This window comes from Medicago truncatula, chromosome 1 (assembly GCF_003473485.1).
Source record: "Medicago truncatula cultivar Jemalong A17 chromosome 1, MtrunA17r5.0-ANR, whole genome shotgun sequence".
In the NCBI taxonomy this organism is placed as follows: Eukaryota; Viridiplantae; Streptophyta; class Magnoliopsida; order Fabales; family Fabaceae; genus Medicago; species Medicago truncatula.
This window is the reverse complement of record NC_053042.1, coordinates 35,601,502-35,745,680: the sequence shown is the minus strand read 5'-3', so window position 1 is coordinate 35,745,680 and position 144,179 is coordinate 35,601,502. Positions and strand designations below refer to the sequence as shown.

The 144,179-nt window shown below is 33.0% G+C and overlaps 11 protein-coding genes, 2 long non-coding RNA genes and 1 pseudogene across 15 annotated transcripts in view; 10 read left to right on the top strand and 4 right to left on the bottom strand.

Moving 5' to 3' along the window:
- Positions 1–356, bottom strand: part of LOC11425613 (type I inositol polyphosphate 5-phosphatase 4) — a 4,886-nt gene extending 4,530 nt beyond the window's left edge. For both annotated transcript variants that reach the window (XM_039828254.1, XM_003590559.4), the window contains exon 1: positions 1–356. This exon is cut by the window's left edge and continues 437 nt beyond it. The gene's annotated coding sequence lies outside the window, so the exon portion shown is untranslated.
- A 25,981-nt stretch (positions 357–26,337) lies between these two features.
- Positions 26,338–28,679, top strand: LOC11431273 (uncharacterized). The gene is made up of 3 exons (XM_003590555.4): positions 26,338–26,486; positions 26,822–26,952; positions 27,970–28,679. The coding sequence occupies exons 2-3, from the start codon at positions 26,841–26,843 to the stop codon at positions 28,353–28,355; spliced, it is 498 nt and encodes a 165-aa protein (XP_003590603.2). The 5' UTR covers positions 26,338–26,486; positions 26,822–26,840; the 3' UTR covers positions 28,356–28,679.
- Positions 28,680–31,449: 2,770 nt separating this feature from the next.
- Positions 31,450–34,412, top strand: LOC11430524 (dnaJ homolog subfamily C member 21). The gene is made up of 2 exons (XM_003590554.4): positions 31,450–32,202; positions 33,991–34,412. The coding sequence occupies exons 1-2, from the start codon at positions 31,626–31,628 to the stop codon at positions 34,077–34,079; spliced, it is 666 nt and encodes a 221-aa protein (XP_003590602.2). The 5' UTR covers positions 31,450–31,625; the 3' UTR covers positions 34,080–34,412.
- Positions 34,413–35,098: 686 nt separating this feature from the next.
- LOC11431272 (methylcrotonoyl-CoA carboxylase subunit alpha, mitochondrial) lies at positions 35,099–43,903 on the bottom strand. The gene is made up of 16 exons (XM_003590552.4): positions 43,514–43,903; positions 43,305–43,426; positions 42,271–42,418; positions 41,642–41,779; positions 41,304–41,399; positions 41,163–41,222; positions 39,000–39,092; positions 38,809–38,920; positions 37,988–38,089; positions 37,715–37,851; positions 37,152–37,386; positions 36,902–37,068; positions 36,692–36,808; positions 36,311–36,553; positions 36,113–36,208; positions 35,099–35,415 (listed from the first exon to the last, which is right to left on the bottom strand). The coding sequence occupies exons 1-16, from the start codon at positions 43,868–43,870 to the stop codon at positions 35,407–35,409; spliced, it is 2,232 nt and encodes a 743-aa protein (XP_003590600.1). The 5' UTR covers positions 43,871–43,903; the 3' UTR covers positions 35,099–35,406.
- A 10,005-nt stretch (positions 43,904–53,908) lies between these two features.
- On the top strand, positions 53,909–55,585 carry LOC120578318 (protein ALP1-like; annotated as a pseudogene).
- Positions 55,586–56,967: 1,382 nt separating this feature from the next.
- Positions 56,968–58,199, top strand: LOC112421179 (uncharacterized). Of its 2 annotated transcripts, none has more exons than XR_003011312.2 (4): positions 56,968–57,123; positions 57,207–57,221; positions 57,338–57,467; positions 57,872–58,199. It is a non-coding gene; the product is annotated as an uncharacterized lncRNA (long non-coding RNA). The 2 variants fall into 2 exon arrangements; XR_003011310.2 differs by having other exon boundaries at positions 57,913–57,960.
- Positions 58,200–58,231: 32 nt separating this feature from the next.
- LOC112421177 (uncharacterized) lies at positions 58,232–59,333 on the top strand. The gene is made up of 2 exons (XR_003011306.2): positions 58,232–58,444; positions 58,620–59,333. It is a non-coding gene; the product is annotated as an uncharacterized lncRNA (long non-coding RNA).
- A 9,388-nt stretch (positions 59,334–68,721) lies between these two features.
- Positions 68,722–76,173, top strand: LOC11435087 (protein NETWORKED 1D). Its single transcript, XM_003590547.4, has 5 exons — positions 68,722–68,960; positions 69,235–69,318; positions 69,452–69,682; positions 70,399–74,609; positions 74,788–76,173. The coding sequence occupies exons 3-5, from the start codon at positions 69,574–69,576 to the stop codon at positions 75,856–75,858; spliced, it is 5,391 nt and encodes a 1,796-aa protein (XP_003590595.1). The 5' UTR covers positions 68,722–68,960; positions 69,235–69,318; positions 69,452–69,573; the 3' UTR covers positions 75,859–76,173.
- Positions 76,174–76,577: 404 nt separating this feature from the next.
- Positions 76,578–83,839, bottom strand: LOC11421335 (sulfate transporter 3.1). The gene is made up of 12 exons (XM_003590546.4): positions 83,238–83,839; positions 82,097–82,304; positions 81,250–81,421; positions 80,963–81,028; positions 80,314–80,427; positions 79,239–79,355; positions 78,147–78,273; positions 77,770–78,056; positions 77,492–77,682; positions 77,309–77,394; positions 77,143–77,219; positions 76,578–77,029 (listed from the first exon to the last, which is right to left on the bottom strand). The coding sequence occupies exons 1-12, from the start codon at positions 83,584–83,586 to the stop codon at positions 76,853–76,855; spliced, it is 1,971 nt and encodes a 656-aa protein (XP_003590594.1). The 5' UTR covers positions 83,587–83,839; the 3' UTR covers positions 76,578–76,852.
- Positions 83,840–107,813: 23,974 nt separating this feature from the next.
- LOC11429742 (serine/threonine-protein kinase Nek4) lies at positions 107,814–112,522 on the top strand. Its single transcript, XM_003590543.4, has 14 exons — positions 107,814–108,230; positions 108,376–108,442; positions 108,688–108,753; positions 108,996–109,042; positions 109,158–109,203; positions 109,326–109,406; positions 109,489–109,531; positions 109,648–109,697; positions 109,776–109,857; positions 109,988–110,037; positions 110,275–110,348; positions 110,714–110,765; positions 110,954–111,412; positions 111,676–112,522. The coding sequence occupies exons 1-14, from the start codon at positions 108,145–108,147 to the stop codon at positions 112,276–112,278; spliced, it is 1,806 nt and encodes a 601-aa protein (XP_003590591.1). The 5' UTR covers positions 107,814–108,144; the 3' UTR covers positions 112,279–112,522.
- A 484-nt stretch (positions 112,523–113,006) lies between these two features.
- Positions 113,007–115,022, top strand: LOC11425611 (uncharacterized). Its single transcript, XM_003590542.4, has 2 exons — positions 113,007–113,368; positions 113,656–115,022. The coding sequence occupies exons 1-2, from the start codon at positions 113,141–113,143 to the stop codon at positions 114,673–114,675; spliced, it is 1,248 nt and encodes a 415-aa protein (XP_003590590.1). The 5' UTR covers positions 113,007–113,140; the 3' UTR covers positions 114,676–115,022.
- A 3,383-nt stretch (positions 115,023–118,405) lies between these two features.
- On the top strand, positions 118,406–121,943 carry LOC11425610 (VAN3-binding protein). Its single transcript, XM_003590540.4, has 7 exons — positions 118,406–118,906; positions 119,009–119,131; positions 120,128–120,563; positions 120,962–121,204; positions 121,301–121,350; positions 121,434–121,491; positions 121,581–121,943. Exons 1-7 carry the CDS (start codon positions 118,574–118,576, stop codon positions 121,793–121,795), a joined length of 1,458 nt encoding a protein of 485 aa, XP_003590588.1. The 5' UTR covers positions 118,406–118,573; the 3' UTR covers positions 121,796–121,943.
- Positions 121,944–126,185: 4,242 nt separating this feature from the next.
- LOC11431271 (protein LIFEGUARD 4) lies at positions 126,186–128,217 on the bottom strand. Its single transcript, XM_003590537.4, has 4 exons — positions 127,843–128,217; positions 127,633–127,746; positions 126,773–126,930; positions 126,186–126,689 (listed from the first exon to the last, which is right to left on the bottom strand). Exons 1-4 carry the CDS (start codon positions 128,096–128,098, stop codon positions 126,483–126,485), a joined length of 735 nt encoding a protein of 244 aa, XP_003590585.1. The 5' UTR covers positions 128,099–128,217; the 3' UTR covers positions 126,186–126,482.
- An 8,648-nt stretch (positions 128,218–136,865) lies between these two features.
- On the top strand, positions 136,866–142,319 carry LOC11430522 (ETO1-like protein 1). The gene is made up of 5 exons (XM_003590534.4): positions 136,866–137,614; positions 137,713–139,422; positions 140,432–140,723; positions 141,390–141,699; positions 141,798–142,319. Exons 1-5 carry the CDS (start codon positions 137,487–137,489, stop codon positions 142,016–142,018), a joined length of 2,661 nt encoding a protein of 886 aa, XP_003590582.1. The 5' UTR covers positions 136,866–137,486; the 3' UTR covers positions 142,019–142,319.
- The last annotated feature ends 1,860 nt before the right edge of the window (positions 142,320–144,179 follow it).

Below are 144,179 nucleotides of genomic sequence, written 5' to 3'. Positions count from 1 at the left end.
TTTGGTCTCTCTCTAGAGGACTTTAACTGCAAATCCAATGTCCGAACCAAGCTTAGGAACTTGTTTTGTTGAGAGAGAGAGAGAGAGAGAGAATGGTTATTATAGAGAACACAGAACACAGAATGGTGTCTGATTCTGAACAGAAAACAAAAACAAAAACACAAAGACAGTATAAAAATAAGCACTTCTCAAGAAAAGAATTCACTCAAACAAATAACTTGTAGTTCTACACAATAGGGTCAGTAAAGTGAGGCTTCAGCTTATATACTCCAACACTACTACTGCTATTCTTACATTTGGTCTTCTATCACACAAAAGCAACTTATTCTTAGAGAGAAGAGATTAATTAGAAAGATAATAAAGAGGAAAAGTGTGTTTATACATGTGATGTATGTATTTTAGATGTAGATGTAGATTTTTTTTTTTTTTTTTTTTTTTACCTTTTGTCCTTTCTTTCTTTTTTATTTGGTACAATTCTTTGTTATTTTATTAATTTCTCTTCTTTTTGTTTTTTTTTTTTGACCAAATTCTCATTTTATTCCATTTATTGAAGTATTTCTTTTCTTTTCTTTTTTAGTCATTTTACTATCATGAGAGCATCTACAATGAACATCTTCAATTTTGAGGTCTTAAATGGATCTCACGTATACATATTTATTAATTTTTTAATAACAGTACCTAATAAGCACTAGATCACTTCAATGGAGACACTCTAACAAAATGTCTAAATGAGTCTCTCTAATAATTATTTATCATTTACATTTCAACAAATGCAACAGTATAATGATTATTTTAATAAAAAATAGAGTTGTGTTATTTGAACATCTATTTAGATGACAACTTTTGATACAACCAAAATTTTACAAAAAAAATGAGTTATTGACACAAAAACCAAATCAATAGAGAGAAAGGGTAAAAACATAATGCAAGTATGAGAGAGAAAGTTGTCACAAAAATTGTAAAAAAATGGTTGTTCAAATATCCTTTCTCTAAAAAATATTGTGGGATCTACTTAAGAATAAGGGTCTTATGTGAGATCCTATGTCTTAAAAGATCACCTCCATAAAAATTCTCCAATGAAAGACCTATTAGATATCAGATCTTAAATGGGGAAAATTTCACCAATGAAAATGGTCAAAAGGTCTTACTGATTTGAGATTCGAAAGAGAGATAAGTGAAATTTATCTAATCATTTCTACTCAATCATCTCGTTCTAAGTTTTCTTTTAATTGTAAGTAATTATATGTAAAAAAAGATAATCTTAAATTGTCTTCGTTAAAATACTCAAGTCTTAGTTCTTTACACCCTCCGATCATTATATACCACATACATCATTTAATAAATGAATCTAAAATATAAAGTTTTATGTATAATAATGACCAGAAGGTATATGTCATAGGAGACTAACATCTTTTGTCAATACCTCCAATATAAAATATAAATAAAATAGATAGTTAAAAAGTTGATGCGTATTCTTTAAAATCAGTTCATATACATCAACTTTTTATTTAATCATTTTGCATATTTGTTTATTACTAAAACAGTTCATGTGTACTTTTAATTTATTGTATATTTTGACTGATGTTTTTTTTTTTTTTTTCAGAGCACCTAATGTTAAATCTTAGCTCTATTACCTATGATGATAATTTTATTTTTTTTTATACAGTATAGTACAAGACTACGTAATACGTATGTTTTACTAAGGTTAGAGAGAATGTTTGGGGAAGAAAAATTGAGAAACTACTGATTTCAATGCGATTTGGTTATTGACATTGTACGATGTACAAATCATGCCCTTTGATTAATTTCATTGCTGCCTGCTAGTTTTATTCTATTTTCTAAAACGATTTTTTTCTGAAACAAAAAAATAATCATATTTACTTTCAAATTTTTAAAAACCAATATTATAAGCTTTTACTATGGACTGATATTTTATGTAAAAAAAACAGTAATAAAAATTATTAAGATATAACGGTTTTTTTTAGCAAGGTAAATATTTATACCAAATTATGGACTGATATTTTTCAAAAACAAACATTTAACTAATTTTTTTTTATTAATTGTGATCCATTATATACAAAAATCAACCATATATCCTTAAAATCAATTCTTACATCTTTAAAAGTAAAATCAAACATACATAAATTTGAATTATTACATTTTGAGAAGAAAATTTCTTTTTCTCAAGTTGGCATCACCTTTCAAGTTAAAAAAAACTATAGTATAAGTCAAATTTTTATAAGTAAAAATAATACTTATAAGTTCTTTTTTTAATACTTCATCCCTACTTGTCTTAGGAGAATCCTTTCAAATAGTTTGATCATTAAGAGGAACTTTTTAGTGTGCAAAGCATGTCTAGATAATTGAAATGGTTTGCATGGAAGGACGATTGTTATAGACAAACTCTAAAGTTCCAAAACTTATCTGATAATCATGATAATCATTTTAAATGAGCGTATGTTTGACGATAACTTTTGACCGTAAAATAAGATTGGAAAACATGTTTCATCTAACTCTAGCGCGTGGTATTTTTTTATAAAACAATGGTCGTTTTTCTTTTGGTTGTCGGCTTGTCGCACCTGGTATTTTAATAATCCACAACCTCATTTTCTTTTTAGGGCAAGACGTTATTTTTTTAACCAAATAAGAAATAACATTTTCTTTTGACTGTAGTCCATATAATTTTAATCGAATTAGAAATATTGATAATTGAAATTTGGATAAAGTAAAAGTATAAAAGAAAAAACAATTGTAGACTTACAGTCGTAGGTTCGTGTAAAGTTGTCCTTTTTGCAAAAATAGTGTTGGTTCAAGACCAATCTTAGGCATATTTATGAAACATTTTGTTATTTTAAAACATTTTAGATCTACCAACTTAACTTATTGATAACGAGATCGACCCCTCATGCATGCATCCGTTTTACACTAAGTACTTTAGTTAATTCAGTTAATAAAATTTAGTTACTTTAGTTAATAAAATTTTCATCGATAGTACTTTAGTTTTGGTGATAGCTTAGTAAATGTCCATCGATAGTACTTTAGTTAATAAAATTTTCTACTTCCTCAATTTTGGAAAGAAATAAAAAATAAAAAAACAATTATGTTATGAGAGTAAATATATAAACCTTGTCAACGGGGTCCAAGAGTCCAACATGTTGGGCAAACCTTTGTTTCTTGCAGTTTAAGTTGAATTAATAAAAGTATAATAAAATCCTCAAAAATATAATAAAAATCCAAATAGATAGACGTATTTATAAGAAAGCGAAAAACATATTTGTGAAACTTTTTTTTTTACAAAAGAGGGCCAAAGCCCATACTTTTAAATTTTTATATAGATAATATTTTTTTTTGGCAGAAAGATAATCATTAATAATAAAAATTTCAAATTGAATAATCCACTAAATGATCGTTTCTCAAAAAAATAGATATTGAATGATAAAATTGAGATCATCGTATAAAAAAATTAATTTGTGCCTAATACAGAATAGAAGAAATATACACAGTTTCCCTCTAATGAGGATTGTTTTTCAATTGATCTTGAGAGACTTCTTCAATTGATATACCTAATGTTTATAGTGCTCAAGAATGACAGAAAAAAGAAAAAACCATAGTATTATGCTTGGTTTAAAAATAAAATTCTATACCAAAACTCAAACACAACCTAAATGAGATAAAATGAAGGTAATTTTTTCCGGAGTAATTTTTTTACTAAAAAAGTGGTCTAAGCCCAAAAGAGAAAGGAGGCTGCATGAAAATTAAATGAGGGACACTAAACCCAACAACGTTAGCTAACAAAAAATGATTAATTTGAATCAGACATGAGTATTAACAAATCAAAGTAGAACCTAGACTGCAACCAAAATTTGCAAGAGCCTCAACGTACAAATTGGCTTCACGATAGGTATGTCAAACCTTCCCCTCCCAATCTAGTTGCAGCAGACGACGAATCTTCTAACACATACTCCATCCAGAAGGACAAAATTGATTTGATCAAACAAGCATATTAACCACAACCCACGAGTCAATATGAAGTTCAACATTTCGAAACCCCAAACTCCACGCATATCATAATCCTTCTAACACACATCCGAGCTCAACCACCAATACATTACAAATACCTTAGAGTATAGCAAAACTACCCAACCACTCACCATTACAACCTCATATGAGCCTCCATTCCTCGTCAAACAATTATCTTTTCCTGCTCCATCCATATTAAGCACAACTTATATTCCTTCAGGTGGTCTCCATTTGATATGCACCAATATATTTGGAAGCGCAATTACAATATTATCTTAACAGCTAAGCCATAGTCATTGGCATATCTAGCAAATATCCATCGTGGTCGCATGGGTCTTTGGTAATTTTATTCATGAACTTCCATATTTTGGCAGTTCAACAAGGAATGACGAACACTAGCCCAAAATGCTATCCGGTTAGAAGGTCATATAGACAAGTCCAAGCTAACCATCATTCCACTTCCACGAACTGTCGTCAACTATATATACATCATAGTATGCATTGATGTCATAGAGAGAAACACATGCTAACCATCAGGCCACATATGAGTGTCTTCATCATTCACACTGTCAGGTTGGGTAATGGCTAACAACTTTTACACAAAAAATAAGGAAGTCAACCCTCCAATATCTACCAATTCCGACTTCCTTCATCATCCAACAAATCTACCACTCTAACATTAACTAACAAACTTGGAATACTAATATCCATGTTTACTACTTTAAGGTCTGGCTCAATCCAACACATATCATATGTGTAAGAATTATTTGGTACTACCTATATCAATAAAATGCATCTTCTTTTTGGTAGCTCATTCCATAATCGTGGGATGGGTGACCTACTGGGAAGTTTCTCGGTAAGCATGCGAGTGAGGACAAAACATGCTGAAAAGACTCGTGTTGATTTGTGGGGTCAGTCAGCAATCCAGAAAGCATTCTGGGATGTTACAAATGGCATTAGAGCAGACCTCTTCAAGTACGATGTGGTTCGGGGACGAACCAAGCGGAAGCTGGTGGACATGTAACACCCACGGCTGACGATGGCGAGGAGCGGTCGCTGGTGCAGAAGGCACGATAATGAGCGGCTCCCAACAGCTTCTAGAGCAACCAAATCACATCAGAATGAGAGGGATCATGAGGCCGTGTAGGTATGAGACTACATGGTTGAAGGAAGATTTATAAGAATTATTTGGTACTACATATATCAACAATATGCATCTTCTTTTCGGTAGCTCAATCCAAAAGAACTCCACAGTTAAGCGTTTTTGACTTGGAACAATTTTGGGATGGACGACCTACTCGGAAGTTATTTCCCTGTAGACGTGCGAGTGAGGACAAAACACCTTCAAAAAAGACTCGTGTTGATTTCACTTTTCTCTTTTTTAATAAAGGAAAATGTTAACAAGTACCCTTACGACATTGTTTAGTAACTTTAGATAGTAAGCTTTTGTCAAAGTTTATAAAATCAATGCATTAAAAATTGGAGTTTTTAACTTTTTTAAAAAATAATTTTTTTATTTTGAATCTATAAAGAATGTCCTTAGGACACTCGTTAACGAGACTCTTTAATAAAAAAGCGCACACGATTTCATCGGATTTTGTGCTATGAAACTAGAGTATAAAATCATACTTTAATGGTTGTTCCAAAATTAAAAAATGTTACTTTAATGGAGTTAGCACTTAAGTGCAATCTTAATACTCCAAGCTTGGTAACATGGCACGTATGGAAGATTGTAAAGATTCACATTTTCCAATGATTTTTGCTTTTAGCAAGCAATTATCGTGCAAGTTCTGATGTCCAAACTGTTGTCGCAACTTGCGGAATTGGTATTTAAATGGGCTGGTCAAATTAACAGTAGTATAAGTATTTGTATATTGTGATATTTAAAATGATTGTTGTTCAAAGTTTTTACACGTAAGTTAAAAAATGTAGGTAAATTATATAGTACATCCAATATTTGAGTGTATCGGTATATTTATTCTTTAAATTCATAGTTAAATGAGTTATTTTTTGAAGAAAAATATTATTTTTTATCATTTATAATTATAATAACTAAATCTTATTCATCAAAAGTGCCAACGAAATAATTTTTTATTTTTTTTAAATTTTTATCACTCATAATTGAGAACATTCATTATTTTTTACGATAATATGTAAAAAAAAAGTTACTATAATTCTTATAAAAAATTAAATGATGTTTTTTTTTTTTTTTTTATGAAATGTTGTTCTATAAAATATAAATATTGACAAATAGCTATTTAATACATAAAAAATGATCGTTCATTTATAAAATTAAGAAGCAGGAGTACCGCTACACCTCATTTTGTGAGTGTACCGTAGAAGTTCCCAAAAATGTAACAACTTTGTTAAAAGATATGATAATTTTAATTCACTTTTAAATTTAGTTTTTTTTGTGGTGTTTGGGATTTGAACCCCAAATTTTGCATATATCATGCATTATTCTTATCAACTGAGTTCAATTAACGCGATTAAATTTAGTTATTTGGTTAACTTTTTATTAGTTGTTGAATAAATTACTTACAAATCTTCAAACAACTTGAAAAACCAAAGTAAAAACTTTAATTTGAAAACAATATGTATTCAGATTATAAATTGTTTCCTCGTAAAATAAATAAATAAATAAGTGTTCGACATAATACATTACGTTGTGATTGTAATTAAATTAGAAATATCTCCATTTGGAAGGAAGAAATCAAGTCAAATTTGAGTTCTTTAGTTCAATTATTTGAAGAGAAGGGGGGAGGTCAAAACCCCTCTAAAGTTAATTTTAGCTCCATTCAAGTATTTGAAGACAAAAAGAGACTTATTTCATATTTAGATTTAAATGATCTTTTATAACAATAGTTTAAAATGTAATTCTATATTTAAAATATATCTCTCTCATTGTCGGACGAAACATAAATACTGAAAATCGGGAGTACTCGCTAACATTTTCTATAATTAAATTATCTTCTCTTGTCTCCATTAAAACTTCTCGTGTCTCCATTAAATCTTTAAACGACAAACTATTAGACTAATAATGTTTCAAGAATGATGAAAGAAAACTGGTGTCCTGAACATTGGTTAAAGAACTAAAAGTATAAAAAAAAAAAAAAAAAATTACATTAAAAAGAACACGTTTTGAACTTTTAAAAAGTAGAATATACAATTTTGAAGATAATATTCCGTTTTAGGAAAATGTTAACTTGTGCCCTTAAGGCGCAAGTTAATAAGTCAAAAGTGGAAATAATTTGTTGTAATCAAGCATTTGAATTTTTTTCATTTTTAATTAATTAAGTGCACAAAATTTAAAATAATGTTTCTACTTTTAGGTTATTTAACATGTGTCCTTAGATCACAAATTTGAACGATCCTTTCTTTTATAATTTCTTAACAAGTATCACCGGAACACTTTCCTTTAAACTAATAGAGTTGACAGCAGCTCAATCATCCGCTAACTACCTTATAAAACCTAAACCTAATTAGCCCTAATTATATTCATAGGTTGTCAAGGATTTTGTCCATGTGATTGTCCCAAAACAGAGTGAGCATCCTATTGTACTTTTGGATAGAAAAATATAACACAAATCTAGGGGAGTCTCGATTTTGTCAATTATTAATAGCCTGTTGTGTGTTTTAGTATTATTGCCTATATTTGATCAATCATAAAGATTCCTCTCTTTTGTGCTTGCTTGCTTAATTAAGTTGGTGTCCATGTTCTTTAAAATACTATGCACTTGTTTTTTTCCTGTCCTCTAAGCAGTTTTAGGAATCATTTGCAAGACATTATTTTCCAATAAACATTTGATAATGCACATTTGTAATTGACCGAGAACAATGCATATCAGAATTAGACAGGGGCAGACTCTAGCATTTCCCCACTTCTTTATATGCTAATTAGTATTATCATAGTAGTTAAAGAGAATTGGCCCATTCCTGAAATGCCTAATAAAGGGTAACATTTTTACTAAATTTGAATATTCTAAATGTCTTGAGAGCTGATTCAACATGCTCCGGATTGTGAGGCCATAACTTTGTGACTACATGCAGTCACACATATTTTGGTTGTCTTATTAAAATCCAACTTGATTTCTTTTTTCGATATTTTAGATTTTAAGAAAATTATTCGATGCATATTTAGATTTACGGTGAGTTTGATAGAGTTATAGTGAGTCATCATGAATTATGATTTACATAGATTACATCATGAAGTTTCAACGAAACCATGATATATACATTGTAATTTTAGCAAACCCGCTATAACCCTAATTTTAAGCATGCACTAAAAAGTATATATACTAGGATGTTTAACAGCATGTATGATTCTTAATAAGCATTTTCTTTTAGACATATTAGAGTTTAAGAAGAGTTCATCTCACTAGAGTCTATAGCTTTAACATTTTCTACGTAAGTTGTGTTTTGTGGATGGAGGAAAATGGAATGACAAGGTGGAATAGAAGGGATTATTTTAAGTTTAATTATTTGGTTTAGTTGTTCAATTAAAGAATGGAAGCTCCATTATTAACCTTTTTTAAAATAAAACTTACACGTAATCATCTTTAAGTAAATAAATAATAATTTTTATTTTAAGTTATTATATGTATTTAGTTAAAAGTGTTACTTGTTTACCAAAAAAAAATCTTAAACGGTATCTGCCACATGGTTGTCATAATATACATCCATTAGTTTTTATTATAAGAAATGAATGAAACTTGATGTTGATTATTCATCATATAAGAAATAAAAGTTGGTGGAATGAATCAACACGGAATGATTTATGTTTGACGATATACTAGTAGTACTAATTTGCTTAGACATTCTTTTTTCTTCGAGGAATAACATTGCAATTATTGCTTAATATTGTTTCCTAATCCATTTAAATCATTAATGCATCTACAACGAAATAAACCAACACATGTTAGTTGCACTAGATATAGAATGAATGGTTTATTATATACCTTTGAACCTGCATGCTCTATTCGGAATTTTCAAGCCTACAAACTAAGCTTATGCTGGCAATAGCATATGTTTTGAAAAATGTAAAATATTTGCAAACCATGACAATCTTGAGCAATAGGAGGCTGCTTGAAATATAAATGAAGTTGTCCCTATGTCTCAAGGCAACTTTTATAGACTAGTAGTTTCTCTATCATACTTGTCGTTTCATTAGCTTCTACCATGCAAATTATTTTTTTATTTTTATGTTAAGTCTAGTGGCTAAAGCTCACACAATTAAATTATAGAGAAGTGGAGTATCTGGGGTTCGAACCCCGGCTCCTGCATATAATATGCAATATTCCTAGCAACTGAACTAAGCTCATGGTAATACCATGCAACTTTTTTTTTTTTTTTTTTTTTTTTTGTCAAACCATGCAACTTCTTTATTAAACTTATTTATGACTAAAAAATTTATATATTTTCTATCAAATAATTAACTTTTTTAAATAATTGCATAATTTTTTATAATGTTCCATTATTTTATAGACAAGTTATAAATTTTATCAGTTACCACTTTAAACTCAAATGAAAAACAACATGTATTAATTATTTATTTATTTATCTTCATATTTTGTCTTCATATTTTTTTTTTCAATTCACACACACGCATAAAAATAAAGAACACTTATATGCGAACATATATGAACCTTTGTATTAAACCAATTCAAATTAAAACTACAAAATGATAAAAAAAAAAACCAGAAAAACACACAACCAAATTTTAAAATCAAATCGCATACATAAATTTTATTAGTTATTTCTTTTATAGTATGACATGTTGCATAAATTTATCATTTGTTTGTTATTCCTTAAAAAAAATCATTTGTTTGTTATTAATTTTGTAAGTTCATCGCATGTATAACCGTCATCGACTCATCGTGTAGGTTTCTATGCTGGACCTTTAGAAGGAAAAAAAAAAAGTCACAAAAAAAAAAATTAGGGGAAAAACTCAAAAAGCTATTGGGGAGGTGTTTGCAAATGTATTTTCTATCTAATTTATTTCAAATTTAAGTAAGGAAAATATTGATAGGTTTTTTATTTAGGGGAAAATATTGATAGGTTAACGAGGCAGTCAAAGATGGCCAAAGTATATTTTCTTCTCTAGGATGTAATATGAGTTTCTTTATCTTTCTTTTGCTTTTTATACTTTGAAGCATCCCTTATTAAGTAAGACACCACTCCCTTTTATCATAATCTTTCTAACCATATCTCATTTGAAGGTCTCAACTGGACCTTTTTGCTTAATTTTAATATAATATATAACTTGATTTTTTTTTCTTCTCTTTTCTCTTTGATCATAATCTTTTGAATGGTTATTTTTATGTCCTTGTCATTATCTTCATAATCATCTGGCAAAAGAGGTAGCACTTGGGTCTATCGTACATTTGTACTTTACTTCACGTGGACATTCGCGGGCTTTAAATTTCTAAGTATCTCTCTCTATTCATGTACAAAATACATACGGAGAAATGATATTCGTATAATAACTTTTTGATAAATTTCTCTCTCATACTTATATTATATCCTTATTCTCTCTCTTTCTTTTTCTCTCTTTATTATTTTTTACCAATGAAAATAAAGAAAAAAGAAATTGTTAAAAAAATTGTCTCAAATGGATGTTCAAATATCACAACTTATCCTAATAATAATAATAGCATGTACTAAAGAATCCATGAGATTTGGATACAAAAATTTGGATTGTTCATGATTAAATTAATTTCAAAATCCCGATATTTTTATATAATTTTTAACTAGATGTATATATGCTATGTTATGTTTTTGGCAAAAATTCTTGTAAGTTTACTATTGTCTTAAAAAGACAAGCCTTTTTTTTTTTTTAGGGAAAAAAGACGAGCCTTATATTTGGAAGTTTCAAGTTTAAACTTAGTATTTTGGAGGGATATAAATATAAATTTATTTGTAAATGCTTTTCTCTATCTTGAACTAGAGCAACATCCTCTAATCCAAAAAATTTCTTGTATTTTTTTTCCTGTAGTTATAAACACTATAATAAGATCGGCATTCCCCCTAAAAAAAATCGATATTCAAGAAGTAATGTAGTTAGTCAAAAAAAAAAAAAACTAATGTAATTGTGTGTGTTAATGATGTAGACGAGAGTGAGTTTAGGTGGAGTTCGAGTCCAACATTAAAAGTATCCATATGTACAACTTTGTGTGAAATGAAATTGTTCTTCTTCTTTCTGCTTGTGCGAAGGACTGACAATGAACCGAACCAACTCGAAAATAGTTCGAAACTCAATTCGGTAATTGATTCGTTGAACTTGGTTCATGAACCAAATGAGTTGAACTTCAGTCGAAAATTAAGCTCGTCAAATAAATGAGCCGAACTTGAGTTATGGATAATTCGACTCGTTTGGTTCACGAGACAACTCGATATATATATATATATATATGTTTGCTAAATCAATTACAATAATTTTAAATGAAATGTTATTTCTACCTTTTTTGTCAAAGTTTTTTATCATACCACTTTAACAATATAAACTAAAAACGTCCAATTGAGTAAAAATAATGATAATGCCCACAACGATAATTTTGATAGAGAAGTGTATGACATAATCCATATGCACTTGATAGATTTAAGCTTGTTTGTCCAGAAAAAATTAAGCGCAGTTTCATGTCCCACATCGATAGTTTTATGATGGATACAAAGCAAAGGATCTATAAAAAGAGGCGTGCACAGTGATTCAAAATAGCATTGGAATTACAAGGATATTAATTAGTTAATTTAATTAATAATGTTGTTATCCTTTTACTTAAGTTGTTTTTAGACAATTAAGAGGTTTATGAGCTGTTTTTGTGCTCATTTAAACCATATTCTTCTTTGTCTCTCTCTTGGTTCATCGAGCTATCGAGTTGAGCCGAGTTGTTCGCGAGCACAAATCGAGTCGAGTTCGAGCTTGAAAAAAAGTTCGTGATGATCTCGAGCTGAGTTTCGAGCCGAGTTAATTTTTATCGAGTCGATCCGAGCTTAGCTAAGTTCGACTCAGCTCGACTCATTTCCAGCCCAAGGTTATTGCAAAATAGACTTGGAAGTCGTGAATAAACCTCTTAAATTATATTTTATTAAGGCTTAAATATGTAAAAGGTCCCTGTAAGTTCGCGCATTTTTGGTTTTCGTCCCTGTAAGATTTTTTTTTCTGAAACAAACCTTGTATCTTCATAACATTTTGAAAAAGGTCCTTGCCGTCAGCTTCTGTTAACAAAAACGCCACTGTGGCTAACGGAGGACAGGTGGCAGGCAATGAGTTGGCATATTTTGATGATCTGGCAGCGAGATGATTAGTTTGGTAAATACAGGGACTAAAATCAAAAACGACAATTACCACAGGGATGAAATTAAAAAACAAAAACATCAAAATTTGAAATTAAAACCTAACTTTCATTCTTCTTCTTCCTCTCAAATACCAATCTTCTTCTTCCTCTCTATCACTCTCATACCTTGCGCCCTAGAACCAAAAACTTTCTCTTTCAACAATGTCTTCTAATTCCATAACTCAACCATCATCAAATGGGTTACCTATGTGTGGTTGCAACAAAATCATGAGAATGTTCATATCCAATTCACATGAAAACCCTAAAAGGAGATACTGGAAATGCCCAACCTATATGATGAGTTTGCTGTTGTAATACTTTGTTGTTGTTCATCAATTTTCGCACATTTTAATCAATTGTATATGTTTGTTTTCATCTCAGACTGCTAGTAGTTGTAAGTTGTACATATGGGATGATGAAATTGAAGGACATCCTCCATATGTTCGTCCAGTAATCGCAGCTGAATCATCAACCTCATCCATGAACAAGCTTCCATGTGATTGCAATTGTGAAGTGGTGATGAAAGAGTTGACTGTGATGTTGAAAGATCTGGGAACGAAGAAAAACGAGAAGTTGAAGAAGAAGCTACAACATTCAAGGAAGAAGACGAACTTGTTTATGGTTTTGTTGATTGTTTCTTGGATATTTTTTGTTGGGTTTGTAATCAATTTAAATTGAGTGGTGTAGTTGATACATGGTTTGTAACAACCCTGCTGAAGGTGGTTATTTTGGTTCTAATTATGTAGTTCAACATTTGTGTGTTTTGGTTGTAATGTTAGTTGAAACATTGTATTCTACTTCTTTTTTATTAATTTAGTGATTTTTGTTGCAATTGATTGCATAACCATTCATAAAGCATGTAGATAATAACCTGCCAAATTGCATAAAGTTTTCAGATTGGAAAATAACATTGTCTGCAAAATAACATTGTCATATGGCCAATTATAAAAGCCAGATTACATGAAAACATGTAATAACCAAAATGCATAACAGTTTGAAATCAAAATTATTTTGTCTTATGGCCAAATATAAAAGCCAGAATACATCAAAATGGATAAAAGGGTCATAGGAAAACAACATTCATAAGTCTATTGCAAAATAAGTAGAACATAGCAGCCATCTACTCTGCAGGTCTTGCTTCATCTCCCTTCTTGAACTTGTCAACATTTTCTTTCCCCTTCACTAGTGCTGCAATTAGCTCTCTGGTTACCTTCTCTAGCTCCTCTGGTGGCAAGCTTGTCAGTCCAGCCATCATTTGCTCTTTCTGATTTTCTGATGGATTTCCAACTGTCTTCACCCTTTTTCCTTGAACCTTTGCAATATTCTTGTCCCAGTTCAACAGTTCATCAACCATTTGTGTCACTGCTTCATTACCTTGTGCTGGTGGCAATGCCTTTAGTCCATTAATTATCATGTCCACATCATTGTTTTGCTGAGTTGCCTGAGATGACTGACTAGTGTTGGATTGAGCTGACAGAGTGTTGCTTGATTGAATAGCATCTTCAACTTGATCATTTGGTACTTGTGCATCTGGTACTTCAGTAGGGATTGGCTCAGGGTTTTGTGATTGATCAACTTCAGTATGGATTGGCTCAGGGTTTTGTGATTGAACCTGATCACATTGCAAATAGTGTTATAGGCAAAAACCAATTTTATATAACCCAGCAGTTAAGGTAGTATCACTTACATTAGTAACAGTCCTAGGCCTTTTGAATGGTACATGAGCTGGAGGAACCTGATCTTCAAGTACCAATGGTGTCTCAGAATTAGATCCAGGACCAGCAATATTGACACACCTCAATTTCCTGCACCTATTACTCCTCCTTACATTGTTCAGATTGTGAGTTATATGCTTGACTGACTGTGGCTGCTTGCTTGGTTGTGGCTGCTTGCTTGACTGTGGATGCTTCCTTGACTGTTGCTTACTATTCTTTACCTAAGACATCACAATTTTATCAGTTAATAAATCCTAGTTGCATCATATAAAGAGTTGTTCAATACTTAACTGGTTTAGAGGGAGGAATTGATGCAGAAGTCATGACTGATGACACATTTGGTTGAGATTGAGTAGCTTCAAAAGCTGATGCAAGATCTGCAGCAAGGGCTTCAAATTCTGTGTCTTCACCTATTTGGTGTCCTGCCTCAATTGCTGCTGCATGGTCAGGAGCTTGAGATGATTGAGTAGTTGGGACATTAGTTGCTGCAGGGTTAGGAATTTCAGCAGGTCCAGAAGCTTCAGGTTGTTTTCTTTTAGGCTTTCTCTGTGATGAAAAAAAAAGGTTAATATCAATTCAAAATCAATGGGTAAACAATGCATATATGACAAAATATATAATAACAGTGTTATAACCTTTCTCTTAGCAGCTTCAGGGTTAGTGACTTGACTGATGCAACTTCTTGTATTGTGTCCATTTTTTCCACATTTGGTGCACCTGTAGCAAGTAGCTGTCCTTCCTTTGTTAGGATCCTCATCTGGTTCCCTTCTCCTTAATTTTTTAGGCCTACCAGGACCTTTTTTGTATGCAGGAGGTAACATTTCATCAACCTCAACTTCAGGCCACATATCCTCGCCATTGATTGGACTGACATTGTTATCATAACAGTCTATATATCTCTTTTTGGAATAGCATTCATCAACAAATTCATCAGGTCTTTGCATCCTATACCTTAAAGCTGCTACTGCATGCCTACAAGGGATACCCACAAGCTCCCAGAAATTACATGTACACATTCTTCTGCCAATGTCAACTATGAAAGCTTGTTTTGTGTGAACATGCACAACCTGAAAAATCTCATCCTTACTCCATATTGGAGTCCAACTACCACTCTTAGCAACCTCCATATCTAACCTATACCTAGGCTTAGGGCATATATCTTGTTGCCATCTATCCACTTTTTGTCTAAGAGTGGAGTTCCTATTCATTAGATAACTCCTAATCCACTCACACATTGTTAAGATTGGTTTGTCCCTTGCTACAAGTATTGTGCTATTGAAAGCTTCAGAAATGTTATTCATAAGAACATCACATTTAGGGTAAAAAGAAAAGGCATGCTTACACCATGATTTGGTTGGAATTTTCATGAGCCATTCCCATGCACCATGATTGATAGCTTTGAGTTCTTTCATCTTAACCTCCCACTCTTGAATGTATGTAGCCTTAGCAGCTCCCATCATAAGGTCTCTAATAAGTGTACCTCCTCCAAATTTCTTTTTGAAATTGGCATATAAATGCCTCAAACACAGTCTATGCTCCACACTCTCAAACAACTCATCAAAAACAGCCATTAGACCCTGGAAAACAATAACAACAAACCTTAACATAAAAGTGTAAAAAATGAGGAATGATATAAAGAAATAAAATTAAATAGCCATTTTACCTTCTGTTGGTCAGAAATGAAAACCCATCTCTTGTCTTGACCAATGTCTTCCAATAAAAGGGTCAAAAACCACTTCCATGATTCTTTTGTTTCAGTTTCACAAACCCCAAAAGCTAATGGATAGTACTGATCATTTGGGTCCCTGCCAACTGCAACTAAAATGATTCCTCCATATTTGGTTTTGAGATGGCATCCATCAACCCCTATAAAAGGTCTGCAAGTTGTTGTGAACCCTTTTTTTGTTCCATCAAAACAGAAATAAAAGGAAGAAAACCTGGGTTGTAGTTGTGGACCAATCCTTTCCACATTGATCTTGCAATTGTTTTCATTATTCACCCTTTTCAACTCAGCTGAGTACCTCCACAACAGATTGTATTGTTTAGCAGCATCACCCTCAAGTTTCTCTTTTGCAATTTTTTTGGCCCTCCATGCTCTGTTCATGGTTATGCCCACAGCGTGGTTGGTTACCATGTCAGTCACAATGCTAGAACAACTCACAGTTCCATCATCACTTGTTGCCATCTTCTTTAACACAGCTTTTGAAACCCACTTAGAAGTTGCAGATCTATTATTAGTTTTCCTTGCACACGTGTGGTCACCTATCCACCTTTTCATTCTAAAAGTGTGCTTATCTCCAACTTTACTTACCAAAGCTAAAAACCCACAAATGCCCTTCTTATCCTTGCATATTACCCTTACTCTAACTTTATCATTTTTCTCAAATTTTATTTCATACCCATTTAAAACATTCCACTCAATGATAGCTTCCTTAAATTGTGCCAGTGATGTAAATTCCAACCCCACTTTGAACTTGTAGCTCTTTGTTAACTCCTCCATTTTAAAGGTATCATAAGTAGGTGCTTGTTCATCATCTGAAGCATCAGGGTCACTGCTACCCAGCTCTTCACTTGTGTATCCAATTTCTAGATCATCTGCAGCAGTTGAAGGACCAGCATTCCCACCATAAACATTTGATGGACCATTTGTCCTTGTAGCAGGAGGAGCATCCTCAACATCACCTCCAAACCCATCATCCAAACCCAATGCTCTTTCCTCCTCACTGTCATCAAGTCTAACACCAGCAGCTTCATCTTCACTACTTTCAAAAACACCATCAGAAAATTCATCATCACCAACCCCTCCATCATCAACTCCTGCTGACACATTACCAGGACCATCATTAACTCTTGCTGACACATTACCATTACCTGCTTCAACTCCAATAGCATCAACACTTTCTAATGATCTAACTCCAACATTAGCACTTGTGGTCCCTATAACTGAATGTTCAACATATATGTGAGCCTCACATTTGGTATTAGCTACATACTCAGCAATGTTATCAGTGTCATTGTCATCTATAATCCTTACATACTTGTCATCCTCAATAATATACCACCATAACCTATACTTAAGGTGATCAGAATATCCTAAATCTTTCAATATCCCAGTAGCTTCAAAGTAGCACCACTTGTCCTTATCAATATCATTAAACCGATTCTCTTTTCCTCCTCTGTAATACAACAGAAAATCCTTGACAAACTCACCCCCATGGTGAAAAACAACAGCTACAGACATCCCTGTAAATTTTTAAAAAAACTTAACTAGTTAATAACCTAACAATTTCATCCCTAACACAATCACATACGACAACAACACAAAACTCACGACTACAAACAACAGAACTCAACAACCATTCAACTATATCAGATTATAGGAACATTAGACAAAAATAAAATTTAAAACAGAGCATGCAAACGTTTCGTCTACCTTCAAAGCTAAGAACACAGTTGAAACTGCTTTTCTACCGTTTAATCTCGTCGATCACCTTCGTATCACCTTCGCAACTGAAATGCTTGTGTTTCGCCGTCGTTCTCTCCGTTATTCACCCACCGGAACCGCTTCGTATGCCACCGGAAACTCTGTTTCTATTTTGGAACAAACCCTAAAAGACAGGGACGAAAATGAAAAGGTTTGTGATTTTTGCTTTATAAAGGGGGGAAACTTAATTTGCTGCCAGATCATCAAAATATGCCAACTCATTGCCTGCCACCTGTCCTCCGTTAGCCACAATGGCGTTTTTGTTAACAGAAGCTGACGGCAAGGACCTTTTTCAAAATGTTATGAAGATACAAGGTTTGTTTCAGAAAAAAAAAATCTTACAGGGACGAAAACAAAAAATGCGCGAACTTACAGGGACCTTTTACATATTTAAGCCTTTTATTAAAGATTATGAATTACTTGAATCTTCTCGACATTTATTTGTAAAGAGTGATTTTTTTTTTTTTTTTATAATGACTAGAATTAAAATAGTTTGACTAATTCTAGTAACACACGCTTAATTCAATGCATGTTGTAATTCTTGCGTAAAATGGCTCCTAACATTTAGCGATTATGTTTCCTTAAATATTACACCGTAATTTAATCGATAACATGTATCCCAAAAAAGAGATACTCCCTCCGTTCCAAATTGAATGACGTTTTGGCCATTTCACAGGTATTAAAAATTGTAATTAATATTGTGTGGGGAAGAGAAATTATGAGTTGTTTTACAAAATTATCCTTAATAAATGGTATGGAAAAGATAAATGAAATAATTGAAAGAAGAAGGAGTAATTAATACTTAAGGATATAATAGGAAAAGTAACATTAATATTTCATTGGTATTGTAAAGCGACATATAATTTAGGACACATTTTTTTTCCAAAGCGACATACAATTTGGGACGGAGAGAGTAGCATGAACCAAGAACCAAGAACAAAATCTAGGTGGCCCTGGAATCCCTTATCACTGATGTTACATGTGTCCTCTATTTTGAAAAAAATTGTTACTATCCTCTACTGAAATTGAAGGTACATTGGAGAAAGAAGAGGATAATTATTGGTGTCAATAGGAATGAGAAACAAAAAGAAAAACTGCAGTGAAAATGGAATAAAGAGTGGGTGAAACATCCAAGTGACAAATCAAAGCAGAAGAGAAACAACAAACAAGGCAGCAAAAAAAAACCTTTGTGTGAGGCCAGTATAGGATAAGAGGCTGCTATATATTATATGCTTTTTGAAGGTAACGTTAAGGAGGACAGAAATGTTACCAACTTAAGAAACAAAAATTACTTGTGGTTTGGTTTGTATGAAAACTGAAATGAAATCAATGTAGTATAATTCAGTTGACTATACTCTCTTATTTATTGGTGCCACAACTAAAGCATATAAGACTGATATTGATGTGAAACTTTTCACTTCATTGTGGGGGGTAGAAAAATGAGGTTGTTTTTCACTCAAATTTTGTCCTTGATCATTTCATTCAACTAGCTAGCAACCAGGCAAAAGATCTTGTCAATGTCTTTCATATATATCATATTATTATTTTCAAAGCTTTCATCATTGTTTTTTCTTTCAATTAATAATAAGGTCAATGACTGTTTCGTTTTGTATTCTTTTACCATATATGAGAAAATGTCACAAAATTATATTGCAGAGAGAAGACAACAAGGACAATGTCTACTACTTTGGATCACTTGCCCCAAATTATTAAAATTGATTGTCCACATTTCAATTTAGATAAATTGGATTCATAATGTAGAGCTAGACCATGCACGGTCTGATTTTGATGCAATGGTTGATATGGACTGATCCATGATTGTTTGGATGCAAATTAATCCATTTTTTTCTCTCCAAATGGTCTAGGGGCCAAATTCACCCACACTAAGCGCAGAGAAGTGAGGTATTGTGGTTTCGAATCTGTATCTCTGCATATCAAAATGTCACCGTAGCCAGTGGCGGAGCCACATTAAATTGAGGGGATGCACTTGCATTCCCTGACATCAAAAAATTTGCACCTACCTTCTAATAAAATTTTAGCTATGAACCCTCTGAATTAATTTCTTTGCACCGAATGATGAACCCACTCACATTTACTATTAGTTCAATGGTTCCATGACATTCTTACTCTAACCTATTAGCATTCTTAAAAGCTATGCAATTCAATTTCATTTGCAATTGCCAATGAATTGTAGTGTCGCATTGTTATTGATATATTATATTCCATTTTTTAATGGTGTATCAAATTAAATAATGGTAACATTGATAATTTACTCCCACCATCCCTATATTTAAGCACCTTTTGCATTTTCACACTTCTTGAGAAAAGTTGTTAGTGTAATTAATGTGTCTATTTTGTGTGTTAATATTACCAAATTATCTTTTGTTTGCATGTGTATCAAATTTGACATTTCCTATTTCAAGACAAGTTAGTAGTATTAATTAGGGTATGATTAGAAAAAATAATAGGGTCTTGTTAACGAGTGCCCCCGGAGCACTATTTAAGCATTCTAAAATAAGTAATTATTCTTTAAAAATGTGATAGTTTTCAATTTTCAATGCACTTTATTACACAAACTTTCATAAAGACGATAAATAACATTCTTCTTAAAAAATGGTTATTAAAGAGGGTAAAAACGATAAATAAGAAGAAAAATTACAATTATTTTTAGTGTTAACCCTTTGATTCATAGGGAATGAGACTCTAGTGATCTGATGTTCGGTCATGAGGTAAATAAAGTCTAATAAAAAATCGTGTTTTATATATAATCGAACTTGAATTCTTTCGAACGGTTCGTTCTTGTATGAAACACATTAACCATTTGCGTTAAAATTTTTACACCCTCTAATCTAGGGTCCTGGATACGCTACTGACCATAGCTAACATATGAGTTGTACGCTTATAAGAGGAATCCAAATCTTTATAGAAAAAGGGGTGTTATTTTTTTGTTCTTGACTTCATTTAGACAATCACTAGTCACTACACAATAAATAATAAGGTACAATTTTGCTTGGCCTAATTTGGTTTATATACTTACTTGTTTGAACTTCTCAACTAACATAAATTCTGTTGCTTGCTTGCTTGCAAGAGTTTTTATAAGTTTGTAAACCTAATTAAGAAGTTAAAAAAGAGTTATTCTTTTTTAAATAACCAACGGAGCTAGCACAAGTGGTTAATGAACAATGTGTCAATGTTGTAAACTTGAGGTATTGAGTTCGATTTCTACTCATTAAAAAATAAAAGGGAAACTAATGTTAGGAAAAACATTATTTTGCTATATTTTTCTTTAAAAGTGTGTTTATTTCAAGTTGATCAAATTTATTTCTAAGAATAATATTTCTTGGAACATAAAGATGAAAATTTTATTCTAAGGTATTTAGAAAAAATATGTTTGCTTAACATTATAATATTTGCGGGAACCATAAAAATTATAATAGATAATTACACATGAATTTGTTCTCATCTTCATGGGAACTTTATTTCCACCCTTTTATTTGGGAATTTTTTTCTATTCCCAGGAACGTTTTATGTTCGAGAATAAAATTTAGTAAACGTAACAAACATAAGCATGTATATTTCTATCATTTTATTCTCAGGAATCTACAAATATAACTTGAAACAAACACATCCCAAATGTTGTTGAAAATTTTACCAAAGTAATTCTTAGGGCTCTTTCTCTTTCAAACTAATAGTTATACAAATTTCTTCAGTGTTTATTATGACTGTCTCAGCCACTCCAATTGTTCAAATAGATCAAAAGAATTTGGTTATTGATTACACATCATTATCTATTAATTAGACCTTGCATGATTCGTATTTTCATTCCTCTGCAAGGACTCGATTTGAAATACCCACCTTCACAATGTCCTTTTCTTTCATCCTTGGGCTGTCACTTTTTTTTGACCCCAACAACAACAAACACTGGTCCATATATACATTCAATTTGTACAATTAACACTTTATTATAGTGATTTCTTATATTACAAATACCAAACTTAATTAAGCAACTGCAATTATAATTGGTTGAATCTTCACTAATTTTTTCCACAACTTACTTAACACATTTCTTGTCTCACTCAATCAAATTAATTAGCAAGAGTCATCATTATCATTATTCAATAAAAAAGAAGATAGAGTATAGTCATTAATGGCATAAGATACCGCCATGTTATTTTGAATTACACATCTCTTTCATGGATAATGCACAACTTAACTGCATTCAGGACATTCCAACCATTATTGTGATCATTATTATTAATAACAACACCATACAACCACCAAATTTAAAAGAAATATATACTATACCTACTAAACAATATATATGAGCATCAATGCATAGATGTAGCAGTTCATTTACTCTACATAATAGGGAAGGAATAAAGGCAATGCAGCAATTCATATATGCTATAAATGGATGCATGTGTATTAATTGATGTAACATCAACAACAAAAAAATCATAGTGTTAACTTGAGTCCATAAGAAGAAAGAGCAGCCACTAACGAATGGATAGAATAATGATAAGCATAGACTGAATTGACTCACAAATCTTACAAAGTGAAGAAAAAGCAATAATAATTTAGCTTGAACTATAGTACATGTCCTATATATATACACATAAAAAGAATTGCTAACTAACCATGCAGAAATTGTTGGACAAATATTATGAATTATATGCCCTTTTTTGCTGGACCACTGTCCCTCTCTAGAATTAGTATTCACATGGAGTTATAGGGGTGTGAGATTAAAACATATTTAGGGGTTAAAATTAGAGTAAGAGATAATTAATTATCTAGAACTGAAAAAGCAACTTCAGAAATATGCAAGCCATGATCAAAACCCTTAAAGACAGACAAGGAACAAGACTATTGTTAGGAGGAAAAATATTGAAGCATCAAAGTGATTGATGAGCACTTCTTTCATATGGTCACAAGCCTAATTGTATATTGCTTACATACACATACAAAATAGACATTTTTAAAAATAATAATCATACACATCATGATCTTACAATTTGAGGATAGTGTCTCTTTACGTATGCTTAAGTACTATAGATTTAGTCTTGTGATCTTCCAATTTTTGTTCGTTATTTATTAAGTTAAAGTAGTTAAAGGATAGGAGAAAAACAAAAAAACAAATATGAATGATTGATAAGGCAAAAGGACAATCCTGAGAATGTCATTGATCAGAATTAGTTAGATTTGCGATAAAAAACAAAAAAGAAAAAGAGGTATTCTAACTCCAAATCTTATTAAAAGAAATCCATAATTCATTTCAAGGAAAACTTTATGTTGAAGTTATGAAAATGATTTTTTTGGTGAAGCTGTGTATTTAATCTATGCCACGTTAGATTATATGGTGTATTGCACATTTGCCGATAACATATGTCATTATATCTTTACTTCTTGAAATTGTGTCACTGATTAAATCAAAATTAAACATAGATTCTCATTTATGCACTAAGATTGAAATTTCCCTTAATATTTTATATGAGAATTGGTTTGTAATAAGGTAAAGTTTAATTTTATAGTGGTACATTAGCCGACATAACATCGGTCATTATACTATTGGTTAAACAAAATAACTTTACTAAAAAAATCAATTTTCTGACTGCACCGCACCGTAGAAGTCCTTTGTTTCAAAGCTACCTCCAAATAAGCTCTTATATGGGAAGCCATCATGAGCCTAAGATGGGCCATGTGGCACTGGTCCAAGACCCGTGAATGGAATTATATCATATTTCCCCAGAAAGTAAACTATTTTACTTAGACATGAAAATTACAACTAAATTAGACACATTTATAACGTAACAATTCTTTTAAAAAATATATATTAAACCTGACAATTATCCTAAGGTCGTGATTTGAATTTCCTTTTTTGCTTTCCTCTACTTCTTGACCCTCATCACATAGGCTTGACTCATTTAATCACCAAACGAGCTTGACCAAATATTTAGTGAGCTTAGTAATTAGTTCAGGTAAAGCTCAATTTTATTTTATTTTTTTGAATAAAGGTAAAGCTCAACTTATTGAAACCCTTATAATTACTCAAATAGACTGACCCAATTCAAGATTATATCAATTCTTTCCTAGAATGCATACAACGTGATTTGAAGCAACTATAATAATCTAGTTCGTATACTGTAAGTATATTTTATTTTTACTACAATATTAGTAGGGAACCTATGAGTTACACAAGACGAGTTCTCTCGTTTCAATCGATTTTTTTTTTTCATACGTAATAGTTAGAAATTGAACTCTTAATCATATTTAAGAAGTTCAAATCTCTTATCACTTGAACCAATTTACTGTTGGTATAACTCAACCTTCTTAGACGGGGTGCATTCTCTTTTTGTTGCTTAAATATAAGATCGAATGAAGTATGCCTTTAAGACTAATATTTTATGCACGCGAGTATAGTAAACAATAACAACAATCAAGTTTTATTCCACTAAGTATGGTCGACTGCATGGATCAAATCATAACGTTCGGGGCATTAGTTTTATTCCACTAAGTATTTTCCACTAATATTTTATTACCATTTAAACTCTTTAACTAATATTCAGAGCATCAGTTAACATTTCTCATATATAAAATGAGTGAATCATCAACTTCGTCCCTGAATTTTCACGGGTCGGCCAACTTCGTCCTTCAATTATGCGAAATATCAATTTAATCCCTGAATTTGTTAAATGTCAATCAAGTTAGTCCTTCTGTTCAAACGGAGCGTTAACGGGGCTGACGTGGCCGTTAACCTTTCACATGTCAGACGCCACGTAGGCGGGGACTAATTTGGCCGATAATAACAAACATTTCGAAGGACTAAATTGATTGATTTGCAGAAAATGTTTTGGCTTTCTTCCCAAATGGCTCTTTTCTTCCCCAATAGCTCTTTCTTCCCCAATTGTATAAAATTGGAACGTTAATTACACAATCTGCAATCTACACTCTATAATCATGAAAATTTCCTCCAATAATAAGTGGTTCAGTTCTGCCCCAATTCAAAAAACTTCAAACCCTAATTTTTTTCGTAGTGAATCTGAAAGCCAGAATCCTCAAAATTTCTTGAAGCAAAACTATTGAAATTGAATCTGAAATGATGTGGGGTGGGAATATGGAAAAAACGGTTATGAAAGTCAAGTTTCATCTTCAAGCTCCAAGTTTAATAGTGTTGTGAGAGTGCTTGAATGTTGGTGTCCTACAATTTGTGTTGTTAGAAAATCCAATACTTCAAAAAACCCATGAAGGACATTCTATGGTTGCCCTCTGCCAAAGGTTGGTTTAACTGATCAAAAGAGGTTGAAGATGATTGAGAAATGTAATCTTTCTATAATAATATTGCCATCAAATTAGTCCCTGAATTATTTCTCTATCTATCAAATAGATCCCTACGTTATATAAAAAACCATCAAATAAGTCCCTGAATTGTTTAATCAGATATCAAATTGATCATTGAAACATATGTGTACAAAATAAACTAAAAAAGGCAGAACACACAAATTGAAATTGAAATATTATATAGGCATAAGTCATAGGTCATAAGTCTGAGATATTACATAGGGAAAAGCAACCCAACTATGGGGCATTAATAAGTCATAAGTCTTAAACGACAATTTAAGCAAAAAGAAACCCAACTATGGGGCATAATTCAAATAAGCCTAAATATTACAAATTCAAAACATCTATTAAACTCTAGGAAGCATCACTTCTTTGGAAATCCGGTAGTTGATATAAACTCCATGAATTTAGTAGGTTGAGTCGAACCGGATGGACCATAGGTTGGATATGGAACCCTAATTATGCCAGCACGAGTTGGATGAGCTGGTGCAGGACCCCTCATTGGTGTTTGCCTAGGCCTATCAACTGAAAGAATTGGTCCTCTAAGGCCATACCTCCTTGGTGCAGAAACTTGAAATTGCAAATTCAATCAAATTAGTCCCTAAAATCATAACATAATCAATCATATGAGTCCTTCAATTAATAATACTAATTGCCAAAACAATCCTTAAAAATTAAGAGTCATACCTGTCCAGCATTTGCAACAACATTTTCTGCAGTTTCTGCATTCCCAGACACAACATTATTCTTGTGGCTGACTTTCTTGAGCCTCACTTCAAAAACCCTAAAACAAATAATCAAAACAACTGTCTCAAAAACGCAACAAACACAAACAAAGAACAAGGCAAGCTTCAACGATCACAAAAATAAAATAAACAACATGATCAAAACATAAAACGAAAACACAAAAAAACGGACAAAAACAGGGTGAATACGAACACAAAAACTTGATAAACAACAGGAAAGGTGTTACCTTTAATCACAGCCGAACACACAAACTTCAAAAATGTCAGAATCGCCGGAGATGATGATGATTTTGGAGGAGTGAAAGTGGAGGAAGTTTTAGCGAGAAGAAGAAGGGTCAATGACGTTTTTGATGTTCTGAAATGTGAAGAAGTAGGTATGGGTAATGCAGAGGCAAAATGAGAAAAGCAGAAAAAAATAAACTGAAAAGTGAAAACTCAACATTTTCCAATTCAATCAAATTCGTCCCTGAACACGTGACTTCCTTCTTGCCACGCGTACAAGACAACACAACATGCAAGACGACAAATCAGCATGGCTAACGGAGCACTTGGACGGAGGGACCTTTTTGATGGACGTCTCACAAATTTAAGGACTAAGTTGATATTTCGCATAATTGAGGGACGAAGTTGACCGACGTGTGAAAATTTAGGGACGAATTTGATTGTTTACTCTATATAAAATGCATAAAAATAAAAATGCGGGCAAGGTTATTCTGGGCATTATGATGAAATATTTTGGTGAAACCAGTAATTAGGGTTTGTGATTGGCAGGACCCAACAAGCAACAATCAGGAATCAAAATTCCAATCAAGAAAGAAGAACAGAGCCTCTGTCTGTCTCTGCTGCTTTCTAGGTATTCTCTTCAATCCATGTTTTTCAGCTTTATGCTTTTTTGTTTGTTTTGGTTTCTTTTTCCCCCAAAATTCATGTCTGTTTATTCTTCAATGTTACTGCACGCGCAGGTTTTTCACTTGTCTGTTTCACAACAGTTCTCAAACTTTTATGGGTTTTTGTGTTTGATTGCAACAACCTCATCACTTCCTAATAATTGATTAAAACTATTGTTCTTTCACTGTTTGTTTGCAGAGGAGTACCATTTTTGTACTTTTTTTTATTTGTTTATTAATCATTTTTGGAGGTTTAAGGTTTAATTTAGATTTTAATGACATTGTTTGTGTTAATTAACAGGGTTTTGTGTTTATACACTATGAAGAGAACAATGCCATGGAGTGATGATGATGACTCATCTAATGATGAGTCATCTTCTTTGCATTCAGACTCTGAAAATGATAGTAAAACTGGAGCCAAAAAATCCAAAGGTATTTTGTGTGCATCATCTTATAGCTATGTTGAATTATATGCCTAAGTGAAATATTTTTTGCGTATTTTTGTTGACTACAATGAATTCGTGTGTGATTTATGAAACACTAACAACCGACATGACACTGACACTTTGAGGTTGGTACTAATTTGAGAAAATAAATTAATTGAATCTCATCAGGTGTAGTGTTGGTGTATGGACTCCACGCTTTTAATTTGAAATGTCGGTGCTACAGAGCGTGTGATAAGTGAAAATAGTATCTGGACAAATGTACTTACTTGAATCTAGGATGTGGATAGGTTCTTAATGTGATTATGACCCACAATTAGTGTTTGTGTTTTGGGCCTATAGAATGTGGATTGACACTCATCCAAGGTATGAAATCTCGGCGTTGCAATTATCTGAAGATCATTTTGTGGCTGAAATCTAATGTGATAAATTAGGAGTACCGGCGGAAATTAAAAGTTAATTGAGTGATATAGCTGATAATATTATGGAAGAGAAATTGCACAATTTCATGATGCCCCATTGTAGAAGAGATTCCTTGTTTTTCGTTGTTATTGGTGTATTGTGATCACTGTTTTTGATTTTATTGTTGGGGATATATACCCCCTTCTTGACCTTCAATTAGTGCAATGCAAGATGGTTCATAAACATGTGTGGTAGATACATAATGATATCCTAAATCAGCCGATAATGCTTAAAATAATGCTTTTTATCTTCACAGAAATTCTTTCAAGAGTTTCTTCGGCAACTAGAGTAGATATTTCCCAGGAGATGTAAATTAGAATATCGGGGTTGTTAAACATCCATTAACAGTATCTTATTGTCTTTGTTTAACCATATTGTGTGACTTAATTAGCGTTAGTTCATAATTGAAATTGTTAGCTTCTGAAATCTGTATTATGATGGCTTCATACTCATTTGCTTGTAAACTGTGACATCTTGAAAATTCTCACTAATGCCATTGCCATATGTTGCTTAGTTACTAGTTTAACTTACTTCATGTCTGCAGGTAAATCTACAAAGCAGAAAAGTGCTCCAATTGACTTTGAAGCTCTGAAACGATATGGCTATAAAGGCGGGCCTTCTGTCTTAAAGGTACCTCCACCCAAAGAAGATGACTCAAAGCGAGATTGGTCCTGGTCCAGTGGAAAGGAAAAGCGTGTCGAGAAGGAAGTTGAAGAAACATATGAAGAGAGAAAGAAAACAAGAGAGGCTCTTTCCCTAGGAGAGCAAATGCCAACTGTTCTGACCAGGAATGACAAGAAGAATCTTTCCTTTTCTCAGAAGGAAAAGAAGAAAAGGGATCTTGGTCAAGCAAGCAGGGGGAAAAATTATGTTGAAGAAGAGAAAAGGCTGTTGAGGGACAATGGAGTCTATTCTGGTTTTGATTCTTGATATGCCAGGCTACAATCTACTACATTTTGTATAAAGGTACTGTGATATGGTCTGTGTTATTTTGTTGTACTTAAAGGATTTAGTTTAGCTGGAGATGTCTACTATAATCTCATGTCATGTTAAGTCGAAACTCGAAACCATTTTAGATGATAAATGGCTGAGATTGATAAAATTAAGCCCCCTTTTTTTACTCAGAAGAAAATATAGAACGTTGTCCTGGGAATTGTTTTTCATATATTTTTTTTTTTCTTGAGGTGCTTAAAAAAGTTATAAGCTATGGAATGTTGGAGTTCTGATATTGCAGCATAACAATTTCGAATGAAATTTGTGATACTTGTATTGTGATAATATATTAGGGGAGAAACTTTTCCCATCTTCATGTTTCTTAAAAACCACATATGTTTTCGAAAGTGTATTTCGGATTATAGTTTATTTGAAAGTCTCCGGTTCTTAGGAGATTGAGCCCCTACTAATCCGGAGTTTGGTCGAGAGGTGGATAAAGTCTGACCAAAAATTATTTCACTCATAAATCGAACTTGGTTTTCCAGAACCATTCTTGAGGTCAATCCCTCGGTTTGAAAGAGTACTTTCATACAACACAAAACTATTTTATTTTTCAAACTTGTACAGATTAGTAGGGGTGGAGAAAGTTCCTCCCTTATACTAACTTTTCTTATTCGTGAGTGAGTGGTAAATCTTGCAATACAATCTTATATGGATTGCTAAAATTAAACTTCACAACATTATCTATTCATTTTCCCTAAAAAAAAAGACTACTCCCACCGTCCCATTTTAACTAAGCCCTAAATGAAATTAAGTAGTCAAATGTCATAGCAATTTTACCAAATTATCTTAATCAACTATTGGTTTGTTTTTCATTAAAGAAAAAAATAATACTTTGGAAGTAGTGTAACATAGTATTAATTAAAAGGTATAATTGAAAAGAAAAAGTTATTATTGTATCGGAAACTGAAAGTGACGTTCATTTTGAAACAATTTTTTTGGCTAAAACGACACTCACTTTGAAAGGGATGGCGTATAAGTGAAAGAGAGAAATATGGTTTTGAGTGCCCTTATCAACTATTGGTGCATTATTCTTTATCATAAATGCAAAGTAGAATATATTGAATTGAGAGTAGTGAAAGTAATATTAATTAGTGTTATAATTGGAAAAAAGTAATTAATATTATATTGAAAAGTGAAATAGGTCAATTTTCCCGGGACAATATTTTTTTTGCAAATGACTCAGTTATTATGGAACGGTGGGAGTATTTATTAATTTTGATCGTTCATAGATTGATCTCATGGCTATGGATTTACTCCTCTCATTCTTTCATAAAAGACATCTCTTTTGATCCCTCTTGTTTGAAATTTTTGATTTTGCTCCTATTTTTTTTTTTTTGTAATCAATGAAGTCTCTCCATTCCACCTAAAATATTAAAATATGTGGAAATAAAATTTACAGAGGGGTCTTATAAAATGATTTAAAGAGGGAGACAGAGTTTTTTTTTTTTTTTTTGACAAAACATACATGTTCTTTTATTGAGTAATTATTAATATTTCTCTTATAGTAGTGAGTTTAATGTAAAGGAATGTATAACATGATTTGATCAAATGAATTTGTGTTTTTTTTTTTAATAATTATGAGATTTGGAAGTTTTAAATAGAGTAAAAGTGATGGAGTAATAATTGAAAATTTCTAAGGACTAAAATTGCTAAAATAAACTCACGGGGGCCAAATTTGCACGGACCTTACTTGCACTGTGATATTACCAAGCTATATATTTTGAAGTTTTAACACCGTGATAGTATGAAGTTATGTTTTTGAACAAGTACTCCGTGCAAGGTGCAGTGACGATAATATGCACGTGCAATAATGAATATCTACTCGAATGATCTCATAGATCAAAAGTAAAAGATAAAACAATGTATGAGAGAATTTGTTTACATTTAAAACTAAATAATTTGTTCGCCAAAATCGGAAAACATTACGGTCATACAAAATCTCCTAAACTGATTGGAGGTTAGATGAGTGTAAATAAAGTCGAATATGAGTCAATCAAATCTTTCTCAATTCTATTGAGATCTATGAAAGCCGTGAAAGTGTTACACTCAGTCAAAACTCACGAGAACTTGACAATTGAGCAATTTACTTGTACTCCATATTTATAGCACCACTAGTCCACAAAAGCTAAGAACATGAAACCGCATTCTGCATAGCAATGGACAATTTCGTGAAACTGGAAAATAAAGTTAAATGTGAGGCGCCATGTATCCCAAGCAACATGAGGGTGTATAAATAGCCGAACAAGTATCCTCAGTCAAGTGTTGACTCGGTCAACGCTGACGTGGCACCCTAAGTGAGGTGCCACGTGTCAAATTTTTTATTTTTATTTTGTCTTGGGGGGCCAAAACTACCAAAGAATCAAAACATAGGGGGCTGTTTTGTATTTAAATTAGTTTGGGGTCCATAACCGCAATTTTTGGAAAGATAGGGGTCCAAAAGTGCAATTAAGCCTATAACCTATTCATTCATGTCATGACAAAGCTTACATAGTTACACTAAAATATTCATGTCAGCAAAAAATGTTTAATAGTATTGTCACGTCATTAATGAATATCTCACATCAATAAAACTTACCCAAAATGAGATGAGAGATGAAAATTTAGAGAAAGAAAATGAAATTGAGGAAAAAAAATTAAATTTTAAAAATTGAAGGATAAAAATTTACTTTTAAATAGAGAGTAAAAATGCATTTAAACTAACACCTTGTTTACTGAGCTCAAAACAATAAGTGAAGAATCAATTTGGTCTTTTGTCATTCACAATTTTCTCACATGACAATTGACAATTCAGTAGTGAGTGAGATTCTCTCATTAAGGGAAAAATTAGTTTCTAATCGATTATGAGAAAGAAACTAATTTGTCTTTGATATAAAAATGTCGTATAATATTTGGGATTTGTGGAATGTTATGCACACTCTTTCTCATATTAATGTTATGTTTTTATTTTTCTTTATGTTGTTTTGGTTTTTGCGCCAAAACGTTCTTTTATGTATTTTTGTTGTGTGGTTGCTCAAATAAAATGTATTTACAAATAGTGAGATCCACTTTTTTTTTGGTAACGTAGAAATTTGTCCTCATTTTGGCAGTGAAGTGGTGTGGTCTTCTTCATCTTCCAATCCAACCATCGAAAACCCATTTTGATAACATCTTTCAAGATCCCTTCTTTTTTTCACTTCCACCTTCCATTCAGAGAGAGACTTTGAAATGGAGATACTTCCATTTGAAGGGCCGCTTCACTTAGACAGACTAGAGGAGCTTTCATTGGAGAGCCTTTCAACCATACATGTTGAGTCAGAGTTCGCCAAAAGAGAAAAGGAACTATCTTTGAAAGCCAAAATAGTTCAAGAAAGATACCAAGATCTCTTCAAAGAACTCAAAATTATTGGCTCAACTTATGGTAAAACCATTCAACTTTTAACAAAGAAAAACAATGAATTGCAGGTTCAAGTCAAGAATTTGAAGGGTGTTGATGATGGTAGTAGTAGCTATGACTATGACTATCATTACCAACTTGATGTGTTAAGAATAAAGAACGTTGAATTAGAGGAAACAGCGAAGAAGAATTTGTCAACTATAAGCGAGCTGAGGAAAGAAAACAGCAAATTGAAAGATGAGAAACGCGGGGTTGAGAGATTACTTAAGTCTGTGGACACCAAGTTCAGGGGACTGCATCAAAGAGTAGAGAGGTTGGAGGATGATACTGGACGTTTGATGAGTGTAGATGCCTCTCAAGATGAAGAGGATGTTGATGATTGTGACTCCAGAAATGACACTGTGGAGGGTGAGTATGTGCATAGGTTTTTAATGTGATTATGCCCCATAATTAGTGTTTGTGTTTGTGTAGTGGGTCTATTTCATAAGGGTTTGTTCGGTATGACATAATTTTGAGCTTATAGCTTATGACTTGCAAGCTCATTTGATTGTTTCGTAACAGTCACTTTCTCACGAGCTTATGGTTTGTTTTTACTAGTTTATAACATTTTTTTATAAGCTAATCCAAATAGCGAATAGCTTAAAGTTGCTTATCATTATTTATCTCAAGTTTACCCCTATAATCTTAATTCAAAAAAATGAAATATTCATTAAATATATCACTTCCATGTTGTTTCATATTTATAAGCTAGTTCAACCGTTAGTTTTACCAAACACTACAAATTCAATTAGTCAGTTTATCCGCTATCAGCTTTAAGCTAGCTTATCAGCTCTCCACTCTAAGTTCATCCGCTATTTTTTACCAAAGAGAGCCTAAGTGTCTTAGCAATAGAATATGGATTGACACTCATCCAAGCTATGAAACCTTGACTTTGCTAGTTCCTTTACTTGTTGATTTGAATATTTGTGATCATATTGATAAGGGTAAATTGGGTTACATCTAAGGGTGGGTAGGTTTATAACTTGATAAAATGGCACTCATGAACCAGTCTAATTATGTAGCAATTACTTGAAGACCATTTTGTGGAATGGCATGTATTATGATAGAATAGAAGTTCTGGCGAAAGCCAAAAGTTAATTGAGTGATAACAGATAATAGTATGGAAGAGAGATTGCACAATTTGATGATGACTCATTGTGGAAGTGATTCCTTGTTATTGGTGTATTGTGATCACTGTTTTAGATTCAGTTGTTGGGGTATATACCTCCTATCTTGACCTTCAGTAAGTGCAATGCAAGATGGTTCCTTATCGTGCTATACAGTTGTGGTAGACAGATAGTAATGTCCTGAATCAGAGTACATTCAAAGGATTGACCAATTCAAATGTAGAGTCAATTATGCTTATAATAGTTCTTTTTATCTTCACTCACAAAAATTCTAGAGTTTCTTAGTGACTAGCGCAGATAAGTTAATTTTCTAAATTGCATAACCTAAAACATCATAGGTATTATCGTTTGGAAAACCCGAGTTTGATTTCTAGGTGGAACAGTTCTTGGCCAGGCTATACTTAGTTACTTACCTCTTGACCGAGCTCTGGATTACTAGGACCCCATCATAGGCATTTTTTTTAGACAACTGCTTGTTCTTAGCATATTATTAGAGGAGGGGAAAATGTTAGCGGCAGAGATTGAACCTTGAACCTCCTTCAACCTCCCAATCCTTTAACCACTGGGCTACACCTTCGGGAACACATCATAGGTATATTATCTTGCTATCAAGTGATTTAGCCTCATATCCCTTGGAACCCACTTGGGTTGGCCTAGTGGTATTGGCTTGGGACTTGGGAGTGTGCTCCTCCTCAAGGTCTAGAGTTCGATTCCCTCTGGTGTCAATTTGGGTGGGCTAATTTAGCTTCTTCAAAACAAAAACAAAAAACCTCATATCCCTTGGGTTCAGCCAAAGCTCTGTGTCAAGGAAAGCAAAAGACATAAAGTAGAATATCAGTGTTTCTTTATACTGTCTTTGTTTGACCATATTGTATGACTTAATTTGTGTTAGTTCGTAAAAGTTATTAGCTTCTGAAATCCATATTATTACAGCTTCATACTCTTGTAAACTTTGACATCTTGAAAATTCTCATTAATGTCATTGCCTTATTGTGCTTATTTATTAGTTTAATGAACTTCATGTCTGCAGGCAAATCTATAAAGCAGAAAAGAGGAAAAGGGAGCTTGGTCAAGCAAGCAGGGAGGGAAATTATGTTGAAGAAGAGTAAAGGCTGTTGAGAGACAATGGAGTTTGCTCTGGTTTTGATTCTTGATATGCAAGGCTAGAATCTACTATAATGGTATCTTGTGTCATTTTGTTGTACGGAGAAGGATTTGGTTTAGTTGGAGATGCCTTCTTATAACCCAATGTAAGTAGTAACCATTTTAGATGATAAATGAGAGAGATTGACATACATGTATGGGACTAGGGCAGTAAATGTGAGCTCATCTGAATGTCTTGCGGGCATCTTTGTTTGTTTGTTTAATTTGAAGATTTTCCTTCCTATCTATCTGATTAACTTTGTTTAAGAACTCGTCACTCAAATAAAGCATCCATCAAAATTTAATGAACTCAAAGGTAGCATGCTATAAAAACTTGTCAATCAAAATGATTGAAACTAACCCAACCAACCTAGAACTAATCAATTATGAAATTATTATTGAAAGCAATTTCTTGATTGTTCAATTAAAAGGATGTTACTTGTTGCATCTTATATCTCCTTGTAGTGATGCAATCCCGATGAGTGACGAAATAAACAAATTTGTTTCATCAAATGCAAATACCAAGCTATGGTCAGACTGGCCTTTATAAGAAGAAAAACAATCACTCTCGGGTGATTCAATGCAAGTTGAAAGAGAACTAAGACGAGAACAAAAATGCTGGCAACAAACCGATAAATTATTTTGAGCAATGCTATTGTTTACGAAACTTATCGGCAAAAAAGCAAAGAATTGCTCTTTGAGTAATGACAAACAAAATAGTGGTATACAACACAATACACGCAGCATTTTGCAAATTAGATGAGTGCCTGAGATTTATTCTTTGCTTTCGTATAGCAATTCATCCATAATAACTAGCATTTTTTAATTATTTTTTCCTGTAATTTTTAGTTCCCTTGTTTCCCTGAGACATAAAGTAATCCTGCATCTTGGATTTGCAATTGGCATATCGTTCCCACTCATGCATAATTTGAAGTGCTAAATCTCATCTTAAAAGGAAAGCCATCTTAAAAGAGGATGAAGAAGAGATAGAGATCTACCGAAAGCGCAGGAAAATACTCATTATGGATGGAAGAATATCTAAAATTGAAGCAATTACTAACTTTGTTATTATTAATAACTGGAGGAAGTAATTGCATTCTTTTATTTCATTTCTTGTAACGTGGCGATTGGGTTACACAGATTTTTCAACAAGTAATCAATATGCAGGTGTTGTTTATTCATTTGTGTAAGCAGCATATGTAATCTCTGTAGAAGCTCACATGATTGCTTCACTTTTAACCATCCATCCAGAATCAGGTCCCTGTTAACAAACTCTTGGCTAAAGTTGTACTCCTGTTTAATTTTATTGATCCTGCCCAAACACAAAACTCTTAATATGGTTTGAAATGAACATTTACACTACTGATGACCCAAGAGGTGTGGACACTGACAAAAGAAACGAAGATACAACAAAATTTAAAGTGTCCTGTTAGAATTTGAAATTATAATCAAACACATATTAGACACGAACACGACTAGTCTCTTCAAGTTTCATGTTTCAGAGCAGATGACCAATGTGTTTATCGGATACAGTAACCTAACAGTGTATTTCAGTTCATGAGCTAAAACCATAAATTAAACTGATATATGGTTGATACCTTCTCTATATTTTTCAAGATATACCAAGTGGCAAAATTCAAATATACTAACCTGAGTTGTATAATGTCAACTTGAAGAAACAAATTAACAGATTTAGTAATGCCGAAGAATAAAATAATGATTAGGAATACTGAGAGAATGAGCGGAAAAAATATATTTGAACACAGTCCAGATAAATTGTCATTTTTCATCGGCACTTTGGTAACCTAATCTTTTACTCTATTTTTAAACAAGCAGACTTTTACGTATTACAAATCATATTTACAAAATGAAGTAAACATCAAAATAAGAATGAAGTGAATAAATTTATTGATAGACATCCATGCATTGATATAGTGAAGTAAAATAAAAGCCAACTAGTATATCCAGATCATGGCCAATATGAAGAATAGCAAAGTTAATTATCTAACCTTTACATTGAAGAGAACACTACCATCAGAAACCTGTTCACCCACTGTAACTTGTAGTCCGTGTACATAGCCAGATGATGGTGCCTTTACAACATGCTAGAGAAAAAGCAAAGCAGAAAACAGTGTTGGTTATAACTTCCTAAATAGATAAACAAAGACACCAAAGAGAAATTTACAACATCTACAAGGAAGCCATACCTCCATCTTCATCGCTTCTAATACTAACACGGGTTGTCCCACCTCTACTCTTGTCTCGTTCTTTACTAGAACCTTAACTACCAAGCCTGCCATGGGTGCCACAACAGCTCCTCGAGGAACTCCAGATGATTCGGATTTTGGTTTATGTTGGGATTCCTCATCCTCAGACAAAGTGAGGCCTATTTTCTCTTTGAAATAATGATGAAAGGACCCTTGCCAAATATGAATATGCTTCATTTGCTCCTGAATCCCAAGGGAAGGCAATCAATAGAATATCAAGAATTTTATGTTTGTCAATAAAGAGAATATGGAAGCAGTTTTGTTTTACCAAATCAATCTACATACACTCCAAAATCATATATGCAAAGGAAGGCGAAATACCTTCGAGTATACAGCAAGGTTAACATCGTTGATTACACCATCAGCTTCAACTCTAAAATCATGATCTTTTACATATGTTGCTTTAACTTCTAAACCAGGACTTCCATTTTCATCTGTCTGGAAGTATACAATACCATCTTTAGTCAACTATTAGAGAATTTGTTGCACAACAAAATGTGCAAATAATTACTGTTTCATGTTAGGAGATACCTCAATCAGGTACCTCCCATCAGGCAGGTAAGTGATAGTAAGCTTCAGGATCTTTGAACTACCACTATCATACTCATTATCCCACTCAAGTTCTATCATACGCTTAGCTTGATGATGGACTCTAAAAGGCGGTGAAGTATACCATATAGGGTGTAAGCTGCTGCCACCTGAACATAGTGGCAGATGTAAATACCAAGGAAAAGCAAACAAAAACAACTCAGAACATTAAACAACAGGAATGAAACAATACCAGGGGGGTTTCTAGCTGATATGAAATGTTCTTTCTCAATGAGACATGCAGCTACAAGGGATGCACTGCGCCTAGCAGCTTCATATGCTTCTTTGGCAGACTCTGAATTTGTAGCATCCACAAAGAGATCTTCCTTGTAATTATCAATAAAATGAGTCTCCACATTGCCATTTTCAAATGCCCGGTGATTAGCGAGCTTTAGAAGAAAGTTGACATTAGTTGGTAGACCTGCAACCTGTGCAAGAATATATTAGAAGTTTACACATGTAGCATGATTTCTAAAAGATGGAATACTGCTAGAAATATAGTTGATTTAAGATTACTTGAATTTCTTTCTTCTATGGGAACTGGTCGGAAATGCCCAACTTTCGTACATACCTAGTACTATTCCACCCTACATTGTCAACCCTTGGCCCCAAAGATAACAAATACAGGGACACAAAGGGCAAGTTGTATGACATCTCAATACGAGAAAGCAGACATTTTACTAACTAAGCCTCACTCATAATCATTGATTACATCAAATTACCTATAGCAAGATCAACACAAAGATTCAAGTATACCTGAAACTTTGTCAAACTATCCTTCAGTTTGACCAATGCTGCAGCACGATTTTCTCCCTGCACTACAAGCTTAGCAATCATTGGATCGTAGTGCATGCTAACAGCATCTCCTTCTTTAACCCCAGTATCCACCCGGACTGCCAAGATAGTAAATTTTCAGTTAGTAAAAAAAAGAAAGTATCTTGGAGTTTCATGTTCTTCCAACAGCAGAAAATAGGATAAATTTTCGGATTGACCATAAATTAATTACTAGGCTAACTTTGCACAACTGACCCCCTGATGAGACTGGAACTTGATAATGGTGCAGTACTCCAGTTGCAGGAAGAAATCCTTTTGGAACATTTTCAGCATAGATTCGAGCTTCAAAAGCATGACCTGCTCCACAACATAGAATTATAATATAGATAAACTTCAAAGTATTGGCATAACAGACAGAATTTCACACATTCTCACAATAGTATAATAAAAATAAATAATTAACAAGCTCAACTGATGACTTATACAACATTCTATATGATCTCATTTTCAGAAAACCGGTTCTTTTTATGATTTTTAAGCAAGTTTCAGAGGATGCCGCTGAGAAGACTCTCCAGCAATTAGTCATAAATACTAAATAGTAGTAAGGATTTTTTCCCCAAGCGAAGTATTTGTCAAAATTCAGGAGTGAATACTAATACTCGACTTCCAAGCACCCCACTAACACAGAAAATTTTGTTTTAAAACTGATGTTTTGATTGTTTTCTCTTTCATATCTATTAGGTTTTTATATTGGGCCTAATTCATCCTTACAAAACCGGCTTGTAAGGTGAGAGGTGCCACTCTTTATAAACTCTTATCAAGAGTCCTATCTTTTCTACGTGAGACTTGGGTTTTTCCCAATAGTATCTCAGGAGAACCTAACCAAATTTAGAATATACTTAACTCAACCACAGATCTGTAGAACTGTCCACTTTAGTTCATTAAGTTTTTAATATGGAATTAAGCAAAGTCAACCTACAAAGTCCCTCACCCACACACTAAATAAACAGGAGGGGAACTAGGATATTAACCCCCACCCACCACCAAAAGAAAAGAGACGGGAAAAACTGAATCACCTAATATTGGTATTTGTGATTGACTCAGTGGAAGAGGATCTCCATTCGCAACATGTATTTGCCATTCAACAAGATCTTGACCAACAATCATCTCTGTGACAGGATGCTCAACCTGTACTAACATGCCCCCATGTTATACTTAGGTAAGCCAAAATCTAGGAGAAAATGACGGTAAATATCAATCCAAGCACCTGAAGACGGGTATTCATCTCCATAAAGTAAAACTGGCCAGAGACTGTATCAACTATAAACTCCACTGTCCCAGCATTGTAATAGTTAACTGCCTTCAGCCAGAAAGAAACAAGAAATCAATAAATGCTATTGAATATAATGAAGATCTTCAAACCACATGAAGTTATGAGACAAGCAAAAGGAAAATGATAAAAGGAAACCGCACCTCATTACTCAAATATTTTAATAAAGACTACTTGTTATTATTTACTGTTTAAAATTAAATAAGGAAAGACATGTGCATGAGTTTAGCACAACAAAAACCACATAACCATACCTGATGCTCAACAACAAGCAGAAAAATTAAAGCCAAACAATGTCGTAAAACTGCCAAAGAATCAGTTAATATGGCAAAACAAAACTAAACAGAAATCTAAAAGTAGCACCGAAATGACTGAATGAAACCAAATCAGAAGTAACGACTACAAGGGTGCAGAGCCAAGGGTCTTCAAAGGAAGATAAGCCTCTGTCACACAGTCCAAATTAGGTAGCTCTCCCTCTACCCCCTCATGCTACACTAACCTCCTTTCTTCGTCACACTTTTCTTCTTTCTTAACACACCCTCTACACTCGGGTGAGGTTTAGTATGGGAATGAGAAGTTGTTTCCCACCATGGGAAAGTTAATTTTAACCATTAGATAAAATAGAGAACATACTTTTACCATAGACACTCAACACCAGATTTTTTACCCACACTCTCCACTCAGCAACATACGGGCTGCTGCTCCAACTCCGTATCTTCTCCAGGAGAGAGAAAATTAATTAAGATGAAAAATTCTGGAATTTCTTCAACCTTGTTACTGTGCAATCTCTTTATTTTTGTTGTGATAATTAATATACACCCACCGCCCCACCATTACCATCGATTAATTTTTGCTCCTAAGTCCTCAAGAATCATATCTATATATGATGAATGGTGTTTATCCATTGAAGAATTTTTGTGGTGAGAAATTTAATAATAACCTAAAATTTGGTATTGTTCAACTTGATGTAAAATGTTATCCAAATAACATGATTGTAATTATTTGTTCTATCTTCAAAACACAAACACTTCATTATTGTCAAAAAGAACAGATCAGCATAATTTTTTTTGTCAACAAAAACACAAAAAGGTAATCCGATGGTGGAGGAAAGACAAAACACAACACAAAAACACTTGGTTTGTTGGGGAAGAGAAGCTATTGGCTTGTTTTGTCTTTGAAAGCTTCATGAAGCTTTTGAGAAAGAACCGTAGACACAGGAATGAGACCGAGAGAAAGAAAGAGTTGGGACAGCTGCAACCTGCACGTGATGAGTCAATGTGGAAAAAAATCTGATGTTGAGTCTCTATGATAAAAGTATGTTCTCTACTTTATCTAATGGTCAAAATTAGCTTTTCCATGGTGGGAAACAACTTCCCATTCCCATACTAAACGCCACCCTACACTCTACTAGGCTTCTAACTTTGCTTACTTCAGAATTACAGGTCCTAAAAGATACCATATAACTATTTATAAATTGTTAACTAGTTATCTAAATAAATAAATTAGTTGAGAGGTAAATAGTACTCCCTCCGTCCCAAATTGTATGACGTTTTGGGCATTTCACACATATTAAGAAATGCAATTAATATTGTGTGGAAAAGAGATATTATGAGTTGTTTTACAAAATTGTCCTTAATAAATAATATGGGAAAGATAAATGAAAGAATTGAAAGAAGAGAGAGTAATAAATAATTAAGGTTATAATAGGAAAAGTAACATTAATGTTGCATTGGTATTTTAAAGCGACATATAATTTGGGACAATTTTTTTTCCTAAAGCGACATACAATTTGTGACGGAGGGAGTAAAAACTATGCATGTATTTATTACATAAATAAATAAACATTATTGCTAAAACTCAATATGGGACTTCCTTGTTAAAAAATTTAAGCATGGAATTTTAATATTCTGTGATGTTCTCATCTTAAGCATTGAAAGCATAGAAAAGAAACTAATCTAGTCATGAAGACAACTTATCTAAAAGTTTTCATTCTTGAAAGAAGTCAAAGAACCAACAACTTCAGATCCTTTAAAGATTAATGAAGCAATTACAAGTGGCTGAGAAAATACTGATTAGCCTTTTGAAACTAAAGGACCTTACCTTTGCTGCAGAAACAGCCGCTTGACCCAAGTGTGCACGAAACTCAGGAGAAATGTTTGGCTGCAAATGTGTAACTACAAGTTCACAACTCCAGTAAAACTTTTAAAAACTAATATTTAGGCTGTGGAATGTAAGTCTTACTGCTGGAGCTTCTTCAATTATTTTTTGGTGTCTTCTCTGCACACTGCAGTCTCTCTCATTTAAATGCAGAACATTCCCATGCTTATCCCCAAATATCTATGATTTCAAACAGAAAAGAATCCATTACAACTTATGAGCTCATGTCCAAGACAAATGGATATTTTTGTATTGATGGTCACTATTTGAAATCCATTGTTCCTGTTAAGTTCTGAAGAACTGAAATAAAGCCCTAGGATTATATTATGAGACACTTTAAATTTTTCAAAACAAAATTAAGCAGCCAATGAAGCTTCTTGGAGAAACGGTAGCAGGATGAGTGATAAAATCAATATAATTACTTGGACTTCTATGTGCCTCGGTTGTGTAATATACTTCTCCAGCAAAATTGTGTTTACACCGAAAGAAGCAGCTGCTTCACGTTGTGCTGCAAGGAATGATTCAGCAAATTCATCTGGAGTGTGCACAATCCTCATACCCTACATTATTCAAATTGTACAAAATTTCAATAGAATGAAACTGTAACCACATGAGCAACAAGAATTTTCTTTATTGATCTCTTTCTTATCTGTTTTGACAATAAAAGAAATGTGCAATTCTTAGAACAGATTTTCAACTCTCAAACATGAAGGAACCTAAAAGTGTAGCCACACATAACGATACTCATCATGCTATAACCAATGAAAGAAGACAGGATATAAGGTTCACAGAATCATAACGGCACCATGAAATCAGCAATCCAAGAAGAGAACATAGAACAAGGTGAAACCCTACAATGAATTGGACTAAATGCACAAGGCAAAGAATTTTCCAAAATGGCCAAACCGCCCAAACACATTCATTCAGTACTATGATAATCATTCATCCAGGTCAGAGAGTAAATTGAGTATAAAAGAAAGAAGAGTAGCACATCTTTGAATCAAAGGATCATGAAAGGGAGCAAGTATATGAAGGTAGCACTAGGAAGTACCTTTCCTCCTCCTCCATGGGTTGGCTTAATGAGGACCGGATAACCAATTTGATCCGCCTCCAGCTTCATTTTATCAATATCTTGTTCATCTCCATGATATCCAGGCACAAGCGGCACCCCTGCAGCCCCCATTATTCTCTTCGATGCACTGATTAATTCATTCCAAAAAATAAAGATCAGCAATAATGCCTCACACAGACACAAACATGTAGACCTCAGAATAATTTAAAAAGATGAAAGTGGTTGTAAGTTGTAACCATATATATCGATGTCAGACACCAGACACATAACTAAAATTGATAGATGCCATGGAAGAGATAAAATATACACAACTATAAAATGAAATTATATTGACACCGGGAAAGTGTTTTAACTTCAGTGCAACTGCTTTACATCACTTGTATAGAGGTCAAGTGATTTACTAACTAATAACAAACTAGTATATTTGGTTAGACTTTTGGAGGTGCTATAATTGATTTTGGCCCTTGTTTGGATATTTTTCAGTAGGATTGATTTCACCTCCAGAATCGATTCTAGCTTGAATCTAGGATATGTAGCTTATTACTCCAAAAGTGATTGTTACACTCAAATTTATTGTTCGACTGATATGTATCAAGTGGCGGATCCCTTGTAAGCTCAGGCCTCGACAAGAGAATAAGATTTTGGATCCGCCCGCACATTAAAGGAAGTTTTTGGATCCGCCCGCACATGTATGCAAACACAAACCAATTTAAAGACAACTCATTTTTGACTAAATTCAATATTACAAAATCATTTCTTGTCACCGCAGAACCAAAGTTACATTAACTAACTACTCCCTCTGTCCCAAAATGTAAGCAAAAATTTGTCAACATAAGTTGATGTATCTAATACAAATTTTGAACAAAATACATTCATTTCTGTTACCGATTTTTGCTTACATCGAGTATTAACTAATTACATCTCTAATGTGAATTGTCGATGCTACATAGATATCTGTAACTAATAACACATTGCATTTCACTTCCAAGTATATGATAATGAATCAACAATACCTCTTGTCACCCATGTCTCGGATCGCAGATGCAGGAGGTCCAATAAAAGCAATCCCATTGTCTTCACAAAGCTGAGCAAAATCAGCACTCTCCGATAAAAATCCATATCCAGGATGAATAGCCTAATCAATCAATCAAAACACTCCAATCAATTATTAAAATCACAAAACAAACTTGATCGAAGTTCAAAGTTGATAATTATTACTTACCTGAGCACCAGAACGCAAAGCAGCGTCGAGAATGGAAGAAGAGCTGAGGTAACTGAGACGAGCAGGTGGAGGACCGATTCGAATGGCTTCATCGGAAGATGCGACGTGGAGGGAGTTTCTATCGGCGTCGCTGTAAACAGCGACGGTGCGAATTCCGAGTCTCTTAGCGGTTCTGGTGATTCTGCATGCTATTTCGCCTCTGTTTGCTATTAGAATTTTTTCTATTCGTTCTTTTTTCTTTGGTTCCGATGATGAGAACTCACGTGCGCGCACGTGACAGTTTGAGTGCGTGAGGTTGGTTTTGATCTTGGTATTAGCATTTCGACGGAATAGTAAGAAGAATAAGGAAGAAGACATGTTGAAATGTTACATAGTAGTTGAAGAAGAAATGAGTGAATATATGAATATGAATTTTGATTTATTTTAGGACACTGAATCTGACTAAGTGTTTTGATCATTGACGCAACTCAACTCAACTCTACTCAATGTCGTGTTGATGATAAGTGTGATGAGTTGTAATGTAATATTTTATGTAATCTTACATGGATAAGGACGATATATTGCCAAAGAGAATTGTTGTTTACACATTACATAAGGTTGTGTCACACACGAGTATTTAACGAAAATGTCCTTCGACAGTTAACTGTCGAAGTTTTAGTAAATTGGCGGTAGTTAACTGCCGAGGAAAACCTCGGGAGTTAACTGCCGAGGAAATCTTGACTTAATCATTCGTAGAACCAGAACTTCCTATTTCCAAAACAATTTCAAAATTCTCAATTTCTCTTCAATCTTCACCAAATCCATTTTCACGAATTGCAAGCAAATCAAGTGCACATTGTCAATCATTTTAATGTTAATGTTAATTTGTTTAGGTTTATTTTTTATAAAAAAAAAATTAGAGTAGTTTGTATGTGGTTAGGGTTGATTTTAAAATTGACAATTTGATGATTGTATGTGTAGTTTAGGAATTGATAAATAAATGTAGTTGTTGCCTATGTTCTTTAAATCATAATGTGGCTTTGAATGGTGGCAAATGAACACAATTTGAATATGTTTTATACTTTGCACACAAAGTGTTTGATAAAATGCCTCAATGACAATTTTATTGATTATTTAGTTAGTTTAGATTATGGAAATGATATAAATGATGTTAATTATAGTTTGGTTAAGTGTATATTGATTTTTTAGTTAGTTTAGGTTACGAGAATTATGATTGACACAAATGATTTAGTTGTATAGAAATGATTAAGTGTATGTTAATTATTGAATGATGTTTAGGTTATTATGGAAATGATGGACATAAATTTTATTGTAATGATGATTATATTGAATGATTTTAGGTTATGGAAATGATGTTCATTGTTGTACTTTTAATGAGTTTGATTATGTTTATGTTTAGTTTAGTTTTAATGTGTTTGATTAGGTTATGGAAATGATGTTAATTTTATTATTTTTTTGTGTAGATATGGCCGATCAGGACCCCATTGATCCATCTAAGATGATTGGTGGTAGGCGTGCGATGACTCAGAGCCACCAGAGGGAGAGGCAGAGCGGCCACATCCCAAAGAGGGGTAGAGGTCGGAAGGGAGATGGTTCAGGGAGCTCTCAGGCTACACAGCCTGAGGAGTCACAGGTTGTTGACCCGTCACAGCTTCTTGACCAGTCTGGGGTGGAGTACCTGAATTATCAGGATCAGGTACACCTGACTGATGGTGGATATGACCAGGATCATATACCACAGCAGCAGCATGTAGGAGACGATTATGACACTGCAGCAGCTGCTGCACCGGAGGTGTTACCTGTGGACCCTCCCTTTTCTGGTGGACCGGCAGACTTATCTTTGCTCCACTCTTATGTCAGTGATATGGCGTTGCCAATTTTGTATAATTAAGATAATGTAAGTGTAATTTTTTTAAATGCTTTTTCTTTATGTTTAATTATTTTCTTTAAATGTGTGTTTGATTAATTATTATATCCACTTTTATATGTTTTTTTTTAATTCTTTTTCTTTATGTTTAATTATTTTCTTTAAATGTGTGTTTGTTTAATTATTATATCCACCTTTATATGTGTTTTTTTTTTAATTCTTTTTCTTTATGTTTAATTATTTTTTTTAAATGTGTGTTTGTTTAATTATTATATCCACTTTTATATGTGTTTTTTTTAATTCTTTTTCTTTATGTTTAATTATTTTCTTTAATTGTGTGTTTGTTTAATTATTATATCCATTTTTATATGTGTTTTTTTTTAATTCTTTTTCTTTATGTTTAATTATTTTCTTTAAATGTGTGTTTGTTTAATTATTATATCCACTTTATATGTGTTTTTTTTTTAATTCTATTTTTTATGTTTAATTGTTTTCTTTATATGTGTGTTTGTTTAAACTATATTTATTTTTCTATTATTTCAGGTTCGTAAGCTCCGTGTGGTTAAACCGATTAATCATAGGGCTAAGATCCTCAGTCTCGGACGCCCAAACGGGAATGAGAATTGGTTTTGGGATCCGCTTAGGGAGAGCAGGTTACATGACTTGGTTTACTTGGGGTACTCCACCGTGCCTCATGCCCTGTTGATGACTTTATGCGAGAGGTGGCATCCTGAGACCAGCACATTTCACATGCCCATGGGGGAGATGATATGACATTGGATGATGTCGCATGTCTCACGCATCTTCCGATTGAGGGGCGGATGTTGAGTCATGGGAAGAAGATGCCGAAACATGATGGAGCGACACTACTTATGAGGCACCTGGTGTGTCGCAGCAGGAGGCGGAAAAGATTTGTGGGCAGGAGTACGGTGGGTACATTAGCTACCCGAGGCTGAGGGACTTTTATACCACGTACCTTGGTAGGTCCAACTTATTGGCTGGTACGGAGGATCTAGAGGAGCTGGCGAGGGTTAGGACTTAATGCGTCCGGTGTTACCTTCTCTACTTGGTCGGATGCTTGTTGTTTGGCAATAGAAGCAACAAGCGCATCGAGTTGGTCTATCGACGACCGTGGAGGACGGCTGTGCAGGGATGGGTAATTATTCCTGGGGAGGAATGACACTCGCTTACCTATACGGCGAGTTAGTTGATACGTGTAGTCCTGGAGACAGAGCTCTTGGGGGAGCGTGACACTGCTCATTGTAAGAAAACTTATATTTTATTTTTTTGTTATATTTTCCGTGCGTAATAATTTATAAATGTTATTTGTTTGATTTGTGCAGACATGGTTTTTGGCGCATTTTCCTAGGTTTTACAGTGTTGATCCCAACACTGACTACATGGAAAACTATTCGGTTGCAGCGAGGTGGAAGCTCCAAAAGGGTCACGGGGACGGGGTCACGTATCGGTCACTGCTTGATCGTATACAGTTTGATGACGTATGCTGGAGGCCTTACGAGGAGCACAGGGAGATCCAGGACTTTGAGGGGATTTTCTGGTATTCTGGTTGGATTATGTGCGGTGTCTGTAGGGTGTACCATCACTTGCCCGAGAGGGTTATGAGGCAGTACGGATACGTCCAGACCATCCCCAAACATCCGACTGATGTTGTAGACCTCCCACCGCCTTACATTGTGCAGACGTTCGTCGACTTCCGCACTCACACGCTTAAGGCGGCCGATTGGGGTGAGTAGGCAGGAGAGCAGACATGGCGGATGGCTATGTGCTATGGTACACTAGGGTGTCTCACCCTCAGATCTTGCCACCTCTTCCAGCAGATCTTCCGAGGCCTGCAAATGAAGAGCAGATCATTGTAGAGCAGTGGGAGCGGTATGAGGCGAGAAGCTCGCCTGACACCTATGACATGGTTTATGGTGTTGTTGCCTACGCTGATGTGCAGTTAGGCCAGGAGGAGAGCATGACCCCTCGGCAGTGGTTTTAGGCCATGAGCCATATGAGGGAACAGATCGCGCCGATTTTGACCAGGAGGCGAGCCTAGAGGCCGAGGAGGAGGCACCATCAGCAGGACCAGGACCAGTAGTAGTATTTTCATTTTTAGGACTTGTTTTTTAGTTTTGGTATTTTGATGACATTGATTTGTATATTTGTACTTTGATGACATTATTTTTAATTTCATGGAATTTTTTACTTTGTTTAATGTACAAAAATGTTGGTTTAATTAAGTTGTGCATTTGCGCCAATATTTTTTTGTTATTTGAACCGTTATGATGAATTTCAAACGTTTGTGTAATTTGAACCTAATGTCGGTTTGATTTAATTATGGACAATTGTAAAAGATATTGTATTTATCTTGTTTATGTCCGAGTTTCAATGTTGTATGAATTGTTTTGCCATTCGAAATGCTCTGGCTTAATTACAGGTAAAAATTGGCCGAAAAAATGCTTGGAAATATTTTAGAATGATGCAGAGCTCACTGCCTGCAATCAGATTTCCTCGGCAGTTAACTGCCGAAGGGCATTTTCGTAAAGTACTCATGTGGCACAGCCTTATGTAATGTGTAAACAACAATTCTCATTGCCAAATCATGTCAATGAAAAATGCAAAAATGGAGGAAAAAGGGAAAATGTGGGAGAAAAAAAAATTGAACTTATAGGTAATAAGAAAAAGTAAGAATTTCACCCAGGAAAAAAATTGTTAAAAGAGTTTAAGAGTCTGATTGGATAAAGTAATTTAGAATTTTGAGCAATTTAATTGAATTGTTTTTATTTTTAAATGTTCTTGTTTGAATAGGGTAATAAAGTATTTTAATTTTGGAATACTTTTATAAATTCCATCATTTTAAAAGTTATTCAATTTAATCATTCAAACAATTGGAATTTACCTAAAAAGATTTAAATTTCCTTAAAAAATAAATTACATTATATCAAAATATTGCATCGAGAGTCCAGACACACTTTAAATATTTGATAGAGTTGGTAGTGGCGTCGCCGTTTGTTGGTTTAGGATGAAGAGTTGGTAGAGGAGTGTAGGGAACTATTACTCACAGTTACATTGCAGGATGAAGAGTTGGATGTTCGCGTGCAAATGTTTCGCTACATATAGCATGGCTCTTAATTCTTATATTTATTTGTATTCAAGTACTGATATTGAGGTATATACTTGGATCCCATTGATTAGGTGTGCTGCTAACGTGTTTCATGCTTTTTTTTTTTCTCATATGAATTCATGTTTTTTTATCATGAAGTTGTTATCTAGCATTATCACAATCAAGAAGTTTGTACCTTTATAATGTTCTATAATTGACCAACATGGAGCTTTGTATATAGAAGTCTCAATATTTTTCTGTGAGTTGCAGTTCTTTTTAGCAAGTACTAGTAAATGGGCTAGCAACCAAGCACTTATTGTCATTGCTTGTGAAATGTCTTCATGCATTTGGCAGGGTAGATACTGGTTTTTTTATATGTAGTAGTGAAGTGTAGTCATCTAGGAAATTATGTAATTGGTTAACCTTTAGGATACATTGATTATTCTTTTACTTAAGGGGTAATTGTTCTGGCAGATTGTTTTAGTAACATGGATGTTCTTTTACTTTGGTAGTTATTGTGATTATTGATTTTGGTATGTAATACAATCTGCAGAAATGGATATAGATGAAATCATGAAGATTTTTCAAGGACGGGGACGGCCACAAATGGAACAAACCGAACAAATCGAATTTGTTGGTGGCAATACTAAGGTAAACATGTTGTTGTGTCAGGAAGGCAAAATTGATATGTATTTGGTTTGCATTTGTTTGTATAATATGTTACTAATTAGATGATATAAACATCTTATTAATAGGGATTGGACAACAATTGTGGTTCTGGTTCAGAGAATGGTAATACTTCAGTTGACGATGTTGTAGGGGAATCCAACAGCGAAGGATTTTCGTGCAACTACGATGCTGAAACAGCTGTAAACAATATGGCTGATATAGAGAAAATTGACTTGAAGGAAATCAGTTGTGAAGAAGTAATGAGGTACCATTTCTCAGACCGGGAAGTAGCATTTATGTTTTATAGTTTTTATGCTTGTTTAAATGGATTTGCCGGTAGAAGAAGTCGAAATGTTAGGAATGTTAACCGACAAATAGTTCGACAAACCTTTCTTTGCCATAGGGAAGGCATTAGGGATGATAAGTATAGCAAAACTAATATTAGGAAAAGAGAGCATAAACCTAATAGTAGGTGTAGTTGTCAAGCGAAGTTTCAAGTTCATATTGACTTTCAAAGCGATCGTTGGTATGTTAAATATTTTGATGATGCCCATAATCATTCATTTTTGGATGATAAGTATCAGTGAATGTTACCAGCCCATAGGAAGATGACTGAGCATGACAAATACCAAATGAAAATCACGAGGACATCTGGCATCCCTACGTCGCGCATATATGGTTATTTTGCTACACAAGCTGGTGGGTGCGAAAATTTAAGTTTTTCAAGAAGAGACATGTACAATGAACAAAATAAAGGGAAGGGTAAGAGATCTGATGCTGATGAGGCACTTGAATTCCTCAATGGGATGTGCACTCGAGATGACATGATGATTTGGAAGCATACCGTGAACGCAGATGGGTCACTTAAGCATCTTTTTTTGGTGTGATGGAGTTTCTCAAATGGATTATTCCCTGTTTGGTGATGTCTTGGCATTTGATGCTACATATAAGAAAATAAAATACAATACACCCCTAGTGATATTTTCTGGTGTAAATCATCACAACAAGAGCGTCATATTTGGTAGTGCCATTGTCGGGGATGAGACGAAAGAGTCATATGCTTGGTTGTTGGAAACTTTTGTGCAAGCAATGGATGGTAAATGTCATGTATCCGTTATAACTTATCTATGAGATACGCAATTGGGAAGGTATTTCCTGATGCTCATCACCGGTTGTGTGCATGGCATCTTATTCGCAATGCAACTAGCAATGTTAAAAATCTCCAATTTGTTGTGAAGTTTAAGCGATGTTTGTTGGGTGATTTTGATGTTGCTGAGTTTGATCGTAAATAGGAAGAGCTTGTGCTTGAGTTTGGTTTGGAGGAAAATAGTTGGATGATTGAGATGTACCAAAAGAGAAAGATGTGGGCCACTGCACATATTCGGGGCAAGTTTTTTGCTGGTTTTAGGACTACTTTTAGTTACTACAATTTGATTCTACGGTATGTAATTACCCTTTTATTTGACTAAGTACTCACTCAAATCATTATTAATCATAAAATATCTTTATTATAGTATAAATTTGAAATTAATGTAACGTTATTTGTTACATAAAAACCAAACTCTGATAGTACTTGATTTTAAAATTTTCATTTCAATGTAGGTTATAATTATTTTCTGCAATTTGTATAGGCTTTTGTAAAAAAAAAGGGGAAAATATAGATAGACACCCTTTTTTTCATACCACTCTTGTATACACTCATGTGGAAGGTTATTTTGGTAATGTGAAACAAAGGATAAGTAGTTATTTTAGACCCACATTGTCACATGTTGCATTTATATGTGGGGGTTTAAGGGGTGTATGCCACCTATGTGCGTCTATGTATAAGCACTCAAAAAAAAGTACAAAGAAATAGTGATTTTGGTTCTCTAGTGATGGGATTCTACAAGCTCTACCCATCAACTAAGCTTCTGCTGTTAGCAAGATCACATGTGCGTGTACTATTACTGCCAAATGGGAGAGAAAAGTTGACCTTGTCATCCCCCAAATTATTGTGAAAATAAATCAATAACATTTATTAATTTAATAAATGTCCATTTCGGTTATAAAAATCATAAAACAATATTAATCCACCAAATTGAACATATATTGTAGAATCTTAAATAATTGCCCAGAAACTTTAATCTTTCCCCAAAAATTCATCACTCTATCAATAAACTGCCCAAAAAATTCATAGCTCTGCCCAGAAAATTCGTAAATTGAACATGGACAACAAATTTCATTAACAACATAACAATTTAAAATTTACAAACATATTTGATTAACAACATAACTAAACACAAAAATGAACAACCTAAACATCAAAAATCTAAACAATTAACAAACAATGACTAAACATTGAAATTTTTTGTTGAGTCAGGAACAACCTCTTCATTCAACTTCAATATCTCACAAGATTGAATCTCTTGCAACCCACACATTTCTGCAACTTTTTCCATAGATTCCTTTTGAATTTCAGCAACCCTAATCTCAAATATGGTCTTCAAATCAGAGATATGAGTCTCAAAATCGGCCTTAACTTTGTTCAAACCAACCTCCATGCTCTTCCTCCTATTCACGTTATCCAGATCTACATCTTTCTTCACTTGGTCGATCAACCCCTCGAAATGAACAATCAGTGTTTCAATTTGTTCATCCAAACTTAAAGGCCTAAAAAACGACCTTTTTCTAGCACTGCAGATAGTGAAGGGTTCGCCGGTTGTCCGTCGACGGCATCACATCTACCACACGATTCAGTTGTCATCGCGGAGAAAGATCCATCCTTCGTGTACGAGCAACGGACACATATTGGATTAGAAGCGTTGCTGCTTGAGGTTGCCATTGTGTTGGATGTTCGAAAATTTGAAGGAAGGAAGGAAAAGGATTCAAACGTGGATCTGATATTGGGAAAAGCTTAGTGAGAGAAAAATGGAACTCAAGCTCATGTATTAATATTTTTTAAGGAAAAGGATGTATTAATATTAGTTGTTATTAATTCACAATTTTTTTAAAAAAATAATTTTTATAAACCATAATTAAACTATAAACTCTCATTTAAACTGAAAGAATCTTAGAACTAAAACAACAAGTAAGAAGGTTCAATGAATAATCAACCATTAAACTCTCATCTAAACGGAAAGATTCCTAGACCTAAAACAACAAGAAAGAAAGTTCAATGAATAATTAAACTATAAACTCTCATCTAAACTAAAAGAATCTTAGAACTAAAACAACAAGTAAGAAGGTTCAATGAATAATCAAACAAACTCTCATCTAAACGGAAAGAATCCTAGACCTAAAACAACAACAAAGAAGGTTCAATGAATAATCAAACTCTAAACTCTCATCTAAACGGAAAGAATCTTTAGACCTAAAACAACAATAAAGAATGATCAATGAATAATCAAACTCTAAAGTCTAACCAAAAAGGAAAGAATCTTAGACCTAAACAAGTAAGAAGGATCAATAACTATTCAAACTCTAAACTCTCATCTAAATAGAACGAATCTTAGACCTAAACCACTTGTAAAACTGTTCAATGAATGTTCAAACTCTAAAGTCTCATCCAAAAATGAAAGATCCTTAGACTTAAAACACTTGAAAAATATTTGATGTAAACAAGATTATTTATGTCACAAATAATTTTTTGTCACGTATAAAATAATTCAGATATATTTATTTTATGTCAAAATTTATTTTTCATTCGTTTTAATATCAATTTAAAAATCAATTGATTTTTTATGTTATTACTTTTAATATGGCAGCGCAACAATTTTTTTAATCTAGCAGCTGCATTTAGCAACTTAGGGCCTGTTTGAAACACTTTTTAAAAACAGTTTTTTAATTTTTAAAAATTAAAAAATTAAAAACTTGTTTGATTACCTATTTTTAAAATATAATTTTTGAAAAGTGTTTTGGGTTTTTTAGTTTTGGAAACTAAAAAAGTGAAAGAGCTAAAATGGGTTTTGCTTTTCTATTTTAAGTTTTAAGTTTTTAAAATCGTGTAAAAAATAAGAAAAGTGAAAACACGGAGAAAAGTGCCAGTTTTCTCCAATGGCATAGTTGTAATTATGTTTGAAGTTCAGGGGCATTTCCATATTTTTTATCAAAAATATTTGGATCAAAAATCATTCCTCATTTTGCAGAAAAACTAACGTGAGAACACTGAGAAGCGAAATGGCAATTTCCACGGCGATTCTTCTCCGATCTCCGCCGTGATTTTTCTTCGGTCTACATCTCGCTTCTTCTTCTCCACCGTGCTTCTTCTTCTCTGCGGTTTTTTCAGGTTACATCTCACATCTAATTGTTTTTCATTTTTAAATTAATTTCTGTTCTTTGATTCAGAATTTTGCACCTAATATAGTGATTTCTTACTTGATTTTGTGTTTTTAGATCTATGATTTTCAATATTAGGTTAATTTGTAAATTTGAGATTGTGGTAGAATTCGAAATTTGTAATGCTTTTTATATGTTGTTGTGTTTGATAAACTCTGATTCATTTTGATAACTTATTTGCAGCTTATGTGATTGATATTTGCAGCTTATAGATCTGGATTAAGTTCCTGTCTAGATAAAAAAAACTTATTTGCAGCTTATAGTATAAGTGCTTATCATAATAAGCACTTATTTATAAGCATAAGCTATTTTTATAGCAAAATAGAAAATAACGTTAAATTATTTTTCTAATTGCTATTTATAAGCTATATTAAAGAACTAAGAAATTATGAATATAAGTTGAAATCAACTCATGCAAATTGTTAAACATTATTTAATTATGGCTTCTATCAACTTGTATCTTTCAATGTCATTAATAAGTTACAATATTCACACGGATACCAGATACAAAACTCACCGATGGAAAATAATTTGAAAATCTGAAGTAATTGAACGTAACATGAGTCAATGTTGTGTTAGTGCTAGATAGTGGACATTACTTCAATTTGAACTGTTGATGTTCTTAAGTGTAATTAGATTTCAGCTAGTGTGGCATTTAATTAATTTGTTAATACTGATAGTTAGTTAGTCAAGTGTAACTTATTGTACTTATTAGTGAGTTGATATGAGTTATAAATAGTGTTGCATTTGATTTTTAGTCATTCAGATAGACAATCAATAAAATGAGATCATTCTCAAGTTTTCATAATATTCCTTTTTCTATTTCTTGTGTGCATTGATATGCTTGCTCCCTAACAGATGGCTACATATTTGTTTGGCTTACTTAACATATGAATTTTGATCCATGTATTGTTGAATCATTTGTTAACATAGACATGTAATAATTTGTTAACTGAACCTTATTGATATGACTCTCTCTTTGCATATCTGTTTTAGACATGAATCTCATCATGAATCACGATTAATTATTTGAAGTGGTGCAGGTAGAAGGATTTGAAGTAGTATGAAAAACACTAGCCACCGTCCACGTTTCACTGCTCCTGCCTCCTCATTTGTTGCGCCTGCTGTTTTGATCAAGAGAAAGTAAGAGAAAGTTGAAGAAAGAGTGTTTTCAAACATATTGTGCTTGTTGAAGAGAAAGTTGCTACATTCTTATTCATAATTGGTCATAATGTTCGTCATAGAGTTGCTTCAAACCGTTTTCAACATTCCACAGAAACAATCTCACGCAATTTCAAGGAAGTATTAAGGGCAGTGTGTCGATTAGGAAAAGAACTGATAAAGCAGGAGTCTATGGAGTTGCCTAATAGAATTAAGAATAATCCAAAATATTATCCTTGGTTCAAGGTATGTGTGTAATTCATATTATTGTTATTGTAGTTGTATCTTTATTTGGTTGTTGTTTAATTATCCATATAATTTGGATTGTGCCTTGTAGAATTGCATAGGTGCAATTGATGGGCTCCTGCTGAGAAACAAATTTCATGTAGAGGTAGAAAGACAACAATCACTCAGAATGTCATGTGTGCTTATGATTTCAACATGATATTTACATATGTATATTCGGGGTGGGAAGGAAGTGCACATGATTCTAAAGTTTTACTTGATGCAATTACAAATCCAAATGCAGGATTTCCTTGGCCACCTAAAGGTAAGTATTAATATCTAACATAAAGTTATGCAGTTATATTGAGGAAATTAACAAGTAGAGCTAACATGTATTTTAATTGATGAAGGTTCATTTTATCTTGTTGATTCTGGGTATCCATGTACCAGAGGTTTTCTTCCCCCTTATAGAGGTGAAAGATATCATGCACAAGAATATCGAGGTCAAGGTAGACAACCAAAAAGTCCAGAAGAGTTATTTAACTACAGGCACTCGTCTTTAAGGATGACAATTGAGCGCTGTTTTGGAGTGTTGAAAAACAGATTTCCTATTTTAAAGTTAATGCCTTCCTACAAACCTTCAAGGCAAAGACTCATAGTAACTGCTTGTTGTGCTATTCACAATTACATACGCAAGTGGAATTTGCCTGATGAGTTGTTTAGGATATGAGAGGAAATGGATAATATAGAACTTGAGGCGGTGAACGAGGTTCCTAACCTTGAAGGGATGAGCTCGAATGTTGAAAACTTAACAAGGTTATCTGATGAAGGTGCAGCTGAGATGGCAATGGATAGGAATCATCTTAGAGATAGGATGTGGGTACATCGTCATAATTAATCGAACTAATTACGCTTTTTTTAGATTTTCTTATATGCAACAATGGAGTATGGAGTTTTGTTAGTTATTTTGCGGATGATTGTTTTTGTTTGCTTATTTGATGTTTATGTTATCGACATTAATATGCTATAATATTTTTATGTGTTTCACATTTTTCAATTTTGTATCGCTTGAACAAATTATGACTTCGTATCTAAAAAAATTATTTATTTTGTGACTAAATTCTACATTTAACTATAGTACTTCAAATTTAATTTGATTGGTAACTAAGGATAAAGTTGTAAGAAAAATACAATTATATAAAAGGTAATATAATTTATATAGGTTAAAAAAAAGATTTTAAAAATTTGATTACCAAACAAGTTTTCTAATTTTCTATTTTTTAAAACTGTTTTTGAAAATTATATCACCAAATGGATTTTCTAATTTTTTTCATTTCTAAAACAGTTTTGAAAAGTCACATTACCAAACAAGTTTTTTCTTTTTCTCTTCTTGAAATCCCTTTTCTAAAATTAGTTTTTAAAAACACATTTTGAAAACTAAAAACAAAAAGTGTTCCAAACAGGCTCTTAGTTACATGGGCCATACGAAAAATCAAGTTTCAGCAACTAAGGCCCAAAGAAATTGCCAGCCCATTACCTATTACAAATAAATCAAATATTATTTTTTAATCAGAATGTGGGGACCACTGCTGGGGTCCACAATGTATTTCAACAATTCACAACAATTACCAGGTCACAAATCCTAGCCATCTATCTAACTTATTCCTAATCCTAGTTAACACTCCAAATAACACTCCCAACCCTAATTCTCCTGTTTTAGGCGCCAACAAACCTCAGCCCTTGGATCTAATCTGTTTGCAATTTTTTCCTCATTTTTCTCCTGTTTTAGGCGCCAACAAACCTCAGCCCTTGGATCTAATCTGTTTGCCAGTTTTTCCTCCTTTCTTACGTGACAAAATTAATTGTATTCAACTTTCCAACTGATGCCGTCAAATTAATTGGCTGGCACAAATCACAATTCAAGTTCAAATTTACAGTGTATTGTAAATGACAAATAATTAATGTTATTGGTTTCCAATAACCCTCCTTTCTCTTCATCTCTCTACGATTCCTCATCTTCTTCAAAAACACACAAAATCATTTCTTCTTCTTCTGCCTTCATTTCGACCTTCTAAAGTAAATGCATCATCGTTGACCACCGCGTTGGAAAACTGATGTTATTATCACACCTCTCCATTATTGTTCAATACCCATGCAAACTCTACAGTGCCCCATGCTTCCCTCTTCTTCTCCCTCTGTCACTTTTGATTATACATCTTCAAATGAGAAGTATTGTAGATATATTGCTTTCCTACCATGCTTTGACGGGTATGAGTCTCCCATTTTTTTGTTGCTGTAATTTCTGTACTGTATATCTTCCTGATGTTGTTTTTTTGGTTTTTTCTTACCAGCACCTTCGATACAAGGTTCGCTCCATCCATTTCTTCTTCGCATTGAACTTTTCCGATTTCGTTGCCATTGAAGTCTTCGTAACGGTGGAACCTTGATGTTTTTGGTATTGCGTTGTTTTTTTTATTTTTAGGATTTTAATTTCTGAATAACTTTCTAGAGTAAATTGGTGATATTCAATTGGAATTCGGTGAAATTGTAAGTATCAGAGTGTGAGGATTGGAGTACGATGGTTCAGATTGAATATTTTGCATCAGTTTTAGGTACTCACTCTCTCACTATTTTTCTCTAATTTCTATCAATTTGTTAAGGTTTAGAAATCTCTACCACCACTTTATCTTTGCAAAACATTTTTCTTTTTCTCTCAATTGAATCTTCAATACCTCTTCTATTAGGTCAGAATTTATCTTACTAGATGGTTCTATCAAAATAGATTCTACGTTAGAGCTTTCCTTTGGTAAGAAATGTGCAGTTTTGAAATTTGCAGTCATTTAATTGACATCTGATTTATAGGAATGAATATGAAGTGTTTTTGTTTCTCTTGCAAAAATTTCATACTATACTGATACATATGCTAATATGGTTACTTTGGAAAAGTTTTGTAATTTTTTTTTCATTCTATAACATGATATACTTAATTACAATGAGTTTTACTTCTCTATTTAAGAACTTGGGCATCTTCATCGTTGCTTACTTGCTTTGGTATAGATTTATTGAGACATACATGCCTGGAGATGATTGATTAAATTCATCTGATCAAATTGGATTTGTGATATGTCACAACTCATGGTGTGGTTAGTTTTAAACTACCTATACATGTCGTTGCTATAGTAGACATTAAGTTATAATAGTAATCTTTGTTTGTTTATCATCTTCTATAAGTTTCATATATGGAACTAATACAAAGTGACAAGGGTAGAACCTTGAACGAAGGATGACTGCTATGGAAATATGATAATGTTCCTGGTATGAGTTAAAGTATGTTTTTTTTTTATTAAGAATGAGATTAAGAATGAGATAAAAGAGAGTTTCGGTTGTAAATTGCTTATGCTACATATGTAACATTGCGGATTCAAATGAAATTGAAACTTCCTAATTGATGGTCAAAAAGAATAATGGTAAGTTATACTTCAAGGATGATTGACATGGCATGACTTGAGTGAGTACTATAAGATGACTCATAAAGTTACCAACAACTAATTGACTGCATCTGATGATTGATGTAACTTCTAGAATTCTGGTATGCACTTAGTTTCAAGTTTTTTTTTTTTTTTTTTTAATTTGTAAATTGTCATATGTTCTAACACTTGCTTTTAATTCATATGAAAATAAACTTAGACTTGGTTTGGATTTTGTCGAACGGCTCTGCTAAATAATGACACCTAACTGATTTTGGTGGATTACTTTGGCTATAGCTGGAAATGTGTATTGAAGTTTCTCCATGATTCAAAGATGACTTGCACAATTTTTGGAGAGTGGACTAATTTTTGCAAACAACGAAGGTTCTTTGAAGGATTGTCTATCAAGTTTGGAAGCATCTAATAACAATGTCATACATGCATGTGAGGACTGCCCCACAATTTGGTCTGTGAACTAGATTAGTCACACCTATAGGAAATGGAGTATTCAAACCTCTTTTTTAGACAGAACAATATTTTAAGAGAGGCCATTGTGTAGTGGGTGTTGTTGGTTGGCATGTTTGGGTTTAGGTGCTGCTGCAGTTTCAGCGGCTGTGGTGGCTTCCTTTTGCTTTCCTTTTGGTGGTAAGATCTCCCTATCGGTTCTGCTATGCCTCCATGTCCTTTCTGTTATAGTGCTGGCTGTGATGCAGGAGTATTCGTGGGTTTGCTAATTGTTTTGATGACTATATAGTTGTTGTCATGTTTGGCCTTTTGTTCTCATTTATACCTCAACATCATGTTATTTTGTCTTTGGCTGGGTTGCTGTTTTGCTTGGATTTTTTGGCAGCTTTTTCTTTGGGGTGTTGGAAGGTTTGTTTGCTTTTGTCCGGTGATCCGCTATATACGGCACCTTATTTGTATTTTGCCTTATTGGCTTTATCCGCAGTTGTTTTTTGTGTCTTGCCTTTTAGGGAGACCGAAATTGCAACTATCTTTTTTTTTTTGTTTTTGTTTACAATATAATAATTTTATTTAATGTTAAGTTAAAAAGTTTAAACAATTTTTCTTATTGTAGAAATATTACAATCATAGTGTTTAAAGAATTTTTCCAAAATTTGTAGGCATAAGAAATTATTATAAATATATTAGTTTCTCCATTGTTTATGATCCGGGCGGTAGCACGGGTAAAAGTTCTAGTTCAATTTGAAAAGTAATAAATTCATGGTTGTGGTTCAACTTTCCCATGAAGGGAAAGAACTCCCCTTTTCCATACTAAACATCACCTCATTACTCATTACGGACTAGCAATTATCAATCATACATATATGCTCATTATTTAAAAATAAGAAAGATTAGTTTTATTATTTGTTTTTCATTATTTAAAGTATTGGATTGGATTGGATAATCATTCCGTCATTTGTTTAATAAGCATACAGTCAGAGCTAATCCTTCTCATGTTGTGTCTTGTTTAAATGTTGTTTTAGGGGGTGTAATGCCTACTTGAAACAGGCCGGAAATTATTGGGCTTTATTTGAGAAGTTCCATTTATTGAAGCAGCTACTACAGCAGTGCAATTCAACGGGGCCATTACTTTTCCCACCCCTATGCGCTTCTCACGCGCCCTATTTGGATTTTAAAATCCGAAATATTTCAACGTGTTTTTGAAAGTTTTATGAGGTTTTTATGCAGTGCGGATTCTAAAATCTGAACTGCATAGGACACGTGAGAAACGCATGATGGAAAAAGAAACAGTCATTCAACAAAAGACTCTCGTGTTCTTGTATTATTACCTGCTTCTTTCGAGATTTCAGCAGGTGGTATGAGTTGCAGTCAAAAAAAAGAATATATCAATTATCCATTCATTCATTAGATGAAAGACTTGTATGCATTTCTTATTCAAATATCACCATTTTGTGATTTTTGACTATACTTTTTTAAGCGATTTTGACCTCTTATAGTTTTTCTTTTGTAATTTTAACGTTCCCACCATTTTTTTTTTCAAATTTATGCTAAAGTTACATATTGATCGTTACTTTTAAGGAAAATGATTGTACCTTATTTTGCCTTTTTTTTTATTAAAAAAAAAAAACCATGCTAGCTATAGAACTTTGGTACGTCAATTGAGGTTACCTCAGCATAAATTTGGTGAGACACTGCCAAGTATAGTGAACAATTCAAGTAGCATAAATTTTTAAATAATTTTCAATTAAGTTCTTAAATTAGGTAACTTTAAAGACATAATAAAAATTATTTGAAAGCTGATGGTTTAAGTAAAACATTTTGTTGTTGTGTGCAAGTGTGGGTTATATGTTCCACATCGGATAAAACAGTAAAGGTTGAACACCTTATAAGTAAGAGGACCCATTAACCTAATGCCTTAAGGTTTTGGGTAAGAGTGTGACGTCTATCTTGCTTGTGTGGTTGTTCTAGACTCGATGTGGACGGTCCCCCAAGCTTCCCTCATGACCCAACAGTGGTATCAGAGCCCCGTTCGACGAAGGGTACGACCGAGGCAGCCTGTCGTGTCTCTCTTACTTATGCGGTTGTTCTAACTTCGATGTGGATAGTCCTCCGAACTCCCCATGACCCAACACATTTAGCCATAATAACTAAGTTTTATAGTCATTACTCATTACGGACTAGCAATTATCAATCATACACATTTGCCCAAACTTTACTCCGAAAGTTAGCACAACTTTTTTTTACCGAAACATTTTCCTCTTGAAAACGTGGCGTATAAAGGAACTGTTGCAACAAGAAGAAATTATATATTGACGGATTATAGAGGGAAAGAATATAAAGGCATGCACATGGAGTGGTACCCTTGAAGGAACATAAAACAGTTGTTGGAAATGTATGGCCCACTATCATGTCCTTAGCAAATAATCATGTTTGAACATCACAACATGATAAGAATTAAAGGATTCGATGAGCTTTCTGCTTTTGTTATCTTCCACGTTTGGGAATTGAGATAGAGACATCATATCTTCCTCCCATTGCACTATATAATGTCTTGAAAATTTGGCAAGATATGACGACTATACAGTCCCTCCATCCCTATCCCTATCCCTAGTAATAATGAAACAAACAATTAGTTATTCAAGTTTGTATCTATCTTCCTCGGACTCATATAAGGAGGACCCCAAGGATAAACCATTCTTTATGTATGGTAGTGAGATACTTGTTTCAAAAAACCTTCTAATAAGTTAAAACAGATAGTATATCCGATGCATGTACCACGGTTTGATAAAATATGTTGATTGAAAAAACAAAGAGCATGGTGTCATGTTTATTATATAGTAGATGGAGTAGAATGCAAACTAGAGTCACTTAAATAGAAGTTCCAAAAGATTAATGGGTTTCTAATCTTTTCTCATTGCCATCAATTGTTATGATGATACGATGAGTATGACGTTTTGTTTTTACTTTGACCTTAATGGACATGGCTTGCATGGTACTCCTTTGTTTGTACTACAATGAGTAACATTTATAAATTCAGAAACGACCATAAATGTTTTTTTTTATTTTATAAATTACACTCCCCTTCTCTCCCTTCAAAATACTTGAATTACATTCCCCCTCTTTTATGTTAAAATATACACTCCCCTCCCCTCTTATTCAAAACATATTAGAAAATTTTTCACTCCACTTCCCTAAGAGAAGCTTGAATTACATTACCCTCCCTCTTATGTTAAAATCTACACTTTACTCCCTCAATATTAACTTTTTATTTCTAATAATCTAGAAAAATAATAATAATCTAACACACTTCGAAAAAAATAGTATTGCAGGCCTATTTTAATATAATAAAAAATTGAATACATATTTTTCGCTATTTTTTATTCACAATTTCATTAACATGTAGTTTTAGACCCTATTATAGAATATGAAACAGCCCAAAATAAAATTAAAATATGTGAAAAATTACTACAGACAATAAAGCATTGTTATTTAAAAGTTAATTTTATACTCTAAATTATCAAATCAATAGCAAAATATTTAAATTTAATTATCATTGACATTTAAGTTATAAAGAAATGAATTAATTTTTCTTAAATGATGGTATAAAATTAATATATATCGTAAAAAAAATTATTTATGTTAAAATAGATTAAAGTGTAGTGCATATTTAATTATTAAGGGAGGGGGTTGTAATTCAAGCACCTTATAAGAGAGAGGATTATAAATTTTATTTTTCAAGGGAGGGGAGTGTATATTTGAACATAAGAGGAAAGGAGTGTAATTCATGCATCTTTAAGAGGAGGGGAGTGTAATTTTTTTTTTTTTTTATCAAATTAATTCCATCAAGTATTGATGTACTCATTATTATCATAAAAACATATTAACTTGAGATTGATGGTACAAATTAGAGAGTTCACTTGAATATCAACAAAAGAATAAAGTATAATTTAAAAAAAAATGATTACCTGTTGAAAATGACACCGATTTTGAGATTTGTATTTTTAATTTTATAAATGTATCACACATAATAGTAGAGATCGTTAATAAAAAGTCAATAACAAATATAAATATATCCATCAAACTATTTACTTTTTACTCATTCATGCTTGAATCTGGTGGCTTCTAGAGCATATAACATTGTCGTATCTTATTTGGTTAGAGATCAACATTTGATTATTTGAGTTTTATGAAACATAATCAGACATTGTCATTATATTTTTCTCTATTTTACCCTTTTCTCGCAATTATAAATGTTCATTCTAGTCGGTGGCCAAGTTTGTGTCTCTACTATTGTTATCACCATTGATGATAAAATTAACCCTTTTTCGGTCGATGTAATCTAGGTTATCAAAGATCTTTCACGATTAGATATGGAATATTGTCGAACCATTGGCAAAAAGGATTAATAAGGGATTTTCATATATGACCTTATCGCATATGCAAATGTTCTTGCTCAGATATGTGAGGGTTCTTCTCCCCAAAAGAATAAGTGATGTCTTCGAAAATACTATGAGTATTTATGGATGGAATGACTAAGTGCAAGTGTTCTTGCTCTTCATGGGGTCTCCTCCCCAAAGGAATAAGTGCTGTCTCCCAAAACACCGAATATTTATGGGGTGAAATGATAAGTGCAAGTGTACATTATTCAAGTTATATTATAAAAAGATATTGATATCACATGAACTATGACATTATAGCTTTCTAGAGCTTTCCGATAAATAACTTGTTTGCAGAAAAATAAAATAATTCATATTTGGCACAACAGTAAAACAAAGATAAATGGTTGAAAAAACAGTTAAAAAGACTTAGAAGTTCTCCAAGGTGAAGGTGTGTTTAAACAATGAATTAGTTATGACAGAGTTTCCTCGCAACCCGGTGGCCTTTAGGGTCTCTTGACACAACCATCATGTTAAGCATGGGAAGACACACCTTTCGGGGTACAATCAAAATACTTAACATGCAACATTACTAGGTTGGTCATCTACAACTCTCAATCTTGGGAGAGGCTAAGCCGTGACCTATGACAAGACCCTGGATAGATTTTGACACATTTACAGGCTCTTTCCATATCTTACATAAGTTCAAGCAGTCTGTCTTGTTCTAGTCACCTCTCGATACTTAGGAACGGCTGCGGTTATGGTGCATAAGGAAATCCTTATGCACCCTACATAAATCCAGAAATGATTTTTGTGGGTTGCATTCCAAAATCATTAGATGTACTAATGGTTTCCAACACCTGCATATATCATAGTATGTTTTGTATAAAATTATGCCAAAACCATTTTACTGTGGAAATGGTTTTTGTGAGTTGTACTCCAAAACCATTTTTGAATTTATGCAGGGTGTATAAGGATTTCCTTATGCACCATAACCGCACCCCTTAGGAACGTAACTCATATCAAACAAATATTTTTCATTCCTATACCCTCATGATGAGTTACGTATAAAAATATTTTTTTCATTCCTATACCTTCATTAAAATTTATATAAAAATATGTAAACGATAAATATTTATATAAGTTCTCTTTATAATTGCTCTCAAATGTTGATATTTTTTCATTTCTAACCTATTAAAAAATATAACATTGAATTATTTTTCCAACCAATGAATGAAGTCATTTTTCAATAAATATAAATAGTAGTTTATAATATAATAGTAGTTTTAGGGTCTTGCTAACAAATGTCATAAGAACATTGAATAGGGATTCGATAAAAGAAAATTTTATCTAAAACATACAATTGTTTTTATCAGTTTAAAAATTACAACATTTTTTTTTATGTAAAATAACTTTTTGTTTTCTAAATTAATACACTTAGGACGCTCATTAACATCTTATAATTTGTTATAATGTTCATGTTATACTTCATTCTTATTACATATGGTGGCGGTGAGACTTCCGACAAAGGCGGTATTCTTTTCTGCTTGGGAGTTTTAATCACAGATGGCAAAGCAGTCCTTTCCTTCATCAGGATTGATGTGGCAAACCATGCTTTTGGGAAATTTTTGCTCGTCGTTGGCCTTTCTAACGGTATATATTTATTTTATTTTTGGAAAGTTTTTATCATTGAAAGAAAAAGATGTGGAAACTAAGTTCCCACATATGCCAACATTGTTCTTTGTTGATCATAAGAGTGACGTTTGACGATCTTTACATTGTTTATTGTAAGTTAAGAGTACTTGCAAACACTCTGACGTTCAAGTGAGTAAGAGTGCAAAAATGAAAGATTTAAGTTATAATGAATTAGACCCAATAGGACAACAAAAGATCCCTTTTATAGATGAGAACGCAAAGCCTCATGAAATCAAAGGAGAGGAGCCGTTGGAAAGCGGTTACGGATGGCGTGATCTCGTAACCGTCGAATGTTAGTCCATTATGGAGGGTAGGAGGCAATAAAGTTAAATTCATTTGAAGAGTAATTCTTATATGATCACAAGCTTAAATGTATAGTTTTTAGACATTTTAATAAAAATAACTAATGATAAACCATCATCTTTCATATTGAAAGCACAAGATATCTGATCATGTGACCATAATACTACTACTGTTTCGTTACACATAAAAATGGATCACCGGCCACACAGCATTTGATTTTAGTCACGACACCAACAGTGACCAATAATAGTACTATAACGAGCCAAGGACACCAAGTCACTGTCCCGTCATCCCTCTAGCACAGTCCCATCCATACCAGTATTTAATTCCTCAAACAAGTGTCATCGATTTTCCTCACATGATTTTCAATCATGATTTTTTTTAATAATTTTCCGTCAATTTTTTTAATATACATGTTAAAGACTTAAAAATAAAATTTTACATTAAGAAAACAATATTTAATTGTAAAATGTTGATACAAGATTTTCAAGATAAATTTTTTAATATTAAACTTTCTAATATGTGTCTGTGGAATACATATTAACATTGACCAAACTTATCCCGATAGCTTAGCTCAGTTGGTAAGAATATTGCATATTATATTCAGAGGTCGAGGTTCGAACACCGGACACTCCACTCCTCCACAATTAAATTGTATCAGCTCTAGCCATTAGACTGTTTGATAAAAAAACATTGACCAAACTTATCCCAGTGAGCTTAGCTCAGTTGGCAGTGATATTGCATATTATATTTAGGGGTCGAGGTTCGAACACCGGACACTCCACTCTTCCACAATTAAATTGTATGAGCTCTAGCCATTAGACTGATAAAAAACCATTGACCAAACTTTTTTTTACTAATAAATAATGCATGTAAGATAAGATATACAACTTTGTTGTATATTGATAAAATTCTACGGCTGATAGTAATGGTAATGAGTACGTATCCAACACTATCCCTAATAATCACGGATCAAGCACCGGCCAGATTTGGTAATTGCGGCCATTCTTTAATTTATTGAGTGGATAGTTTTGACTTTTGAGTTAATACATTACTTCTTCTGTTCGTATTGACAGTAGTAGTATTTACAAACCCTCCCTAAAAAAAAAGTATTTACAAACCCTAAAATGACATTACGTAGTATTTATAAAAACAAATATACAAATAAAAGAGTCCCTTTTAATTGTAATTCATACATCAATGATTGAGTCTTATAATTTAATTTGATTTGAATTATAATTATAATTATAAACTATACATAAATATACAATGAAATTAAAATTGGTCAAGAATGTAGAAACTTAAAAGAAAAGAGACACGTAAATTATTAGTCTAAGGTTTTTTTTTGATAAATAAAGTTAGTCTAAGGTTGAAAGTTCTTACATAATATAATATTGGATAATAAATCATAGATGTTTTTATTTTCACTCAACAGATGTTAAACAGAAGAAAATTAAGCATTAATTATTAAATAAATAAAATAAATTATTTTATCTGATAAAGTATTAAATAAACTTTTACGAAAAAATGTTCCTAAAGATAATTTTTTTTTTTTTACAAAAATAAAGATAAATTGTTGATGATAGAAAAATGTTCTTATAAGAATATTTTGGATTCAATCTAGTAAGCACATATTATATGATATTGAAATACCAAAAAAATAAATTATTACTACTATATGATATTGTACATGTCTTTTATTTACGAATAGAACTTGTTATATAATATTTATATATTCAATGCACATGTCTAAGGAAAAATACTCGTAAAATATCTTACATGGTCTCGTAATAAGTTTCATTTTTGCATTTTTTTTTCCTTTATCTTAAAATAATTATCACTTTAAAATACTAACATATACATTAACTTTTTTTTCTTCTATTAATATACTCTCTATTTACTGAATTTTACTCTATGACGGGTGCTAGTCACACCCTAAAAAAAACAAGTTACACTCAAATTTATTTAAAATTTTACAATAATATAAAAATTGTCCTCTTCATGTAAATTTCTAAAAACCCATCTTTTATGATCATTCTGAACCCTTACCCCCTTTCATCCACAAATCACCATAGATGTACAACCAAGATCTGAATCAACATCTTTGTTATTGATATGTATTATATTCATAAAGGTTAGTGAATTTCATTTTCGATGAGTTTCTATTTGTTTATTGTTTGTTTTGGTATGAGATATGCTTGTCAATTTGATTTTAAGTGAGAGGTTAGTGTAAATTAAGTTTACGTGTATGTATATAAAAGGGGTTAGTGTAGTTTACGTATGTAGGTTAATGTAAATTCAAATTTACGTATGTTAAATTTAGGTTAGTGTAAATTCAGTTTACTTACGTTCAATCTAGGTTAATGTAAATTAAGTTTACTTATGTTCAATTTAGGTTAATGTAAATTTGGTTTACGTGTGTATATAGTATGTATATAAGAGGTTAGTGTAAATTCAGTTTACTTGCGTTCAATCTAGGTTAATGTAAATTAAGTTTACTTACGTTCAATTTAGGTTATTTAGTTTACGTATGTATATAGTATGTATATAAGAGGTTAGTGTAAATTCAGTTTACTTACGTTCAATCTAGGTTAATGTAAATTAAGTTTACTTATGTTCAATTTAGGGGTATATGAGTCATTCTGGGGTGTAACTTATTTTTTTTGGGGTGTGACTAGCACCGGTCTTACTCTATTTAACTAATGTACTAACTACAATTAATAAAGATGGTTTAGTAAATGATATATTAATGCTCTCATTAAAATCAATTCAAATAATCACTTACTTAAAAACATCCAAATACAACACTTAATTGTCTTCGTGAGCTTAACTCAATTGATATGGATAATGCATAATATATGCAAGGTCCGGAGTTTGAACCTGACAAAAATAAATTAAAAACTCAATCTTAGATGGATGGAATAATAAGTAGCCTAATCAACCATGTGTGATTGTATATAACGGAAGAGACCTACCTTCAACGTTGTGACAAATCAATGTTCAAATTTTGACTAAAAAATATTTACACTTTTTTTTTAAAGAAAAAAATATTTATACTTAAAAGCCGACAATACTTAAAATATACTCCGATATCCTATATTTATAAGACAAATTTAGATGAACAAAACTTGATATTTCTAGTTAAAAAAATTGGAGCAGATTCATATGATTATATGAAACATATACAATTGTTTAAGTGATGATACATATGGAAAAATGAAATAAAGAAAGAGCCTAACCAAACACAAAACAAAACACATCTGATACATTCACCTAAGAAGAGTCCAAGTCCAACTAATACAAATACAATTACTACTACCATTTTTTCAAAACTGAAAAATGAAGCGTTTTAAATGCCTTTGAATTTGACTTGTAACCTTTATCTAATCTTTCATACCAATGACAATTAGTAATTAAAATGATAATTAAAGAAGGTTTAATATTATTATAATTGATCAGCTTAATTTAGCACCAATCCACCACCCACTATTTTGAAGCCAAATGTCTCTTCGCTGGTGAGGGGACAAAGTGCCACCAACCCAGCTAACCAAAATCAAAAGCCAAAGTAAAAACAAAAAATAAAAAAAAACATCACACAACATAGATAGACATAGAGAAAGTGAGTTACACACAGACAACAACATTGTGTACTGTGTTTTTGCACAACTCACGGAGATCTAACTAACATGGGATGACACTAAATTTCATCATTAAAATAAAATGAAACAAAATAAAAGGAGCTAGCTGAACTTTGTTCATAGCCGCCATAAAATTTTGATTTTCTTTTACTTTCATTTTGGTGAGTAGTAACATCATATCTATCTCAATTATGTTTTCTTTTCATCAATTCACTTTGATTCAATTATCTTTTGATCTCAAGTTTTTTATTTCAATTTGATTTGATTGATCATGTAGTTTTTTCAGTTATATGGTTGATTTGTATTCTTCTCATGCTTGAAAACTAAGCTGTTATTGTTGATTTACAGAAGTATGATTGGTTATTTATTAATTTTATTACAAAATTATGATAGTATTGATTTTGTCATTTTCTATTGCATTTATTGGATGATCAGGTAGTTTGTATTCATTCCAGCATATCAGAAATTTGTTCATTCAGTTTTGGAATTTGAGAAACAAAACCGAGTTCAACCAATCAGGTATGTTTTTTTTATGCTACTTCAGATCAATTTGAGAAAATAAAAAGAAGAAACAATATTCATGATTTTGATTTGTCTGAAACTGAACAATTTGTAATCCTTTTGTTTTGTTTGTTCCAATGAATACACACAGAAGCAGAAACTGTGATGACTTGGTTGACTTTGTAGTCAAAAGCATACTCTTGTGAATGTTTTGCCTCTTCATGTCTTTGAAGGATTAATAAAGTACTTACAACAATAGAACAGAAAGCGGTGATGGCGACGGCGACTCGGTCTCATGCAGATTCTAGGAGAATGTATTCTTGGTGGTGGGATAGCCACATAAGTCCTAAGAACTCAAAATGGCTCCAAGAAAATCTTACAGGTAATGCCTCCTATCTTTCTGGCCTTGGTAGTAGCGCAAATTTTTTTTTTTTTTTGACACGGTTGTTTTTTTGTGACTTGACATCTTTACGGTTGGAGGTTGAGTTGCATCATTTATTGTTGTTTTCTTATCTATAGTATATGGGAAATTAATGTTTTTACATTTAACTTTGAGCATAATTTATTTTGTTGATGGGTTTAGCAGTTACTGAGATTGCTATGATGCCTTAAAAGTTAAAAGTTACTGTATGGAAGTATTATTTTTTTGCTAAAAGTTAGAGTATCAGAATGGAAAATAGAAGTATATTTCATCAATGTCTGGATGGCACAATGATGTAAATATGATTTAAATCTGTTTCAGTTTCACTTTAGAATGTTCTTCTGGTTATATGATGCAGTAAAGTTGAGACTTTATTATTCTGTTATATTGATTTTTATAGAAGCATTTTTTTACTTATATTTCTGAATCATCTTCGTTATTTTGTATCTTGCTCAAAATTCTTTTCCTTTTATAATTGTAGATGTTGAAGCGTGTGATGACATGATTTATTTGGTTTTAGAAAATTTCAGTTGTTTCCTTTAGGGACATTCTACATGCACTTCTAGTTTGTATTATATGAGTTATTGGCTTAATTACCGAGAACGATATGACAATATTTATTATTTTGTGATAATCCATCCTCTGAGCTAATCACAATGATATTTCATGATGCACAGACATGGATGTCAAGGTGAAGCAAATGATTAAGCTCATTGAAGAAGATGCAGATTCCTTTGCCAGGAGAGCGGAAATGTACTATAAAAAGCGCCCAGAGCTGATGAAAATGGTTGAAGAGTTTTATAGGGCATACCGCGCATTGGCTGAGAGATATGATCATGCAACTGGAGTGATCCGTCATGCTCATCGGACCATGGCTGAAGCATTTCCTAATCAAATTCCTGTGATGATTACAGACGATTTACCAATGGTTACATCCATGGAGACTGAGCCACGTACACCAGAAACACGCCATCCTTCACGTACATTTCTGGACTCGGATGAATCAGAAAAAGATGCTCATTTTATCAAACGAAATGGAGCAGATAGTGAAGAACTTCATTCTGCTTTGAACAAGACGGGTTTAAGACAGCTCAATGATCTCCTCATCCCTCGAGAACATGCAAAGTTTGAAGGGCATGCTCGAAGGGGGCTCAATTTTTTAGAGACGCAGGAGGAAAGCAGTGAGCTAAACAATGGAGGCCGTGGCACTAAGGCTCATGTCTTGTCTGAGTCTGAACGCGTGACAAAAGCCGAAGCAGAAATTTCGGCCTTAAAGAAAGCCCTTGCCAAATTGGAAGATGAAAAGGAAGCTGGTTTGCTTCAGTATCAGCAGAGTTTGGAGAAATTGTCTAATCTTGAATTAGAAGTGTCTTCTGCACAAGAGAATTCTCAAAGAGTCGATGAACGAGCAAGCAAAGCAGAAGCTGAAGTTCAAGACTTGAAGGAAGCGGTAATCAAATTACAGGCGGAAAGGGAAGCTACTCTTCTTCAGTACCAGGAATGCTTGGAGAAAATAACCGATCTGGAGAAAAATATTTCTTTTGCTCAGAAGGATGCAGGAGAGTTTAACGAACGTGCTACTAGAGCTGAAACTGAAGTTGACTCCTTGAAGCAGGACCTTCTAAGAGTAGAAGCTGAAAAGGAAGTTGCCCTTCTTCAATATAAACAATGCCTGGAGACATTATCAAAACTGGAGGAGAGATTAAAAGAATCCGAGGAGAATGTTAGAAGGATTAATCAGCAAGCTAATTTAGCTGAAAACGAAATTGAAGCTTTGAAGTTGGAAGTTACTAAACTTAATGAAGAGAAGGAAGATGCTGCTCTCCGATATCAGCAATGCTTGGAGATAATTTCCAGTCTGGAACATAAACTCTCTTGTGCTGAAGAGGAGGTGGGTAGGTTAAATTCTAAGATAGACGATGAGGTTGAAAAGTTACATAGTTCCGAACAGAAGTGTCTTCTTTTGGAAACATCGAATCACGCTCTACAGTCTGAATTACAGTCTTTGGCACACAAGATGGGATCTCAAAGTGAAGAACTTAACGAGAAGCAGAAGGAATTGGGTAAACTTTGGAGTTCCTTACAAGAGGAGAGATTGCGATTCATTGAGGCTGAAACTGCTTTCCAAACTCTTCAGCATTTGCATTCTCAATCTCAGGAAGACCTTAGAGCTCTTGCTGCTGACTTTCACGGTAAATTGGAAATACTAGGGAATGTTGAATCACGTAAGCAGTCTCTAGAGGATGAAGTGCACAGAGTCAATGAGGAAAACAAAATTCTAAATGAGCTCAAGATTTCTTCATCTTTGTCTATACAAACTTTGCAGGATGAGATATTGAATTTGAAAGAGACAATAGAGAAACTTGAACAGGAGGTTGAGCTGCGACTTAATGAAAGAAATGCTCTTCAGCAAGAAATTTACTGTCTTAAAGAGGAGCTTAATGATATGAATAAAAAACATGAAGCTATGATTGACGAGGTCAGGTCAGCTGATTTAGATCCACAGTGCTTTGGCTCATCGGTGAAACAATTGCAAGACGAGAACTCAAAGCTGAAGGAGACATGTGAGGCTGAAAAAGATGAGAAACTGGCTCTTTTGGTAAAATTGGAAACCATGGAGAAGCTTTTGGAGAAGAATTCTGTTTTAGAGAATTCCATTTCAGACTTGAATGCTGAGTTGGATAGTGTCAGAGGAAAAGTAAATGTGTTGGAAGGAACATGCCAGTCTCTGCTTGTGGAGAAATCAACTCTTGCTGCTGAGAAGGCCACCTTGTTTTCTCAATTACAAGCCACCACTGAAAAGCTTGAGAAGCTTTCGGAAAATAACAACCTTTTGGAAAATTCACTATTTGACGTCAGTACCGAACTTGATGTATTAAGAGGGAAGTCAAAGATCTTAGAAGACGCGTGCCAGTTACTTGACCATGAGAAGTCCAGTATCTCTTCAGAGAAAGAAGCCTTAGTTTCAGAGTTGAACACCACTCAGCAAATTCTGAAAGATCTTGAAAAACAACACAGTGAATTGGAACTAATGCATTTGGAACTAAAAGGAGAAAGGGAGTCATCACTTAAAAAGGTAGAAGAGCTACTGGTTTCCCTGTATTCCCAAAGGGAAGAGCATTGCAGAGTTTTGAAGTTGAATGAAGATGAAGTGGCCAACAAGGAATTACAAATCGATATTCTGAAAGAAGATGCAAAGTGCCGGAAACAAGAATATGAGGAGGAACTGGATAGATCTCTAAACGCTCAGATTGAAATTTTCATCTTGCAGAAGTGTATCCAAGATTTGGAGAAAAGGAACTTTTCCCTCCTAGTTGAGTGCCAGAGACTTTTGGAGGCGTCCAAAATGTCTGACAAAATTATTTCTAATTTGGAGACTGAAAATATTCAAAAGCAAGATGATGTGGATTCTTTGTCTGATAAAATTAAAATACTAAGGGTTGGACTGCATCAGGTGTTGAAGACTCTTGACATTAACGGTGATAATTTCTTTGAAGATATGCTTGACGAAGACCAAACTCTCCTGAACCATATACATGGAAAACTTAAGGAGAGAAAGAAGTCTTTTGACGCGATTTTCAAGGAAAGCCACCACTTGACCGTTGAGAATTCGGTTCTGATTACATTTCTTGAGCAGTTGAAAATGACTGTAGAAAATCTTGTGATAGAAAAAGGAGCACTTGATGAGGAGTCCAAGATACAGTCTAAGCAGTTCACGGCATTGCAAATTGAGTTCCAAAAGGCATTGGAAAAGAATCAGGAGTTGAAGTTGGCCATAAGCAAAGGAGAAGAGAAAATGGAAGGTATGACAGCTGAAATAGTTAATCTACGCGAAGAGCTATCAAACTTTGAAAAGATCCACAGAAACTTACATGAAAAAAGTTGCACGATAATTGAAGAGAAAAAATCCTTGCTGGGAAGATTTAAAGATCTGAGTGAGGAGAAGGGTAACTTGGAAGAAGAACTTTGTGTCCTGTCCCACGAGACATTCGTTCAATCTAATATTTCTGCGATTTACGAGAATATCATCTCTGAAAAACTCCAGGAACTTAAACAGCTTGGTCAAGAACTTGATAAGCTCGGTTCAGAAAATAATAACCTTGAGGAGAGATTGAAGATAATGGCACACAAATTAGAAAATGAAGAAATGGAAAATTCTCATCTTAAAGAGTTATTTGTAAAGTCAAATGTTGAATTGAATTTAGTTGAATCTGTCAATGATCAATTGACTTGTCAGATTAGGAATGAAAGGGAAATGCTGTGTCAAAAGGAAAAAGTGCTTTCGGAAGCAGCCAAGACGTTTCATGCTTTACACACCGAGAAAACAGAATTGCAAAGAACGGCGGAAGATCTGAAGATTAGATATGATGATGCCAAGGGGAAACTTGAAGAGCAAGCTAATCGAATTTCCCACTTGTCCTCGGACAAGGACCGTCAAAATGAAGAGCTTGGATGCCTCAGTGAAGTGAACCAGAAATTGGAGTCTGAAATGAAGTGCCTACACCAAGAACTTGAAGAAATTAAGCTAAGGGAAAAGAAGCTAAGTTATGAAGTACACGAAGGAATAAATGAGATTGAACAATGGGAAACTCAAGCTGCAGTACTCTTTGCCGAACTGCAGGTTTCTGCTGTCAATGAAACACTACTTCAAGGGAAGGCTTGTGAGCTAGCTGATACATGTGAGCATCTTGAGAGCATAAACTACTCGAAAGACATGGAAAGAGAACAGCTGAAAGAATTAGTTAGCAAGTTGGAAGGTGAAAATGGGAAAATGTGTGATCAATTAGCTGCTTATGTCCCAGCTATCAGTGCTTTGAATGATTGTGTAACATCTCTGGAGGTGCAGACTCTAGGGCATCCAAAACATCATGACTATGAAAAACCTGAGGTATTAATATATTTTTTCAGTATTTGGTTTTGATTTTTCCTTTTATGGTAATGCCAGGTCATTGCTTGATGATTTTGCGACGAAAATTAATTTCCTCCTTTTCTACATGTAAACAACTATTATTGCCTTTCTTTATGGATATAATTTGATTTGTTTGTCCTATGATCACCATTTCCAGGTTAAAAATTTGGTGAATCACCAATACATTGAAAATGGTCAACAAATAGATGAATATCAATCTGTTACGGCACCAGATCCTCTCCTCGACTTCCAAGACCTGCAGAGGAGGATCAATGAAATTTCAATGGCAGTTAAGAATTTTAACGCAAGTTCCAAAGCCAATGTTGAAATGAGAGAGATTCAAGAAGCAAAGGAGATTGAACAGAAAATGGGGAGTTTAAGGCCAGATAATCCTGTAACTGAGATTGAAGTACTTCCAAAAGACATCATGCTTGATCAAATATCTGAATGTTCATCATATGGAGTAAGCAGGGGAGGAACTCTTGAGTCTGATGATCATATGCTTGAGTTGTGGGAAACATCTGATAAGACACCGAAGATGGCAGCAGAACCAGCAGAAGATCATCATCAAAGAAGAGCATCCAAGGAAACATACAACAAACATCCTTCAGGAGATTCCTTGGTGGAAAAGGAGTTGGGGGTGGACAAGTTAGAGATCTCAAGAAGAATGTCACGGCCACGTGAAGAAGGCAACAAGAGTAGAGTTTTGGAAAGACTTGATTCTGATTCACAGAAGTTAACGAACCTTCAAATAACCATACAAGATTTGATGAAGAAAGTTGAAACTATTGAGAAGAGTACAAAGGGAAAAAGTGCCGAGTATGATACCGTTAAAGAGCAGCTTGAAGCGTCTCAGGAGACTGTAATGAAGTTGTTCGATGCCAACCGCAAGCTGGTGAAGAATGTAGAAGAAGGTGCACTGTCTTCAGCTGGGAGAGCTTCATCAGAATCAGATGAGATTGGAAGTGTCAGCAGGAGGAGATTTTCGGAACAAGCGCAGAGAGGATCAGAAAAAATAGGACAACTTCAGTTGGAGGTTCAAAGACTCCAGTTTCTTCTTTTGAAACTCAATGATGCAAAAGAAAGCAAAGAGAAAACCAAAATGGCTGATCAAAGTCGGAGAGTACGTTTGCGGGATTATCTCTATGGTGGGACAAAAACCAACAACCAAAAGAAGAAGAAAACACCTTTTTGTGCATGTGTAAGACCACCCACTAAGGGAGATTGATTTCTACCGTAGTTTCAATTCCATGAGACATTAGCTTTCTTGTTTGTATATTTTCCTTTCTATAGATGCTTTAAGACGATACAAGTCATATTTCGATCCTTCTGTACATGTTTGTGCCTCATGTATTAGCAAGAAGAGGCTAGGATGGAACTTTTCCATTTCTTTTTCTTATCTTTTTTTCATATAAAATTTTGAATAATCCCTTCCTCAATTTCTGGTTTAATTCATGTGTGGATATACAGTGGGAGATGTAAAATGTTACTTTCCTCTGATTGGTCACTTGTATCATATCAGACTAGGATTTTTTTTTTCTCACCTAACACTCTTCATCTGGTATTTTTTTTCATTATTGGTGATTTATTATGGGAGATATTTTTTTGGTAAACATGTTATTGGTGCGAAGTATCCATCAACTTTGCATACGACTAATCTTCGCAGGCAAACTTGACCGGTCACCTCTATGAGTTCTCCCCTCTCAACCACATTTTTTTCATCTGCGAGGCTCAAACCCGAGACCTTGCTTACGTGATCCGAGTCAAGTTCCAGTCGGATCCATGTAATGTTGATTATTGTGTAATATTTTGATAGTACTTCAAAGATATGTATGTAACTTAATAGTGTTGAAGGTTTTATTTTTTTGCACTGTCAAGATTTAAACTTGAAAACTTCTGATCAGTAACCTTTAATTTTCTCCGGTTCCAGAACCTTTTCAAAGGCCATTTTTAATTCTCATGGTAAATGCTTTGCATTTGAATAGATTAACAAGCATATTGTTGCATAAGAACTCAACAACGTATGTAGGAAATTTCTTTCAACTGTGAAAGTTGAAGACTCATACATCTTTCATTTTCCTATGGCTCTAAATATTTAGTGGCATGATTCACATACTCTCATGCCACATATTGTAATAGTAATAATACATAACTGAGTAGAAAACAAGAAAGCTTCTGAGCTCTTTAAATTATGCATTGATATATATATATATATATATAACTCAGACATTGTTCCAACCCTCTGATTCATCTCTTTTGGGATTTGTTTTGCATGCAAAGTTACATGCTCTAACAGCATCTTCCACTGTCAGATAAATCCAATTTCCTTCTACATCCTTTTGGAAGCTGGATTTGTTTAACTTCTTCATCACCTCACTTCCAGGATTGACTAAAACAAGCTGTAATCATAGGAATGAAAAGATTTCAAGGTTAACAAAAATGCTACAATGAATAAGCTATAAAAAAAAAAAATTGGTTCATGATTAGCAAATGACATTAGAGAAATAATTACTTGCTGCTCTCTTCTTTCAACCATCTTCTTAGCCTCTTCAAGCATACTTATTCCACTTGTATCAATATTTCCAACAGCTGCCAATATAATTACACTGCAAGTTAGACTGAAAATTCTAATAACCATGTTTTGATTAATTGCCATGTCTCAAAGGCTCATTACTCACCACTCATATCCAGTATAACATAATTCAAAATTGTCTCCCCTGTATCTTTAATTCTATCTTCCTCTTCATCGATCCACCTTGAGATCCTATGAACAATAACAGTTTTCTTGTCAGTCGAATTATTCCAGGGAAGAAAATTTTACATGCTAGAGAAAAAAAAATCCAAATTTTCATGTATCTTACCTTTCTCTTAAATAGCTTGCATTGGCAAAGTAAATTGGTGCATCAATCTTTAGAATTAGAATTCCGGAAATACGATTTGCATTCGGATAATGCTCAATGTTTCTGTATATTACAGAATTTGGAATGTTTCCCAAAACAAATGTCCTTGGCCTTGCAACAAATAGCAATATCCGAAGTACTGATATAGCAACCTAAACATGCATAAGAAAACACATTAATATCATAAACTTGTATATCAGACTGATAAGTGGGAGAACAAAGAGACTATTGATACATACTGCTATGACTAAGCCAATTTCAACACTGCCAAAGACAACGCCCATATACGCGCTAATGCAGACGAAAAAATCGAATTTGTCAATCTTCCAGAGATGGATGGCTGCTTCATAATCTATAAGTCCAAGCATTGCAGATACAATTATGGCTGCTAGTACCACCAGAGGAGTGTAATAGAACAAAGGTGTCAAGAATAACAGTGTCAACATGACTGCAATTGACATCACAATGTTGGATGCTGCTGTCTTGCATCCAGCATTATAGTTCACGGCCGAGCGCGAAAATGGCCCTGAAAGATTTATCATTTTTATACCAAAAACATGTGAGAAATTTATGTGCAAAGGTAATATTGAAGTTAACATTTGGTGATGATGTTTACCTGTTGTGAGGTAGCAAGAGGTGAAAGAACCAACTATGTTCATGGTTCCAATAGCTATCATCTCTTTGTTTCCATCAATATGGTAATTTTTATACATTGCAAAGCTTCTTCCCACAGCGATTCCTTCCTGAAAAACAGCACCAACATTCAAGATCCTATTGAAATCTACATTAACTAAATTAGCATATCTAGGATTTTGTCTATTACATATGACATTTCATAGATTTAAAAGTATCATCATCATCTTGATATAATTACAAGAACTTTGAATGTGATAAGTGTCTCATAAAGTGTCAGCTAAATGATAAGAGTTTGACCTTGTAATATCAAGGGACGAAATTCAAATTCTCTTAAAGTCGGTTGTAAAATGACTATTAATAATTTTCTCTTGGAACCGGTTCTACAATGACCATTAATGTCATTTTAATTAATAATAATTTTCATTTGCCCATTTTGTTTTTAAAAAAGAGTAGTATAAGGTCAACTCTTTCTACTTACATCTTGATGTACATGTTTGTCCACTACCAATAACTTTCCTATATATGCACCAAAACATATTTGTTTTTAATGACTACTAACAAATTATGCAATTCAATATGATTATGACCTCATATAAACCTTGGCAAGGTAACAAGCTTGCAAACAAGCATATAATAATTTCATTTTATTCTTTAAAATGTAAATAAAGAGGTATGCTTTTGTATAAAATTATATAGGAATAGATACAAAGGTAATGCCCTAGAACTATTGGTAAAGGTCATGTGATTTGGTGTGCATTCAAGTAACTTGGTCTCTTGAAGACACAATTTGACTTGTATCCAAATAATTGTCAAATGAGGAGGACCATATGTTGTGCATTTGACAAAAACATATAAATCCACCAATAATAAAGTTATTGCCTCAATGCCTTGTCTAGTTTCATTCTATTCTTCTTTGGTTAAGGATGTGACATATTAGAGTTAGAGTGTGTCTTTATTATGTTGTGCACACATGTTAAGTCACGTTAACATGTGTTATAGTTTTGCCGTGTCTAAAAAAGTGTATTATTAGGCAATAAAGGATATAAAGGAGTTTGAGTTGAGAGGTAGTTACCGCAAGAGCTATAATGCCAACAATAAGGCCTGTTTTGATAGCTGTGGTCATATATGGTGACACAAATACCAAATCTGTGAGTGATGGTGGATTTAGTCCTTTCTTCAATTCTCCTATCTGAAACATGCGCCAATTTGGCAAATTACAATACCAAAAAAAAAAAATTAGTCCAATCACATCCCTACCCTTTTCTATATCTCAAAAGTAGCAAACCAAAAATCTACTAATATAATAATTAATCCCCCGAGGTGGTGTATATAAGATAAAGTTTAATAACAAAAGTTGATATATCTTGTTTAAAATTTAGACTAAATATATACATTTTTGTTGATCTAAATTTTACTTACATATAAGATCGAACGGAGTAACTTTTATTAACTTGGTGATATTACTTCAAATGAACTAGTGTACAGTGAAATCAATTTTATAAATTATTTTTTTAATTTTAAAAATCAAACTGCAATTTCTGAAATTAAAAAAAGTGTGAAGTATACATGTGTACTCATGGTGGGTTTTAGAAAAATGATTCATTTGCAGGTCCTACCAGATAAGAATACTCATTGAATATGGGTGGTATCGGTTGGACCCAATAGCACTCAACAGTGTTTGGCTCTTTTCTGTCTGAGTGCGTTGTGACAAAATAAAGACTATGCAAATCAATTTTATTTTATTTAAAACATAATATAGTATTTGATAAAATCATGATTAGATCATCCTAGAAGGAAAGTAAAAAAAAATAAAAATTTACTCATGCTTCCAATCAAATCACATCATAATGTCTTTTTTCTTAATTTAATTCATAAAATATTCTCACAAATATCTGCATGACGTGATTTGATATATATGTAAAATTTAGAGTGTTTTTGTACGTGTAAAAATTTAATTTGCATATACAAACGATACAACTTTTTTAACATTTATCCGATTAAATCAAACCAACTTGTTATTTTCATATACATATATATAGGAACAAAAATAGAAAAGCAATGTCATGATGTAAATTTGATTGAATGTGCGCGTAAAATAAATTGCACTGTCAACACATAAAAATTAATCTAATCGGAGAAATGCTCACCACTTGAACGCCGTGGTGCTCGGCATGAGTGAAATAAACCAGCAAACTGCCCAGTATAACGGACGCTAACGGCGTCATTGCTGACACCCAAAAGAACTTGGGTTGTTTTTTGCTCTGCATTGATCAATTATCGTCACAAACCACCGTTGCAGTCAATTCCAATTTTATGTTAAATTAATCTCAGTAACAAATGATAGAGTATAAATAGTAATTTATTTATTTTATTATATATAATTAATAATAGTATGATTATGATATGATATATACTACGTAGCTATACTTTTGTCATGGCTGCAGTGTTTTTAAACGTCAATTGCTGCTGAGAAAATTTGTTGACTTTAATCTATCTTATCAAGAGTTAGCAGCTAGGGTAGGGAAGAAATTGATCTTAATCAAAGCCAATTTTTAATTCCCATAATTTCCATAAACATCTAGTTTAGCATAATAATTAATGCAAGGAAAAATAAGTGACAGATTTGGGATCTAATCCTTTCACAGTCATAGTCATGGCTCGTGCTGTGAAAATATCATTTGGTGAGAAAAAGATTATCATTAGCAACTAAAGAAATCTAGATCATGCATTATTAATAATTTAATAATAAATGTTTCTATAGTTTATGCAAATGAATTTGTGTTAGGTAGTACTTACGAAGTATCTTGTAACAAGGAGAAAGAAAATGAAGCAAAATCCCAACACAGCGCTTTCCCACCTCCACTGCAATAACAAAATAAATAAATAAGTAAACAAAAATTTATTGGTGTATTTGTCAAAAAAAAATAAAATTATTGGTGTAAAAAACTAAGTCAGATAAGTTACATGACATTATTGTAACTATAAAGATAAGATAAGATAAGATATGTTTTTTTATATAAAATAAGTTTGAATAAGTTTTTGATCCGTATAAATATAGTCGATTTCGTTTTTAGTTTTTGTACCTGATGAGTTTGGGTAAAAACGGAGCGCATGACGGATACAATATCAGCAGCATGGGTGAAATGTTCAAGTCCTAGAATTGATTTCAGCTGCTGTAGACAAACCACCGTGGCTGCTCCTCCCATGAACCCTACTATGGCTGCATGTGACAGGAAATCCACGATAAACCCTAACCTGCATGCACCCCACCTCATGCGTTATATTATATTACCATGCATCAATAATATTTAAGGAAATTCATAAATAAATTATATCATTTCAAGTTAACTACTATATGACTGAAAACAAACAATGGATATTACCTAATTAGAATTTTTATTTTACGGTTCAATTGATAGATTTAATATTTGTAGTAATTATTAAACCAAGAAATTTTTTGTTTGTTCAATATTAAACCAAGTATATACCTTTAATCAGAATAATTTAATTCTTCATTGTAATAGTAATATGGGATGCGAAATGGGCGAATCTCATTGCATGGTGCAAAGTTGCAAGATCTTTTTCACCAAGACAAAACACAAAAAAAGGAGGGGAAGATATTATCCTGGTTAGGATATATATATTCTAACCTTTTTCCCATATTCATGTTATTTTATTTATTTTTCCATATCCAGTAACATAACATATCATTTCAATAGCTTACTTTATGACAACATGCTACTTTTTAAGGATCCTTTTTGAGTAGTAGTTATTAGTACTGCATCCGTTCCATAATACTTGACTTTATTACGAATGTCAATCCATAATTTTTAGGTTAAATATCTTGAATAATATATTATAAAAAATTATGAAAATTTGATATTTTGCACATTTTTAAATGGAGTAGTAATTGATTAGAATTTTTATTACCTAAAGAGACCCAATGAAGCTTGCAAAAGTCCAGCAAAGAATGTAGCTGTGAAAGCAAGGTGCAGAAAAAGCTTTGGATTTTGGGTAGGATTAACCTCATTGGCCAACATGGAACCCATCAGAAGAGATCCAACTGCCACAGTTCCAACTGCCAAATCCCTTGAACTACCCATCATTGCATAAATTAACGGTGGTATAAAGCTTGAATCTGCAAAATATGTAAATCAATAAAACATGTCATAACATAAATATTTAATTATGACAAGAACAGTGTTGAGTTAATAAAAAAGTTAATTGTCTTGTTAACTAGTGCCTCCGAGGCACTCTTTAAAGATTCTAAAAGAATAAATTATTTTATAATAAAGTCAAATATTTCGATTCTCGATGCATTGATTACACATATTTTTATGATAAGTTACTATTTAAAGGCCTTAACTAGTGCCTAGTGCCTCGGTAATCAGCAAGAAAAGTATATGGACCAAAATGGTGCTTAAAAATATGTTCAAAGTTTACAATTACCATTTTTAGTATTTTTTAATAAATTATTGAATCTTATTCTCTTACTATAAAATACTCCATCCGGTCCTTTTTATAAAAAGACATTTAAATCAATAAAAGTTGATGTATCTAGTTAAATAATTGGACCAGATCCATTAACGTTTGTTAACCTAAATATTTATTTTAAATAGGACTAGAGAGAGTATATTATTTTGGTAATTGGTATAGACTCTTTTTTGAGGTCCATATCAATGTCCCAAAAAGAAATATATAAACCAGTCTTTGATTCCCTCAATAAACTTTTTAGCAACAAAATATTTATATGAATTTTATTTTTAATGTTTGAGAAATCGAATCAAATTAAATAGTCTAATTGTACAGTTGAATTGTGAACAGGATGATTCGTGAGCCGATATTCTTTACAATTTAGTTGTTTGAGTAGTTTGATCATATATACAATTTCATCCTAATTCGAGCAAGTGAACTATGATTCGGATGATTCACCGGTTCAATGTCCAATTTGATTTTGAAAACACCTTGTTACTAATTTTAGTAATTAATCCTATTTCATTTAGTAAAACCAAAAAAAATAGTATATATTTATATGATAATTAAGTAACAAATTAATACTAATAGAACTCACATAGTCCAAGAATTGGAGGGAGGTTGGCAAGTTTGGCATAACTAATGCCTTGAGGAATAGCCAAGCTAGCAATAGTGATGCCAGCTATGAGATCAGATTTCAAGAACTGAAAAGTGTAGCTTGGTGCCCATTCAAATATGGGAAAAAAATACTGAAGACCAAGCACCAATTTTTTAGAAGCTGGTTGATTCTTAAACCTCCTCAATGGATCATCTGGAAAGAAAGTCTCTTTCATTGAATACTTCATAGACTTCAAAAATGGTTGAGGAGGTGGAATTGCCACACCATGCACACTCTCATCAACGTTCATGCCTGAACAAGGGTAATCATCATAGTCTACGTTTCCCATAATCTTTTCAACTATATATATGCACTATTTAAATACTTATAAAAATATATATGATATATAATTTTATATATGTGCTACAAGTTCCATATGCATATGCAAGGTCTTTTTTTAACAATGTTGACTAAGTAACAATAAATAAAAACGGTTGAGTAATTGAGAATTGAGAATGAGTAGATAGGGATATAAGAACAAGAGAAAGATACTAGTGAAAATGATGAGGGTGGTGTTGAGAGTTGAGACACTTAGGTTGTTCTTGATAACATGGCTTTATATAATGGTTTTTATAAGCATTTGGGTATCATTATTATTATTATTTATTATATTTCATTTTTGTGTTTGAGTTGAAATTTTGAGTGCGTGTGAGGGTCCACTAGAAGTCATGTAAGGGTAGTGGGGAGGATACCCCAAACATCCCACATTTGTATTCTTTGAATAGGATTTTGGGAATTTTGGACCTGCCACCTCGTGCTATTTTAATCTTCTTCTTTGTACAACAATATGAATCACATAAAGTTTCTTTCGAAAAAAATAAAAATAAAATGAATCATATAAAGTTTTTAATTTCTGTGCCGAACATGGTGGAAGCAAAATCAATGAAGCTCACGCATCTTTGTTTTGAATTTTGAATTTCTTTTTTGTTTGGTAAATAAATTTGGTATATTATGGTTTTACTCTTGAGTCCTTGCAATCATTAAACCATTTACCCCCAATTAAGTGACGTGGAATGGGAGATTTAATACTATATATATGTGTTTGACGACAGGGTTAGGTGGATTTGTCGATTTTATGTCCAAGATTCTTCTTCGAAAAATAAATAAATTAGGGTAGTTTATGTGAATTCAAAGAATTCATGTATTATTTGCATATTTTGTCCAAAAAAAAGTATTATTTATATACGTCACATCCATAAACTTCTCATTATAAATCATTTGTAGTCTTAACATTTTATTTTTCTTTACAAACAATGAGTATCTTACTAATTTAAGATAAGAAATTGACTTTTGCTTTTCAAATTTCAATCATATCCCAAGAGTATTTATGTTCTTTGCATTGAAAAATAGTAAGAATTTATAAATATACGTCCAATTAAATGATTTATTAATTTTTGTGTAAAATCTGAAAGCTTTTAGCTACCAAAGGTTTTTTTGTTTTGGTTACAGCCAAAGATATTATATGAAATAGAGGGAGTATTATATTTGTACTTTATTCAAGAAAAGGTAGAATGTGAAAAAGCTTGTGTTAAACTATATGTCTACGTATGTATTGTTCGAAAAGGCAATAGAAAATAATGAAATAAAAAGTGTTTGCAATTTGTTGTTATTGGAATTAAAATTATCCCTAGTCAATCCCACCTAACTATCCTCAAAGATTTACTTGATAGAGATTCGACGTTGAAGCTACATGAACACCAAAATTAATGATTTTGTATCTTAATTATATTACTTAGTGTTGGAAAAAGCACTCACTCACGATGATCTCACTCTATTATCACTAGGGTAGTGAAGAAGAATGATAAACAACAGAGCAAATTGGTACTCAGTTATATTTTTCTCTTTGCATGTAATAAATGTCAATACACTTTATACCCCACCGGTTATATTTACATTTTTGCTTTCAAAAAATATATTTATTGGCATGAGTCTCTAAAAGAAGTGTTATTATCATTGGCCAAGTGGTATATTTAGTTTGGTGAGAGCAAGTGAATGTGGGTTTGATTCTTTGCTTCCCCCTTGCATATTTGTTTGAACATTAATTTTATTAATTTTTTTATTATATATATCAAGGATTACTTACATATGAATAGAATAGAAGGTAAGAGGACAACAAGTTACGTCGCTGGACCTTTTTAGATGGCAAAATCAATCATATTTGAAAATTTAAACTCAATAATATCAATAAATCTTAAATAAGGAATATTGAGGACCTCGACCAACAATGTCACTCAAGGTGAGTGTTTCAGTGTTAGGGTAATCGCTACCATTAAAGTTCATGACACGGGAAAGTTCAAATCATCTTCCTCGTAAAACTATGAAGTAAAATACGAAATAGAGAACTATATTATCAAAATGGACGACAAACTTTGCGTTAATGGAACATCATAAAGGGTTATGGAATAACTCAGTTAGGTTGGTCTGGTGTTGGCTTGGGAATCAACCGCGGTTTTGAACGACAATGTGTCATTTGGATCAAGGTTTTATAATCGAAACACGTTTGGATTAATAAAAGAGTTGGCCGAGTAGGCAGATCATGGGTATATATAGAGATAGAGAAATATAATAGTTTATGACATTCCATATGGTATGCCAACAAGTTTCTCATGCGATTTTCAATGGCTTACTTCAAGGTTCATTCCTTCCCTTGATCCCACGATTAGAAATAGGAATTAGAGAATTAAAAGTTAACATTTAGCTTCTTTAAGCAATTAAACTAACCTATCTAAAATGATATTGAGGAAAACTAAAATTTTAAGAAAACTTATTTCAAACAAACAACGTAACAACCCAAGTGGGTTCATAAATCCATATATTAATTCATTGGGTTTGAATATTATTTGTTTGACTCAAGTTAGACTTTTTTTACTCAATTCAAATTGAACTAAAACACTTAAAAACCCAAACTAATTTAATTAACACACTCAAATTTCCAATTCATCAAATTGAATTAAACCAATATAAGATAGAGCTTCAAGCTCAACATACATCCTAATCGGAAAGGTCAAATGTCACCTCTTACAAATCATTCACGGAAAGTCACTAGACTGCAAGGAAGTTTTTGTTTTGACCAACCTGCACCAGATGGATCGAATGCTTATGCATCATCAAAGATTTGTGCGTTTAGATTAAAAAGACTTGACTGATAATGCTTGGATTTTCTTATTTTTTTTTTGCTTTGATAAGTGATAATGCTTGAATGATGTATTTATTTTTTTAATCCTCCACTTATCGGGGAATGAACACCAATAATCTGAAGTTCGATCGGAAAATAAATAAAGTTTGATAATAAACTATTCTATTTAAAAATTAAACTTAAGTTTTTCCATGCGATTCACCACTCAGTCGAGCTCATCAACTATTTGAGTTCAATCACCTGATTTTGCTTGAATGGTGTACATTAACATCATTTTTTTTTTTTTTGCAAAACTTACACCAATTTAAATACTATTAATATTATTGGTAAATATTTTTCTACTTTTTTATTAGAGAAATGCTAACTTATTTCTTTGGCTCACAATTTATACAAATTTTTTGGACACAAGAAACCAAATATTATAAATAAAAAAATTGCGCACTCAATATTTTAGAAGCTAGAAACCTTTTTTTTTTCCAACACAAAATATATGTTTTAATTTCTTTTTTAACTTCTTAACTTATACCTTCATTTCTTAAAAAAAAACTTATGCTCTTGATGCACAAGATACCTTTTTTACTTGGCAAAGAATCGGAGGTCCACGCTATTTTTGATTTTTATTTTTTAAGGAAAAGAGGTCCACGGTATTGGACGGTGAAAAAGGAATATAAACCTAGTAATGACTAGCATAGAAAAAAATGATAAGTTATAGGAATAGTAATATACACGTGCTTTCATTTCACACACACAAAAAAAAACCTCTCATCAATGGACATGTTAAAGGGAGCCAAGTTTTTGATCGGGATTACATGTTGATTTGACTCTAGATAAGGGGACATATCTTTGCAAATACATTGGTCTGCAATCAATTATTGTGCTTCTCCTATTGAATTTGTAAGGCGGAGATTTTCGTTGGTTGTGGAAGATCCAGGTGATAACAACAAAATCACATTCCTTATTAAAAAAAAATTACATCACCATCTTGTACTTTGATGTAAGGATCCTCTGGTGGTTGCGGGGTTGGCCGAAATTGGTCGTGGAAGGTGAGGGAAAGAAGAAAGCGATGAAACAATAACCAATAAGAATGGAACGCGAGGGAAGAAGAAATGTTGAGGCTGAAAAAGATGGAAAGGAGTGAGAGAATAGACACATGACTCGATGGAGTTATGTTTTAATCTCAACACTTCCTTTTAATTTGATGGCTACCATTTATTCCTTCAACTCATATACAAATGTCATTTTATATGGCAGAAGCAAATACTAGTTTGCTCAACTCCATGATAGTCTTATGTCATTATGTGGAGAAAAATCTTTTTGAAATTGCAAGAGATGCCACATTTACAATATAACGAACACATGTATTTTTATAACAAAAAGTGCGAAAATTTGTAGCAGTGTAAACATAATAGAACTGAAAGAACATATATGAGAAAAAAAAACTTCAAAAATTAAGATGGTACAATTAAATAACATTGTCCAGCTTCTGGACTACGGGAGAGGGAGATGTCACATCTTCATCTAAAACTTTAAGACATTAGGTATACGAGTTCTCACCTCCTATAACAAAATTTAGTTCCTGCTCCCTACCTAACTAAATTGAAGCATTGATACCACTTGTTGGGGAGTCTTCGGATCACCGAAGAAACAACGGGTCAATGTTTCAGGATCACATGTTTTTTTCCCCTCAGATGTGAGTTCCCACCTCCTATAACATGACCCAACACATGATCCAACTTTAACTCTCCCTCCAAGCCGAACCAAGGCTATGGTAACACTTGCTTCCTATCGGGGAGTTCAAGGAAGTCATGAGCAACAATGAGTCAATAGATCATGTATATGGGTCACCTATCATATATATTCAACATTTCATCCATCCATAGTCGATGTGGAGCTTACCCACACGCACTTGAAACCCAACAAACTTAAATGACTGAATGATATATTTTGATATACGTAAGATTTCTTTTAAATATGCATGAGACTTTATTATTTGTTGTTTTAATTTTAATCGTATTTCTAGAGAGTTAATAGTCTCACATCAGATGAGTTATGACATGAAAATGTGTTTATAAGTTTGAGCAATTTTTAACGAAATTTTTAACGGTTGGGTAATTCAATCCAATAATATATTAGATCACCTACTATCAAGTCTCACTACTATGGTCACTCAAGTCACGCTCTAGATATTCAGTATTAGACATGAGGACATGTGTTAAAAAGTCCTGCATTTAATCTAATATGGTATGAAAATATTTTATAGGTGGTAAATAGTTTTCATCTTTCAAGTCAATTTGTATGGATTGAGTAAGGTTAATTCAAATTCTAAGATGCTATCGAAATGCATCTAAGATTCATTGAATCATATGTTATCGTGTCACCAATGTTAAATCACTCGAAATGAATATCTTATCACGAATACAAAGATGTTTATTAACCGTCACACACATAAATGAAATATAATTTAAAAATATATTTATAAGTGGGATGGCCCTCACCTTACAATTCAAAGTTATAAAATTTTAATTAGATCAAACTTAAATTCTAAGATAGAGTGCATTGATAGTGATCAAGTGCCTGTACTGAAGTTCAACCAATAGAAATCTTGTTTTTTCTTCTTAACAAAACTTCTCGAAATGGAAAGTTTTGTTGGTTCTTTGTTTGCTTGTTTTCCTTTTGTTGTTATGTACAACCTTATGGAAGAAGAGTGAACACAACGAGCACCACGAAATGTGGGTAATGGGGTCACTCTAGCTAGCTGAATGGGAGTGATTACTCGTGCACCGACCATCCCGTATTTACCATGTTCAATTATTCATGCCATATGGTGCATACAAAACAGGACCATCTAGCAATCTATCAAGTACGTAATTACCTACTGCCCCAGTATACTCACTAAGGTTTTTGTTGGTCCAAAACCAATTTGGAAGCAACAAAATTATTTACACAACATATAGTTTGAATATTTTATATTATAATTGATTATATATACATGTGAAAGCTACCAGGGGCGGATACATTAAGAGGCTATGTGGGGCTAAAATCCAACTTTCCTACTCTTTTTATTATAAATAATCTCTCAATGTATTAGAATTTTAAAATAATTTTTGATTTTGTACTTTGTTAGTCAAAATAGTCCTGAAGTGACAATAAATAAGTATATTAAATGATTAATATGACAATATTAACATATTCTTTTAATGTTAGGGACTATTTTGATGCATTGAGGGACTATTATGGTTACTCCTTACATATTTATGGACCAAAATAATTATTACCACTTATAAATAAAACACAATATGTTAAGAATAAGACCAACAAGTCAACAACCTTATAGAAACAAATAAATGCAACACATTTGTTATGATTTATAAGTTTTTAAAGTTGACTTTGCTCTCGATAGCAAATGCAAGAACAAGTGTTGATAACTTACCTAGATCTTTATTCCTTCAAAAAAAAAAAAAAACTTACCTAGATCTTTAATCTCGCATGCACTAAATGTCTGGATTTGCCCCCAAAAGCTATGCAACCAATTGCTTTAGCTAAGAATTCACTTAGAACGAAATTATTTCTTGATGATAAGCATCCTGGTATGTGAGAACCAATTAGTTCATAGAATATATAAAAAGAAATCAAGTGGCCTTTTAAAGGAGAGTGACTTACTATCATTGAGTTAGCAACTCTAGTTAATTCTTAAAAAAAAAAAAAAAAATGTCTATATCCAATCGCAACAAAATAGATATCGAATTCTACTACAAAACATTTCTTATAACAATAAATTATTTTAATAAAGGATTTGTCTAACATATGCAACATTACACATGTTAAAATAACTAATAGTGGTAACTTTTTTACTGGAAAACAATAATTATTTATTCAAAAATTTAATATTTTTTTTTAATTCTTTTAAAGTGGTTCTTATTGATTTATATAAACAATTATTTACACTTGAATAGAAGGCAAACAGACAACAAGCTGCGCCGCCAAGCCTTTTTGGATGGCAAAATCAATCCTCGTAAACACTAATTCATGGATCTAGGAAACATAACATTGATATGCATGACCTTTTGAACTCTATGTAGAATGTCAATAGCCTCTAATGCTAGAAAATCGAAAGTGTCAAAAACAAATGGTATAAAAGCATGTTGATTGTCAGAATATGTTTTCTCATGTTTGGCCACTTTGCTTGACGCCGCTTTTAGGGCCGTTTATCTTACCGTAAAAGGTCTGACACCTAATCTCACAAGTGGGATATTGAGAAGTTTACCGGAGATAACGATTTTGGATTATGAAAGGTAAAGATGGAAGCGGTGTTAATACAACAGAAGTGTGAGAAAGCTTTGAAGGGTGAAGGTTCGTTACCGGTCACCATGTCACGAGCGGAGAAGACCGAGATGGTGGACAAGGCCAAGAGTGCCATTGTCTTGTGCCTCGGGTATAAAGTTTCGAGAGAAGCAGCAAAGGAACGAACCGCGGCATCGATGTGGTCAAAGTTCGAATATTTGTATATGACAAAGTCTTTGGCTCATCGGAAAGTCCTAAAGCAACAACTTTACTCATTCAAGATGGTAAAGTCAAAGGCTATCATGGAGCTACTTGTGGAGTTCAACAAAATCATTGGTGATTTGGAGAACATTAAGTTGCGTCTTGAGGATGCGGGTGCTCTGATGGTGTGGTGTTGTTTGGAGGATGAAGAAGGTGATGTGTCTCACCTTGGGAGTGATGCCTAGTGAAGCGGTGGTCGTTTGGAGAGACGTTAAACACTCAACATTAGCCTGGAGAGGCGGTTGTAAGAATACTCATGATCTACCTGTTGAGGTGGAGTTTCAAGGTTGAAGACATAGTGGGATGTACGCATTTGCTAGTTGAGGTAGAGTACGCTCAGCGTGAGGTGGAGTTGAACACACCGGTAATGGTACGGCTATGGAGAACCTTGGGTGCTATGCTCTATGGTGAGCAAGGGATTTCTTCATGAGGTTGAAGAATGTATAGCACGGCTTGCGGGATTACTCTAAAAGAAGGCCAAGGGTGATAGGATGCAAGGTGATCTTCAAGGAAGCGGGAGATGTCCTGCGTTGAAGATGTTATGGTGAATGCTTGTGGGACTACCTAAAACTCCTAGTGTAGTTGGACTGCAAGGACTCTTCGAGAAGACGGAAGACGTTCCGATGGCTGAAGAGGTTAAGGTGAATGCTTGTGGGACTACCTAAAATTCCTAACGTAGTTGGACTGCAAGGACCTTCGAGAAGGCGGAAGACATTCCGAGGGCTGAAGGGGTTATGAGGTGTAAACTTGTGGAGCTACTTGGTGTAATGGGAAGCAAGGGAAAGAGCAGCATGGTGGTTGATGTTAAATTGGCATCATCACTAATTTAGAGTCAAGGTGGAGAATGTTGTAGTATGACTCAAAATTTGATGGAAGGAGAATATTGTTGCTAAAAATATAAAAGATTTGTTTCAAATATATTTTGTGCTGAAAATATATTTATGGACAATAAATATATTTTTGTATCGTATGAAGAACGATTTGATGCAAATATATTTTGAAAGGGAATATTATATTTTTGATGCAAATATTCTTTCACTGAAGGAGAAAAAAAAACGTATCTTCAGTGTGGTATTTGTTCCAAATTTATGAGTTATACTTTTACTATAAATATAGACCTTGTATCAGGCTAAACTTTGAATGAGATAGAGGGGGCTAAAACAAGGGTTTAGAAAGGCAACAACAAAACTAGGGTTTGTATAGAGTTTGTCTCTTCGGAACAAACACTAGGGTTTGTGGGTTGATTCACCTTGGGAAACACTATTAAGGTTGAGTCTCTTGGTTACGGGAAGAGGCTGGGACTTTGGGTAGAATTAGGCGGGAGACTTATTCTTGTAATCCATTGATTTCTCTTTTGTAACGATACTCATCATATAGTGGATCGGAGGGCTGCTCTCTCCCCCAGACTAGGTCAATTTGGACCGAACTGGGTCAACAAATTCTTTTGTGTTCTTCTCTTCTTTGTGTTCTTCTCGCCGTTGTTTTCTATTTTGGCTTGTATTTAATTGTTCCATACACTTTGTTTTGGTTGCTTGATTATCTCTTGCTCCACACATCAAGTTGTTATTGGTGTAATTTCTCATCGAATTCGCAACATATTTTTTTCACTTTTTCTCAAAGATTGTTACTCTCTCCCTCCTACTTTGGTTCTAATACAAAAGAAAACTAAACATTTTTAATTAAAAAAGACTCACACACTTTGTATCTCCTAAATCCAAAGACAGAGAAAAATAACCTAAAATTAAGGAGATCAGCTGAAACCAATTTGTGAGATATTCTTCATAAATTTCCACCTTAGCTTCAAATTATAAAAAACGATTAAACCAATCACCAATGTGTGTACTCTCTCAATTAAGAAATTATGCTTTGTTGAAATTGATCAAGATCAAATCGTTATTGAACCAAAATCGATGACATTAATTAGGTTTTTATACACCAAAATCGTAGTAACAAAGATATTCATTTTGTTCATAAAGTAAAGAGGATTTCAACTCATACTTATAATTTTCTATTATCCAAATTTTCTCTTTCTCAAATGAAACAAATTTAATGAGGTACATAAAAATAAAAAGTATACACAAGTGCAGCTTGAGTAGTCTTCATCTGCATTATTGATTGAATTCCTGTGTAACATGATTCAAAGAATCAACGTAAATAGTGACTTTCCAATATATTCTTAGAGTACTAGAATAATTTAAGAGCACCCACACCTTTGGGTGCTATTCTTAAAGAGTACCAGAATAATTTAGGAACACAAATATGGGCAGATACAACAAGAACATAGTAATCTATATAGTTGCACGATGACATGACATAGAGATGTTATGAATGAATGATATATATGGCTCCCACGTTCTTTTGCAGGTGGGATATGTGCATTGTACAATGCTAAAAACCCACTATATGCATATGTTTGATTTTCACCCACATATCTACTTATAAAGACGATAAATTGAGTGTTTTATTAATGTCAATATTCTTGACACAGAATCACATAAAAAGGATTGGAAATTTTAAAGGTGGGTTTTCTTATTATATGGAAAAAATTATCTCAGTTAATTTTTTTTTCTTTCGCACCGGTTTCCAATCCTTGGTGGACGATTAATTTGGCTCGTACGTAGAGGCATGCGCACTGGCCAATCGTTGTTTCCCCTAGAATCGAATCCAGTATTCCTCGGGTACATCCTTGGAAGGTGCTCCTTGCTACTGAAGCCCAAGCAACTTAGTTCAGTTAATTTTAATTTAATTTTTGAAGAATAGCATCGTAAAGTTATGATAATGATAAAATTAAATTTTTTTTCAGACAATCATATATATAACATTAACACTTTTTTAGAAAAATAAAGATATATACTAGACCTAATTTGTTACACTTATTAACCATTTAATGTTGTAAATGAGTTTGATATTGTTACATGGTCAAATATGTGAAAGAAGTTAGACTTTTACAACGTAATTAAGATTTGAATTCTAAATGTGAAAGGTGTCTACATAAATCAACAATGTCTCGAATAGAATTATCTTTAGTAAAAAAAATGGAATAAAATTTTTTAATGCTTTCTAAAAAAAATAGAAAATTAGATCGAAGAATGCGAGGTAATAGATTTATGAAAGAGTGTTTAGATGAGATCACACATGTTTCTTCTAACTTAACCAATGTTTTGGGTTCGAATTCAGCATTAGGCATGCAGCAGAGTTAAAACTCTTAGGGAGAGTTTGTCGTCCATCTGGGTGTCACAAGACTGGATGAATTAGTCTCCACAGTTGCGCGCGGAGATATCTGATTTACGCCAAAAAAAATAAAGATTTATGCCCACTGCTAAATTTTTTTTCCCTTCTCGAAAAGCAAAGGAAGAAATAATGTGAGGTAATAGATGGAAAGATTGCTTGGTAATATATTTATGTGAACTAAACTATTCAGACTTATTATTATCGTCATCTTCAACCGAAGTAGATTCCATAATGGAAGCTGCTAATTCTATTAATTTTTCTTCTGCAACTGACTACAAAAGGTTATGTTCTTAAGATCATATATATATATATATATATATATATATATATATATATATATATATATATATATATATATATATATATATATATATATATGTATATGTAATGTGATTAAGTTAATTCATCGACGACTATATTATATTCAACACGAATATCTTCGATATATAATAGTTTATAAAGAAGCAAATCGGATCTAACAAAGATAACTAAATTTATTTGCAATAAGTTGATATATATGAAAAGGGAATGTATTAATATACACTACTAACAATAGTTGAAATAACAAAGGAAATTTTCAGACAAAAAAGATAAAAATGTGTCTCTAATTTGGCCACTAAGTATGAAAGACCAAAAATTTGACTTATTTTTTCGTCTCTAATTACTTGTCATAATGTCAATTATTCTAGTAGTGATAGTGTTGTTGCTTTCATGCACGATGATTTGTTGATTCTTTCTATCCATATCTCCTCATTCTCTTTGTTGCATTTCTTTTTTGTGATTGGAACATGGAATGTATTTTGTCCAATAGCTTTATATAAGTCCCTACATAATTTTTTTAAATTTCTTTACTAATTCTTCCAGCCTTTCATTATAAAGTATAAACCGTCCTTCACTTATATATTCTTAGTGGAAAGGTGACTTTGTGATTTGGAATAGGTGCATAAGAGCTGGATTTAAATGATAATGCTGGAGAAATCCAAGCATGAAGCAGGCTAAACTCTTGTTTTACACCTCTCAAAAACAAACAAGTTTTATATAAATTAATTTTTTTTTTATTTTTGAAATAATTACAAAAATAAAGATAGATAGAATTAATGATTTGTGAGTGTGCTTAAAAATTTTATTGATAAGGCCATTTCAATACTTTCACTATTAAAAATAATGGCTTGGAATTAACATTTTCTCTTCAGAAAATGTAACATTCATTTTATTTATGTTTTAAAGAAGAAAATGTAACATTCATATACATTTCTAAAAATAAACATTTCTCCCTTTGTGAATCAATTATAATTGTCAAATTAATACAAAATTTTGACTTCAATCATAATTACACCTTTTTTTTTAGGAATCATAATTACACTTCTAAAATCACACATGATTAATTGTGATTCATTGATAATGTAAAAAGATTTACACCAACTAAATTAAAGTCAATATTATATACTAATATATTTGGTAGTTTATTGTCATTTGTCACGTTATAAACTCTGAGTTGAATAGTGGTCCGTCCAACCATAGCAGCATAAGAAACGTCTCATTCGGATTTTCTGAACATCAACTGCTATATTCGGCAATCTCTTACCATGCAATTACTGGCCCAACTAATCATAGTGCTGTATATTTTCCAATTTTCTATAAGGTTTGTATCACATGATATCTTTTGTGTTTTGAGTGTGGAAGTATCACATGATATCTAGTTCAATTCAAGGTGTGACAACACCATGGTCCAACTAGCCATTTAATTAATTTGATGCAGGAAGATTAGAGAATGTACTATAAGTATTCATTGGCAGCAGAAAACGAAACCAATCGTTTTCTCCTCCTTAATTCATGCGATGTTTATATGTGATGGGAGCCACCATATATTGTGGTCCACAAAACACCAATAAAAATATGCAATTTTGAACCAATAGATTAATGTCTGGTGTCTTTTTCAAAACAAAATAATATTAATAATATGGTGCCCCATTTGCACAAATTTTTTTTCAATCAAACCCTAATTGTAGTCTTTGCTCACCCACATCCAGTAGCGGAGCTAGAAATTTTGATTAGTGAAGGCAATATATATATATAGTTTGTAGCATTAAATATATATTATATTTTATTTTTGAAAGCATAAATATACATCATTATTATTCTCTATTATTTGTCATTTTTTTAAAATGATATTTCTGAATTCTTGAAATTTTTGATCAACCACTAGATAGAACAATTGAACTTGTAAGAAATTTTCTCCAATTTACACTTTGACTTCTTTTTTTTCCAATCTGCAAAGCCTTATATCATTAAGGCCTCACCACTACCACTATTTTTAAATAGTAATGTCGATCATCGTTATGGTTTTAATGAAGTATTGATCCATGGTAGACAACCTATTAAGATAATCTAACAAAGAAATTACAGTGTGCCACATGTGTAAATAAATCTTCTAACAATAAGTTATTTAGAAGCATACTAATATAAATTAATTTCTTATATATATAAATTAACTGTGGGATCACTGGTGATAATTTGCAAGACTACAAAGGAATGAGACAATGGGTTGGCAAATATTCATGTTGTAAGTAGAAAGACCCACCAGAGCTCTCTATGTCTATACTTAGTTAGTTTTAACTTTTACCTTAGGATTTGAAAAACATCAAAGTGTATAATATACTGGAATTATCAATTACTATGAGCCACTATATATGTAATAGAATTAATGAGCTTAATTGTGTATGGGGATCTTATAATTTTATCAAAGTTATCTCACATAATATAGTTGGGAAAAAAAAAAAATTGTGCAGGCAGGAGCTCACACAACCTTGTGTGTGGCTCCGCCACTGCCCACACCATCTTTGTCATCGTCCCTCCTTCAGTTATACTATATTTGCAGTGTGGCATAAGAATGAGTCGTGATCAGTTTCTCTTTTTCATCTGCATATATGCTTCATTTGTTGTTTGTCTAAATCTCACTACTATTCCCATGACAATAATAGGAAAAATACTAGCAAAAATAGAAATTTACGACAGGATTTCTAAATCGATTTAAAACTTATAAGGTGGTGTTTATGTGGACGGGATTTCTAAATCGATTTAAATACTAAAAATGTTGATGGAAAATTTTATAGGGACTAAAAATTGTGATTTTATTTTGTAGGGACTAAAAACAAAATTCTGAATATTTATAGGGATCATTTACTTAATTAATCCAATTTTATATAGAATTGATTATTTATTGATCTCGGATTTTGGATGGCTAAATTTATATTTTGGTAGATATTTAAGAAAAGAAAAATAATTATTTCCATCCCCACTAAAAACTCTATCCTAAGGGTATTTTGGATGAGTGATTTAGCAAATTATGCACTAGACTTCCGCCATGTTTAAGTTTTTTTTGTGTAAACTATGTTTCATCTTCATCTCCCCTTTTCATTTTGTAAATTATGCACTAGACTTGAGAGTATGAACTTTTGTTGATCTAAGAGATGAAGTTTGAAACAATTTCTTTGAGATATTTTCAACACTTATTCCCGATGATAGTTGTTGTGTCTAAATGATGAAAAATGAATAAATAATTAATGTGGTTATTCATTTACTAGTTTATTAATAGTTAATGTCATAAACCATAGCATTTGGAGTTTTCTTCAAACAATTACGTGAGTTAGCACAATTTCGCATTAACTTTATTACTCTACATAAGGTGTGTCAATATCATCCACGTGATTTATGTCATGCAAACCCACTACAGACATATGATCCTACTATATAATGGTATATTTATTCAAATTCAACCGCTCTTTTCACTGTCAAAAAAGTGCATTGTAAGTTGTAAACAAACATATCATAAAATTAAGGCTAGTGATAAAAACAATATCATGATTGTGGGTTTTTTGGAGTTGTTTTTATAATTGACAATGGTGTTTGTTTTCAACAATTGTGCAAGTAAAAATGGTTTGTGAATCTAAATTGAAGTATTAGGCTTAGAAGAACCGATTGCATTAACAACGTCACATTTAAAAATTTTGTTTTCACCCAACATAACATGGTTATATAGCCAACCTCTACCATAGTTAGTCATCTATTCAATGTTGAAGGAAATTCCATTTTTTTTATACTATGTAATCTCGTTCAAAGTCTCGATAGAAGCTTGGATTGAATTGCATGTAGTTTTCAACCAAACTATTTCATCTCAAATTCTCTTTTTTTTTTTTTTTTTTTTTTCAAAACATAAAAATTTGCTAAATAACAAATCACAAAGGACCTGAGTAAGAAGAGAGTTGATCTCAAACACGAAAAGTTTTAAATAAAAAATAAGTAACATTTTTTTTCCACTTAAACTGAATGATAATTCAACATAGTATTACACAATAGTATCTGTTACAAACTTGATTATGCATGCATAATCACCTAGTTTATACTTCATTTTCACACTTTCAAGTAGAGTAAAAACTAATATAACTCCTGTCCACAAATCCACAAAATTGTCATCAGTAAAAAATATATGATTTTGTTGTCGCCCTTGTGGCCTTTTACACGAAGCTAATTTCCTTAGCCATCGGTACTTTACACTTACATCAATGGGAGGGAGACTTTTGACTGTAACTGTGTCTGAAAGGTTGAAATTGCGTATGGTATAACTTACAAACGAATTCTGAAATTTTGTGCTTTTGTAGACATCAGGGCCGGACCCTAGAGGTGCAAACAACTCTACTGATCCGGGCCTCCAAAATTTGGAGGCCCAATTTTTATTTTTTTTTGTACATACTCCATTTAAATAATTAATATAAACAAATTGAATGAAACAAACATTAGATATGACATTGCCTGGCGGTTGGTGATAAGTGTAGTGGTATAGTTGAGGTCATGGGTTCAATACCAGGACTCACGTTTCCTTGAATTAATTTTTTATTTCCTTTTTAATTCTTTAATAAACCTAGAACTAATTTTTTTTTCTTTGATTTATCTTTTCCTTTTTAATTCTTTAATTAACATATAACTCATGTTTTCCTTTAATTAATTTTTATTTACCTTTTTTAGTTACAATAATGACTTTTTTTTTTATCTTTACATATCTTATTTTCAATTTAAATTGATATTTGCTCTTTTAAAAAAATTATGTTTTTAATTTATTAGAGACCTATTTTTACACAAGAATCGAGTCTCCAAATATATAGGAACGGCCCTGATAGACATTAAGATAATACATTTTGAACCGAGTTGAGAGACATTGTAAAGTAGTAATTGTTGGATTAATCCAATATCCGTATTTTCTAATCCTTCATCTTTGTGTCTAGAATCCACGCATAAATTCAACATTTGTCAACATAGAGGAAATTATAATCAATAAGAGAAGCACTAGAGTTGAAAATAGTATTAATGTGATTATTCATATACTAGAGTTTCCTATTTAATGTCAACAAATATTCAAACTAATTGTCAATTTATAACTTTTATTTAAAGTTCGTATCAACTAATACAAAAAACATACATCCTTACTTTGGGTCACAAATTCTCAAAATAAATATGAATATATAATTTTATATTTGGTTCGGTCAACAAGTATCAAAAATATATATCAATATTTTTTTTCGTGGCTACTATACAATATTAATAGATATTTAAGTTATATGTGATTTTTACTGTGTTATTATATTTGAATTCATAATAAAATCACCTTAAAATATCTTTTTGTTTCCACGTCATTTCATATAGCAACTATTCAGAATCTTTTTTTTTTTTTTTGAAGGAACTATTCAGATTATTTCCTCCATCACAATTTCAAATAATATTTCCTTATGTTTTGTATTGATTGTCCAGCAAACACAACATAAACAATTTATGGAAGCATTAAAGAGCGTACACAAGATTTGTGAAGTCGTAGTGTGTGATAGAAGAGATGAAAGAGGAATCTGTCCAATTTTCTTGATGGTGTTCAACATGGTAACAAATATACAACGAGACGGGCAGAACAGTTGGTAGAGTATCTCAAACCGGAACAATTTTTCTTGACATCAAACCAATTGCGCTACGAAGTCGTAAAAGAGAAATTTAAAACTTGCGAATTTCTAACTCTCATCGAGACAATTCAAAAGGCGAACCCAAAAATGAACATCCTTCCATTGGATATAACTGAACGTAAAATGTTTTATATTTAAGAAAAATATATGTTGAGTCAATTGCGAGGTTCTTAAACTCAGATGATTATACAACGAGCGTGGGAGATGACCTTGTCTCTGGTTAGAGACTTCTATCTCTTCAACACTTTATGGGAATAGACTCAAGAGTATAATTTCATAGCGGCTATAGTCGGGCTTATTATATTCCAGGAATTGTAAATTTTGAAAGTTAAAGAAGTATGTTTCTATGGAGTCTACTACGAACTACAAACATTTGAAGGAGTTTTGCTAAGTAGCTTCTACTATTGAAGTTGTGCACTATAGTTTTTTAACAAGATCGACATATATGGTAAATTATTCCTCAACAAAAAAAATTGCTTCAACCTAGATATCATTAGTTACAAAGCAACCACTTATGACACCATCTGCTTTCATAGACATGTTTCTGCAAACAATATTTGAATGAGTTCAAAATATTCATGCGCTAGTTACATATAAATTACAACAAATATATAACCAATAACATTAATAAAATGAATATTAGATTATCATAATTGTATCGTTGACTTCCTTTATAAAATTAAAAATAAAATAAAAACTTCTTCTATTTGCTTTGTTAACATCTGGATGTGCAGAATGAGTGTAAAATCTCAAAAAATTTAAAAGTTGTTAGGTTGCACTCATATTGTCTTGAAGTTCTTTTGAAAAAATAATCTAATATGTTATATTTACACTTTTTGCATGATTTGATCATATAGAGAAAATGTGTGTTATTTTACATAGTACATCAAGTTGGATGATCGTCATACATGTGATATTTTTTGTTCAAAAATTTGTGTTTATAAATGTTCTGACCAACAAAAAGGTAATAGTTGTATGCAACAAAATGATATTCAACATCTTCTAAATAACGTGAATTGTTCACAAGTTTACACAATAGTTTTAAAATAATTTTTTTTTTTAATAAACTATACGCTCACCACAACTTGAAATAGAAGCCTGTGAAATAAGCTATAAACTCGAGACGAAATAACATTTATCGAACGGTTTTTTTTTTTCATACCATTTTACGCTAAGGTGTCAACAGCACAAATGTGAAATAAGTACCAACAAGTGTCAACAACATAAACATGGAATAAGTACAAACATGTGTCAATAGCATCTCACCCTCAGATATATAAGACCCTAGTCTAAGGGCGACTAACGACAACACCAGTGCGAGGACGATAGACAATACCATGCAAGACCAGATTCAAATACCTCTGCAGTATCTCAGCCGAGGACAATTGGTCACTACGCAATCTATGCGGCCACTCCCACGAATTGGGATTTTTCTTTGTTAAACGTTCAATCTCCTCCTCAGCTATCATAGTGCTCTCCACCTCATCGATGAATGTAAACATCAAGTCACCAAGCACTCCTAAACGATGAATACGCGACATAAAACTCATGATTTTCTTAGCTTGAAGATTGCGTGGAGGGTAACCATCAGGAATTCCAACCACCAGAGCTCTAACGTCAAATTTATGACTAGGTGGGAGACGGGTGGATGTGGGTACTTCGTAAAAATGTTTTCTTTAGATCTGGAAACCTAGATATCAAATTTTAAAATAAATTTAACATTACTCGAATAATTCAAATGGTAATGAGCTAGGGCTCATTAAATAGATGGTCAAAAGTTTGATCATTAACTCATATGTTTAAACTCTTTATATACTTGCTTTGGTTTGTTAGTGAATGTATAAATTGAATTTAACATTTAATTATTAATAATTTAATTCTTAGCAATTGATAATATAAGTTCAAACTCCTTACACACTTGTTAGGGTTTGTTAATATAGGTTAAAACTCCTTACTCACTTGTTAATGTTTGATAATTTACGTCTAAACTTCTTATACACTTGTTACAGTTTGTTAATGGAAATTTAAATTGAATTAAATATTTAATTATTAAGAAGTTAATTATTAGCAATGTTAATCTAAGTCCAAACTCTTATCTTGTTTGTTAGAGTTTGTTCATGTAAATATTAATTAATTAAATTTAATTATTATTAGTAATTTAATTTTCAACGATCGATAATCAAAGTCAAAACTCCTTAATGACTAAATTCTTAACATTTTTAATCTAATTCCAAACTGCAGCCCTAACCATGACCATTTTTTAGAAAACATAAAATAAATTTTTAATTGCACAACACTTAGTTAACCTATATTAGTCACATCCTTTATTCCTTCTCCATAAAAGAGATTGGGAAAAGTTAACAGAATCTGATTTGTAGGCTTTGGGAGGAATCAGAGATGTCAGCAATTTTGAATTTAGCTGCTGACACGAAAATTGGATGCCAACAGTCCGTAACCAAGGACAACCTCCCTTTTGTTGAGCAATTAGTACTAATTAGTACTGCTCAGGTGGTGGCAGCAATGCACTTTTCTTATACTAATAAAGCTTCACATGTTATGTCCCTCAAAAACCTCATAAATGGGGTGCCTTATCTTGTTACGAGGAGAAATTTTTGTTGAAGCCGAAGGAAACATTGGAACAATGCCAGAGCTTATGAGACCTCGACCTATTGTGCTTTAAGGTTTATTGTAAGAAGAGGGATATAGCTTCTGAAGCCCCCCCCTTTTTTTTTTTTTATTAGAGATCATTTTAGATCGATATAAACTTTTTACCTGCCACACAAACACAAAGTGATCAGACCTTTGAAGGTTCTAGAAAGAATGTGGTATGCGATTCATATCAGATATATTTTGTCATCATATGGATGTCTACTTAGTACTTTTAGATGTGAGATCACAATGCTTAGGTACAGAGCTTCGGAGATATACTCCCTTACGAAAGATGTTGCAACTAGAAGTGGTTCACATTATGTAATGGTAGTGGGTGGAAGAAGTCAAGGACGAGATTTTTTTAGAAAGTCAGAATACATGAAGTTTGGCATGGGGTGATTCCGAATATGGTCGTGTGAGTTTAGATTTGATCAACCATATTCATGGGATTAAGGAAGTTGTTTTGATTCCATATGAGCATGAATTCTGAAAATTGTTGTTTATGATTATAATTTATCCATTTATGCCCCTAGTTGGGTTGCTTTTGGATATGTAATATTTTTGCACTCGTTGTATTAGTTGAATTTATTTTGTTTTCACCCGTACAACTTTATTGGGTGGTTATGAACCATGAATTCTGGGTTTGTAATGACTTGTTGTACAATGACTAAATCATGTTTTATTTGTCATTTCAACATAGACATATTTGTATTTTTTTTAATAATCATGGACACATTTTACTTCATTATTTCATTTTGTTATTTTCATTATATTGATTCATTCTTTCATAATTATCAACACGTATTTGTTTCTCATACACTTTATATTGATGTTATTTCTCACACTACAATGTTATTTCGATTTTAAATTTGTTCTAAATTTTTAATTAATTCATTGAATATGTTCAATTTTATTTAAATATGCATGTGTTTGTTAAAAAAATTAAGCATATGAATTATGTCTTCTTGTTGTTTTTTTATATATAAATAAATTCATTAAATACATTATATTTTATTAAAATATGTATTTGGGTTTGTATCAAAATAAATGTATGAGTTTGATTTTCTTGTTCGTTCATTTGAGAGAATTGTATTTTTGTAACAATTGTTTTTTATATATAAATCGGTTTATTAATAACTTTTATTTAAACTTCGTATCAACTAATGCGAAAAACATATATCCTAATTTTTTGTCACACATTCTCATAACAATTTTTTTAACAAAAATGATCATTGTATGTGGTAAATTGTTCCTTAACAAAAATAAATAAATCATTTCAACCTAGATACCCTTAGTTACAAAATAAACACTAATGACTCCAACTGCTTTCATAGTTATGTTTCTGCGAACAATATTTGAATGAGTTACAAAATATTCATGTACTAGTTAGATATAAATTACAACAAATATATAACCAATAACATTAACAAAATGAATATTGCACTATTATAGTTGTATCCTTGACTTTATTTTAATTTTTTTTTTCATCCATTTGCTTCGTTGGAATCTGGAGGTGAAGAATTAGTGTAAAATCTCAAAAAAAAAAATAGCAAAAGTTATTAGGTTGCACTCTTTTTGTCTTGAAGTTCTTTTGAAAAAATAAACTGATAAGTTATATTTACACTTTTTACTTAATTTGATCACATAGAGAAAATGTGTATTATTTTACATAGTATATCAAATTTGATTTTTATTCAAAAGTTCATGTTTATAAATGTTCTGATCAATAAAAAAGTAATAGTTGTATAAAACAAAATGATATTCAACATCTTCTCGATAACGTGAATTCTTCACAAGTTCACATGATAATTTTAAAATAAATTTATCATTACCAAATAAATCAAATGATAAGGATTTAATGCTCATTAAACAGATGCTCAAAGGTTTGATCATTAACTCATAAGTTTAAACTCTTTATACACTTGTTATGGTTTGTTAGTGAATGTATAAATCAAATTTAATATTTAAGTATTAATAATTTAATTCTTAGTAATTAATAATATAAGTTCAATCTTCTTACACACTTTTAGGGTTTGTTAATCTAGGTCAAAACTTCTTACTCACTTATTAGTGTTTGATAACTCAAGTCCAAACTCCTTATACACTTGTTAGAGTTCGTAAATATAAATTTTAATTGAACTAAATAATTAATTATTAATAAGTTAATTCTTAGCAATGCCAATCTAAGTCCAAACTCCCAACTTGTTTGTTAAAGTTTGTTAATGTATATATAAATTAAATTTATAATTTAATTCTCGATGATTGATAATCAAAGTTAAAACTCTTTATTGACTTAACTCTTTATTGACTTAACATTATAGACTCTTGGATCAATAATTTTATTTGGAGTGGGGATATTCTTACTTGTAAAATATGTACAGTCTCTTGGAAATTTATGTGTCGATCTTGGGCATTGGGTGGTCTTGATCTTAAATCTACGCACATTATAAATGAGTCTCTCATGTTACAATTAGCTTGGAAGCTCATGTCAGAAAATTCTTCGTGGTCTGAGTTGCTTCGAAAGAGATATTTATCTAATGACAAGCCTATTCAACACTATGTAAAATAGTTGGTGTGGTGTGGTATAAAGGAACATATTGGTTCGGTTGCTACCAATTCACTTTGGGTTGTTGGAACGGGAGAAAATATTCTCTTTTGGTCGGACAATTGGCTCGGTGAACCGTTGCTTGATTTGTTGCAAGTAGCGCCTCATTACCATGATAGTTTTGATGACACAGTTGCTGATGTTATTTTGCACGGAAAATGGAACATCCCTCAAGAGTTGCTTGATGTGCCCCAAGTGGCAGCACGCATTGGTACCGTGGTGTTGCCCAATAGTTATCTTTCGGATTTGCTGGTTTGGTTACATTCTTCCGATGGCAAACTTTCCGCAAAGAATGTTTTTTCTTTTCTAAGGCCGATTGCTCCCATCCTTCCTTGGGCTGCTTTTCTCTGGACGGGTTGTATACCTCCGTCTCATTCCTTCATTTTTTGGCGCCTCATGCACGGTAAGATGCCCACAAACGAAAATCTTCGTCGTCGGGGATGCATAATTGTCTCGGTTTGCTGTCTATGTTTGTTGCACGAGGAAACGTCCGAACATTTGTTTCTCTGTTGCCCCTTTTCTCTTGCGTTATGGAATTGGATTGGGGGAAAATTCAACTATACTTCTGATTGCTCCTCTTTTGAGTTGCTGCTGCTCTCTCTTCCGCAGAACCGTTCCTCTCAGGTTCGTGATTTATTTTTGGCTACTGTTGTGCATACGATCCATTCCATTTGGCTAGCTAGAAATATTGTGCGGTTCTCTACAAGCTCGACTTCTCTTCATTTGGTTCAGATGCGAGTTCCGGCAGCCATCTTTTTGAGTGGTAACATCTCTGCTGGTAACTGTGTTGCCTCGGATTATTCTGTCCTTGATACTTTTGATGTTTGCCCTCACAACCGTCGTCTCAAAGATGTTTTTTTGTCACTTGGAAAGCGCCTTCAGCCCCATGGTTCAAGGTTAACACGGATGGCTCGATCGTTGGTTCTTTAGGTGCTTGCGGAGGTTTGTTTCGTGATCATTCAGGTGCTTTTCTTGGTGCCTTCGCTTCCAATATTGGCACGTCATCTGTTTTCTTTGCCGAAGTTTATGGTTTTATCCTCGCTATGGAATATGCAGCCACGAACGGTTGGAGAAACATCTGGTTAGAAAGCGACTCCACAAGTGCTTTGGCATAATGCTTGTAACCAATGCGTTCAGGTTATCTCATCTCACATCTTCAAAGAAGGCAATTGTTGCGCCGATTTGCTTGCTACCATAGGCCACTCTCTCCATGATCCAGTTTGATTTTCGGTGATGCCGCATGCTTTGCTTCCTCATTTCTTTAGGGACCGACATGCCCTTCCTAATATTCGGTTTCCTTAGATGGTTTCTTTTTTATTTCCGCTTTCTCTTTCTTTTTTGCTATTTTGATTCGAGGGTTTTGGCCTAGTCCCCCCTCTTGTACATCTTTTCCTTTTTTTTAATAAAATTTTATTTGAGCTGGCAGGCAGAGAATGGGGGTGCTTCGAGGTGCCAACCTAGTTGGGATGTCGTTGCTCCCCTTGATGTCTCTCCACGCTCCTGGTTTAGCAATAAAAAAACCCAGCCCTAACCATGACCCTTTTTTAAAAATAAAAAAAAATGAAATACATTTTCAATTACACAACACTTGGTTAACTTGTATCAATCACTTTATTTATTGCTTTATTTGTCATCTCATCAGAGAAATGTTTGTGTTATTTTTTCTTGATAATCATGGACACATTTCGTTTCATAATTTCATTTTGTTAATGTCGTGAAATTGTTTCATAATTATCAAGATACTTGTTTTTCATTCACTTCATATTGATGTTATTTCTCACACTACAATATTATATTTCAATTTTAAATTCTTTAAGTTTTTTTTTTTAATTAATTCATTGAATATCCAAGTTTTTTTTTTGATAGGGGGTATACCAAAAGACCCCCAAATGACGGGGGATAAAAGTCTATTAATCTTAATGAGTTATGTCTTCTTATTCATTTTTTTAAAATCAATTCATTAAATATATTCAATTTTATTTAAATATGCATATGAGTTTATACCAAAATAAATGTATGAATTTTGTTTTCTTATTCGTTCATTTTCATCTAGATTCGATTTTTAAAATACTATTTTAATTGCATAAGTAAAATAAGTTTAAAAACTTACTACATTTAAACTTCTTAACATGTGTATGTTAGATAAACCGTTTACTAAAACCCAATTTTTTTTTTTAATAATATTAGATGAATAAATCATATAATATCTGACCTGTGGATCTTAAAAGTAGCTAAATAAGAGTGTAAAAATCTTTGGTGAAGTGGGAATCCTTGGATTTTGTTTTGGTTTGTGTTTGGAGCCATTTTGATGTACTATATTTCAAAGAGTGACGCATATCATAGAAATAGGAGACAGGAAATAGGAATAGACGGAAGGGTCAAAGTCCAAAAGTGTAACTCTGGAAAAGGACTTCTGAAGAAAGAGAAATAAAAGAGAGCACGGAAATGGTGGGGTGTGCCCAACGCTGCACCCCCTCATTTACTTCCACTCGTACTTCTTATGATATCATCAATATTTTTCACTTTTTTTACTCTACTACTTCTTCACTTTCTTCTTCTTCAGCTCAAACAAACATTGTTGTAACTCATGTAACAAACTACACTACACTCATGTTTTTTGGAACAATGACACGTTGAAGTGAAGTAGGTTTTGTTTTATTAGTTAGAAACTTAGAACTAGATATGGAGCAGTATGAAGTACTAGAACAAATTGGTAAGGGTTCTTTTGCTTCTGCTTTGCTTGTAAGACACAAGCATGAAAACAAAAGGTGATGTTCTAACTCTTTGTTACTATAATGTGTTCTTTCAAGTTTATTTAAGAGTTTAAGTAATGTGTTTGTTTTTCATTATGATTAGTATAAGGTAGCTAATTAACATATAGTTTTTTTTTTTTTTTTAATTTAATGTGTTTAGGTATGTGCTGAAGAAGATCCGTCTTGCCCGGCAGTCAGACAGAATCCGTAGATCTGCTCACCAGGAGGTTACTTACACTCCTTCTTTGTAGCTTCATAAGTTAATTTAATGATGTTTAGCTTAGGTTATTTTTAGTCAAAATGTGACATTGGAACTTTATGTTAATTTTTTATAATTTCTATTTATTGCTAAATAATGTAAAATGTGGAATGCTTTTGCAAAATTAAAATGTGGAACTTGGAAACTTATTTTGTCTTGCTAAGTTTATTATTAGATTCTAAGATGCTTTGTTGTACACTCCTTGTTTTGCAGATGGAACTTATATCTAAAGTTCGTAATCCGTTCATTGTAGAGTATAAAGATTCCTGGGTAGAAAAGGTTAGCCTTTTATAAAACAAAATCATTTTATTTGCTTTAACTCTTTGTTGTTTTGTTGTGTTCTTGTCTGCTTGACTTAAATGATTTGATATTCATTATCTTCTTTAGTACTGTTTTGTTTATTATTATTTATCATACAAATAAAGATATCGGCCGAACTGCTTTTGTAAAACATCAAATGGGTTTATACTTGATTTATTTGTAAATTTTTTAAATTTAAGAGCTGGTACTTTCACTTCCAGGGTTGCTTTGTATGTATAGTCATTGGCTATTGTGAAGGAGGAGATATGTAAGTCATGATTCTTTTTGAATTCGAGTATTTGACGAACTCGCAACATTTGAAAACAATTATATCTTTAAAAATACTGATTATGTAGTCCTTCTATAATTTCTTTGTTGTGAAGGGCTGAAGCTATTAAAAAGGCGAACTGTGTTCATTTTTCTGAAGAGGTTTGTCACTCTTGCATAAACTCCTTTTACTTCATACCTTGGAGTGAATAATTTTCATTTCTATTTGAATTGAAAGCTTTTTTGGTACTTAGTTCATTGACCAATTAGTGAATTTTATACAGAGGCTTTGCAAGTGGCTTGTTCAACTCTTGATGGCACTTGATTACTTGCACGCAAATCATATTCTTCACCGTGATGTCAAGGTGAATGATTTCTGTAAATTTAATCAATGAAGATATATTTTATCCTCACTTTATATTGATGTTTTATGCACATTTGTTTCAGTGTTCGAATATATTCTTGACAAAAGATCAGGATATACGTCTAGGTAATGGCTTTCGACATTCTATCCTCACACTGCAGTTCTATCTACATTTAGAGTTCAATAATGTGTTTGGAGTCTGATCTTCTCTTAAGCTCTGCTTTGTTTTGTTATGGATGCAGGCGACTTTGGTCTTGCTAAAATGTTGACAAGTGATGATCTTGCTTCCTCGGTAAGTTTTATGGCTAAGCTATTCTTTGGATCACTTTTACTTAATATCTTACTCTCTTCTTTCTTGCCCTGCACTTAGATTGTTGGGACTCCAAGTTACATGTGCCCAGAGCTTCTTGCTGATATACCCTACGGCTCTAAGTCAGATATCTGGTCTTTGGGTAAGTCACATAGGTTAAATTTGCACTCACAAGATCTACTAGGCTTCATAATCATAACCTTTTCCTTTTCGTTGTTTTACAGCATGCTGTAAATTGCAACTGACGTTGGTTTTAACATAATTTTTGTCAGGATGCTGTGTATATGAAATGGCTGCTCACAAACCAGCTTTTAAAGCTCTCGTAAGTTACTCCATCCGTTTTTAATATAAGGAAAAATATACATGTATTCGGTCCAAATTTGGTTGCTTATATTAAAAATCGGAGTTCATTTTTTTAATGAAACATTATTTGCTTTGTAAAACTTGTTTTCTTAAGAAAGGGATTTCAATGGGGGTACAATTACTCATTTGAGACAAAGAATATTAAGTTTTTGTACTATGAAATCAGTGACCCTTTAGCTATTTTCTATTTGTGCAGGATATGCAAGCACTAATCAACAAAATAAACAAGTCTTTAGTGGCCCCATTACCAACAATGTATTCTGGTACTTTGTGAGTCTTCTATTTCCTAAGAATTTCATGTTACTCTTTTATCTGTCTGTTCATGGTTTTATGTAACTGTTATGTTAGTGCCTATACCTTCGACACTTGACTGATGCCTATGGGTGTTTTATTAGGACCTGCCGATACTGATAAAATTAGTGATGACTTTTCGATGCATTCGTATTTTGTCAAGCCTACCATTAAATTTTGCCTAACCTATGGCTTATGGGATTTCAAAATTGTTGTGAATTAAGATACTTAAGTTTGCTTTCATCCAGATTTGCATATATCTTATTGACTCACATTCTCAACCTTAGTTGAATGACATGATTTGTATAACTTAATTTCTTGTTATTTGTTTTTGCTTCTTCCAGTCGAAGCATGGTGAAAAGCATGCTGCGGAAAAACCCCGAGCTTAGGCCAAGTGTATGTTTCTATCAATTATTTCGTTGCATTTATCTAGATGTGGATTAATTCATGAAAACTAGTCTATATGCACATTTGTCTGTAAATGGTATATATGTTGTTCTTTTTCCACCATTGATTTCTTAACCCAAATTCAGCTTGATTAACTTTATCATGAAAGATTTATTAAACAATGTTTACTTTGGCAGGCTGCAGATCTACTAAATCATCCTCATCTTCAACCTTATATACTTAAAGTTCATCTGAAACTAAATAACCCCAGAAGAAGTACTTTCCCTTTCCAATGGACTGACTCAAACCATGCTAGGAGAAGTCGATTTTTAGAACGAGAATCTGTTTCCACTATCTCAGGCAGAGCTAAACGATTGTCATTCAGTAACGATAGGGCCTTGAATCCTAGTATTTCTGGAACTGAAGTAGGTTCTCTGTGTTCTACTCAAAGAGCACAAGGATTCTCTACTTGTTCAAAACATTATGAACTATCCATAGGTTGTGTCCGCGAAGAACACAATGCTAACAATTTGAAAGACACCAAGTTCTCAATTGTTGATCAGATGCAAAGACTGGGTGCATGTAAGGAGTCGGCCATCCCCCGGCGACAGACAACACCATCAAAGATAGCCTATACTAGTTCTAAGCGTGACTCAGTAAGTTTAAGTTCCACACTACCTTGCAGCTTTATTTATCTTAATGTACTTTTTTAAAGATAGGGAAATTTAGGTTCAAGTTTACTTGTAAGCATGTAAATAATGTCATATATGATACATTTAGGCTAGGCATGCATGCATGTGTGAGTATGTTTGTACGAAAATATCAAATTTTCACATTTATTTCCAGCATAGCTTAATTTGTGGTGTGGTCCTTTGCCTTTGCCTCTATCAATTTATTGATTTTCAGCTCATCATTTCAGCTTCCATCATCTTCTACTCCAGCTAGTAAATTTACTCCACCATCTCGCAGAGCTTCCCTTCCACTTCCTACAAGATCCAAGGCCACAACTACGCCTTACAGATCCAATGTTGGTCCTCTTCGAAGCGTGGACTCTCCTGATATTTCTGTTAACGCGCCACGAATTGACAAGATTGCTGAGTTCTCTTTGGCCCCGGGGGAGGATCACCCTCTCTTCCCTGTGCGCGGAACATCATCAACATCAGCTCAGTGCTCTTCTAGTTCCCCGAGGAGCGCTGCTGCCGACCACTCAATCACAAAGGACAAGTGTACAATTCAGGTTATGGACAAAGCCAGTGTCCCTACAAGTGGTCCTCTACAACATGTGGCAACTGCTGTTTCAAGCCATTCCTCAGCCGATTCTCATCAGCGCAAGTTTGACACCTCGTCTTACCAGCAACGAGCTGAGGCATTGGAAGGGTTGCTCGAGTTCAGTGCTCGACTTCTACAACAACAGAGGTTTGAAGAGCTTGAGGTGTTGTTGAAACCGTTTGGGCCTGAGAAGGTTTCTCCTAGGGAAACAGCTATTTGGTTGACCAAGAGCTTCAAAGAAACTGTGGTCTAAGGTTTTGTCATGCACTTTTATATCATTGACATGACAGTAGTGTAAACTAATGTAGTACTACTATATATGATGTTGTAGTTTGAATTTTGAAGAATAGCTTAGCTTCTAATCTCAAGAATAGCTTAGCTTCTAATCTCATTGTTGTTGTTAACATTTTCTGAGATGTCTAGACTTCCCGGCACGTGCACAAACACTTTGTAAAATGTTAGATGACATTATCAATATATTTATATTTATGTTCAAATTCAGTTTAGGAAAAAAATAGTTTACTGAAAATATGCCTCTATATATATATATATAATAGAGATATAGATTTAATTGCTTTGGAGGTCTTGAAGTATGCTCTTGTCAAAAAAAAAAAAAAAAATATACGTATTTCTAGTGTATGTTTGGTATCATGATATGCCAAACAAAATGTTTGGTATTATGGTATGCCAAAATCACGATAATCCACAATAGAGGCATAATTAGATAGTTGCATCTAAAAAAGTTTGTAATTGAGTTTCAAAACTAGTCAACAAGTTGTAATTTGATCATGGAACCAAAATAATTTTACCTAGGTCGTTTAACTTTTTAATTAATTGTTATTATGTATCTGAACTTAAGAATTTTGGTAATGAATTTAATTACAAATTATTAACAAGTTTAGTCCTCAGCTTATATCAGCTGGTCTAAATCCTAAAATTCGTCCATGTTGGTTTTTCAATATAAGTATTTTGGACTAGGCAAATAGCAACCACAAAATTCAATATACAGTAGAGTCCAAGCCCATAACAATGTTGGTCGTCGTTCGTGATCGTGGAGTAAAGGTTTTTTTTTTTCTTTCTTTTTTCCTCCTCCTCTGTAACTTGGAACTACGAAAATGGAAGAATGCGAGGTAATAGATTTATACGAACTTCACTATTCAGAATTATCATCACCATCTTCATCCAAAGTAGAAGATTCCATAATGGAAGCACTCGGATCTAATGGTCCAGGCCTCCTCGCCGTCACCGGAATCCCTAATATATCCAACCTCCGCTCCTATCTTCTTCCTCTCGCTCGTAAACTCTCTCTTCTCTATTCTCAAACTCGTAACCGTATCCTCAAGGTAGTTTTATTATTATACTTTTATTGGTACTCTGTGGCACCGACACCTCTGATTGAATGTGTCCGACACTTGCACCACACCAACACGTGTGATTATAGATTAATTATGTCATTTTTTAAATTATGACGTGTCAGTGTCATGTCCAGTGTGATATTTTTTTCGGTGTTTTATAGATTGATACTATCTATATGCGTTGTCATTGATATAAAGCTAGGGTTTATTTTTAAGGTTGTTTTATTATAGTTGATTCAGTTTTGTATGGATGCTTACTGTGGTTGATTTTCTAGGAAAATAATTTAGGTAGTGATGTTTCGTTGAAAAATCCACATAGGAGTGTGTCTTCTTTTGCAAGGCAATTGAATTATGCAAAAACACATTCTGAAGAGAAAGATAAAGATGAAGTTTATGGTAATGGATTTCAGAATCTAGGAAATGTTTTTCAAGAGTTGGGATTTTGCATGATGGAGGTTGGGCTTTGTCTTGCTAGAATTTGTGATAAGGCTATTGGTGGAAATGAATTGGAGCATAGTTTATTGGAATCACTTGCTGCGAAGGGGCGTCTTATTCATTATCATTCTCGTTTAGATGCTCTTCTGCTTCAAGAACTTGATAAGAGCAAGATGAATAACAAAAGAAGAGTTAAGAATGTGAAGCAATTACAAGGGTCATGTTTGAACTCTGTTGCTTGTGATTCAGTTCATTCAGATTTGTGGCAGCAGTGGCATTATGATTATGGTATATTTACTGTTCTAACGGCTCCGTGTTTTCTTTTACCATCTTATTCGGAGATGAGTACAATGCAAGATTCGGATAATTGTGTTGAATGTCCATCGCCAACTGGGCATACGAATTTGCAGATATATGATCCTAATAAGAAAAGGGTAGTTATGGTGAGGGCACCTCCTGAAAGTTTTATTGTTCAAGTTGGGGAATCAGCTGATATAATCTCGAAAGGGAAGCTACGATCGACCCTACATTCTGTTTATAGACCTTCAATGATTGAAAATTTGTGCAGAGAAACTTTTGTTGTATTTCTGCAGCCTGCATGGACTAAAACATTCTCTATCTCGGATTATCCTCTTGGAAAATCGACATTCGATGGGGTAGATGGTCAGTGTTTAATGGTGGATGAGTTTGATGATGAAGAACAACGCTCTCGACAGGATAATAACAAACTGAGTCTAGAAATTCAGAAAATAGTTCCCCCACTTTCATCGCGGTTAAAGGATGGGATGACTTTTGCTGAGTTTTCACGCGAAACAACAAAGCAGTATTATGGTGGTAGTGGTTTGCAATCAAATAGATGACTAAGAACTCGTTTGGACTCACAAGGCGGCAGAATTTCCCGCATCTCAATTCCAAACGAAATTTTTGTTAAGCAACAAATATTAGCTTGTCAATTGTGGGTTAGGCGGATAGCACATCGTAATTCCAAACAAATGCTAAGAAGTTTGGGTTAGTCTGGAATCAAGTCAATGTTATCCCCTTGCCAAAGCAATAAGACTTTGAAAAGCTAACCTTACTGATCATGTATTTCAGTACCTTCTTTACTTTTCTGAATAACCATTTTTTTTGCTAGGAGAATTAAATAATAGAGAATGATTTTGAATTTATAGAGTCGTTTAAATCAACACTGAAATTTTTTCCTTTTTTCTTTTTGTCTCCCCATCATCTCTCATTGTCTTTTCATCATTTGATTAAGATTGATTCTAGTGGTTCTACTTCTACATGTGCAAGCCACCTCTAACTTTGTTACTTGAGCCTCTTTATACTTATACGGGAATAGAAAAAAAGAAACTTAAAACTGCTGAAAAAGATGACCTAATTATACAAGTGAAAGAAAAAAAATGCTTTTCCCTTCCACCTGTTAGCTAATAAATAATGGACGTGCATATGCCTTTGTTCTTTCATCCTTTTTTCTGCGCTCACATTTGGTAAAGTTAGAGGGGAAGGTTCACGCCTGTCTTTTGCTTTCATTTCACCAAACTAAGGATTTGGGCTAAATTACTTATTTTGCCAAGTGCATGTTTGGATTCGTGGTGAGCAACCGTGATTTTGAACTCACAGCTGATCCAAACATACACTTAATGTGTTAGGTTTTACGGGGGAATACAATTGATTTGGAATGAATTGAAATATACATGTGTTATTTGAATGTGCTTCAAAATGACAAATGTCACGTCGCAATATGATTTACGTTGTTATTTTACAAATCTAAAACTCTAATATGATGATTAGGAGCTTTAGTGTTCGAGACGGATGTGGTCATGTCATCGAAAGAACACACATTTAAAATGAATTTTGAGGCAAAATCTCTAAATATCTTCTAAGAATCATCTCTAAAAGTAAAACAATTCCAATTAAACATTTAAAATTAACTTTTATACTTTAAGAATCACTTTTTTTTTTTTTGCGTCAAACCACATTTGTGCAGTCTAAATGCCACCCAATGAAATGGTTAAAAACGAAATGGTCACTTTATATTAAGCCAATACATACAAACATGAATTAGAGAAACATTGTAGACATAATATCGCTGCATAACTTCTAAAGAATGTGAGTGTGGGTCTGTTTTTGCATCAAGAAGTTATCTGTAGTAAATACGGCAACAAAATTGACTGGCCTGTGTCTGTTTGTTTAAGATGGTTAAAAAGAGCAGAGAAAATAAAAGGGTACCTATTATACTTTTGTACGTTTGTACAACAAATTGGCCACTCCATAGTAGTAGTAGTAGTAGGTCTCACTTTATCATTTATTTATTTTTACTTGAGTGGTCCAAAAGGGTAACCAAAATTAACTTTAATCAATACAAATTCAACTAGGAAAATTCTTCCAATTGAAAAATAACAAGAAACCACATTTGAAGTGAAAATGAAATCCAATAATAATACTAATAGGCATAATAATTCACAAGTATCATTGAGAAAACGATGCAAAGGGAATAAAGTATATACATCTTTTTGTCAGGAAGGACAAAACTAAATACAAACAAAACCAAACATGCCTCTAAGAAAAGGCTGTTTTTTTCTTCTTTATTGTGAAAATAATGAGAGGGGAATGGAATGGAGTTGATAGAGATTGTGTGTCATGGTTGAAAAATCAGTTGATGACGTATGTATTTTTATATATGCATGCGCATTTTAGAACAGGTCCCATTCTGTAGTAATTCAGCTTTTATTTATATACTTAATAATGTATTGGTCTAGCTAATTCTAAAACATGTTTGTAGCATAACATGTTGGTTCTGGTTTTGGATGTTGATAACTCCTACGACAAGAAGGAGCCACATTACTCTCAACTCACTCTCAATGCCTATAAACCTCTCTCATATTTTGCTATCATAGTGTCAGAGATCACTGATTCCTCTCTTCCAAACAGGACCTTCCTTGAAATCCTCCAATATCATACAAATAGTTTACCTATTGAAACCAAAATGTCTATTTTGGTGATGTCATCGTGTATTCAAATAAAGGAAACACATTTATTGTGACCATAGCTTTTCATTTGTGTAATGTAGTGGTGAAACTGAATCTAGCTTTAGAGTTTCAAATAGTTTTTTCTGGAAGAAAATCAACTTCAATCTCCCAAATATGGAATGAAGTTTTATGACTATGTTGGGAAGGGGTGACACAAGCTAGATAGATTCTGAATTATTGAGTTGTATTGTAGCTCCTTTGATTGATTTGGTCTTTTGTATTTGTATCTTTTATTGCTAGTGTTACGTAGTGCTAGCTAGTCTCTTATTGCATGGTCCAATTCAACTATATGCTAATAAAAACAACATTGATTTTGATGATGTCTTCAAATTCAAATAAGTGTATGATAGGAATCAAAATCATTCGCAACTTGTCATTATACTAAAGTACCAAACTCACGCTCAATTCAAACATACATTAAGTATATGTTTGCTTCAACGGTGTGTTCACCAGAACCACAGAGAAAAAAAAACATTTTTAGCACTTATGCTTGGCTTTGGGGCTTTAATGAAATTGCGGCAAAAGTAGTATAGAATGCGCGATTGAAGATTTAAACTTCAAACCAAACATATGTTAAGAATATTATTGGTTTGAGAATTTGTTTTTATCTAGTTCTCACCAGTCATTTCGGCCTCGTATATATCATGTCTGGTATCTCAGTAGATTTGTCAAAATCACGAAAAGCCACCTTAATTTTGTAAATTACCGTGGCCATTTTCTCGAATCATATATATGATTTTAGCATAATTCAAATGCAATTATGAATTACTAGTACATTATCAAAACTAGCCTAGAATAATTTTGCTTGTCCTTTGTTTTTCTTCATAATAATTGAGCCAATAATAGCCTAGAATAATGTACGTGTATGCAACATTATACTGCTAGATCCTCTTTTATTTTTTGTATGATAACGTAATTAGTTAAGCAACAAAATCCGTACTTGCGGCTAGTATCTACCTTGTCCCACTTTTAACTTTGACATGAAAATTTTAATTAAACTTAGTTTAGGAACAAGTTTTGTTAATCACATATAATTGATAAGCTAAATGTTTTAATCTAGTTTTGATAATAGTAAAAATATAAAACGTTTGTAAATTGAATATATGTAGTGTGTTTCTCGGCTGAAACTAAAAATCTTTCATTTATGTGTACGCATTAAAAAGTGTTGGTACTCATTTGGTTCACAAATTTCTTATTACTGTTTTAAAATTCTGAATATAATAGATCCACTTCTACTGTCATGTGAATTGACAATGTTCATATGATTAAAAGCACAAATGATAAACCTTGTTTGGTGATGATTGTTGAATCAGTGACCTATAATATAATAGCTCATTAAAATATGCATCACTGATTTAAATAAATCAGATCACTGTATATGATTTCAAATGAATAATGTAAAGATATGTATGTAGCCACTAAAGCCACAAAAAGTTATGTTAAAATGGGTGTCACATAATTCTCCCTATAACCCTATAGTCCCTAATATATAGCAACAAACCACATCACAGTACTTTTTTCTTTATTTCCTTTTTTCCTTTACAGTATATGAAGTTGAGGACAAAGTACTTCATCACATGCTGTTTGACCATTCCTTATTACTCATCCACCCCACTTTTTCATTTGCTGACCAAAACATTGTCCTTATTCACAACACTACATCACCATTTAAACCCTTCCATGCTACTACTACCATACTCTAAGCCATAACAACATTCAAATCAAAAAAATGGAACCAAAGTTAACTATCCATTGTCACAGAAATGAGTTCCTTCCAACAACAAACAATGGCAATACACGTTTGCCAGAGAGTCCTAGAATACCAATGGAGTTTCTTTCAAGATCATGGAGTGCCTCAGCTTTTGAGGTCTCTAAAGCATTGTCACCTCAACCACCACCCCCTCCTCCTCCTTCTAAGGCTTCTACTAACTCTATTCCTGAAGAAACTATTACTACTCTTTCTCAAGAATTCTCAAACATGTGTGGAAATCAATTCTCTTTTGCTACTTCAACTACTTCACAGCTTGTCCTTGAACGTATCATGTCACAATCCGCAAGAGAGGTAGTAAAAGAGTTGTGGAAAAACAAATGCAAGTTATTTACTAGTTTGAGACATTGTTATTCTTTTTAAGGTTTTGGTTTTAAAGTTTGTTTTATGTAACAGGAAGTGTCTCCATTAACATCAGGTAGATTGTCTCATAGCAGTGAACCATTAAATGGTGGTTCTTTAACAGGAACAGATAGTCCACCAATTTCTCCTTCTGATGAGTTTGACGATGTTGTTAAGGTATCTCTCTGTTCCCTTACCTTTTGTTTTGGGTTGGAGTGGGGCCCTTAGAAACAATTGTTGCAGTCAATAGTTGTTTGTTTCTTTTAAGTGCATAATACTGACTTTGTTATATATATTGCATGTGTATCAAGCTATCATTCTATTCTATAATCACAAAACTAAATCCATAATGCTTAGACTCACTCACACAAAACTAAGTCTACCCGCAAGTCAATTTTGGATAACATGTTTTTGTTCCATAATAAAATACCACTACTACTTTCTTGGTTTAATATGGAAAACATAGTTTGCTTTTGTTTAAATTTATAAACAGTAACACTACTTTGGATTAGAGGTTTTTTTAACCTTTGAAACTTCAACAAAATCAAGGTGGCACATTGATTTTTGGCAAATTTACTGTAATTCTAAACATGAACTTGAATATCATAAAAATCCATTTGAAAAATGATATCATTTAACTAGTTTTTTTCTCACCAATCACCATGAAACCAAACACAAATTTTGTTCATATCATGCCTGGAAAAGCAAATTGTACACCACTAATGGTCTCTAGTGCTTACAGATTTTAGTATCACTTTTATTTTATCTTACCACTACCTGACAAAAAAAAGAGCTAGACTAGAGCCTATAGTTATAGGTTATGACTTTTTTTCAATTAAATTAAATTAAATTAAAAACTGAACATTTTGAACTTTGAACATAACTTTTGGATGTGACTAGACATTGCTGATCAAAATGTTAAAAGATTGATTTCCTGTCAACTTAAACCTCCCTGCTTGCTGATTGTTAGACATCAGGACAAAGAGTTTGACTGTCCAATGTACCTTATCTTCTGATTCACGCAACCAACCTTCTCATTTTGGCATATTTTCTTGTTAGCTAGAAAAAGCTCACTTTAGCATTTAACTAGAAAAAAAAAAATCACAAGAAATACTAGTATATTGGTTTTATTGTCAGATTTTTTTTAATGATATGCTTTATAAATTATTGCAGTTTTTTCGTGCAAACAATTCCATACACCCTTTATTCAATGGTACAAGAGCAATGAGTAGTGGAATTGGCAATGCAACTCCTTGTTCAGGACCTAAAACAGTAGGAAGATGGTTGAAAGAAAGAAGAGAAAAAAAGAAAGAAGAAAACAGAAGCCATAATGCTCAACTTCATGCTGCTATTTCTGTAGCTGCTGTTGCTTCTGCAGTTGCAGCTATCACTGCAGCAACAGCAGCATCAACTACACCTAATAAGGATGAGAAAATGGCTAAGACTGATATGGCTGTGGCTTCTGCAGCAACACTTATTGCTGCTCAATGTGTTGAAGCTGCTGAAGCAATGGGAGCTGAGAGAGAACACCTTGCTTCTGTTGTTAGTTCTGCTGTTAATGTCAAATCTCATGATGATATCACTACTCTAACTGCTGCAGCTGCCACAGGTAGAATTTTCTTCATTCATTTATGTCAAGTTAGTTCTTATGTTCAAAAATGTCACAATGTTGGACCAAACTTTTTTTTTTTTTTTTTTTTTTTATATATTTATACATTAGTCAACAAGAGTCTAGTTATGAAATTGAGTGGTGAAACATTCTTTATAGTTTATTATTCACACACGAAATAGGTTGATTCAATGTGAACAATCTGTGCATAAGGTTATTGCTTAAAATGAATAAACAGATTATTAAGATTTTTCAATTTCAACTGTAAAGAATCAACTAATAAGGAATGTTCATGTTACACATGGTTTGTCAGGGGAATGAATACTCCTGTTTTGTAGTATGATTTTTTCTCCTGTCCTTATTATATTGCTAATGTGGTCCTTCCTTGATATATGCAGCTCTAAGGGGGGCAGCAACATTGAAAGCAAGAGCATTGAAAGAGATGTGGAATATTAGTACTGCAGTGACACCACTTGAGAAAAGCATAGGAATTGGAATATGTGGTGGTAAAGGTAATAACAACAGTAGTTCTAGCACTAGTGAAAGTGGAGGAGAGGTTATCAATGCAGATAATTTTCTGAGTACTTGCAGCCAAGAACTTCTTGCTAGAGGAACTGAATTACTCAAACGAACTCGCAAAGGTAATTTTAATAAATCGAGTTTTGAGACACTAATACTTGTTTTCATTTGCAAAATTGCAAAATGATTAAACTATATTTGGTGATTGATGTATGTAGGTGATCTTCACTGGAAAATAGTTTCTGTTTATATACATCGAACCGGCCAGGTAATTTTTTGTTCTTTCATATTTTAGTAGAAATTGAAATATAGTTGGTTAGTCCATTCATCAAATGCTTGCATTCATTTCAGGTGATGCTGAAAATGAAAAGCAGACATGTTGCAGGAACCATTACAAAAAAGAAAAAGAGTAAGCTATAACAATATATAACTTAATTTTTCCTTGCAATATCATAGAAATAACAAATCATTTTATTATAAACATGATATTTTTACCAGATATTGTGTTGGATGTGTGCACAAATTTACCAGCTTGGCCAGGAAGGCATCTATTAGAGGATGGTGAAAAAAGAAGGTATTTTGGATTGAAGACAGAATCAAGAGGTTTAGTTGAGTTTGAATGTAGAAATCAAAGAGAATATGAATTGTGGACACAAGGTGTTTCAAGACTTCTTTCCATTGTTTCACACAGGAAAAACAGAAATGGAATCTAATATTTGTTCCCAATCTAGCCAATGTTGACTACTAAACTTGTTTAAAATCAAACTATATTATATTTATGTAGTTAGCTTTGTTTTGCAAATCCTATAAGGGAAATTAATAGATTTTGTAACATTGGAATGAGCAATGAAGTGCTAGAAATATAGTTTGTGCTCCATGTATCTCCTAAATCTTTTCAATTATTTTGATGGACCATATTTTTCTTAATTCAATAACATAACACGTAGGGAGACTAAATGAAATTCACTACAATATCAACTAGGAGACTTTCTAAAAAAGAAGGTCTTTTGAAATAATCACATAGATATGTTTTTAAAAAAAAATTATAGAACTAAAGTTTGAATTATCGCTTATCCAATTTTAAATTATTAATCAGATTAATATAATTCTTAAATCAATTTTAACAAATTAAATTTAAACTACCCCTTTAACCATTCCATGAGACGTCCTTTTACACGTTAAATGTAACATCCTTTTCTTCTATTACATTACCAGAGCCACTCAAGGAAAGACAATCACCACAGAGTTGTCTCCCAAAATAGAAAGGAAATACAAAAATCATGCCAAATAAAATACTTATTAACCTGCCGTGTAGGCAACTCAGAAATCATGCCCCTCTGTTTTGATAACTCTTATGGCTCGTTTGGATAAATTTTATAAGTTAATCTTTATAAGTTATTTTTGTATAAATTACATTGACAAACTTATAAATAGTGTATAAAAACTTATTTATTTGTATAGATTGTTTTACATAAACTCAAAAATGTGTGTTGTTTGTTTCTTCTGTTTAGAACTTCTTTTTTTATTTGTTTGAAAGTGCATACGATTTTTACCATTCTTCTTTAAAAAATAATCGAGTTTTAATTCATAAAATCATTCAAATTCACGTTTTTATATATGAATTTGGAGTTAACTCACTATATCAAATTCCAAATTTCAAGAAAAAAATTAAAAGTCTATGAAACTTCATCTTTTCTATTCATCTCCAATCTTCATATCCATGATAAAATTGTTAAAATCGAGTTTTAATTGATAAAATCGTCCAATTCCACCTTTTTAGGTATGAATTTGGAGTTAGCATTGAGTCTTAGCAAAATCAAATTTGTAACAAAGTTTACTGGTAACAAAATCACCAAACTCACTTAAAATCAAATGCATTAACCTATTTTTATTAGGAGTCATTTTTAATATTAAAGTCGAGCCTTCAATTTTATTGGAACGGCCCTTATTATATCTCTTCTCTCTCTCATTTTCTTACGTTTTCTGATGCAGCCACTGCTAGAACGTGTTCCACTTAGGGAAACTATTCTCCACAGTGTCATCCAGCTCAACGATCTCCAATGCATACAACATAAAAATATGTTCTTGTTTGCTAAGAATACTAAGAAAGAACAGGAATCGGAGATGCTCTAGTACATTTCCAGAGCCACTGCCAAATCAGGGAAAGATAATCATCACAAAGAGTTGTCACCCTACTTAGAAATGATACAAAAATCATGCCAAATAAAACAGTTACTAAACCTGCCGTGTAGGCAACTCCGAAATAAATGCCCCTATCTTTTGATAAAAAAAATTATGTTAATCATCGATGCTTCGTGAGAAGGGTTTTGGTAATTTAAAGTTCGGTTGTAAATATAATGTAGTTAAATATTGTGTCACCTAGTAATCGAACTTAGATTTTTTCAAACAATATATCTTTTAATAAAACCCATTAATCACTTAAACTTAGTTACTGGAAAACAGTTTTGATAGCTTCTAATCTAATATAACGAACCCAGTTGCTTGGAAACGAATTTGATAACTCTTACTCCAATATAATCAGGGACGGATCCGTGTGAGGTTGAGTGTGGCTATTGCCACACCAGCCCAACCCATATATTTTTTTTTTTATATAGAGCATAATTATATAATATATATGTTCTATTTCGAAACATGACATGACATAACTCTTAACTTTTTATTTCAAAAAAAAAAATAATAACTCTTAACTTTTGTGTTTTTTTTTTTTTTATAATTTTTTCATGATAATATAAACAATATACATAAATAAATGGCTTAATTACATTTTTGGTCCTCTAACTATTTAGTTGGTATCGGATTGGTCCTCTAACTAAAAATTGATTTATTTTGGACCTATAAGTTTCTCACTGTTACTACATTTAGTCCTTTCTGTTAATTTTATTCAAATAAACGTTAGGCTTTATGTTATATGGGTACCTGACCTCCTATTTCACACATACATTGAACCATAACAGTTACCAATAATATCCGTCACTATTTAATCATAATACCTTAACAAGGAATAGAACCAAAATGATGCTAATAAATAAAGTTAGAGGACCCACATAACACAAACCCCAACGTTTATTTGAATAAAACTAACAGAAAGGACTAAATGTAGTAACGGTGAGAAACTTAAAGGACCGAAATAAATCAATTTTTAGTTAGAGGACCAAAAAGGTAATATAGCCTAAATAAATTTACTTGTAAAATTAAACTAAGTGAGAATCAAACTTGTGAACTCCAAACACATTGACTTTATTATCTTCCACTATGTTATTTTTTTGAAAAATGATATTTAGACAATTATTTTTTGACAATTTTTTAACAACTTTCTCTCTCATACTCACATTATCCTCTTATTCTCTCTCTTCATTTTTGTCTCCATTGTTTTTAACCAATGAAAAGAGAGAAAAAAAAGTTGTCACCAAAAATTGTATAAAATGGTTGTTCATATATCACTCCTCTACTTTTTGCAACATTGATATATATATATAAAATATATGTGTGTGTGCACGCGCGCGCGTGCACGTGCTTGCGCTCTAAGATATATTTATGATTAATAAGTATGTTGCTATTTTTGTAATCTATTTCGTCAAAAAATTTAGTCTTACTTCCTTAAAAAAAAAAAATAGCCACACTAATAATTCAATCTCAGATACGCCCTAAATATAACGCGTGTTAACCAACATGAATATTGAATGTAGGAGTCGACATATAGCTGCTAATATGCAAATTTGACACGAAGTATGCCAACGTTTTTCCTTAGGATGTGGCTGATTACTACCTATTATTTCTTCACGACTTATCTACATACATGAACATTAAACCGAGTTGGATGTGAGATTATTCCACGACGGAAAATAGAGTAAATAGATAAATAAAAGTGTTGATTTATTGCACGGAATCAACCGGAGTACAGCATTATAGTTGATCAGTTTGTGTTTTAAGTGTAGGAGTTCATGATTTAAAAGTTCACTTCAAACTAATGGAAGATATTTCCTCCGCTTAGAATACCTTAGTTTTTTTTAATTTGAATAGATGATTGAACGACCTTCTTAAATTTCGTGATACTAAAATAAGGGTTCATATTGAGTATTGTTCTTCATAAGTTAACCTGAATGAACAATGAAGACGACATGAGAATGATATTTTCTATATTTAGTCATTTACTCAATATCATCATTTTAAGATACATTTACTCAATATCATTTTAGAGACACATCGAGTGAAACGTATGTGGCTCAGGTATGTTCATACTGTTGAGACTATTTTGATTCCTTCCATGATCGATGAAAGATAATGGCGTGCATAGTTTATCTTAATGAATAAAGCACGTCCTCCAACATCTAATCTACAATCTTCAGTTTAATTTCTATTCTGAATTTATGTTTTAAAATTTGTACTTTTAGTCATCGCTAGTATGAATGTTATGTTTTAGTAGCACTTTCCTTCAAAAAAAAAAAAAATGTTTTAGTAGCACTAAAATTAATGAGTAATGTGATACTTATCTATTTACAATGCCTCCAGATAATACAATCCAGATGTGCATTTTAACAAATATATCAGTCTAAACTAACCGATTCGAATGCATTGAAAATCATATCAAAATATGTATGAACAATGGCAGAAAATTGCATCGAAATTGTACAATTCAAACAGTTTTTATTGTGTAATTCAAAGAGGACAAATTTAGAAGGAAAGAGAAAACATATGTTAAAAGCGTTAGAGAACAAAGAGGGGAGGGAACTTCTCAAATTCTTGATAACTCTACGCTATCATCATAACTATAGAAATTTTCTATAAAAGAGAATAACTAAGTAAACTTTGTTTTCCTATATCATAGGTATTTTTGAAATAATAAAATACAAAAAAAAAAAAAAAAAAAAAAAAAAAAAAAAAAAAAAAAACATCATTTTCATTAGTTCCAAAAGAACATCAACCCTATAACTATGATTTCATTTCAAAAACCTCACTTCTTACTACTATATAAGAAGTAAATGAACCCATATTTTAAAAAATATAAATGAAAAAGCTCTCACAAAGTAAACGCAACCTTTGATTTCCAATTCAATAAAGGATCAACCCTGGCAATCATATAGCTTTGATTTTGAACACTCGGGGAGGAGTAATGAACTAATAATATTTCAAGCATCCACATTCAAGAGAACAATGAATCAAGAGAACAGTGTTCAAGAACGTATTTACAATTCAAAATAACATCGTTAATCAACTACAGTAATATGTATCAACAGCCTTAACAGTAGTGTGATAATCCAGTACGAGAAACAGGTGCAACATGGAAGCCACAAAGATTTATTAACAGATAAGAACTTGTTTTCGTATACCACTAACCCCCCATCAGAAAACAACTAGTACGTACCAATAAGTACAAGGACTTCAACTATCAGCAGCTCTGAAAATAGTGAGCAAAGACAGGAAAAGGTTGATGATGTCCAAATATAAGGAGACAGAAGCCCAAATGAATTCATCATAAGAGTATCTCTTGATCAAGTTGTCTGTATCATATAGGATGTAGCCACAAAATATAATTGCTGCCAAGCAACCATAGATCATTGTAGATAACTTGCCCAATGGAAAGAAAATCTGCAGGCAAAAAAACACACTTGAGAATGTAGCCAGAAAATTAAACGGTGAAATAGTACATTGAAGTTTTAAAATCATAATACCTGAATCATCCCAAAGACCATAAGAACTAGTATAGCACCAAACAAGAAGGGGCCAAGGAAGTTGAAATCATAGCCTCTACTTGCAGCCCAAAATGTGTAGAGAGTCAGAGCTATCACCACCACAGCAGTCAATATAACAGCTTCCAGAATTACTTTCTCTGTATACAAACCCCATTCCCATCAGGAAAAATTCAGCAAAATCCCACTTAAAAGTAGGCAATTCTCAATGGTAAAATACAACTTGAGCAAACAAAATTGCACAAGCCAAAAATAGCAAGGTAACTCCTAACTGCAAATTACAAATTTGCTTTTACAGTTATGTTTTATTTCAATCGCACAATCGGCAGCTATACAAGCACTGCCAGATAACAAAAAATTGAAATCTCAGCACCATTCTCAATCAAAGGAAAGAACTAACCAGTATGTCAAAACTCCAGTAGCACAGAAAAGATTTATAACAATAACCTTGTCTTAACATCACCCACCTAATCAATTAACACATTTGGTATTTGAACACAAAACAACTCAGTAGCACCGCACATGTGATTACATTCAATTACGTAACTTTCTCAAATTATTATTAGTGGCATGTCGATGTGTCAGTCTTAGTGGCACTGCCGTATCCGTGCTTCATAGCAGCACAACTTATAATATGTGCCAAAATGTCAAATTTTAGTTAGAAAGATTATAGTTCCTAAATGAACATTTCACTTTGTTGATTACCCCTAACTACAATGACAAATAAAAACCCAAACCAAATAACACACAATTCAGAAAAGAAAATCATCTCAACCTAAATTACAATTCAAGCAATAAATATCAAAAGAAAGAAATCAGAAATGGAATGAAAAGAATGTTACCGCTAGTGAAAGCACAGCTCAATCCAACAACAAAAGAAAGCGAGAGAGTGAAAACCGCAAGAAGAAGGTAATTAATCGGATGCGTCTGATAATAATAGTAAAGTGGACACAACGCTGCAAAATCAACAATAATTAGATGAAAATTCAACAAAAAGAAGAAAATAGAAACGAAATTGAAAGAAATTAGGGTTAAAGAAAGCGGCAACGCACTGATGAAAGGGACGAAGATGAGAACGATGTAAAGAGCAAGACCAGCGCCGGTGGTGGCAAAGAAAGTGGAAATGGGACGAACGGTTACAACGACGGCACCGACGGCGATGGTGGCGAGTAGTTGAAGAGCGATGATGACGTAGACTTTTCTGATGAAGGACCATCGGAGTTCGGGGCTTTCGAGCATCATCGGATAGAGAGGTCTTGAACCGGTTTCAACATCGGTTTTTCCGTAGGGTTGATTCCGATTCCACATCTTGAGTTTCCGGTGAAGTTTTTTCTCGACTGAGAAAGTGATGGAAAATGCGAGAAAATGGTTGTAGGGATTTTGGATCTTTTTTGTTTGCGTGAGAGTAGAGAAAGAGAAATGAAATTGTTTTTGCGGGAGTTACTATATTAATATATAATTAACCGCCATGAGGTTAACTAATTAATTAATTATTATTACTGCAGGTTGAATTAATTAAAACAAGTTAAAAGAAACTTCGCGAGACATGCTTTACGCGAGTGGGGAAACAAAGACGTAACTTCGCTGGTACATCAGTGTGGGCTGTGCTATCTCTGACACGTGTATGGTTCGAAATTTCTGGATTCCTCGGATAGTGATTAACAAAATAAGACTTAAAAATATTTCTTCGTTTTAAGATGAGTGCCACTTTCGATTTCTATGTAATAATAATTTTTTCTTTTCAATTGTACCCTTCAATTAATACTATAAACATTACTTCCAAAATATTATTTTTTCTTTAATGAAAAACAAACCAATAGTTGATTATGATAATTTGGTAAAATAACATCTCTCTTTCTTTTAATTAATGTGTTTCTTAATATGTGTGCAATTGGTTAAAACGACACTCATTTTAAAACGAATGAAGTATTTTTTAAACGATCATTTTTTAAAAAAAATTTGGAATTTTTTGTTCTTCATGTTATTTGTTAATAGATGCACTCTTTGGTCACTAATATAAACAAAAATATATATTTTAAGTTCATTCATTTAATGGTGTATGTGCTCTATAATAAAGATCATGTGCATCATTAAATGAATGAATCTACAATGTATATTTTTGCTTATAATAATAACCAGAGGGTGTAGATAACATAATAATGACCGTTTAAGAATTCATATTACAATATAAAATAAATTGTTCGAATCAGAATCATTATGTTCAATTTAACAATTTAATATTTTTTTAAGAAAACAATTTCAATATTTGTCAAATGAACTACTCCCTTTGTCTCGGACTAGATGATTTAGTTGACTCTGACACACATATCAATGCATATATTTAATCTTTAATATATTTAATTATCTATTTGAAAAAAATTATGAAAATTTAATATTTTGATAATATTAATCGAGACGAATTTAACAACATCTTATATAATAAGTATTATTTATCTTTGTATATTAATAAAAAAATATGATCAAAGTATGTCAAATTAAAAATGTACTTTGTCAAACATATCATCTAATATGGAACTGGAGGAAGAAGTAATAATTATAAACTTTTTTTGGTTTGAGGAAAGACATTTTTCTTCCTCTTCATATCACTTAGGCCAGCTTTAGCATTTACTAGAATAAACAAGAATATGCCTAAGTGGGTACCTTGGCCCCACTCGATGTTTCTTTTAAGATCATGAAGAAAACCAAAATGTGATGTTCGTTTATTACGTGGATGAGTTTCTTCCATGTGAAATCAAAGGTTTAACTAATTTTTAAGTTAAAATTAGGGTTTAAATGTTCTTTTGGTTCCTTAAATATTTATTTGGTATCGCTTTGATCCCTTAACTAAAAAAAAATTGTTTGAGTACTTTATCTTTATCTCCGTTAGCTATTTTGGTCTCTTCTGTTAAATAAATTCAAAAAACCGTTAGAGTTTATATTATTCATCTTCTTCCTTCTCCTTTCATCATCTTCAACAACACATCAGCCCAGAAAATCAACCAATTTTTCATCATCATCATTTCCATCTAAACCCTTTAAGACAAAAAATATCTAATTCTCAGATTTCCTTATTCGAAATTGTTTCTTCATCCAAAATTGATTCCCAATCCAAAATCCCCAAAATCAATTTGAGTATCAGATTCTGGATCGTTCCTTCCCTGAACTCAATCTTTCCATCTATTCCAGATTCCTTCTCACAGAAGCCATACACTAGCAAAAGAAAGAGAGAAAATCATAGGGGGAGATTGCGAGTTGTTGTGAGAGAGAGGGAGATCGCGGCGAGTTGTTGTGGGAGAGAGGGAAATCGCGGCGGTACAATGACGAGGGAGGTATTCGTGGTGGCTAGCGTATCGACGGTGACGACGAGAGGAAACCATCGGTGATGGTGCGGTGGATCTAAAAGTTGGTACAATTGTGGTTGAAAAGGCAAATGAATCAGAAACTCTTCTTCTATCTCTATTAAGTAATTTTTGTATCTTTTGATGAGTATTTGTTATTGAAATGAGTTTGGTTTGAATATTTGTTATTGAAATCCGGAATCCGCTATTTTCAACTTGGTTTGAGTTTGATTCTGCAACGAAAATGAGTTGGTTTTTTTGAAGGATTTGATGATGATGGGTTTAGAATTTAGATCCAAAAATGGATTTTAGTGAAGGATTGGTGATGGTGATGATGATAATTAAATGGTTTAGATGAAAATGATGATGATGAAAAATTGGTTATTGATTGAGATATGAAATTGATTATGTTTATAGATTTGATGAAGATGATGATGAAAAAGATTTTTTTTCTGGGCTGGTGTGTTGTTGATGATGAAGATCATGAAGAAGAGGATGGAAGGAGAAGGAAGAAGATAAATAATATAAACCCTAACGGTTTTTTGAATTTATTTAACAGAAGGGACCAAAATAGGTAACAGATATAAAGATAAAGTACTCAAATAATTTTTTTTTTAGTTAAGGGACCAAAGCGATACCAAATAAATATTTAAGGGACCAAAAGAGCATTTAAGTCTAAAATTAGTAAAGAAAAAACAATGTTTTAAATCTCGGCTCGATCACGAATTAGACATACTATCGTTTTGAGTACAAGTTGAATTGGTATTGGCCATGCTTTTTTAAGTGTTTGATGAAGATCTAGAAAGGAATACAACTGTGTTGGATGTTCCGTTGCGGTGGACGTTGATCTTTCAAGGTGATATTCACGACAGAGGAGAATTGTGTCTACATGCATGTTAGCACTCCGAAACTCAAGTTGGTATGAGAATGAGGTGGATATGTGTGAAATGTGGTAAAAGTGAATCGTACCTTGGGAGTGACGCTACATCGCCCTTATTTATGCGTGTAGGAGAATAACCGTCTCCGTGAAATGCGACGCCTCTAATGCAGGCAGTTGAAGATGGCTCCAACGGCTCAGATGGCTCAAGGCGCGCTCCAATGCAGTGCTCCACGTGGAGCTTAGCCTGTACCATCGTTGTTTGTCTTTATTGGGCCTTGGTGCGTAGACACTCCGAAACATTTTTAATTTGGTATTGATCAAGAAATTTGATCAATTTTTTGGGGAACCGACGACTCAAATACGCGATGACCCTGCTGAATAAGGCATGTTTATCAAAAAGTGACAAAAATGACGGAGAAGAAGCAATATAAATGAAGTATAACGTTACAATTTCATAAATGTGGTAGTGATTTGTTGAGGTCATGTTGTTGCAAATTATATATCTAAATGTTTCAAATGAATAATCTCTGGATGAGTCGTAAAATATTCATCTTGTGATCCAGGAATATTGAATATCACATGATGATCATTCTTGATTGTGTAGTCTATAGTTGAATGAATCATATTGATGGGTGGAATCATTCAACTTGTCATGAAAGGTATGGTTCCATACCTTCTTACATGAAATGATAGGTTCCCTCTCCACAATTTCCCTATAAATATATGTTTTAGGACATATGAGCAATGACTTAACTAGATAACTTTTATGGCAACATCTTTAAGTATTGATGTCATTATATGTCTATCCATTGAGACTTGAGAAAGAAGGAGAGAAAGATCCTATCGTATAATCACTTAAAGAGACCCTCAAGAGTATCAAATAGAGATTAAGAGGATGTTTTCAAGAAATAAGTTTCCTTACCCCTTCGTCTTATCTTTAAAGTATATATATGGTGTCATTAATTCATGCAACTAAATTCGTGACTAATTGTTCATGATATTCTATATAAGTATATGATTATGATTTTCTTCTATTTTCATGATGTATGTTTTATTTTAATACGTGACATTAGAGTATTTCATTTATTTCTTCCGCATGCACGTTACTTGCAATACAGGTTGAAGCAGAGACAAGCAAAAGAGAAGGAAAAGAAGAAGGCACCATATCTAAAAACTGGCATGCGGCTGTTGTGACTTAGCTATGAAATTTTTACTTGCTATCCACTTAAATATGGTTACAAAAACAATTAATATTTCAAACTGTATATGTACAACAAGTCGCTAACAAATACGTATCATATCTTAGACTATACTACTCTCATCCATATAAATATAAAAAAACGATAAGCAAATATTAAAAACAATGATTAAGGATAAATGTGCAATATTACACTTATAAAATAAAGTCACTAAAAGATAAAGTACTTACTAGTTCGTTTCGTCTCATTCCCTAAAATTTAAGGGAAAAATATTGATTTGCGGAGTAAAGTTACTAACTAATTCATTTCATCTCATTTCTTCGATTGTTAAAAAATTAAATAATGTTTGGGCTGATTGGGAGAAGGTGGTGATTAATTATGGTGATTCTAATTTTGAGTTAGAACATGGTAAACTAGATATTCTTATCCCATCAACGATTTCTTCTCATAAAGATCCCCAAGTTGAGTTAAACGTTGGGTCTCATGAGAAAAGGGATATCACGTTTCTTGCAATATGCTAGGAGGAATATCGATTATTCAAAGGAAAATGTGCAAATTTTTTATTCTGAAATGTGGGGGAGTACTCAACATCTAATGATGTGTGTATTGGAAGTTAATTTTGTCGGATAATTTACCGGTGGACGGTAAAATTGTTGCTAAGGCTTGCTCTCTTCCACTTGGGTGTGTCATTGTTAATCCAAACATACAACACAACTGAGTTGGGACAAGAAGTTTAACTTATTCTCAAATGGATCATAAGGATGCTGGTAGCAATATTGCATAGACAAAATCTACATTATGGGGTTGGTGTGCAAGTATATGAAGGGGTGGTGTTATCGAAAATGGCTATAGGTGCTCATTCTTGTTTTGACAAGAATGTTTGGTGGTATGAAGCACGGATACGGATACGGACACCGGACACGACAGACACTGATACGTCGACATAGCTAATAATTTGAAAAAAAATCACATAATTCAGTATAATTACAAGTGTCGGTGTCGTGTCGGTGTCGGACACAACACATATTCGACACCGGAACACGCCTAATCTGAGGAGTGTCCGTGCTTCATAGGGTGGTAGATACTAGATGATTTAGCTTTTCCATTAAAAAAACGGCAAGGCTATCTTTGAATGAATGATGGTTAGTGTTCAATGAGTTTGATAAAAGTAGAAGTAGAAAGTTGAAGAATGGTTCTTTTCATTGTCATGTCTGAGTATTTCTAGTGGCTCTGTTGAGTGAAAAAAAATGGTGTGGTGATACATGAAAAAGTGAAGGTGGTAGCGGATGATGTGTGGGGGTTATGGAATGTGATTGAGGTGAATTACAAGGGTAACTATACACTGATAATTAAGGAAATCTATGAGGTTGAGATAAGGGGTCGTAAGGAGGAAAACAATAAGGAGGTGGAGAAGGAGGGGAGGAGGAGGAGGGGAGGAGAACATCGCACTAGGGTTGGACGGAGGGTTTTTGTTGATGGTGTTTGTGAGTGTTCGATGAACGGGATATTCTTATAATGTGACAGAGTTATGGGGATTGATACCATTAGTATGCGTTACCTGTCCAAAATGTGGAGTCAAAACACTCGACACAAATATGTTTGGTTTTGCAGTCAAAGCAACTTCATCACTTTCATGTATATTGATTAACCCTGGTAGATTGAGTGAGCATTGAAAGCCTTTCAAGAGTGTGTCTCAAATAAATCTCAATTAGTTCAAGAGATTAGTTTTTATAGTTGAGCGCATGATGCCTTGGTTCATCCAAAACAAGTTGTAATTGTTTTTTATATAAACTAAAAACACAATAAATAAATTTTAAAGGTGGTATATTTCAAATCCAAATTAAATTAAAAAAAAAAACATTTTGATATTTGGAATGAAAATTAATTTAAAAATCAAGATGTGTATAAATTATAAGTTGTGTTATTTGAACATTAAAATATAAACATTGTATTTTTTTTTTTAAGTAAATGGGATGGAGAAGGATCTGTAACACACGAAGTAGATTAAAATTAAACAAAATTACAAAAAAACCAAAGGATATAAAACCAGCGTAATCAACCACGCACTACTAGTACAATCCAGCGCAATCAACAATGCACTACTAGTACAATCCAGCACACCGTGTACAATCAAAAACAAAGGTGTATGAATTGATGAGCAATGGATCATAACTTCATCGTGACAATATAATCTGACCGTCAATACGGTAACAGATCCAGTCACCTGCAATCTACCACCAAACAACAATAAACTCTCGGTCATTTCAAGCCATGACCATTTCTAGCCTATCAGACCCTCACATGCTTTAGAGACTAACCACAAACAAACCCAAATCGAGCGCTGCAAATCCAAAACCACGACGGCCTACAAGCAACCACTGCTGACAAGCCACAATTGTGATTTAGAAAACAGTAACAAGGCCCACCAAATCCTGATGTGTTTTAACATAGCAACAAAGTGGTGACAAGCCGCCGCCACCACCACCACCGTGAACAAAAACTCATGAGAATAGACGAAAACAATTTTGCTTGAACTCACTCCTACCTTCGTCAATCCTCAAGAACAAATTTGAAACAAAGAACAAGACACCACATATTTTAGTCGACAATCAGGAGACAAAAACCATATATCTGAAAAGAATCAGAGTGGGTCCGCGAGCAGAGCAACACAAGCTCGTCGACGACTACGTAAAGCAGGTTCAAAAGGGGTGATGCTAAAAGGAGCCCATCACACCACCTCGCATCAGTGAACAGATAAGACCGCAATCTTCAACACCCATCATAGAGCATTGACCGAAACTTGGCAGCCGACATATCTGGTAGGAGATGGTGCGGATGGCTACGACCGACCGTCGTTTCATCACACACACACATGTGTGTGTGTGTGTGTCTTTAATTTTTTTTTACAACTTACACATAAAAAGTAAAGGGTAAACCTATTTTCCCTCAAGTTTTTTAGTGTGAGAAACTTCAACTTCTCTTTCTCTTTCACTCATCGAGGATGTGTGATTTTAGGTCATTTTTTGACCTTGAATCACCCCTCTGCATTTTTTTTTCCTTTCTTTCGATCTAAGTAATTGATTTTCACACATATAAGTTTTTCTTGTGTTTTTCGTGATTTTGTCGTCTGAGTGTGACATTGCGTTGTTTGTCGTCTTGTGCGGTGTTGTTTGATTTTGCTTCTTGTTGCGGTGTTCGTTGGTTCATATTGAAAGATTAGCTTTAGTCAATAACAAATTTAATCAATGATTTCGATGTCAATGTTGTAGATCCGAAAGTATGCATATTTTGGTGAATTTTATTTTATCATATAATTTGTATGCATTTTGTCGATGTATACTATCGACTTGGGTGTTGTGAGTTTGTTCGCGTATTTACTCTTAACATTTTTAACGATGTTGATCATGTTATTACATATGATGTATTCTATCAATTTGAATAAATGAATATCATTTTACTTTTGTGGAAAAAAAAATCTAAAGGGTATTTGACATCAACATTTTAATGTCAAAATATCATTTCTTATAAACTAATTAGTTTTCAAATTAAAATAATTTATATTCTTTTGTTTTTTTGAAGGAAAAATAATTTATATTCTAAAAATTAAATCGATACTCCTGTAAATTTTGAAAGCTATATCATATACGAGGAACTTATTTATTTTTACGAGTATATCAGCTATCTGGAAAGACAATTAAATGACTAGGAGAATGAAACATAGACATCAATTTGAACGAGGAATGTATGATCTTTTGTCTTTGACATTTGAAAAGGACTCCGTAATACCTGGTAATGCCATGCTTATGTTAATTTCATTTTGATATTTCAAGTCGTTTCATTACACCTTTTTCGCCTCCGTTTTTTTTTGTTCCAAGGGACAAGGCCTCTGTTTTATTTTGTTGTCATAAGTCACGGATAATTCTTTTTTTTTTTTTTTAAGGAAAAAAGAAAGTCAAGGATAATTCTATTTAAAATGTGCTGGATATTAAATATTGATTTTTCTTTTGCCTAGATTTTAAATTTGATGAACACAATGATATTGTTGAAATTTGATTAAGTATTTAAAAATAAAAGTAAATTTTAAATGAAGTTTTATTTACAGATATTAATATTCAACCAAACTTCAAATTCCTACAGAGTTTAGTCCTTCTACTACACCCAATCACATTAGTTTTGTTTAAATTTTTATTTGTGTCGACATTTTAACTTATGTTTTTATCATTTGATTCATGAGACATCAATATTTTTTATTTTGTTTTGTTTTAAAGATCATTCTAATAAGTAACATTGTCTAAGAAATTCAATAATACAAACATAATTATAATTATTTTTTCAAGTTTGTCCACGTTAGATAATATATGTGGGAATTAGAGTTCAAACTTTATAATTTAATTTATTTATTTTATGAAATGAATTCTAACCAATCTACTGCTTGACAAAAATTTTCTCTGAAAAATATAAATCAAATAGTTTGTCTATTTATTTAGTAATGAAAATTTTTCATTCATAATTTTAAAAAATTAAAAATTTATCACATTTATTCTTTAATTATATTTTTAGGTTCTTATCTCAAGTTAACATTCTCCATAAACATTTTCCATTTTTTTTTTTTTTTTTTTTTTACGGTATGGTCCACATCCAACAAATAGTGGCTGCAACTTCTATGGTGTCCAACACACCAACAACAGAAAAGATAGTGGGAACTCAGAATCAAAGTAAAAGTTATTCACTTTCCCTTTCACCAAACAGAACACAAAGTTCAATTTTTCAAATTAGATCCTCCTTTCTTCTTCAAACCCTTCATTTCTTTCTTTCTTCAGATTCAATTTTTTCTTCAATTTTTCAAAACTTTCGTACCCATTTGACCCTTTCCTGCATATTCCTTATTTGATGCTAAACAAAACACACTACAATACAAGCATTAAATGTTTATCTATTTTTGTTGAATACAAATCTTGACTCAGATTTTGTCAACCCATTTATCTTATTTTTTATTTTTTACTTCTGTGGTATAAAAAAGACAGTAATTTTGATTATTTTGATGTTGATTGTTTTTATTTTCTAACAGGGTAGGACAAAAAGGACCAAAATGACAAAAAGTTTTGTTTTTTCTTTCTGGGGTTAGGGTATTTTAGAGTTTGAGGTTGAGGGTAATAGTGGAATGTGACTAGTAGGTAGAAGCTTGTTTTTTCTTTGTCCCTGATTTGTAAAGGTTTGATTTTGAAGAATATAGAGTTGTTGTAGTGGAGATCTGGGATTTTTTTCGTGTATTATGCCCTATGAGGACTTTCTTCAATGGAGAATCATCCAAAGAAGAGCACCTAAGTTCTCTTAATCCACAATCATGGCTTCAAGTTGAAAGAGGGAAGCTTCCCAAATTGTCATCACAATCCTCTTCTGCATCAATGTAAGCTTTTTAATTTATTTTTTGATGTTTAGTTTTTATCAATTTTTAGATAATTTACTGAATTAAGTAGTTTGATTTGATGTTAATTATTATTATAGTGAATCTCTAATCAAGGTCCAACAGCCTCCTGTGTTACCTTTCTTTAAACCGGTTGATTATGTCGAAGTTTTAGCTCAAATCCATGAAGAACTTGAGTCGTGTTCTTCACAGGAACAGTCAAATCTGTTTCTGTTTCAATATCAGGTCTTTAAAGGACTTGGAGATGTTAAACTGATGCAAAGGAGCCTTCGCGAAGCATGGCGGAGGGCAAGTTCTGTTCATGAGAAAATTGTATTTGGGGCATGGTTGAAATATGAGAAGCAAGGAGAAGAACTAGTTGCTGGTTTGTTGACTGGTAAACGTCAAAACGAATATGGGCCGATAGATGTGGAGTCTCATATTCCTTCTGATGTAAAGGTAAGTTCCCAGGAGAGTGTTTTGATGAATGGGAACAACACTTCACAATACGTTATTTTTATAATTGGTGATGAGAAGATAGTTTGTGATAGACAAAAGTTTTCTGAACTGTCAGCTCCGTTTCGTGCGATGTTAAATGGCGATTTCTGGGAATCGTCGTCCGAGGCTATAGATTTGTCTAAAAATAACATATCTCCTTCGGGTATGAGGGCGATAAGTTATTTTAGTATGACTGGTAGTTTACTTGAACAAGTCTCTCCAAAGCTTTTGTTGGAGATATTAGTTTTTTCCAACAAGTATTGTTGTGATAGATTAAAAGAGGCTTGTGATAGAAGACTTGCATCCTTAGTTATCTCCAAAGAAGATGCTGTTGAACTCATGGAATATGCTCTTGATGAGAACTCAGTTGTCCTTGCAGCTTCTTGTTTACAAGTCCTTTTACGTGATCTTCCTCACTGCTTGAGCGATAATCGGGTGGTGGATATATTTCTTCATGCTAATAAGCAGCAGTTAGCAGTTATAGTTGGTCAAGGTTTATTTGCGCTTTTCTGCTTCTTAAGCGAAGTTTCTATGAACCTTAACTCTAGTTCAGACACAACAGCTCATTTTCTGGAAAGGTTAGCTGATTTTGCTGAAAGCAACAAGCAGAGACTGTTGGCGTTTCATCGATTGGGATGTGTAAGACTCTTGCGGAAAGAATACGATGAAGCTCGCTGTCTTTTTGAGAGAGCTGTAAATAATGGCCATATTTATTCTGTTACTGGTTTAGCTCGACTTGACTCTATAAAAGGTGAGAAGGATTTATCTTATGAGAAGATCAGCTCAGTCATTTCCCCTGTTACTCGACTCGGATGGATGTACCAAGAAAGATCACTATATTGTGATGATGATTTGAGATGGAAAGACCTTGAGAAAGCAACTGAACTTGACCCTACTCTTGTATATCCCTACATGTATAGGGCTGCATCTTTAATGAGGACAGAGAATTCTCAAGGTGCACTGGCTGAAATTAATCGGATACTTGGCTTCAAACTTTCGTTAGAATGCTTGGAACTCCGGTTTTTTATATATCTGGCTCTTGAGGACTACAAAGCAGCCCTTCGTGATGTTCAAGCGATTCTTACTCTGTGTCCGCGTTATAGAATGTTTGAGGGGCGTGTAGCTGCATCTCAACTCCGCACTCTTGTGCTTGAGCATGTTGAACATTTGACGACGGCAGATTGTTGGGCACAATTATATGACTGTTGGTCTGCTGTTGATGATATTGAGTCTTTATCTGTTATTTATCAGATGCTTGAATCTGATGCGGCAAAAGGTGTTCTATACTTCAGACAGTCATTGCTTCTCCTCAGGTATGATGTGAGTGAATGTGTGGTAACTGTTATTACTTGTAAAAAGTAATTGAATTCTACTTAACTCCACTATTGAACCTTAGGGAATAGGATGTTCTGATTGGTTTTTCATGTATACATATATTCAATCATATAGTAGGTATCACAAGCTCACGACTAAAAAGGTTGATAAATAAAAATAAGGCTTAGATGCACTTTTGGTCTCCCTATTTTGCCTAAATTAAAGTTTTTGTCCCCCCATTTTTAAAATTGGGTTTTGGGTTTGCCTTGTTTCACAATTTTCAGGATTTTCCACCCCACACCCAATGTTGAAGTTCTTTTGCTGATGTGGCATTGTCATTAATGATGTGGCAATGAAGTGGCCTGTCTATTTTGATGTGGCAATGGCGTGCCATCATGTTTGACATGGCACTTCATTGTCACATCAGCAAAAATGCCTAAAAATTTGGCGGTGGTAAAAAATCGCGAAAATTGTAAAACAGATTGACCAAAAACCCAGTTTTAGAAATAAGGGGACTAAAACTTTAATTTAGGCCAAATATGGGGATCAAAAGTGCATTTAAGCCTAAAAATAGTTTTTATTTTTTATCTCTTCCTGTTATGTACATGTAGGATTCTTTGTTCACTTGAAAACATTATCTATGTAGAGTACCTACACTTAAGTTTGAAAGTGTGTCTGATACGTTTTAGACACCAATACATGTGGCTACATTCAATTATTTTTATTTTCTCAAATCAATATTGTTGTGTATTTTTATGTGCCCGTGCCGTGTTTGTGTCTGTGTAAGTACTTCATAGTTCACTATATCCCTCTCAAATTTATATCAAAACAACCACAAGGAGTAAAAATCCACATCATAAAATTTTCCTTTGAGATCCAAGCTATACCTCTTGGAGTCATCTTGAAATGCATATTCTCCTGCTTGAGGAACTCCTTTCATGTATTGTAATACTGGTTGAAACTTATGTATTTGATGGAGTAAAAGAATCTGACATTTATATGATTTAGGCTAAACTGTCCTGAGGCAGCTATGCGGAGTTTACAGTTAGCTTGGCAACATGCATCAAGTGAGCATGAAAGACTTGTATATGAGGGGTGGATTTTGTATGATACTGGTCATTATGAGGAAGGGCTCCAAAAAGCTGAAGAGTCTATTTGCATTAAAAGGTCTTTTGAGGCATTTTTCCTAAAGGCCTATGCATTGGCAGACTCTGGTCTTGGTTCAATATGTTCTTCAACTGTTATTTCACTTCTCGAAGATGCCTTGAGGTGTCCTTCTGATAATCTGCGCAAAGGTCAGGTACGGTTTTTTCTATTGTACCACCTTCTGGAAATATTGCTCTAATCAACAATCAGTGTTCACACAGAGGTTAAGTACAAAGTTACGTTTGTAAAAAGAAATGATTTCACGGAAATTTATTAGCAGTTATTGGTAATTTTGTAGAAGTTCTGATGTGTAGGCTCTAGGTAATACCAATTTTGTGGTAAGATAACATGCAGGGGTATAAGGAATTTATGACATGTTTACTTTGTGAAAACATTTTTTTGTTTTTTGTTTTGTAGAATTGTATTTATTTTAACTTGCTAATAAGAAGATGGGAGACTTTCTAAAACGTCAATGTGATGGAGAGAAGAGGAAGTGCTAGCTAGGGATTCCAAAACTAATGAAAATAGTTCTTTTGACATTTTCATTGTTTTAGGAAATGCAAGACAATCGTTCACTTCAAGAGTCTCTTTTCTCCTTGTTAACAAGTAAAACTAACACAAATTTTGGGAGAAAAAAATAGAAAATGTTTTCACAAAGTAAACGAGGCCTTGGCAGAATGTATTAATACTAATAAACTTGTTAGCCTTTGTATAGTTGGTTATATTTGTAGCATCACATCATATCTAGGTAAGTATGCTACTTTGATACAGTTATTAACTTCAGAGTTTTGGTATTATTTTGTTCCATTTAATCTACCAGGCCCTGAACAATCTTGGAAGTGTTTTTGTTGATCATGGAAAACTGGACCAAGCAGCCGATTGCTATATTAAAGCCCTTAAAATCCACCATACTCGAGCCCATCAGGGTCTTGCGCGTGTTCATTTTCTAAAAAATGACAAGGCTGCTGCTTACAAGGAAATGACCAAACTTATCGAGAAGGCAAAAAACAATGCGTCGGCGTATGAAAAGAGATCCGAGTATGGTGATCGTGAACTCACAAAGGCAGATCTTGAGATGGTGACTAGACTAGATCCACTTCGTGTGTATCCTTATAGATATCGAGCAGCAGGTTGATATTTTTACTGGAGTTGCAAATTGTACTCGATCATAATTATGTTATTGCAGCCAGTACTTGACAATATGTGTATATGGTGAATGTGATTGCAGTTTTGATGGACAACCATAAGGAACAGGAAGCCATTGCTGAGCTATCTAGAGCTATTGCATTTAAAGCTGATTTGCACCTCTTACATCTAAGAGCAGCGTTCCATGAACACAAGGGGGATGTCCTGAGTGCGCTAAGAGACTGTCGTGCTGCACTCTCGGTGGACCCAAACCACCAAGAAATGTTGGAACTTCATACGCGTGTTAATAGCCACGAACCATGAGTCAAGTTCGCGAGCTATGAAGAATGAAGAGACCGGCATTTGTACAATCATCAGCCGTCATGAAAATTAAATTTGTAAATGCAAAGTATAGTTAAATTTGAATGATTAGAGCCATTTGTATACTCTGTTGTAATGAAAACATGCCCTGATATCATTTTCCTTTCTAAAGAGGGCAATGCCCAAATTTTGTAATTTATATTCTTGCTATCCTTTGGAGATGTGTTAAGAATACCAGATATATGTGGCTTATCCTCAACGACCATACATGTATTTTATTACCGCATCTAAACGTTTTTGTGTATTCCTCTTCTTTACAAGATAAGATATCCACCCTCTTTTTAGACACAGTTTTAAAAGTCTGATATAACTTAGTTGTATTTAATCAGTCATTCGGTCTATCCTTAAATAGGTTGAAGGATTGATAGGCGAACATGGATGGAACTGGGGTAGCTGATGCTAGTTCTCGAGTTTCTTTCCTTGATCATATGCCTTATGTCAGTATTTTCAACTCAATTACTATTACGCTTCCATTACTTTTTATCTACGAAGCATTAACATTTAACAGACACCTGAGACGACCTAACTTTTCATGCCTGACACCAACATGTGTATGTTTAATAAGAAGTGTTAGTGCTATATAGTTTTTAGTATACTCCATCCTTGTTTTTAACTGCACACACACAATCCAAAAATAAATATTGTAACTTGTAAGGCTAGAAAATGTATTATTCCATTATGAGTTCTTGTTATAGTAGAATACTGAGCATGATGATAGGAAGGGTATTATTCAATCATTGTATTAAGACTTAAATTTCTATTACTTCATCTCCAGGCTTTGCTGCAGGCTCTTGGTGATAGGAATGGTATTAACCGGTTTGGTAACTTCTCTGCTCCGCTTGATGAAGCATTAGTTCACGTTTCAATGGTAACTTGTGTACTGTTTGTATAGCTATAACCATTAACTCTGTTAAAGATTTAAGTTAATGTGTGTTTGGGGGAATACATATGATTTGTCCTTGCTTACAAATATGGTAAATAGATAAAGAAACTTTGAAACAATATAATGACTATTTGCATGTGTGACTTAACAACCATACATTATCATGTTGAGCCTGTTCCCTTGTGTCAAGGCTTTCTAGTTGACTCTAGCAGTACTTGTTCACAAGGTTTCCCAATTGAAATTAGGAAGTTTTAACCACCATCTTGATCACATTTATAAGCTTATTTTTCCACTATAATTTATGTTTTCTATTTCACTATATCTTTCTTCCCTTACCTTGTCCCGGGTTTATCTGGCTGACCGCATCTTGGTTATGATTTAGACTTACCCACTCAGAGGGTTTGGACATATGACATTCAGGTAGTACATGTCTATTTCATCACTTCATGGTTCAGTTTTAAATTTTGTACATATAGCTTTTCCCTATTAAGCTGAATCTTAAATTGGAAGAGATACGACATGAACATGACTTTATAGAGCTAGAGGCAATCCTTAACCTATAAACCGATTTTGTAAGATTGAGTTAGACCTAAACTAATTTCTAATATGGTATCGAGCTTATCCAAGATCCATTGTGTCACTTGTCATATGGTTTTCGCTATTATTAGAATGTATAAAGGTCAGAGTATGTCATATTAGCGCAACTATGTTTCTTAAAATGCAAGCAATCTCAGAATTAGGGTTTGATGGAGGAAGAAGAAAGATGAAGGTTGTTAGAGTTTGTTGGAGGTTGCTAAAAGAGAAAGAAAAAGAATAATAGAAAGTTGTTATTTCGTTGATTGTAAAAAATATGAGTTACAAGAATATTTATATACATGACTTAGAGTGCAAGTCACTTGTAACAAACTAACAAACTTATCCAAAACTAAAGTTAAACACAATTAACTTTCTTCTAAACATACCATGGATTAATCACAAATTAATATGTATGTCGTACCTTACACAATTAACTTTCTTCTAAACATATCATGACTTAGTGTTGCATTTCATTATGCAAGAAACATACTGTTACAAATGTTTTATGGGGCTAGATGTTTTTTTACACATCCCAGCCTTAGTTTTTGGGAACTATACATTTTTTAATATCTATTTTATTCCAATTTTGAATTTAATTTGGGCATAGTTTGTTGGAGCAAATTCCCATCATATTATTGTGGCAAC

Coding starts and splice junctions, on each gene's coding strand:
- LOC11431272 (XM_003590552.4), bottom strand. CDS start 43,870: ATGTCTTCTTCCTTATTCTTCTTACTATTCCGTCGAAATGCTAATACC. Junction 37,387..37,714: donor ATAGTTTGACAAAGTTTCAG/GTATACTTGAAT, acceptor ATTCTTGCACAG/GTTGCAGGTCTACCAACTAA. Junction 37,069..37,151: donor ATCAGCTAGAAACCCCCCTG/GTATTGTTTCAT, acceptor CACTATGTTCAG/GTGGCAGCAGCTTACACCCT.
- LOC11425611 (XM_003590542.4), top strand. CDS start 113,141: ATGGAAGAATGCGAGGTAATAGATTTATACGAACTTCACTATTCAGAA. Junction 113,369..113,655: donor CTCGTAACCGTATCCTCAAG/GTAGTTTTATTA, acceptor TTGATTTTCTAG/GAAAATAATTTAGGTAGTGA.
- LOC11430522 (XM_003590534.4), top strand. CDS start 137,487: ATGAGGACTTTCTTCAATGGAGAATCATCCAAAGAAGAGCACCTAAGT. Junction 137,615..137,712: donor CAATCCTCTTCTGCATCAAT/GTAAGCTTTTTA, acceptor TTATTATTATAG/TGAATCTCTAATCAAGGTCC. Junction 140,724..141,389: donor ATAATCTGCGCAAAGGTCAG/GTACGGTTTTTT, acceptor TTAATCTACCAG/GCCCTGAACAATCTTGGAAG.
- LOC11429742 (XM_003590543.4), top strand. CDS start 108,145: ATGGAGCAGTATGAAGTACTAGAACAAATTGGTAAGGGTTCTTTTGCT. Junction 110,038..110,274: donor AACCAGCTTTTAAAGCTCTC/GTAAGTTACTCC, acceptor CTATTTGTGCAG/GATATGCAAGCACTAATCAA. Junction 111,413..111,675: donor CTAGTTCTAAGCGTGACTCA/GTAAGTTTAAGT, acceptor TCATCATTTCAG/CTTCCATCATCTTCTACTCC.
- LOC11435087 (XM_003590547.4), top strand. CDS start 69,574: ATGGCGACGGCGACTCGGTCTCATGCAGATTCTAGGAGAATGTATTCT. Junction 69,683..70,398: donor GCTCCAAGAAAATCTTACAG/GTAATGCCTCCT, acceptor CATGATGCACAG/ACATGGATGTCAAGGTGAAG. Junction 74,610..74,787: donor ATGACTATGAAAAACCTGAG/GTATTAATATAT, acceptor CACCATTTCCAG/GTTAAAAATTTGGTGAATCA.
- LOC11421335 (XM_003590546.4), bottom strand. CDS start 83,586: ATGGGAAACGTAGACTATGATGATTACCCTTGTTCAGGCATGAACGTT. Junction 82,305..83,237: donor CCCTCCAATTCTTGGACTAT/GTGAGTTCTATT, acceptor CATATTTTGCAG/ATTCAAGCTTTATACCACCG. Junction 80,428..80,962: donor TCCTTGTTACAAGATACTTC/GTAAGTACTACC, acceptor TGATCAATGCAG/AGCAAAAAACAACCCAAGTT.
- LOC11431271 (XM_003590537.4), bottom strand. CDS start 128,098: ATGTGGAATCGGAATCAACCCTACGGAAAAACCGATGTTGAAACCGGT. Junction 127,747..127,842: donor CATCTTCGTCCCTTTCATCA/GTGCGTTGCCGC, acceptor TTGATTTTGCAG/CGTTGTGTCCACTTTACTAT. Junction 126,931..127,632: donor GAGCTGTGCTTTCACTAGCG/GTAACATTCTTT, acceptor GTTTGTATACAG/AGAAAGTAATTCTGGAAGCT.
- LOC11425610 (XM_003590540.4), top strand. CDS start 118,574: ATGGAACCAAAGTTAACTATCCATTGTCACAGAAATGAGTTCCTTCCA. Junction 120,564..120,961: donor AACTGCTGCAGCTGCCACAG/GTAGAATTTTCT, acceptor TGATATATGCAG/CTCTAAGGGGGGCAGCAACA. Junction 121,351..121,433: donor ATATACATCGAACCGGCCAG/GTAATTTTTTGT, acceptor CATTCATTTCAG/GTGATGCTGAAAATGAAAAG.
- LOC11430524 (XM_003590554.4), top strand. CDS start 31,626: ATGGAGATACTTCCATTTGAAGGGCCGCTTCACTTAGACAGACTAGAG. Junction 32,203..33,990: donor CAGAAATGACACTGTGGAGG/GTGAGTATGTGC, acceptor TCATGTCTGCAG/GCAAATCTATAAAGCAGAAA.
- LOC11431273 (XM_003590555.4), top strand. CDS start 26,841: ATGAAGAGAACAATGCCATGGAGTGATGATGATGACTCATCTAATGAT. Junction 26,953..27,969: donor TGGAGCCAAAAAATCCAAAG/GTATTTTGTGTG, acceptor TCATGTCTGCAG/GTAAATCTACAAAGCAGAAA.